The sequence below is a fragment of the Aquarana catesbeiana genome, linkage group LG06 (genome assembly GCF_042186555.1).
Source record: "Aquarana catesbeiana isolate 2022-GZ linkage group LG06, ASM4218655v1, whole genome shotgun sequence".
NCBI classification, from domain to species: Eukaryota; Metazoa; Chordata; class Amphibia; order Anura; family Ranidae; genus Aquarana; species Aquarana catesbeiana.
The window spans coordinates 309,144,420-309,279,587 of record NC_133329.1 but is presented as its reverse complement, the minus strand read 5'-3'; the positions used below and the strand labels follow the sequence as shown (position 1 = coordinate 309,279,587).

General features: G+C 43.5%; 3 protein-coding genes across 31 annotated transcripts in view; 2 read left to right on the top strand and 1 right to left on the bottom strand.

Moving 5' to 3' along the window:
- The first annotated feature begins 13,852 nt into the window (after positions 1–13,852).
- Positions 13,853–54,161, top strand: PRLH (prolactin releasing hormone). Of its 2 annotated transcripts, XM_073634949.1 has the most exons (4): positions 13,853–13,958; positions 17,377–17,527; positions 29,234–29,275; positions 53,526–54,157. In XM_073634949.1, the coding sequence occupies exons 2-4, from the start codon at positions 17,428–17,430 to the stop codon at positions 53,690–53,692; spliced, it is 309 nt and encodes a 102-aa protein (XP_073491050.1). In that variant the 5' UTR covers positions 13,853–13,958; positions 17,377–17,427; the 3' UTR covers positions 53,693–54,157. The 2 variants fall into 2 exon arrangements, with proteins under 2 accessions (XP_073491050.1, XP_073491051.1); XM_073634950.1 differs by lacking the exon at positions 13,853–13,958 and having other exon boundaries at positions 17,395–17,527; positions 53,526–54,161.
- A 4,935-nt stretch (positions 54,162–59,096) lies between these two features.
- Positions 59,097–77,909, bottom strand: RAB17 (RAB17, member RAS oncogene family). Its single transcript, XM_073633633.1, has 6 exons — positions 77,781–77,909; positions 73,878–74,027; positions 71,327–71,478; positions 68,251–68,376; positions 62,508–62,601; positions 59,097–59,598 (listed from the first exon to the last, which is right to left on the bottom strand). Exons 2-6 carry the CDS (start codon positions 74,023–74,025, stop codon positions 59,477–59,479), a joined length of 642 nt encoding a protein of 213 aa, XP_073489734.1. The 5' UTR covers positions 74,026–74,027; positions 77,781–77,909; the 3' UTR covers positions 59,097–59,476.
- A 55,792-nt stretch (positions 77,910–133,701) lies between these two features.
- LOC141146869 (uncharacterized) overlaps positions 133,702–135,168 on the top strand; it is a 204,109-nt gene continuing 202,642 nt past the window's right edge. For 26 of the 28 annotated variants that reach the window (XM_073633630.1, XM_073633627.1, XM_073633605.1 and 23 more), the window contains exons 1-2: positions 133,702–133,775; positions 134,349–134,450. In XM_073633630.1, coding sequence (XP_073489731.1) covers positions 133,734–133,775; positions 134,349–134,450 — 144 coding nt within the window. In that variant the 5' untranslated portion in view covers positions 133,702–133,733. The other 2 variants (XM_073633599.1, XM_073633597.1) reach the window with 2 other exon arrangements.

Genomic DNA, 135,168 nt, shown 5'->3' with positions numbered 1-135,168 from the left:
CAGGACTTTATCTTCCTCCAAACACCCTAATAGGCATGTCTTGGCTTCAGGTTCTAGTAGGCTCCTAAAGATTTTATTTATCTTAGTAAGTAGATCTCCCCCAGTATCTAAAGAGCTTTGGACACTTCCATACCATATGGATAAGGTCTCCTGTCGCCTTACACCTGGGGCACTCATCATTTTGTCTCCAGCCAAGTTTAAACATTTTTTGGAGGGTGTAGTAGACTCTATGGATTAGAAACAGATGGGAAAGCTTCTGCGAAGGGGAGATCGAAACCAGGGTTCCTTGTTCTAAGATCTTATCCCATTGTGCTATAGTTATTGTCCCCACATCTCTCTCCCACCCCTCTCTACTCTTAAGAGGACCCACTCCGCTTATAATTCTCTCCCCCAGACTAGTATACATCTCGGAAATTAGACCTTTAGTAGAGGTTGATTTGATGATTTTCTGGAGTACTTGTTTGATATGTTAAATTCCCGTCTTAGATCTAAAAAAGACTTCATAAGGTTGCCCTTGTATAAATGAATCAGGCGATTAATACCTTGCCTTTCCCATTCCCAGGGTCTCTCTATATCCCTTATTTCAGCCAGGTTTTTGTTATGCCATAATGGGGTATATTCTGTTAGCCCATTCTACCCCATTAGTGCCTTTGTTACTGTCACGTACCTTACAGCAGAGTCCGAAATGATGAGGGTGGCCTCTTGCACGGTCCCGGTCCTAGCACACCTGGAGGTTGAGACAGGGCTGCTAGGGCAGCGGAAGGGTGCAGGTGCCTGCTGGCAGGATCAGGAACACCGAAATCTTCGTGAAGGAGGTGGGATGCTGATCACCGGATAGGTTCAGGAAAAGTCCAGCAAGGGTACTTGCAGGGTCAAGGACAGGCAGGAGTTGGCAACGTGCTGGCAGCGAGGTACACAATCGGCAGGCAGATTCGTAGTCAGGGAGTGGCGGAGGTTGGCAACAAGTTGGCAGCGAGGTACAGGATCGGAAGACAGAGCCGTAGCCAGAAGTTCAAGCCGGGTTCGGTACAGGAATCAGAGGCAGGCAGAGATGCAGGGATAATCCGAGAGGGTAGTCGAGGAAGGCAGAGGTTCAAGATCAAAGGTAAATCCAACAAGGCAACAGCAAGGGTACAGGAACTAGCTGAGACAATCCAGCACTGATACTAGTATGCTGATCATTTAAATAGTGCGCCTCGCGCCGTGACTCGTTGGCGTGCGAACGTGCACACGCTGACGTGCACTCGTTCGTATGGTTGCGTTAACGTGCGTGCCTAGTCTGAGGCTCGCTCGTTCTTACCGTACGTTTGGCTGGCGCAGGGGAACGAGCATTTGTGATGGTTCTCTGACATTGCCCCCTCCTTATGGGCAGCCTCCGGTGCCCATCTGGGCCCTCCTTTCCGGATGAAAGGGATGAAAAGCTTGTATAAGTCTTGGGGCGTGGAAGTTTGCTTCTGGTTCCCAGGAATTTTCTTCTGGACCAAAACCTTTCCATTTAATTAGATATTGATTCTGTCCCTGCCTTCTCCTGCAATCTACAATGGTCTCGATTTCGAACTCCTCTTCTCCATCCACCATTATGGCCTCTGGGGGCCCCATTTCACGACCTAGAAAGGGATTAACCACATTAGGCTTCAACAAGGAGGTACGAAACACAGGGTGGATATTAAATGAGTCAGGAAGTTCAAGCTCATAAGCCACTGGGTTAATTCTTCTTTTGACCGGAAAAGGTCCTAGATATTTAGGTCCCAATTTCCTGGATGGACAGGCAAGTTTCAGATTTAATGTCGAAAGCCACACACGATCACCAACCTTCAAATCCAGTTCTCCTCTCTTCTTCCTGTCAAAGAACCTCTTGTTAACTTCTTGTGCCTTGGCAATGGTCTCTCTCAGCACCTGGTTATTGGTAGCAAGGAAATTCAATCTGTCCTGAACTGCTGGCAAAGGAGAGTCCGGAATCAACGTTGGCAAAAAAGAGGGATGAAACCCATAGTTTGAGAAGAAGGGAGATTGGTTGGTGGCTGCATGGGCAGAGTTATTAAATGCGAATTCCACCAATGGCAGTAGTGAGGCCCAATCTTGTTGGGAAAAGGAGGTGAAGCAGCGCAGGTATTGCTCTAGCATTTGGTTGGTACGCTCAGTCTGTCCGTTGGACTGGGGATGGTAAGCCGAAGAGAAATTGAGTTTGATGCCCAGCGCTTCGCACAGTGCTTTCCAAAAGCTTGAAGTAAACTGTACTCCTCGATCTGAGACAATGTCACTAGGGATTCCGTGCAGTCTAACAACCTCTTTAATGAAAACTTTAGCAATTTCAGTTGCTGATGGGGTCCCTTTCATAGGGATAAAATGTGACATCCTGGAGAGGCGATCTACCACTACAAAGATAGATGAAAACCCTTCCAATGGAGGGAGCTCTACAATAAAATCCATCTCGATTTAATCCCAGGGTCTTTCAGGAATGGGTAGTGGTCTTAATAATCCCCATGATTTGCTTTTACTGTTCTTGTTTCTGAGACAGATTGAGCAAGAACCAACATATTTCCTGCAATCCTTTGCTAAGCTAGGCCACCAAAAATGTCTCCGGATCAAATCCATGGTCTTATATCCCCCGAAATGGCCCGCCAACGGGTAGTCATGACACACTTGTAGGATGGTAGCACGTAGATTCTGTGGTATGAAAACTTTATTACCCTGCCAATAGAGCCCTAATTTTCCTGAAGGTCCGTATCTGGGGGCAGAGAGATTCCCCTGGATGCTTGACGGATCTATGACATTAAGTCGGTTTGTGTAAGCAGAAAATTTCCAGCCTGTAAGATGGTATCTGTTTGGGGTGGAACTTCAACTTCCGTGAACATACGCAATAACGCGTCAGGTTTCACATTCTTGGAGCCGGGCCGGTAGGTTATGTGGAAACTGAAGAGCGGAAAAAAAAGAGCCCGTCTTGCTTGTCTGGGTCTGAGGCATTTGGCGGTCCTGAGATATTCTAGATTTTTGTGATCCGTGAAGATCAGTATTGGGTGTGTTGCTCCCTCCAAGAGGTACCGCCACTCCTCCAGAGCCGATTTAATTTCCAACAGTTCTCGGTCCCCCACATCATAGTTCCTTTCTGAAGGCCCTAACTTCTTCGAGAAAAAGGCCACAGGGTGCATTAGAGTCTTGGGTCCTTGGTGCTGGGACAAGATGGCCCCTACAGCGCTCTCTGAGGCATCCACTTCCAGGATGTATGGAAGAGCGGGGTCAGGGTGCTTTAGTAACGGGGCCGAGGTAAAAAGTCCCTTTAACTTGTCAAAAGCAGCTTGAGCTGCCTCCGTCCATTGAAAACGGTTCTGTTTCCTGGTGAGCTGAGTGATGGGCATGATGATACCAGAGAAGTTTTTTATAAATTTCCTGTAGAAATTGGAGAAACCGATGAACCGTTGTACCCCTTTCTTATCAATGGGAGGTGGCCAGGACATTATAGCTGCGACTTTTTGGGGATCCATTGCCATACCTCCTGTAGAGATTACCAGTCCGAGGAAGTGAATGGTCTGCCGTTCGAATTCACATTTTTTGGCCTTGGCATAGAGTCCATTTTGTCTTAACCTCAGAAGGACTTGTTTCACATGGACACGATGTAATTCTAGAGAGACAAAAAATTAGAATGTCATCTAAGTAAGCGATCATGAATAGGTCTAGGAAGTCTCTGAAGATATTATTTACAAAATGCTGGAAGGTTGCCGGAGCATTGCATAACCCGAAGGGCATAACGAGGTATTCAAAGTGGCCAAAACGAGTCCGGATGGCCATTTTCCACTCATCTCTCTTCCTGATTCTGATCAAATTGTAAGCACCTCGTAAATCCAACTTGGTAAATATCCTTGCAGAGCGGAGTCTCTGGAGCAGTTCTGGAATCAGGGGCAGAGGATAGCGATTTTTAACGGTAATCCGGTTTAATACCCTGTAATCCACACATGGACGGAGTGAGTGGTCTTTTTTTTCCAACAAAAAATATTCCTGCCCCGGCTGGTGAAGTAGAGTGTCGGATGAACCCCTTCTTGAGGTTCTCATTGACATAATCTTTTAAGACCACGAGTTCAGGCTCTGAAAGGGGAAAGATCCTACCAAATGGGATTTCTGCCCCTGGTAAAAGTTTAATCGGGCAATCGTAGGCCCGGTGGGGAGGAAGAGTGTCTGCTTTCTGCTTATCGAAAACATCCAGGAAATCATGGTACACGGATGGAACAAGGTCTTGGGATTCGGATACTGGTTTCAGACAACCAATAACTGGAGCTGAATGGTGGAGGATCTGGAGACAGTTGCGGAGGCAGTAGGAGGACTGAAAAACTACCTTGCCGGTTGTCCAGTCTATCTGTGGGTTGTGTGCTTGCAACCATGGCATTCCTAGAATAATCAGAAAAAGTGGTGAAGATATAACGTCCAGGCACAACAGTTCTTGGTGGTTAGGTGAGATGTCAGCGGGCAAGGGTTGGGTTTCTTGGACGATGGGCCCAGATTTGATGCTGGACCCATCAGCTAATCGTATAGACAGCTTATGTTGCTTAGATCGTAGAGGAATGTTGTGTTGCAGGACAAAGGCACGGTCGATGAAGCAGCTGCAGGCACCTGAATCAATTATGGCCTGGACCTGAAGCCCCTTATGGAAGCTGTAGGGAGACGGGAACAGCAATGTGAGTCGTTCTTGCTGGAGTTAATGCATAATGATCGAGAGGAGGAGAGTCACACTTACGAGTCTTGTTGGGACACATGTTGGCGTAATGACCGGCTCCTCCGCAGTAGAGGCAGAGATTATTCATACGACGGCACTGCTTTTCTTCTGGTGTCAAGGGTGCACGAAGCAGGCCTAACTGCATTGGCTCTGGAGCTTCAGTGGTAGGAGCAGATAGTGGGGGTGCAGAGGTAGGTAGGTGGCTGGGTACCCTGGGTAGCATCCACATGGGCCGGTACTGGCTGGTCCTTTCAGATCTTTGTTCCCTCAGCCGGCGATCAATCTGAATGGACAGTTGGATCAGTTCTTCGAGGGAATCGGGGATCCTCACACGAGCTAGTTCATCTTTAATTCCTAAGCGGAACTGAAAACGGAGAGTGGTGTCATTCTATTGCGTGTCGGAACTCCACCGTTTAAAGTCTGTAACATAGTCCTCCACGGGTCTACGACCCTGCTGGAGGGTGTGGAGGCTGGCCTCGGCTGTGGAGGTACACTAAGGATCATCATAAAGTTTAGCCATCTCATCCAAAAAAGAGTCCATAATACCCAGCAAGGGACTGGCTTGCTCCAATAGGTGATGAGCTCAGATCTGGGGTTCTCCCTGCAGTAATGAAATGCTGAACCCCACCTTGGTACTTTCCAAAGAGAAGGTGCGGGGCTGTAGCAGAAAATACAAATGTCAGGCATTCCTGAAAGCACGGAATTTGCTGCAATCTCCCATAAATCTGGAGCAGGAACTCATGGTTCTGGGGGTGACACCACTACTGTGGGTGTAGAAGCTGAAACTGATGATGCAGGTACTGCGGCTGTCCGATGTGCTGAGGTGCTTGGAGAGAGAGACTCCACTCGTTGTTCGAGTCGCTGGTAGCCATCTTGCAGGCCCTGGACTGCTTGAGTGAGGTTTGCAATTTGTTGACACAGAGCATCCATAGCTGAGGCCCCCCTTTCAGACTCCATATGGCTGGATTGTACTGTCACGTACCTTACAGCGGAGTCCGAAATGATGAGGGTGACCTCTTGCACGGTCCCGGTCCTAGCACCCCTAGAGGTTGAGACAGAGCTGCTAGGGCAGCGGAAGGGTGCAGGTGCCTGCTGGCAGGATCAGGAACACAGAGATCTTCGTGAAAGAGGTGGGATGCTGATCACCGGATAGGTTCAGGAACAGTCCAGCAAGGGTACTTGCAGGGTCAAGGACAGGTAGGAGTTGGCAACGTGCTGGCAGCGAGGTACACAATCGGCAGGCAGATTCGTAGTCAGGGACTGGCGTAGGTTGGCAATAAGCTGGCAGCGAGGTACAGGATCGAAAGACAGAGCCGTAGTCAGAAGTTCAAGCCCGGTTCGGTACAGGAATCAGAGGCAGGCAGAGATGCAGGGATAATCCGAGAGGGTAGTCGCGGAAGGCAGAGGTTCAAGATCAAAGGTAAATCCAACAAGGCAACAGCAAGGGTACAGGAACAAGCTGAGACAATCCAGCACTGATACTAGTATGCTGATCATTTAAATAGGGCGCCCCGCGTCGTGACTTGTTGGAGTGCGAACGTGCACTCGCTGATGTGCACTCGTTCGTATGGTTGCGTTAACGTGCGTGCCTATTCCGGGGCCCACTCGTTCTTACCGCACGTCTGGCTGGCGCACGGGAATGAGCATTTGTGATGGTTCTCTGACAGTTACTTGCCACATTTTACTAACTAATTTTATCAATGGGCATCTATAAGTAAAGGAATCTGCCTCTAGTGCCTCCACTAGTGTATTGTGTGGGACCCCCTTTATCATCATTCTATTATTAGGATTCCCGCCACCTATGGTTCCACAGCCCACTAGATGTTGCATCTGAGGTGACAAAAAATATAGTCTCGGGTGTGGAATCGCCATACCACCATCTTTGATCGGTAAATGCAACGTTTGCAAACTAATCCTAGATTGGCCCGTTTTCCAAATTAATTCCCTAAAAAGGGATTCTATTTTCATAAACCACTTTTGGCCTATCCAGATTGGAGAATTGTGAAGCGTATACAATATCTGTGGTAGCCATATCATCTTTATTAGATTACAATGCCCTGCAACAGATAGGGGGAAACGGCACCAGATGTCTCCCTTTTGTTTTAGTTTCAATAACAATGGGGCCAAGTTATTATTAGCATACTGGTCTATATCACTCGTAATCCAAACACCCAGGTATTTCAACTTGGCCACCACTTTCAGGTGAGAAATTCCCGGTAGTATCTGGTCACCAAGTGAGTCGATCGGTGACACAGCCGATGACCAGGCCAGAGAAGCGCCCAAACTCACCCTCCATTTGTATCACTGGGTTTAGAGAGGTTTCAACGTCCCCAAGAAAAAACAGGACGTCATCTGCGAACAATACTATTCTGTCCTCTTCTAGCTGGCGCCAGAAGCCCTGCATGTCTGGCCTTGATCTAGTCATGATTGCTTGGGGTTCCATTGCAAGGGCGAACAATAGGGGAGACAGGGAGTCCGTAGATTTTTAGGCTGTGGGGTGGAGGGAAAGGCCCGATGTTAGGTACCAAGAGGGAAGGCACGACACACACAGTGGTTTGTTATGAAAAGTTATATTTTGAAACTACTCCAGATACAGTAAAGGAGTCTTTACAACAGTAGGAAACAAGCGGCAATGCTCACAGCAGTATGTAGGACTCAAAGAGAGAGAGAGAGAGAGTGATGCACAGAGGCGGGCAGCACCTGGCACAGGAAGCAGCTGAAAGGCAGATGCAGTAAGCACAAGTAACGGAGAAGTTCCCCAAGGTGCTCTGGTGACAACCACCATAGGTGTGCGCAGGGGGTGTGCCAGGAGTGCCTGGGCACACCCTAATCACTATGCGGTTGATTTACTAAAACCAGAGAGTGCAAAAACTGGTGCAGCTGTGCATGGTAGCCAATCAGCTACTAACTCTGGCTTGTTTAGTTAAGCTTTAGCAAAAAAAAAACAGGAAGCTGATTGGTTTCTATGCAGAGCTGCACCAGATTTTGTACTCAACAGCTTTAGTAAATCAAGCCCTACGTGCAGTGCCAATTTCCCCTACTACCCAGGCTTCCCCCCCCCCGCGCTGCAGTGCTGCTGGCTTTTCTCGTCCCCCCCCGGCTGCTGTGGGGTATGCTTTAGGTTAGAGAGCGGAGGAAGGGGCTAGTAGATATGTAATTTACTGGCCCCTTCCTTTTCTAAATGAACATTGTGAACACACTCCCTCACTGTGTCCATTCACAGCCGAAGCATAGTAAACGGTTTACTATGCTTCAGTTTGTGAATGAACAGGAAGCCGGTTAGCACAGAGTGCTTTCGATTCATTCACTGTGCAATGGGCTGCGCACACCTATGAAAACCACGATGCTGTCCCTCCTCCTCTGGAACCTTTCCGTACACTGGCACACTCTCACTGTCAAGCAGGTTCCTGTCCCTAACTTAGCCACATGCAGAATGCTTCAACTACAGGAAGCCAGGACTGCAAGCTCTGCCCTTACTAAAGATGGCCGCAGAGGTCACCAGGATGGCAGTGTCCAATTGGACAGCAGCCCACCTGAAGACACATACGGAGGCCTAAGAGGAATGGGTATTCCTCCTGTCCTCCACTCTCCCTGCAAGATGGATGCAACAGCACCACCTATGAAGGGAGGTCAACCTGCACCTGCCCACAGGCTGAATGTAAATGGCCTGGACTGTAAGTGGTTAACACAAGCTCATGGTTGTAGCTGTGAGCTTGGTACCATTTGTTTCAGTAAAAGTGATCCATGCAGCTGTGGTGCTGCCTGATTACTTTCATAGTACTAAGAAGGGCTTGCCTGTAATGTTGCTTACATGCACTGGATCCTGCTGTGGGCGCTCCTCATGCAGTGCAATGCATGGAGTTAGCCAGATGGGGCTTTACAGGTCCAGAGTTGTGGTTTGTCATCAGCAGAGTCCTGTCCCTGAAGACTCCTGTGGGGGTGTGCTCATTGTGGAAGGTGAGGCCAGGATGGGGTATATCCCCTTGTTAATCTTGCCTGTAGAAGCTTCAGCAGTGAGTGCAGGGTGCAGGGTGAAAGCCCTTTAAACATGTATGCCCAGGGTGCCATTTATCTACTAGAAAGTTTCCTATGAAGGTGGGCAGTTCCTGTTGTAGATCTTGACATTTATTGGTTTAACCACTTCCCACCTGACCAATGTATACTGTATATACAACCAGGTGGGTGCCAGCCAGCTCCAGGAAGACGTCACTGAACGTACTGCAACTTGCGTGTCGTGCACGCACCCCCTGGGACACTCAGCAGCGAGATCTGTGATCTTTTGTGTCCAGGGCCGAAACTAGGGGGGGAAGAGGGGAAGCTGCCCTGTGCGCAGCATTGGGAGGGGCGCCGTAGATGGTACTGATCCTCCTGCAGCAGCTGAAAGGCCACTTCTCCTCCTCTGCCTCCCGCTAGCATTCATGCTACATGAAGAAAATACAGGGATCAGTATGCCGACCCAGCTGCCACTCCTGTTTCTGCCCCTTCTTTTGCCCCCCTCCGCTCCTCTGCCCCCTTCTCTGGTCTCTCTGCAGCGCTTGCCTCTTCTCCCTGGCTAGTTGTACAGTGCGGGCTGATTAATGACAATATCCTCTGCACAGAGAAGCTCTGCATCGTACGATCCGGAAGACAGGCAGGGGGACCATCCTGTCTGCAGCCGCAGGGAATCTAGATGGAGAGCGGGGGGAAGGAAAGAGCATAAGAACGAGTTCTGGGGAAGCTTATGTTATAACTTTGTGTGGCTGCCTGTTTTCCGGATTGTACGACAAGCTTCTCCGTGCCAAGGATATTATCATTATTCAGCCCGCACTGCACAACTAGCCAAGGAGAGGAAGTGAGCACTGCAGGGAAACCAGAGAAGGGGGCAGAGGAGCGGAGGAGTACGGGGGACCAGAGGAACACAGGGGGGCCACTGGAACACAGGGGGGCCAGAGAAGTTTGGGGGGGACCAGAGGAGCATGGGGATCAGAGGAACACAGGGGGACCAGAGGAGCACAGGGGGGACCAGAGGAGCACAGGGGGAACAGAGGAACAAGGGGGACCAGAGGAGCAAGCAGGGAACCAGAGGAGCACAGGGGGGGGGCAGAGGAGCACAGGGGGGACCAGAGGAATTTGGGGGAGACCAGAAGAGCATGGGATACCAGAGGAACACAGGGGGAACCAGAGGAGCACAGGGGGGACCAGAGGAGCAAGGGGCAACCTAAGAAGCACGGGGGGACCAGAGGCACAAGGGGGAACCTGAGGAGCACAGGGGGGATCTGAGGAGCACGGGAGGAGCACAGAGAAGCACAGGAGGGACCAGAGGAGTTTGGGGGGACCAGAGGAGCACGGGATACCAGAGAAACACGGGGGACCAGAGGAGCAAGGGGGGAACCAGTGGAGCACAGCAGGGACCAGAGGAGCACGGGGGGACAAGAGGAGCACGGGGGACCAGAGAAGCACAGGGGGGACCAGAGGAGCAAGCGGGTAACCAGAGGAGAAGGGGATAAGAGAGGAGCAGGGGGGAACAGAGGAGCAGGGGGTACCAGAGGAGCATGGGGGGGACCAGAGGAGCACAGGGGGAAGGGACAGACAACTGATTCAACATAGCGGCCTGGGATTTTCCAAAGTTACAAATTTATTCGAAATAATGAATCTTGATTATAACGAATGACCCGAAAGACGAAAAAAACAAAAAACAAATGAAACGAAAATGAACATATTTTTCAGCTGTGCACATGTCTAGTTATTGCATGCTCACAAATAAACAACTGTCATGAATGGCTTTCGTTCATAACAGCATTGCTCACTATTGTGATCCCTGTGATTTGGCACAGTGATCACATGGTACAAGGCCAATCACAGTTGCCCTGTACCATGTGATAGCTATAGCAAATCACAGCAATTCCAATAGTAAACAATGAGTCATGAATGTAAGAAATTCAGGACAGTTAAAATGATTTGCTTTTACAGTGATTATCAATGTTACAAGCAATCATAGTTTGAAACTAAAATCCTGATCTGTCATTGTGGTGTCACTGATCACTGCCACAGCAGTTATTGTGTCACCATAAGCCACCCATGTTCGAATCGCTCTTCAGAGAGCATTTGACAGGTAGTGAGGAGGCATTGTTTCTCCTCCTCACTACCTGCTTTAACCCTCTGGACCCTGCACAAGAAACCCCTATCCACTTGAATGGGTCAGGATCAGTGGGCGTACAGGGGATATAAATCCTTCCACAGCTGCAAAGAAAAGAATCACAGCTATGACAGATGTGCATCCCTATCCGCTGCCTCTGCAGCTAAAGAGGGTAGCGGATGAGGGTGGTAACTGCAGCTCAACCACAAGGTTTTACCACCCCAACCTCATGTGTGAATGAGCCCTAATAATGAAGCCAGTCTTGGTTCTCTGATCATCTCCACACCAGCCACAGTGTTGCCAGACCATTGTAGCTAAAATCGGTGTTCCTGATTTGCCTGTTTATTGACCACATTTCTGCCTGTTGCCTGGACCGATTCTTTGCTTGTATGCTGACCATGTCCCTGCCTGCACGTGAACTGACCTATCTGCATGTCTAACTGATCAGGCACCAGTCCCAGCCATCCCCTGCAGACAACTGCACTCCTGGAGCTACAGGAACTCTTTTGTTCTTCATTTATTTACCCTCCTGTACTTCCTGGCCAATGAACATGGCATTTCTGAGAGCAGCCACATACCAGTAGGCTAGGCTTGCTTTGCTTATAGGAACAATGTCTGTTATAGGTGATGCTACACTAAGCTATATACCCAGATCACCCATATAGAGGTGACCATTACAGTACATTGGTTTTGATACAATTTAATGATTTGTGTGATACACAAGATACAATGGCTGGTACATAATCAGTTAATCAGTTCAGGTACTGAAAACGTCTCACACATGTGGTACAGCAGAATGTGTTTTGGGTTCTAATTCTAAGTATGCACATGCTGTATGTCAGAAATATCTTATTAAATTGACAACTTTGTGTAAAAAAAAAATCAGCATTTTCCAAAAACTTGTGGCAAAAAAATGAAGTCTTCAAAAGACTCACTATACCTCTTAGAAAAAACCTTGGGGTGTTTGTTTTCCAAAATTTGGTCATTTTATGGGGGTTTTCACTGTTCTGGTGCTCCAGTGCCCCCAGAAATGTGATAGGCAGTCAAGAAATTAGATGCATAATTTATGCCCCTAGAAAGCCTGAAGGTGCTCCTTGGATTTTGGGCACCTCTGTGTGGCTTCTCTGCGAAAAAGTCTCACATATGTGGTATCCTCATATTCAGGAGGAGTAGCATAATGTGTTTTGGTGTGTAATTCTAAGTATGCCTATGATGTGTGTTAGAAATATCTTATTAATTGACAACTTTGTGTAAATAAATACATGTTTATGTTCTTTCCTGCATTTTCCAAAAACTTATGGCAAAAAATGACACGCTCAAAAGAATCAATATGCCCCTTGGAAAATACATTGGAGTGTTTGCTTTCCAAAATATGATCATTTTGAGAGTGTTTCACCTGTTCTGGTGCTCCAGGGCTCCTATGCTGTGTATGAGAAATAACTTGTTAAAATTCCAACTTTGTGAAAAAAACAAATTTTGTTCATTTTCCAAAAAATTGTGACAAAAAAAATTACAACTTCAAAAACTCATCATGCCTCTTACTAAATACATGGGGCTGTCTACTTTCCAAAAAGAATAATTTGGGTGATATTTGTACTGTCCTGCCATTTTAGGACTTCAAGAAATGAGATAGGCAATCAGTACATCAGGATAGATCAATTTTCAAATATATATATATATATATATATATATACACATATATATTTAACAGTTTGTAGACTCTATAACTATTACACAGACTAAATGATATACACTGATTTTGGGTATTTTTACTAAAGAAATGTAGCAGAATATATGTTGGCCTACCTTTATAAAGAAATATTATTTATTTGCCAAATTATATAACAAAACCTAACAAAATGTGTTTGATTTTTGGTATTTTCTCATTTATATAGCAAAAATAAAAAAAAAATAAATAAAAGTGGTGATTAAATATCACCAAAACAAAGCTGTCTCAAAAATGATAAAAATTACCTTTGGGTACAGTATTTCTGGACTGAGTAATTGTCATTCTAAATGTGACAGCGCTGAAAACGTAAAAATGGCATGAGCAGTCAGGGGGTGAAAATGTCCGGTAATGGTTAACAGACTCTGATGGTTCCCAAGGATGAAAATACCATAGTCAAAGACATGGTAGTCAAGATGTTAGAGGCCCTCATTAAAGCTCTCTTTTCTTTGGTAGACCCCTCCATGCATTCTGTGTTGCTTCTAGGGCAGTCTGCCAGACCATTGATGACTGGCCTAAATGCATGGTCCTAAAGCTTAGTTTCATCCTAAGGATGCTTCAGTCTACAATCAGAGCTTTTACCTTCAGGCCTATGCTACTCTGTTAACAACTTGGCAGTCACTTTTTGTCACATCTCTAGAATCGGTTTTCTCTTCATCCACATGTGAAGGATGGTTTAAATGCTAGTCACCTGAGTTCCCAAGGAAGTGAGTTGAATGATGCTGGTCATCATTCAACAAAGAAAGCAAAGGACATCTTGAGTAAAAGAGGTAGTGCAGGACAGCTGTGGACTGAAGGTAAGTGTTGTATCTTGAGTTGCTTTTTTAACTAGACTTTTGCTTCAACCATAAATGCTTTTTAAACTATTTCTTTAAATTTTGGATAAGTAACACATCTCTTTATAAAATAAAAGTGCGTACGTGTGCAAATTCCTAGTTAGTAACAATATGACTCCAGTTGAGTTTACAATTTTCTGCTTCTACATTTTCTTGGCACCTCCTCGCATAATTTACTCCATAACTGCAACAGCACCATGTTGGTCTTCAAGTGCACTTCATGAAGAAACATTGGCAGGGGGAGATAGAGAAATATAATCAATGTACGTGCAAATGAACTCATAAGGAGGTATAACGTACATTTCAAATGCACGTTAATATAAAGGTTGAGAAAAGACCTGGCCTTTCCCTTTCTTTATTAAGAAGTAAATGGAACTTGAAAAGATAAGTCACATGTGAGTCATTAAAAGCTTCTGCTCCAAAGAAATTAACATAATGGATTCAGGAGTTAGGCAGGTTGTGGAGGATGTGGGCTGCTTCTGACGTCAGGCCTCAGATAACTCATATATCCAGACTGAGAGGGGGATCAGCAGAGGTGAACAGCTGGGGTGAGACAGTCCCCTACCAGGAAAAATTGTGAGTATTATGGCTAAATATTGGGGTTTCGATATATCTGGGTAGTGATATGGTTACAGTTTTTAATATATTGTGAAGGTACATTTCTAACAGCAATTATTAATGTCTTGCTTTCAAAACAATTGTAGAAACACGGCGTTTACTTTTTATGCAGGCTAGTGGGTACAAATGATTCCTTATTTTTATGTGCATTTTCTACAGGAGGGTAGAAAAGAGTTAAGAAAGAGTTTGATGCAGTTTTCCTACTTGGACAGCTTTACAACTAATCCCCTCAACAAATGCAAAATAAGGATTCAAACCTTCTTTGAGTCTCTCAGCAATGCTCACTAAACTTCGTCTACTGATAAAGTTCTTAAAATGTATAAAAGATGTAACATTATTGATTGATCCAAACAAATGCCAATATTAGGAATTTAATTTTTTTCATCTAGTTGTGATACATTTATTTAGAGTTACATAAATAGATGACTGAGATCTATATAGAAAATTCAACTGCTTACACATAATTGGTAGACTTTCTATTACAAATTTTGGTAACATTTACCAGTAAACCATTAATTTTTCTTATTAATATTTGGCTGATAATTATAATTTATGGGCATCAGTTAATCATATTACATATTAAAGTAAACTAGGAAGTCATGGGCAAAGAGTTATTCCCTCACTGAAAGTTAATATGTCAGTATTAGGTACATGCTATCAGGTGGACTCAGTAAAGGGAATTAATCAAAACCGGAAAAGACAAAATCTGGAGCAGCTCTGCACGGCAACCAATTAGTTTGATCTTTTATTTTGAAAGCTTAACTGAACAAGCTGAAGATAGAAGCTGATTGGTTGCCATGTACAGCTGCTCCATATTCCGTCTGTTCCAGCTTTTATACATTTCCCCCACTATCTTTGTAGATGTATTAGGGTCAGCAACAGCGACATTTTGGCAAAAGAATTCCAAGTTCCACCCAACTGCTCCTACCGCTGTAAGAGGGCCTCACTTTGCCTGTTGGCTTTACTATTTATTTTACCTGTTTTACCTATTCATCAATGTGGCACAAGGAGTACTGTGCTGAGAAGGAAAATACTTAGAACTCCTATGGGTAATTCATAATATATATTTTTTTTGTTTTAGCTGGCCACATACTAGTGATGCATTGTTACTACTTATTCAGTTAGCACCATGTAATTACCAATTAAATCTAAATGGCAATTGAATTTATTATTTACAGATGTAAACGTGTTATTATCAGATTTGAACGTAACTGAGATCAAATTGGTGTTGTTGGAAGAAACATTTGCTTTAAAGCAGCTGACATATTCCTCAGCATTGCAGTTGAGGACGTTTAGGAAAACCTTCATAAAGACTCTCATTGATAATGAGATAGCACAATAGGCAGCAGTTAGTTCCATTGCAAATGTGAATGCTATGCAGTGTAAATTCTATAATAGTATCCCACACTTTCTACCTATATAAAATACCTACATACATAATATTAAGTAGTGATGATAACTCTTTAATTAATGTAATGGTATCTCTGGTTACCAGGCTAGCACAAATTAAAAATTTGTAGTTCCACAAACATTGAACAGCTACCTGCTGTGTAAGCTGTTTATAAAATGTTTTCAAACCAGCGAAAATCATATATAGCATATTACTAAGTATTGTCTATATACATTTTAGGATATTGTATTCCAGGATAAAAGAATAAGCCACATATATATATTTTCTACATGCTGGAATGTGCTAGCATTTTTTAATATGATTGCACTTTGCAAAGTTCTACACAATTTATACTTTCCAAGCTTCTAAAAGCAGTAAGATAAATGTAAAAGCTGAATAACCCATTGGGATCTTCTGTCTCTTTCATTTCTGAACTTGAGTTTCAGGTTCTGTCCACCTAACATGACCATTACATGAGGGTTCACTCTCTTATTTTTGTAATTTATGTTAATTGTGCATGGAAAATTTAACAGAAGGAGTGTGACTCTAAGCTGGATACACGCTATACAATTTCCTTTAGATTTTTTCCTTTAGATTTACCAAAACCATATAATATTAGGTCAGACCTAAACACTTTCAATTATTATGCAATCAGGCATGCCCTTGCACTACATAGGTTAAGGTAAATTTAATAGAAGTCGGACAACAAAAGTTGTATTGTGTGTATCCAGCTTTAGGCAGAGAATTCTGAGCTACACCAGTTCATAAGAGAGCTCAGTTATCCAGCTTGTACAACACATGGAAAACACTGTTGGGTGGACAGACCTTTTAAAAGTCTGGTGTGATAGCTGAACAAACTACAAGGATACATCCTTAATTCAACATAATTTGGATTTAGATTCATGCTGATGTGGATTGGTTGAATTACAGACTTTTTTAGAAACTAATAATGCAATATAACTCAACACAAAATACTTACAGGATTTTAGTTTGTTCAATATAAACGATTTTTAAAGAACAATCATTACAAAAAAAAATTAAGGCTAGCCCTTCTATAAGGAACAAAGCAATCAATGCAAAGTACAGGAACCGTAGCAATCAGAATCCAATAAGCACTGGTATGATTTCAGTAAAGCAAATTCTGATTAATTGTAATAGGTAAAATGTAGAAAAAAAAAATGTTTTCCCCATTTTGTATATACTGACGAAGGGTTAGACCCTCTGTCGTGTTTTTCTTGCTTTCTATGTTTCCATTGGGACGATTCCCCTGAATTTGTACTGGTACTGGTACTATGGCAACTGAGAAGGAACATGAAGGGAAAGCAAAAACATTTAAAGTTGTCCCTCAGGACAAGAGGTAAGGTGACATTTTCCAAGAGGACACCTGTTCCAAGGACAACTACCTTTGGGAGAAATCATCTAGCCTCTTTTTGTGTCTCTGGGACAGGAAATAAAGGGAAATTCCCACAAAATTTTGTCTGTAAATTTCTAGCCGGGCATTATTTTAAAAAGACCATTTTTTAAGAAGTTAGTTTCTCTTTAATAGTTGTCTGTTTTTGTTTGATTAAGGTATTGATGATTTTATAGATCTTTGTAATAAAATATGATTTTAAATTATATGCAGTGTTGTTATTATAGTGGTACCATGAAAGTCCCTAGTGTCTCCAAAATTCGTATCTCCAGTATTTGTCTTTACATTCACTTTAATGTACATTGCTCCTAGTGACTACTGGCCTATACTTTACCGCGTTTATTAAATACATCTTAAAATGTTGTAGGTGCACATCTACTGAAAGTATTTCTTGGCCAAAATGTGAATGTATGTGTACAGATATAAAAGGTTTTTATTGGCCAAAATGTAAAAGTGCAAGGAAAACAAGGAAATCGTTGCTAAGCTTTAAGTAACCACTAACATAAAAGGATTTGGGCAAGCTACTCAATTCTGAAAGAAATTGATGTCTCTCTCACACAATCCTCTCCTTATAGGCTGCCTGACGGTGCACTTCACCTACAGTCATTGGGTAGAAGAGACGTAGAATGAAACTGGTATGTGCCTCAATTTCCTGTTTGCTGCTCCTGTGCTTGGCCATCCCAGAGACTCACAGCCGAGTTCTTCAGCGCTCCCTAGACATTCAAAGTAAGTATCTACATTGTGGGCGTTTAACTCATAAGATGTGTTTATTTGCACTGATTCTTTTAGCTATGAGCTGTATACATTTTCTAATTCATGCATTGCTGGTATGTTACAAAGTTGTTTTTTCTTTTTTCTTTTAATTAAATATACCTAACACCCAAGAAGCATGTCCTATGGTAGTAGTTCGAACATGTTCACAAAACTCTGGCCGGGTATGATCACAACATGTAACACTGGGACACTGAAGCTAGACAAATGAAGAAACTATTTGTTATAAATTATAGTCTGATCTCCATCATACGACAAAAAAGACAGGAACATTGAGATGCAATATTTTATATGTGTGATACCCCTTCATCACAGCTTTTTTGTGAGATCTCTTATGAGAAGAGATCTCACAAAAAATATTGGGAAAATTAGGTATTTTGACTCTCCAGCATCTACCGAACATCGAAAACAGAATTGTAGTTCAAAAGTAAACTAATTTAAAGGAAAACAAATTAACAGCTTTACTGCAATCCAAAGCTGTCCCCCCACTATTTCCTCTCTGCCACTTAACAGCCTTGTTTACATGGAGGATGAGGCCCATAAGCTATGAGTGGCCTGTTTGTTTATGTGGCTGGAGCTTGCAGGTGCCCATGTCAGGCTCAGTTCACACCTATGCAGTTTGCTTTTGATTGTTTCTGCAGTGCTTTTTGCTGTGCGTCTTGCGTTTTTTTTGCGTAAACGATTTTACCATGATTTTGCAGCAATATGCATTTTTTATGGAGTTTTTTTGGCCACTTTGTTGTTGGGCAGATTAAAAAAATGCTAAATTGTGGTAAAATCGCACTACATGCTTTTCTGCAGCGTCTCCATTAAAGTCTTTTAAACCAAAAAAATTTAAAAAATCTCTGCTATGCATTTAAAGAAGTCCCTGACCCTTTCCAAAAACGCAGTGCCTGAAAAAAACATAAATGTGAACATGTCCCATAGGAAACCATGGTAAATGAACTGCAGTGCATATCTGCAAAAAGCACCAAAAAATGCATAGATGTGAACCAGGCCTTAGTCTGGGCGATGCGAATGGATGCGATTCTCATGTGGATTTTTGCCTGAGTTCAGTGCGATATTGCATTGCAATTTGTGCTAAAGACAGTGCAATTGTAATTTGAATTTAATGCGATTTCTGATGGGATTGGGCAAAGCTGCAAATTCTGCGAGGGGGGGAGATACGTAAAAATCTACATAGAAAAAGCAGTATTCGCACGCATCTGAACACAAGATGCGATTTCATGTCGGTTTCCAATAATGCCTATGGAGAGGAAAATCACACCGCAAAGCAGTAAACTTGCATAGGACCCTTTTTGCTGCCACATTGCAAACGCAACACATAGATGTGAAGGACTGTCATTGAACATAATGGGATTTTGGATGACATGCAAATCTAGGCTGTTTGTAACGCAACAAATTTGCATCAGTGTGAACTGGCACAGTGTCTATGGGGACTCAGCGGCTGCATGGACACAGCAACACATCATAATTTGACCGGCGTGTGGGTGAGCAGCCCCAAACACTTATGCCCCGTACACACGGTCGGATTTTCCGACAGAAAATGTGTGATAGGACCTTGTTGTCGGAAATTCCGACCGTGTGTATTCTCCATCACACATTTTCCATCGGATTTTCCGACACACAAAGTTTGAGAGCAGGTTATAAAATTTTCCGACAACGAAATCCGTTGTCGGAATTTCCGATCGTGTGTACACAAATCCGACGCACAAAGTGCCATGCATGCTCAGAATAAATAAAGAGATGAAAGCTATTGGCTACTGCCCCGTTTATAGTCCCGACGTACGTGTTTTACGCCACCGCGTGCAGAACGATCGGATTTTCCGACAACTTTGTGTGACCGTGTGTATGCAAGACAAGTTTGAGCCAACATCCGTCGGAAAAAATCCTAGGATTTTGTTGTCGGAATGTCCAATCAATGTCCGACCATGTGTACGGGGCAATACTGTGTACGTTCAGGGCGCTCACCTGCATGCCTGCAGAATTAGGATGGGTAGCTGTGTCCATGCAGCTGCTGCGTCCCTATAGACTTACATGAGCTTCCTGCTAGCAGCACCTGGCGGCTCCAGCCACAAAAACAAACAGGCCTCAGCTTATGTGTAAATCAGGCTTTCAATCTGAATGACATTAATTAGAGTTCTGCTTTAATAAATATATCTGTTTTTTTGCTGCACTTGACAATCACCTATTGACAGAGTACATTTGTTCAATTTGCAAAGTAAACCTGTTCTCAAAATGAATACCCAATTATATGCAGAGAAATTGAAAAGAATAGGAATAGGTGTTAACTATAATTGCATGATTGGTGTGCATACAGCTGCAGTGAAATATATATCTTTTATTATACAAGTCCCATATTTCATCACTATTCCTCTACTGTCATTATAAATAATCCTATTCATGTCCTATTTTCTCTGATGTATACAATGTAGCTCTTTAATGTAATCATTACATTCACTTTTGTTAGCTTACAATAATATATAGTACCAATGCTTTCACACCTCTGCATGCTTATGTAGCTGAACTGGTGGAAAGAAGAACATGTTTTTTATTATATGTATAATGCAATTTTTATATAGACTTTATATTGAAGATTGACCTTGTGTACATCATATACATTATATAACACTTCCATGCATGCATGCTCTCTAGTTTTCTGTTTAACTACTTGTAGTTAGCTACATTCATACATTTAGATACAAGAAATTACATGATACCTTATGTTCATAATCAGCAAATCGGTTTATGAGACAACTAATGGATGGTTGATATATTCTGCAATAGCATTAAAGAATTAAGGGTAAGTTCACCTTTGTTCACTTTTTTTATTCTAAATTCCAGCTCCCCTATGAACCAATATAGTATTAAAGGAGAAGCCCAGCCAAAGCTCATTTTGCTGTACTTCTCCTATGGATCACAGGAGTACAGTTCGTTTTGCACTCCTGTGACCCGTTTTCAGCAGAGAGCGGACTTCAGACACCAATTTCATTCCAGGAGTCTGGATCCGCCAGGTGCCTGGACTGACACCCATCTCAGCCTCTCAGCGAGCCGCTGAGAGACTGAACCGACCACCTCCGCCGCCCCCTCCACCGCTCACGGAGCTCTGAAAACCGAGCGATCGGCTGTGTTCGATCGCTCGGTTCTCAGCGTGGATCGAACCGATGATGCATCCACCTAGGTAAGTATGAATGGGGAAAAAAAAAATCCTTTACTTCTTCAGCTTCACTACAACGTCTACTGGTAGTTCTTCAGCCCCTTGAGCTCCTAGGTCTCTCACTGGACTCTCTAATTCACTGACTCTGAATCCCGTGAGCTCCTCAAGGCATTTGCGGTGGTATCTCCTTCAAGCGTCACCTACGCTTCCCTGCTGGGTCCCTAGCTTGGCACTCCAGATACTCCTCAAGCTTCACCCCTGCTAACCGGCTCGGTCCCTGGCTTGACACACAAGGCTGCTCTGCAAGCGTCACCTCCGCTGGTTGGGTCCCTGACTTGATCACTTCCTGAAGTTTCCCGATTCTTCACTGTGCCCATTCGGTGAGAATGTTGCTCCGGTACTTGCTTCAGTTACTCACTGTGGTCCCTGGTAAAGGTGATTGGTCCCTTAGTGGTGACAGCTTCCCTTCTACCTCCGACCATGACAGGTTCTCCGTCCGGCAGAACCGTCACTTTTGGTTGGACTGCAAGCCGCAGCCCCAACCCTGCGCTGTCCTCTTACTTTTGAATAGGCCCTGACACAGCCAGATGCCCTCGGGATAGACCCAATCTCTGGCCTAGCAGCCCAGGGCGTACGACACATGTCCACCCAGACAGCAGTCCAGGTGGCACAGAACATAGATCACCTGACTCCACCCGAATATATAGGTTCTCCCAGCAGGCTAAGGGATTCAAGAAAACCCCTGCCCATTGGCTGAGATATCCCATATACCCTTAACTTGAACTTGAAATGTCCTTATCACATCTAATGTCACCAAGTGCCCAGGCCACCTAGTGGCAGAAGAGAAAAGTACAACAAGGCCAAACTTAGGGAGAAATCAGTGGATCTCTAACAACTATCTACAGTAGCTACTCCTGACAAGGAATTTGGTGAGGAGCTCCCTGACTAATAAACCCCAGGGCGCTACATGAACAAAGGTGAACTTATCCTTTAAATGACAAAATCAAAGTTTGCCATTGCTGCCCTAATCCTAAAAATGCTACTTGAATGGCTGTCCCTATCTTTAGTATTTTCTAAATCAATGACCTGGAACAAGCATGCAGATTAGAACTCCTGACCTGTATATTTGTTTCAGGTCAGTTCCACGCAGAAAATACTTAATGTGACCCTGTCACTGGCGATTAAAAATTAAGACAACCAGCACCTGCAAGAGATGAGATTTTGAGTACCATAAATTGTAAAAATATTCAGTTATTTTCAATTATTATGTGAAAAGCAAATTCATGTTTACTTATTTCATCTGCACACCATTGGATATTCAAGGTAAATAGAAATTTTACACAGTTGGATAATTTAATTAATTTTAAAATGAAATACATTTTAAATTAAACTGGTTGTAAACCCTTAAATATACCCAGTGATTGGCCTCAGGTGATAGACAGAGATTAAACAGATCCTCCTACATAAGTTGTACCTGTTTATCTGAAGTTTTCTCTTCTTTATATCCATTGAAGTGCAGAATTTATAAAGCTTGTCTAAGCTGTCAGAAAACAGGGGACAGAGAGCTGAAATTACACTCCGCAGAGCTCAGCAAGGATAGCTGTGAGAGCTGATTGGAGGGAAAGTATACACCCCTCTTAACACAGCATACAGGAACAGAGCTGAGGCTGTCAATCACAGGCTGTGTACTGGAGATCCCCTCCATGTCACCTTTTTTCTTTTGGTGTCAGGAAAACTTATCAGAAGTGACTCATGCAGATAGAAGAGGAACGGGGCAGCTGACAGAAATGACAGTGCTCTGGATTGATAGTACATACTATAGAGCAGTGATGGAAAACCTTGGCACCCCAGATGTTTTGGAACTACATTGCCCATGATGCTCATGCATTCCGCAGTGTAGTTGAGCATCATAGGAAATCTAGTTCCAAAACATCTGGGGTGCCAAGGTTCGCCATTACTGCTATAGAGGGATATGCTTTGTTTATATTTCATGTCTGAGGTTTACAACCACTTTATGTTCAATAGGTTTTATTTCTTATCAAAACAGAATAAACAAAGATGTAACAAGGTGCGAACCAGTAGGCACACTGGCATAATGAATTTGGGTGGTATAATTGTCAACAATGAGAGACAAGTCAGTACCATTTCAGTGTATAGATCTTATTGCGTTCCATAGGCGGCTCCCGCCAGCCTGGACGCCCCATTGGGAGCAGACTGTGTCTTATGGGCTGGGGGCACAGCATTAATTGTCATTTACGCTAGTATAAGTTTTGTCATCAACACAATGTTAGGGAAGCATGTGGATAAAAGAATCCAGGACTTCTGGGTGTACAAATAGAGGTATACATTTATGACAATTTTGAATGGGATTGAGTAGTACAGATGTGTAAGGAACTAGAACACTGGTAGTTCCAAAAGGAAATAACGTTCATCCGAGGTAAAGGTATAGATAAGAAAGAGATAGATAGTAAGGAAGAGGGAAGGACATAAAAAAAGAAGAAAAGAGTATTTAGAAAAAAAAGGGGGGGGAGAGGCAGCAATCACTGTTCAAGGGGGGCTTTAAATTGGGAAGGCACGAGCAGGGTTTCTAAACGTTTTGGTGGGGGTCACGGGGGGTTCTTGTCGAAGAGATTCTATATTTCAATTTCTCTGATGCGGAGTAATGCCTCTAGATGCTCCAGGTAGTAGAGAATTCGTCCCATTTATCCAGGACTTTGGCCTGCATCTCCTCCATAAGCATGATATCGTTGATCTCACTTACCCACTCTAAGTTCTAGGAATTAATTGCCTACCTACACTGAGAAAGAATTTCAAAACGCTGGCCTTCTGGGATTTTATTGAGCCGGGGAGTAGGGATAAAAGGGCAATGGAGGGGGAAGGTGTTAATGGCTCATCATATATTTCGGTGAAAAATTGAAAAATCTGTAACCAGAACGGGCAAATCCCTGTGCATTCCCACCAAGTATTGAGATAGGTGCCTTTCTCCGAGTGACATCTCCAGCAGGCGTCGGTGGCAGAGGGGAACCTTAACCTTAATGACCTTAATATTGGTTGGGACTTTATACCACCTGGATAACAGCTTGTAATTTTTTTCCTGGGTGTAGCTTGAGATAGATGACTTGTGAGTGAATAGAAAGGTTTTGTGCCATTCCTCATCAGATATGTCTATCCCCAGCACCCCTGACCAAATCTTGGTAAACTTAGGTAGGATACCATGTGTATGGTCAAGGATCAGTCTATAAATCATTGATAAAGTGTGGCAAGGGACTTTGGAGGGTGTGCATAATTGTTCAATGTCCGTTAAAGGTCTATGTATTTGTTTTCAGTCATGTAGTAGTTTGCAGTAGGAGGATAAATGGAGTTGCGTTAACAAATTTATGTTGGAAGTTGAGGTAGTCCAGTTCGCCACATATGATCCATGATTGCTATGAACGAATTGTTTCACTGTGGGCCATGAGGATCTATTGTACGTGTCTATGGTTGGGGCAGTCTCTGCCCTCTGGTAGGGCCGGGTTGTCGAATAAGGGAGTAAGTGGGCTCAGTTCAGTGGACAACGAGTATCTGTCTCTCCTACGGTACCAAATGTGCAGTGTGTCAATTGTTAGAGGGGATAAAGTTGGTAGAGATTTGTGGGCCAGGTCGTAGCCCAATAACAAGGCATGAAGGTCGACCGGGGACATGTCCTGCTCCACCGAAGTGGAGGCTTTGGTCAGCGAGCGGGGGAACCATTCTAGGATGCGGGAGACTACTGTTGAGGTATGATAGAGCTCAAAGTCTGGTAAGCTTACCCCGCCATTAGTTTTTGAAGAGCATAGGAGTTTATGTTTTAGTCTAGGATGGTTCCCATGCCAGACAAAACGAATGGCCATGTAACGGACGGTGCGGAAAAATGCAGACGGTAGTGTTATCGGTAAGGCCTGAAATAAGTAAAGCAGTTTGGAAAGTATGTCCATTTTTAAGACGTTCATGTGTCCGAACCATGATACAGGGTGATCAAACCTGCTCTCTGTGAGGCGTCTAAGTTTTGTAGGCAGTGGACTAAAGTTCAGGGCATATACATCCGGTATATGATAGGATTGCGGTGCCTAAGTAGGAGATTGATTTGGATTGCCACTGAAACGAAAAACTGGTCTGGGGTGAGGGGAGAGTGGGTTGTGGCAGGGAGAGGTTCAGGGCTTCCGTTTTGGAGAGATTTAGTTTATAGTTGCTGAATAGACCAAACCTGTGGATCTCGGACAGTATGGAGGGAATGCTGATGTGAGGTTGGGTTACATATAGGAGAAGGTCATCCGCATACAGGGAGAGTTTGGGTAAATAATAATGGGTAAATCGTCCCTTATCTCTCGCCACTAGGGAATGTTCTGTGAGGATTCGTAGTAAGTACCTCCGGGTATTGGATAGGTCAAGTAGCGTCGTGGGGTCTAGAGAGCATTTATGGGAGCCTTCCAGGGATGTTATTTTGGCTAAAAGGTGCAAGATGTCGGACGTACGTGCCCGTTTGAGTCGGGAGCCATGTTGAATAAATTTGCCCCTGAGAACGCATTTAAGTGCGTCCCACTTAGTTAGGGGGTTGGTGTCGTTATGAGCATGGTCCTTGACAAAGTCTCTAATGGTATTTATAATATCTTGGAAACAGACCGAATCAGACAATAAATTGTTGTTCCGCCTCCATGAGAATCTTTTCTTGTGTATGGGAATTTGTTCGAGACTCATGCGGATTGAGGTGTAGTCAGACCAGAGCTTCAGGCCTATTGATGTTACTGGGGAATAGTCAAGGAGTGATTGTAAGATCAGAATGTAATCAATGCAGCTATATGAGGAATGTGCGGGGGAGTAGTATGTGTAGTCCCTATTTGAGGGGTTTAACACTCGCCACACATCTACCAGCGACAGCTCAGAAAAGAGCAAATTCATTTTGGTCAGGGAAGCCGGGGACACAGAGGACTTACCTGTAGATGAGTCCAAGCGTGGTATCAAGGCAGCATTGAGGTCACCCCCTAGGATCACGTTGACGGCGCCAAACCGTTTTAGATGGGACGTCACTGAGGAGAGGAACCGCTGTTGATCCTGGTTGGGAGAATACACGTTAACTATAGTAAAAATTGATTGCATATATGACAGTTTCAGAAGAATATACCTACTTAGCGGGTCAATGACCGAGTCAAGAACATCTGGGGTGAAGGAAGCATGAAAGGCAATAGAGAACCCCTTAGATTTTGTAGAGGGGTTGTTTCTGTGAAACCATATAGGATAGTGCTTGTGGAGGAGGAGCGGGACAGCATTGGATCTAAAATGGGTTTCTTGAAGAAGGAGGATTTGGGTGCGGAGTTTGTGAAAATGGTATAGTATTTGCCTCCTTTTCTCTGGAATGTTAAAACCTCTGGAATTTAGAGAGGAAACCTGTAGGGAAATTTGTGGAGCCATTTGGGAGATGACATGGGTTTAAGAATAATGGAGATAGGATAGGAGCTTGCTGTCTCAATGAGGGGAATGGGGAGGTAATTTCGGTGGAAAGAGCGGCCTCTAGTGGTGATAAAGTAGAAAGTAGAAGAGGGAGGTAAAGAAGAAAGACAGAAAGAAAGATAGGTGTGTAACCAAGACCTCAATGGCCAAACTAAAGATTGTGTAACCAACATGTAAGCTAAGGCCACTATGGGCACTGAAAACCCTAATGTGGGGATCATGGTCAGCACACAGTGGGGCCCACACACACCAGGTAACAATAAAGAACATTTTATAGGTAAATTACAGCTCAGAGCCCTGGTAGCTGTGTAAAGAAAATACAAGGGTCTGGTAACTTACAAGTAAACATTTCTGATATACAAGGCTCATTACCAACGCTACATGTATGTATGTAATGCTGTGGGGGGGGGGGGGGATGCAACTGGGAATGAAGAAGCAGCGTCTAACAAGGGGAGAGTCTTATCGTTATAAAACAACCTGTGTGGGGGGAATAAAAGGAAGGTTAGCATCGTCCCAACATAACTATGAACAGAGGGGACCGTACAGGTCTGGAACCTGAAAAAATATTGGTCAAGGCATGTGAGTTAATCTCTCAGACAGCTGATAATTTAGAGGCTTCAGATCTGGTGCATTTATTTTTCTTGGATCACTGTTGCCAGCCTGTGGTGATAGGAAGGCCCGGGGTGGCAGTGTGTAATGGCCATTCAGGGATAGCGATTTGCGGAAGTTCAAAAGTACAAAGGAAGTTTGGGAGATCTCCCAGAGTGCGAAGTGTTGTAGATTTCCTGTCATGTGATGCAAAAAGATGAAACTGGAAGCCCCAGCAGTACTTAATTTGCTTAGCATGTAGGGCGCCTGTTAGTGGCTTCAGAGCCCGTCGCATGTCCAGAGTCGGCTTAGAGAAGTTTGGGCGTAGTGTGACTTGAGTGCCATTGAAATAAACAGCGTCTTGCGTGTGAGCTGCTTGCATGATGTCGGCTTTAATAGCGTAAAAGTGCACCTTGCAGATGACATCTCTGGGGTGTCCTCCACTGTGTGCTCAACCTCTTCTAGCCTGTTAGTGAAATCTCTGCGCAGTTCTGCCATCTCATGCTTGTATTAGTGCTCAAGCCACTTGACACAGGCTTCAAAATCGTGCCTGGTTGGCAAGGCCTTAATGTAAGCTTCCATGTCCCAGCTAACATAGAAGCGTTGTGTGTCAGGAGAAGGGCAGCCTGAGCGGACCAAGCCGTATTCTTACTCTAGAGGGGATCGGGTGCATTGTCTGGTCCTCATGTGGGGAGATGAGAGCTGTGAGCTGAGTGCTGCGAGGCCGCATGGAAGCCTGAGGAACGGGACAGCGCCATCTTGGATGGGGGGGCGCACTGACTCGACCCTAAACTGGTGAAAAAGCAGCCGATCTCCCCTTCCTTACTCTGATCAGGGGTCTTGTGACTCCCCCCCCCCCTTTCCTCCCCATTACAGACCTGTAGGGCTATTGTAGGGACGTCAGGGGTCGGTGGATGCCTGGTGTGTGCGAGAGCCGAGGAAGGAAGCGTCCTATCTCTCCATGCGCTTGGCCATGCCCCTCTTACAGCCACTTTGAATTAACTAATTTATAGTGTGAAAATTGTCAATTTCTTTAATAATTCAGCCTCTTAATATTTATCTGACCTGGCACCTGTTTGTGGAATGTTAACTCTTTTAACTTCTTTTAACTCTACGCTCTACTCTACACTGCCTGGAGGAGCTTCCTATCTGAAACATTTCCTGGAGTGTTGGAAGTCAGCTACGCCACCATGCTCTGTGTTTTCTCCAGTCTGTCCCTATGTCACTACAGGACACACAGGCATCCAGCACTGTCAAAAGTATTTCAGAGGTGAGGATTCTCCAGGGAGCAAAGGGAAAATTCCACAAACAGGTGCTAGGCCAAGTAAGTTTAGCGCACCCCCTTAGGAGCCGCAAGTAACTGGGATCCCCCACCCTGCACAACCAGGCACACCAAATTTTCACAGGCATACTTGAGGCAGAGAACAGTCCGTGACTGTTTTTTGAGGGATAATAACTTGGATAGGGATGGGAGATTATGAGATGCCCACTTGACTTCAGGACAGGGGCGTTGCTAGGTGGGAAAAAGACCAGGGGTTTCAGCCCGAAGTCCAAGCCCGGTGGCGGCGGGGGGGGGATTGACTGCTTGGGGGGAGGGGAGGCTCACTTGCTGATTGCTGCCTGGCTCACCAGTGCCCATCCATGCTGACCACTAAACTTACCTACCTGACCATTACACTGACCTACTTGCCCCCTACACTGACCTACCAGACCACTACACTGACCCCCCTGACACCTACATTGATCCCCCTGACACCTACACTGACCACCCCTGATACATACACTGACCCCCCTGACACATACACTAACCCCCCTGACACATACATTGATCCCCCTGACACATACACTGACCCCCTGACACATACATTGACCCCCCTTGACACATACATTGACTGCCCCTGGCACATACATTGACCCGCCTGACACATACATTGACCGCCCTGACACATACATTGATCCCCCCTGACACATACATTGATCCCCCCTGACACATACATTGATCCCCCGACACATACATTGACCCCCCTGACACATACACTGACCCCCCCTGACACCTACATTGACCCCCCTGTGACAGATGACCTCTTGACACTCCTGCAGCTCAGCCTTACCTGTGTAGTGTAGCCCATCTCATTCATGACCACTTCGAGACAGGAGGCTGCACGCACCAGATAAAGAGAGACAGGATAGGAGAGCTGCTCCGCTGCCCACCCATTTACACAGAGCTAGCAGGGATCTCCCAGTGCCCAGCGTTGCCACAGTGTCATTCCGACCTCCTCCTGGAAAAGGCAGCACCTTTGATGGACATTGGATAACATTTTGGTTATACCACCACTTGTCCTTATTTTAAATCTAGCTACTTCACAGATTTTTAAAAACGTGTAATTAGAGTTTGTATGAAATGTACAAACTTCTCTGTTAGTAATTAGAATTTGTTTCCAAACCTCTCCCAGGTCTCTTCCCTAAAATGGCATCTGCAGCACACAGGAGAAGCGGTACCTGCATTTTTATAAATAAGCATGCATTTTCACATGTGCTCATATTTGTATACATACCATACCATCAATGCTGTGCAAATGGAATTATTTTAGGTGTTATAGCACCTTAATGGTATATAACCTTTTTTTTTTATTCACATCATATGTTACGTTAACCCCATGTGTTATTGTTTACTAAGGTGCACTAAGGCAGCACATTCATACTTAAAGTCCACCTTTAAATATATTTTCACGTGTGAATCACAACTTGAGAAACCCCCGATATATGTTTGTTCCCATTCACATAGCACACGTAACAAAATATTTCTTATCTTTCTTGTTTCTTTGAAGCAGAATTATACATAAATACAGTACTGTATCTTTCGGCATCTTGTTTTGTTCACAATAACAAGCAGTGTGATTATTTATTAGGGACACTTCAGGGACAGGGTTCTGTTTAACAATGCTCGCCGGTTCTTCCTGCCGACCCATATGTCACTAGAGGACACAGTAGTGACATAATAGTTGGCGGGAAAAAAAACAGTGAACTTTGCACAGAGTATGGAAAGATCAACATTACAAGAAGTGCTGCCTTCCCAGCAAACTTTTGGGGACAGAGAAGGGTTCAGGTCTGTAAGAAGTATTTAAATTTTTTCTATTGCAATCCAGTCCAGTATACTTTTTGTGAAAGGGTTATATTAAAATGACTGACAGGTTAATTGTTGAAATTCTTGTAATGCCGCGTACAAACGAGCAGACTTTTTGACGCACTAGGTCCGGCGGACCGGACGCCATCGGACAATTCGACTGTGTGTGGGCCTCAGCTGACTTTTTTTCCGCAAAAATCAGACGGACCTAGAAATAAAACATGTTTCAAATCTTTCCGTTGGACTTGAGTCTGGTCGAAAAGTCCGCTCGTTTGTATGCTAGTCCGACGGACAAAAACCGACGCTAGGGCAGCTATTGGCTACTGGCTATGAACTTCCTTGTTTTAGTCCGGTCGTACATTATCACGTACGAATCCGTCCCACTATGGTTGATCGTGTGTAGGCAAGTCCGTTCATCCGAAAGTCCGTCGGAAAGTCCGTTGGAAAGTCCGTTGAAAAGTCCGCCGGACCTAGTCCGTCAAAAAGTCCGCCCGTGTGTACACGGCATAAGTGTGATAATTTGGTATTTTGCTTAAAAGAATGTATAGACAGTTCATTCATTACCTATTAATATTTTTGAAAGTCTGAGCAATGCAGTAACCAGAGCTGGATTGATGTAGATAAATGGCAGTGTTAACAGTATATATACCCAAACAATAGGGCATAAAATAGGGAGACGGAATGGAAAAACTATCTTGTTCAAACTTCTCCCACATCTCCCTCTGCTGGCAATAGTCATCACTGCAGTGACATCACATTTACAGCAGCATCAGGCCACAGAGTAAAACATTTTCACTTTAGTGAATATTCACTTTACTGAGTAGATAAGTTTAAGCTGTGATCACGTCAATAAACCTTATTCACTCAAGCTAAATGAAAATTTGCAACGATTCTCTACTATTTTAGTAAATTCATGTGTTTTAATCAGGGTTCGATTAATGGCATGGTACCTTCTCTGTCATTTCTTGCACTGCCATGGACTTTTCCTGCTAAAGTTCTTGAAAAATAAATGACTCAATTTTTCACAAACTTTTAATGAAACATTTACACATATTTTTTTTTGTTAAGCTTCACTCCCTCCAAATCAAAAAGTAGAGAACAGCAAATATATTGGTTTTAATTTACAAAAGACAAATAGGCTGTCCATTTTGCAAAGGGTATTCCCCCCCCAGAGCTTAGTACATGAGGAGAAGCTCTGCTGACTGTCATTATTCAATTACTTGCAAACAAAAATGCTGTTATTTTTTTTTCCTTACATGTGATTTGGTATTCTTTGCAAAGTGGAACCTCACTGCTTTCACTAAGTGCTGGGGCAAATTCCCTTGCAAAGTGCAACTTCCCTTGCAAAGTGAACAGCCTATTTACCATTAGGAAATCATCCCAATTATGTCAAGCAGAGCAGTCTGATACAGAGAAAAAACCTACTCATCTGTACTTTTTTCACTCTTACAATTCCCAATGTTATTAGAGAAAAGTGATTCTGTCTGCCACCAGCGTGTGTAAGGCCAAGTTCACACTGTTGTGCATTACTGCAATATGCAAACACACATGCTGTGTGCGTTGGTGCACTATGGTGCCATACTGCCATTCATGCCTAATGACACCCCAATGCACTTTACAAATGCTGTGCAAAACAGTGCATGGTATCAGACTACCAAGTGTTGTGTGCTGCATTACAGGAAATAGGATATACACTTAATGCATTAAGAACGGGCTGCTTTAATGCAGTGCGAGTTGGATCAAAGAGGTCAAAATAGTCTGGACAATGCCATTAGAAATGGGATCCCAGAGCAAAGACAAAGAGGTATAAAACCAGGAGGGGTAGATTATTCTGGGGAGTTACGATAAGATAGCTGTGGTTGGTGGCCTTCACTGGTCACTATTCAGAGCAGGACAAGCAGTCAATGACACATGCTGGGTATTACTGTATATAATTACCTGTTCTCTATTCAGACCTGTGATCACAGCATCTGGCTGGGGGAAGTTCTACAGCACCAATTTTCCTTTGAAGCTCTGTGATGTCATATGAAAAAGTATGATGTTCCCTCAGACCAAAATAACTTTTTGTGAGCCACATGAATTTAATTTTTCTTAATTTATCATCAAAATGAAAGCTGAAGTTTAGTGACAAAATATTCTTTTGTGAAAATGCAACAGGGATATGCCTTACCTGTAATGAAATGTATCCCACATCCTGTAGGCTGATGGTTCCTGTAGAAATCCTCCTTTTACTAATGCTGATCCTCTTCACAGCTGTGAACTTCTGGTGCTGCATGGGTTAAGTGCTTGGGTTGAAAATCCTGTCGAGACTCTCAAAAGAATGTAAAAAGTGCTCTGAGTGGGGAAGAAGCAGATATACAAATACAACCAAGCAGTTAGCCAAAGCAGCAGCACCAAAAGTTAATGTTGTGAAGAGGACCGGCATCAGTGAAGGGAGGATTACACTTCATTACAGGTAAGTCTTCCTTGTGCTTTTTCCATAAAATATTTTTTTCACTAAACTTCATCTTTAGATTTGAAACAAGAGAACTTACAATAATGTTAGGGATGCTGGGGAGGTCAGCCAATATGACAAGAAAAACATGCAGCAGCAAAATGTCACAAATAATGGTTGAGTACTAACTATCCCTAGATATCACTCATTAATGAAGGAGCCCAATTGGAAGCAGGCTCTCGCTTGTCTGAATCAGTTTGCTTATATTTAGTTGCCACTAATGACAGACCAGCCTTTTTCACACCTTTTATAGCAAAAAGCAGCATGGAGCTGGGAGCTCTTGACATGACTTATAACTGGCAGACTCGGCAAAAAGATTTTAGTGTACTCAACGTTTCTCATTTGCCCCATTTTTCTGTTCCAGCGGTCACCCATGGGTTACCTAAAACTTCAAGGTTTCAGCTGATTGTACATATAACATAGATGCAAGTTATGAAGCTGCGGGTCCAGCCAAAGTTTTAGGCAATTGCCAGAGTAAAATCAACATAAGACGCCAGGAAATGGGGCAGGATCTTATCTTTCCCACTTTCATTAACTTTTATATACAAAGTAAAAATATCTGTATAATTAGACCAGTAGACCACACTACGTGGCATGACCTTGAAGGAGTCAGTCCGGTTACATTTTAGCCATGAAAGATAATATACTTGTCAATAGCACACTGCATGAATAACATGGGGATAACTGAGCATTTATTATGCATACATCGTTATCAGCAGTAAGTGCTTTGCCTGTACAATCATTCCATTGTCTGGCTCATCTTGCACTTCTGTACTTCATATCTCTGATCTTCAAGTACATTCAATCAGTCTTCCAGTGCCAATATCCTAAATCCATTATGCTGCTTTATTCAGTCATTCGTGTTCTGAAACATCAATTGGCTACACATAATACAAAGATGCATGCCTTCATACTGTTAATTTATGGGAAATGTAAATCACAATATACCCAGACCTTCTTTATAAAAACTTGTAATTTGACTTTAGTTTTATGACAAAGAATGAAAGACAAATTCTATGTGTATTGCCCTGAGCAGATTTCTTCCATGGAATACAGAACCCCCTATGTTTTGGAGGGAATAAAGATGGAAGCATTTTATTGTTCAAATATAGGCGTGAGCAGCCTAATGTGACATCGCTACTCCTCTGTACATGCAATTTATGCAATACAAAGCAATCAATATTAAAATCATACCCGTCAGCTGGACAATGAAAACAAGAGTTTTGAGGTGAAGTTAAAACACCTAATACAGATTGATTATACTTGTATTGACTATTTCGCTTGATAGAAATGTAGCACTAACTCTCGGTGGAGCTGCTGGTTTAAAGCGGGCTGTTACCTTCACTCTTGACACCTCTGTTTCACGTGCACCGGGTCTAGGGTCCCGTTGAGTTTACCTCTGGACGATGTAGACACTAATGCTGGCCATACACTATACGAAAAATCGGCCGAAAAATCGTTCGTATGGACACTTCGTTCGTTTTTCGGCAAGTTAGTGGGTACAAATCGATAATCGTTTGTGACGTTTTTGTGGAAAAAAAACGAACGGCATGTTTGGAAAATTTCTGCCGAACGTACGATAAATTGCAAGGTTAATGTGTTTCCCGTCCGAACTGCCTGCACTAGGTATATGTAAAAAAACCAACACAAAATTATTTATTCATGTCCACTGAACAGATTATCGGACATTATATGATGGCACGATCGTTTGCGGTCACGGTCGAACGTTCGTTTTTCGAAAATGGGTTCGGCCGATTTTCTGTATAGTGTATGGCCAGCATAACACTTAGGTAGATTTTCCAATGCTTTAATGAACAAATTATAAAGGAAGTAGCAGGAAAAAGGCAGAAGGAAAGTTGCAGGGAAGCTCAAATACCTTTCCTTAGTATTCTTTAGGACATTCTCTGGAGTTGAACACTTGCGGTTGAATGGTTGAATGCGTTCCCCCTTGTGGGACCCAATCTTTGCCCGCCTGGATAGGCCTCTCTCACTTGCCTAGCAGCCAGTACATAGCACGAACAAAAGTCTCTGCCACAGACTTGTTTGGAATAAAACCTGTACGATCCTCTGCCACAGGATGTATTGGTTTATGATGAATGTCAGACACAGTACTTGAACTATTGAGCCAACCCGGCAGTACAATGCAGTAAAATTACTTTAGGATACGTTCTCCAACCGAGTCACCAGGCCCCTCTCCAGACCAGCACTCTGCATGATCCTTCCATGACGGGTCCTCCCCTGGGATCTTCTCGGTTGTCCAGCTTCTTCACTCAGGATAGACAGCTCAGGACCATTCCTCTGCTGCTGTGGTAGGCCCCAGACAGGCTTCTCGGCCCACCCACACGCCGCAGCGACGTGGGCCTCCGGAACGGAGGACCACGAGGTGGTACTTTTAACGCATGCCTGTTGGCCAGCAGGGCCAGCAGGTGGCTGGAAACGAACCCCTAAACATGGCGTCTGTCCCATAAATACCCTCTCCCAGAATGCAACTCGGAGGACCACCTCCACCGAGTTGTCTTCGGGACAGAGAAGCACTCATACGCTTCAACACGTTGCTTTTCCAACACCAGGCGATGGTGACAACGACACCCACCGGCACAGTGTGGAACCACATGCAACTTAGCCAAGCTGGAAGAGAGGCAAATCTAATTTCCTCTAACAAGTAACCCACAAGATTAACCTATCAGCGGTAGATTAAAAAAATCTACCAGCGCTACATACTCCCCCCACTACAATAGACGTTGTCCTCAACGTCTGTCACAAAAATAATAACTCCCAAACCTGAGAGCAGGTATTTGAACTTAAAACTTGAATTTAGGCAAAGAAGAAGAAAAAACAGTAGAAAGACATTATAAGATTAATGTCACGGGCATGGCCAGAGCGGAGGCTGTTGGAGAGGACTGTGTGCAAGCCTGTTGCCCACCGATTATGGGCCCTAGCATTTCTGGTGAATGAGAAATCCAGTCTGAACTGTATTAATCGGACTCAGTCATGTATATATTGTATGGGGACTCCTTACTGTAGATTTGTGTCCCTGAAGAGGGAGGGGGGGTTCCTCCAGCAGCCCCCTGCTGATAAGACTGATTCATTCTGCTGGGACACATCCTGTGAGGAGATGCTGGTGTTATCAACATGTGTTTATGTTAATTGAGAGAGCTGATCACATTAGCCACCAGCACTGGCTAATAGACGAATGGTCTAGGCTGAGGAGGGGGGAGATTGTTGTTTGTATTGTTAATTGTATTAATGTGTGAAGCTCGGTGCCCACAAGACTGTCATCTGGTCTGGGTACATTTTGTAGTAAATTAGGTCATGTTAATTAGGTTAGCTTTGAGTCATCCCTGCAGTATAAAGGTCTGTGAGATCTCAAAATAAAGAGTAGTAGTTCTGATGTACTCCAAGACTGGTGTTGTCTAGTTCTTGGGGTTCCTATAGCCAGATCCATTGGACTCGTGTTCCAGAACTTAGGAAGCGGTATATGACGGAAGCACTCAAGCAGAGTGTGGGGCGTTCCGTGACATTGGTGGCAAGCAGCGGGAAAGCTTCCTGAAGTCTGGGACATCCAAACTTCCATCTGGATCCAAGGTCCAGATAGCAGAAGAGGAGAGGTACAGATACCAGCCGCCATGGATGAGGAATTCAGAAGGAGGTTGCGAGAGATGCAGATACAGCACAGAGGACCAGTATCGGAGCAGGTCCTGCTGGGATGGTGTGATTCTATTCGCTGCAAACTCTGGAAGGAAGCGCTAGCCCGTGAGCAGCGACACCAGGGAAAAGTTCTCCCCTCCATCGAGGAAAGGTACTGGTCGCAGTACGGACTGCGGGTGCGGTTTTTGGGAGAAAAACCACACAAGAAGCAGACAGCTGAATTAAGCAGGCTGGTCTGGGCAGAGATGAAGTTGGATGAGAGCTACAGAGCCCTCCGGTGGCATGTATCCCAAGCATGTCCCTGGATAGCGGATGACAGCCCAATGGAAGGCTTAAGCTACGGCGGCTTGGGACTGTTGTTTGTGAAGCTGACAGGGGACCCTAACTTTGGGAGTGATTTGGAGCGGCGGGTGGACGAAATCATGGATTTCAGAGAAGGGCTACTGAACATTTCGGAAGTGCACTGGGCACAGGAAGATTTGGAGTTTCTGGCCGTTCAGGAATGGGAGCTAGAGATCGCCTACAGACGGCTGCTAGACATTGCTCAGTGCCAGGGCTGGGCTCCCTTTGCCTGGGACTATCAGGAAATACCAGCTGACAACCCTGAAATCCTGGCTGAAGAGTCGGCAATGTGGCAGAGCGATAGTGTGCTTTGCCAACCTGCCCCCACAGCTATGGAGGCGGAGGTCTTATGGCGGATGCAGCAAGTGCTGACTGACCTTGATGATCCTGTTTCTGCATGGGATGATCTTGGATGGAGGAATGTGCCTGTCCAGCAGCATGCCAGAGAATCTGCAGTGGAAAATCTGGAGATTGCCGTCCCCAAACCTGAAGTGCTGACAACAGGGCAGAGCTCTGCTAACCTCTGTCCAGAAATGATAACATCTTCTGGGTTCCATGGACAGGAGATGGTGAACCCCTATTCCCCAACATCAGTTGCAGAGACATGGGATTTGATAGACTTTTCTGCTGAGGAAGAACCGTCGGGTGAGCCCCCAGCAGAAGAGTTGGGATTAGGGCCAAACTTCATTGCGCTCTGCTCAGCACTGATGGCATCTTCTGAGTTCCACGGACAGGAGATGGTGAACCTCTATCCACAGACACCAGTTATAGAGGTAGAGGATTTAATAGACTTTTCTGCTGAGGAAGAACAACCTGATGAGCCTCCAGCAGAAGAGCTGCTATCAAGGCCAAAGTTCACTGTGTTCTGCCCAGCACCAACAGTGGCTTCAGCCTTCCTGAGAGAAGAGGTAGTCAGCCTTTCTCCCACAACACTGACAGGGACATGTGATTTTCTGCCAGCAGCATCTATGGAGTTAAAACAAACTTCTCCAGCTGAAGATCTGGTAACTGAACAGAGGGTCCAAGACCTCTGTCCCACACTTTTACCAATTCCAGAGACTGGGGATTTAATAGACGTTTCTGTAGAGGAGGAACCACCTGGCAAACCCCCAGCAGAAGTGCTGGCAACCGGACAGAGGGTCCAAGACCTCTGCCCCACACCTGCAGCAATTGTGGAGGTCCAAGGAGAGAATGCAGTCATCACCTCACAACTGCAGCTTGATCTGGTGTCAGTTGATGGGGCTTCAGTCCCCACCTGTATACCCCAGGGATGCTGGGCAGTCGGCCCAGATCCCCAACAGCAGGATGGAGTGAGCCCAGTCCCCCTGTCTTCTCTCCAGCGGCAGAAAGGATTCCAGGGAGAAGGGTCAGTCCGGGCCTCTCCCCAGCGGCAGATATGTTCTCTGAGAGAGGCAGAGGATGGCTGGGTGAGTAATACACTGTTTGGGATGATTTGTTTGGGGTACTGTGTGGGTACAGGCAGTAGAGGACTGGAACTATGGACTAACTTCGGAGTCAACCCGTCTGGGGTCTCCTCCTGTGTTAGTCTCCTGCCGAAAGGGGAGAAATGTCACGGGCATGGCCAGAGCGGAGGCTGTTGGAGAGGACTGTGTGCAAGCCTGTTGCCCACCGATTATGGGCCCTAGCATTTCTGGTGAATGAGAAATCCAGTCTGAACTGTATTAATCGGACTCAGTCATGTATATATTGTATGGGGACTCCTTACTGTAGATTTGTGTCCCTGAAGAGGGAGGGGGGGTTCCTCCAGCAGCCCCCTGCTGATAAGACTGATTCATTCTGCTGGGACACATCCTGTGAGGAGATGCTGGTGTTATCAACATGTGTTTATGTTAATTGAGAGAGCTGATCACCTTAGCCACCAGCACTGGCTAATAGACGAATGGTCTAGGCTGAGGAGGGGGGAGATTGTTGTTTGTATTGTTAATTGTATTAATGTGTGAAGCTCGGTGCCCACAAGACTGTCATCTGGTCTGGGTACATTTTGTAGTAAATTAGGTCATGTTAATTAGGTTAGCTTTGAGTCATCCCTGCAGTATAAAGGTCTGTGAGATCTCAAAATAAAGAGTAGTAGTTCTGATGTACTCCAAGACTGGTGTTGTCTAGTTCTTGGGGTTCCTATAGCCAGATCCATTGGACTCGTGTTCCAGAACTTAGGAAGCGGTATATGACGGAAGCACTCAAGCGGAGTGTGGGGCGTTCCGTGACAATTAACATTTGTAAAACAATATGTTCACATCCGCAAACAAAACCATCCTATGACTGTACATAACCCCACTATCTATCTAGCTGAAAATCCTAACAGCTTGATAGGAGATCAAATGGTTCCTGAAAAGGAAAACATATTAAACACACATGCAATCTATACAGTTTCAGGAGCAAAGTCTCATTTGAAAAAAATGAAACTCTCTTCCCATTATCTACATCAGAATAATCTTTAGGAGTCCATCCCTATATATACATTTTTTCTTAAATGAAAGAAATCCGGCTAGCAAAAAGAAGTCCTTGGATTTGAAACACTGAGATGAGTATTTAGATCTTGACCACAAAGATCTCTATATACTGACACTAACTAACTGACTATCCCAAAGTTCTTTTGTCCATAATTACCAAAAAAAACAGGGATCTGGCAATGTCAGTGTTTTTCCCAGTTTAACCACTGTAGTGATGAAATATACAACATCATCTTTTCCGGGTCTGCAAATGACCACTTTGTCAGCATGAATGTGCCGACCATAGTTCCAGTGCATAAAACATCCACTGAAGCGTTCATCCATAGCAACAGAACATCCAGTTTTTTGGAAAGGCTTAGGCACAGACAAATATTCCCAAACAGCTTCACTGCACCAAAGCTCCCGGTTAGCTTCAATCACTTGCATTATGTCCTGAGGGACATAAGGGAACTCCAAACCATATTCCGTAGCTACACGCTTGTTCAACATTCTCTGCAAACGTGCAAGTTTCGGTAAGGATCTATTTTTCCCCATACCAGGAGGCACACATGAATCCAATGACTTGCTCACCATAGACCCAGCCAGTATCCGAAGTGAACTAGCAACTTTTGACAATGTCTCATTTACAGTGCTGTGTGGCTCCACACAAGGTTATGTCTTCCCAGAACTCAGGGCTGTCCATTCAGGGAAAGTCATAGCAGAGGCGACATCCTCGCCTTAGGCCCATAACAGTTCCTGTGACATAGTGTCAAACAAGTCATCATCACCGGAGAGATCCGACATGGATTCTATCTCCGAATCTCCCAGCTCTTCTGCTGGCAGATATTTATTTACATTCCCAGATACATTTCCCATTAATTGCTCACCCGTTCCTGTCGTGGACTTTGTTGGATCCGGTTCGGGTAGTCTCTGGGGTAGACCTCGGCCACGGCTGCGGGAAGCCTTCACATATCCCACCTTCCTCTGGACAGGTACAACAGGGATAGGCATAGTGGACGCGGAATCAAAGCAATGTCCGCTGATGAATCGGTAACAGCAGTGTCTCTCTCTGGAACATTCTCGGCAACAACAGGCAAAGTCATGACCTGCCGTTCTCTTTCAGCAGGAGTAGCAGCTTCTACTGTGGCGACACCTGTAGCCCAGTCCATACGATAAGCACGGGGCGACATGGTAGGTTGCTCCACCACAAACAAATATTCTCCACATTGCGGGCAGCGACCAAATGGACGGAGATGTACGGCCACATTTGTGACAAATCATGCCCAGCCCTTCGATATCTCCGACGGTATAGAGAACAAACCTCCCCTGCGGCTTCAGACGAATACCGGTATCTGTAAGCAGGGTTCCGGTCAGCACAGTACTCGACGCGGTGCTCACACGGAACATTCTTGGTCCCATAATTGGCTGCATCGCTGGAAAAGACATGGCCACACTCTGATCTTCTCAGCACGATCACGAAGCCTCTCTTCCTCTCTGGCGCCAAACACATACACGCGTCCCACGCGGTATCAAGTAGGGTAGGCTCCTCCCACTTGTTCTTCTGATCACGTAGCTTTTACTGGCGCCCACCGCCTACGCACTCAGAAATAAAGTCCTGCAACTTTTAACCTCTTCTTCTCCTGAGAAAATGACAAAGTCTAGCTCTCACCGTAAACTCCCGGTGAAACACTTCTCCAGGTTGCAGGAACTGATGGCTAACAAATCCCGGAAGACGTGCCCACATGTAGCACTAACTCTCGGTGGAGTTGCTGGTTTAAAGCGGGCTGTTACCTTCACTCTTGACACCTCTGTTTCACGTGCACCGGGTCTAGGGTCCCGTTGAGTTTACCTCTGGACGATGTAGACACTAACACTTGAGTAGATTTTCTAACGCTTTAATGAACAAATTATAAAGGAAGTAGCAGGAAAGAGGCAGAAGGAAAGTTGCAGGGAAGCTCAAATATTAGTATTCTTTAGGACATTCTCTGGAGCTGAACACTTGCGGTTGAATGGTTGAATGCGTTCCCCCTTGTGGGACCCAATCTTTGCCCGCCTGGATAGGCCTCTCTCACTTGCCTAGCAGCCAGTACATAGCACGAACAAAAGTCTCTGCCACACACTTGTTTGGAATAAAACCCGTACGATCCTCTGCCACAGGATGTATTGGTTTATGATGAATGTCAGACACAGTACTTGAACCTTTAAGCCAACCCGGCAGTATTATGCAGTAAGATTACTTCAGGATATGTCCTCCAACCGAGTCACCAGGCCCCTCTCCAGACCAGCACTCTGCATGATCCTTCCATGACGGGTCCTCCCCTGGGATCTTCTCCGTCGTCCAGCTTCTTCACTCAGGATAGACAGCTCAGGACCATTCCTCTGCTGCTGTGGTAGGCCCCAGACAGACTTCTGGGCCCACCCACACGTCGCAGCGACGTGGGCCTCCAGAACGGAGGACCACGAGGTGGTACTCTTAACGCATACCTTTCGGCCAGGAGGGCCAGCAGGTGGCTGGAAACGAACCCCTAAACATGGCGTCTGTCCTATAAATACCCTCTCCCAGAATGCAACTCGGAGGACCACCTCCACCGAGTTGTCTCCGGGACAGAGGAGCACTCATATGCTTCAACACGTTGCTTTTCCAACACCAGCCGATGGTGACAACGACACCCACCGGCACAGTGTGGAACCACATGCAACTCAGCCAAGCTGGAAGAGAGGCAAATCTAACTTCCTCTAACAAGTAACCCACAAGATTAACCTATCAGCGGTAGATTAAAAAAAATCTACCAGTGCTACATAAATAACAGGCCTTTTAAGGGTGGGGTGGGTTAGAGAGAATATCTATCATTAAAATTTTAAAGATTCTGTCCTCTATGGTACAAGGTACATGTAGTACTTTGTTACATATTTCTAAGTGATTACTAACCCAGGTTATGCGTACTGACTTGCCCCCCTTCTTCTGCTGCCATGGCCAATCTGACAACAGCTATAAAGGAGATGGCTGATTCATAGCTGTAGCTTGTCTCAGCTGTGAACACTTTCTTGAAACAAGCAATGGAAATAGGAATGCAGAGGCTGGTGTATGCCTGCTTCCTCTGTATTCCTCTTGCCGCTTCTTGTCTCTGGAAAGTGCTCACAGCTGAGACAAACTGCAGCTATGAATCAACCATCTCATTCAAAATTGTTGTATAATTGGCTGTGGCTGGAGGGGAGAAGAGCAGGTCAGTATTCATAAGTAGGGTTAGAAAGCATTTTGAAACATAGGACAAAGTACTACATGTACTTTGTTCCATAGGGGACATAGCTACAAAATACAAATTCTAATGTCTAATGATATATCTTCTTTAAGTCCTGAGTAATACATGTTTGATGCTAGGAACATTATAGCGGTCAAATCAGCTCAACTTTTTTTAAAATCTGTTCATCTGTTCGCATACACACGGTCGGACTTTCCGACGGGAAATGTTCGATGTAAACTTGTTGTCGGAAAGTACGACTGTGTGTATGCTTCATCGAACATTTGCTGTCGGAATTTCCGCACACAAATCTTTGAGAGCAGGTTCTCAAATTTTCCGCCAACAAAACTTGTTGTCAGTAAGTCCGATCGTGTGTACACAAGTCTGTCGCACAAAAGTTGACGCATGCTCTGAATCAAGCAGAAGGAACTGGCTATTGAACTTCCCTTTTTCTCGGCTCGTCGTACGTCTTGTACGTCACCGCGTTCCCACATTTGGAATTTTTGGCCAACATTTTTGTGACCGTGTGTATGCAAGACAAGTTTGAGCCAACATCCTTCGGAAAAAAATCCACAGTTTTGTTGTCGGAAAGTCCGATCTTGTGTACGCGGCATAACAATAGGCTATTTACAATTTTTTTGCATCTTTATGGAAGGGGCTGCCTGATACTGAAGAGAAGACACAAGCTTAGCAATCTGGGACCAAAAGTCAGAAGCTATGTAGCAGGATCACCAAATATGTAACAAAGTCTGTAAAATTACATCTTCTGAAAGAGTTAGGAGAACATTCTCTGTATAGAACTAGATATGTCCTGTACTAAATGTTTACACTGTGTTCTTACAGAAGAGCATCCAATCCAGTGTGGTTTTCTGCACCTGCAAGCCAAAAACTCTCCAAGGAATCAGGAGGCCTGTCAGGAGAACCAAGGAAAAACAGTAGGCACCTGAAGCCCAAATATGGGCCTTCGCTCCACAATGCAATGCCTGCCGTTGTGTGAACTAAACTACTTGACCCAGTTACCACATTAAGGTCTCATGCACATAGGGCATCTGTTTAGGCCTCTATGAATGCCAAAACTCCTGGCAGGACAAAAGTTGCTTAAGAAACGAGGCAAAAGCCACGACTGCAAACGAGTTTAAGCACGTCTAGTGTTTGAGCATTAGCGTATTCTAATGGCCAGATTTTTTGGGGCTTTGGAATGCATTAACACTCGAACGCTAGACGTCTAGTGCTTATGTGCGTTTAGACGTGTTTAGACACATTCTGCATTTTTTTCTGCTCTTCAGCTCCTCTCCTGAAAACGCTTCTCTTCTAATACACCTGTAAATTTCTGTGTGTGGATCAACACATAGGCCTATATAGAGATGCTTTTATAAGCTGAAAAAAATTCTCAATGCATGTAACAGCAGCATTTTTTAACCACTTCAGCCCCGAAAGATTAGGCTGCTCAATGACCAGAGGACTTTTTACAATTTACAATTTGGCACTGCGCTGCTTTAACTGGTAATTGCGCAGTCATGCAAAGTTGTACCCAAATGAAATTTGTGTCCTTTTTTTTCCACAAATATAGCTTTCTTGATTGCCTCTGCAATTTTTATTTTTTGTGATATAAACGGAAAAATATTTTGAAAAAAAATGATATTTAGTACTTTTTGTTATAAGAAAAATCCAATAAACTCAATTTTAGTCATACATTTAGGCCAAAATGTATTCAGCCACATGTTTTTGGTAAAAAAATGTCAATAAGCGTATATTTATTGGTTTGCGCAAAAGTTATAGTATCTACAAACTAGGGTACATTTTCTGGAATTTACGCAGCTTTTAGTTTATAACTGCCTATCTCATTTCTTGAGGTGCTAAAATGGCAGGGCAGTACAACCCCTCCCCCCCAATGACCCCATTTTGGAAAGTAGAAACCCCAAGGAAATTGCTGAGAGGCATGTTGAGTCCATTGAATATTTTATTTTTTTGTCACAAGTGATTGAAAAATGACAAAAAAAATTACACAAAGTTGTCACTAAATGATATATTGCTCACACATGCCATGGTTATATGTGGAATTACACCCCAAAATACATTCTGCTGCTTCTCCTGAGTATGGGGATATCACATGTGTGAGACTTTTTGGGAGCCTAGCCGCGTACAGGACCCCGAAAACAAAGCACCGCCTTCAGGATTTCTAAGGGCGTAAATTTTTGATTTCACATCTCACTACCTATCACAGTTTCGAAGGCCATAAAATGCCAAGATAGCACAAACCTCCCCAAATGACCCCATTTTGGAAAATAGACACACCAAGCTATTTGCTGTGAGGCATGCTGAGTCCATGGAATATTTTATATTTTGACACAAGTTGCAGAAAAATTACATTTCTTTTTTTTTTTTGCACAAAGTTGTCACTAAATGATATATTGCTCAAACATGCCATGGTTATATGTGGAATTACACCCCAAAATACATTCTGCTGCTTCTCCTGAGTATGGGGATACCACATATGTGAGACTTTTTTGGAGCCTAGCCGTGTACAGGACCCGAAACCCAATCACAGCCTTCAGGCTTTCTAAGGGCGTAAAATGGTGATTTTACTCCTCACTACCTATCACAGTTACGGAGGCACTGAAATGTCCAGATAGCACAAACCCCCATTTCAAAATGGGGTAATTTGGGGGGGGTGTGCTGTCTTGACATTTCATGGCCTCCAAAACTGTGATTGGTAGTGAGGAAGTGAAATCACCATTCTACGCCCCTTAGAATGCCTAAAGGCGGTGCTTGGTTTTCGAGGTCCTGTACACGGCTAGGCTCCCAAAAAGTTTCACATATGTGGTATCCCCGTACTCAGGAGAAGCAGCAGAATGTATTTTGTGGTGTAATTTTACACATGCCCATGGCATGTTTGAGCAATATATCATTTAGTGACGACTTTGTGCAAAAAAAAAAAATATTGTAATTTTCCCGCAACTTGTGGCAAAATATAAAATATTCCATGGACTCAACATGCCTATCAGCAAATAGCTTGGGCTGTCTACTTTCCAAAAAAGGGTCATTTGGGGGGGGGGGTTTGAACTGTCCTGGCATTTTATGCACATCATTTAAAAGCTTATTTCACACATCACCCACTCTTCTAACCACTTGAAGACAAAGTCCTTTCTGACACTTTTTGTTTACAAAAAAAAATTTTTTATTTTTTTGCAAGAAAATTACTTTGAACACCCAAACAATATATATATTTTTTTTAAAGCAGAGGCCCTACAGATTAAAATGGTAGGTGTTGCATTTTTTTTTTACACAATATTTGCGCAGCGATTTTTCAAACGCAATTTTTTGGGAAAAAACACACTTTTTTAAATTTTAATGCACTAAAACACACTATATTGCCCAAATGTTTGATGAAATAAAAAAGATGATCTTATGCCAAGTACATGGATACCAAACATGACGTGCTTTAAAATTGCGCACAAACGCGCATCAGCGACAAACTACATACATTTTTAAAAGCCTTTACAGGTTACCACTTTAGCTTTACAGAGGAGGTCTACTGCTAAAATTACTGCACTCGATCTGACCTTCGTGGTAATACCTCACATGCATGGTGCAATTGCTGTTTACACCTTTGTGTAAGCACGGGGGGAAAGGGGTGCTTTTTTTTATTATTATTTATTTTGCTTTTTTATTTTATTTTTAAACTGTTCCTTTAATTTTTTTATTTTTTTTTAATCATTTTTATTGTTATCTCAGGGAATGTAAATATCCCCTATGATAGCAATAGTTAGTGACAGGTACTCTTTTTTGAAAAAATTTGGGTCTATTAGACCCTAGATCTCTCCTCTGCCCTCAAAGCATCTGACCACACCAAGATCGGTGTGATAAAATGCTTTCCCAATTTCCCAATGGCGCTGTTTATATTCGGCGAAACCTAAGTCATGAAATGTTGGTAGCTTCCGGTTTCTTAGGCCATAGAGATGATTGGAGCCATTCTGGTCTCTGATCAGCTCTATGGTCAGCTGGCGGAACCACCGGCTGCATTCTCGGGTTCCCTGTTGGGACAGGAGAGCCAGAGAAAACCATGGAAGACCGTGGGGGGGGAACATTCCCTCCCACTGCTTATAAAAGCAGTCTAGAGGCTAATTAGCCACTAGGATTGCTTTTACATGAAAGCTGACCACTGCCTGAAAAGAATGATACCAAGATGATACCTAAACCTCATTCTGGTATAACCACTCAAAGTCCAGCAACATACCAGTACGTTGCTGGTCCTTGTTGAGCATACATTGTAATGTTCTTTTTTTCATGCAGCCTGTGGGCTGAACGAAAAAAAGAGATTAATCGTGGGTATGCCCACCATTAGAATACTGCCCTTCATCCACCCACTTCTAATGATGGGCATATATGCACCATTTTTTTTTAACTGTGGTGATGAAATCACCTCCTACAGCGCTGGAGTTGCTGATTTATGTATCGTGGGAGCAAACGCTGTTGTTGTCAAGATGTTTAAATCAGTGCTGCAGCTGAATGGCGTACCTGCAAAGCAAATGATTGTTAACAATAAAACAAAGTAAAATTACAGTATAACAGTAAAACATACCATACCTGCAAAGCAAATACAATAAAACATAGTAAAAATAAAACATTTTTTAACGTAATCTGTACCTAAAAAATATATGCCGAAGCATGGGGGCAATCCGCTCCTAATGTTAGGAGCAAATCGCTCCTCCATCCCTGCCCCCATGCTTTGGCATATATGCCCTTCTTTTTTAACTGTGGTGGTGAAATCACCTCTGACAGCGCTGGAGTCACAGCTTTACGTATCGTGGGAGCAAATGATGTTGCTGTCAGAATAAATAAACCCGTGCTGCAGCTGAATGGCGTACCTGCTAAGCAAATGATGGTTAACAATAAAATAAAGTAACATTACAGTATAACAGTAATGCCGCATACACACTGTCGGAATTTCTGACAAAAAATGTTCGATGTGAGCTTGTTGTCGGAAATTATGTAGGCTCCATCGGACATTTGTTGTCAGAATTTCTGACAACAAAAATTTGAGAGCTGGATCTTAAATTTTCTGACAACAAAATCCGTTCCCGTAAATTCTGATCACGTGTACACAATTCGGACGCACAAAATTCCACGCATGCTCAGAATCAAGCAGAAGAGCCACACTGGCTATTGAACTTTTTTTTACAGTTTTCTTGGCTCATCGTATGTATTGTACATCACTGCGTTCTTGGCGATCGGAATTTCCGACAACATTTGCACAACCGTGTGTATGCAAGACAAGTTTGAGCCAACATCTGTTGGAAATAAATCCAGGATTTTGTTGTCGAAATGTCTGATCGTCTGTAAGCGGCATAAGACATGCCATACCTGCAAAGCAAATACAATAAAACATAGTGAAAATAAAACATTACGGTTCTAAAATACAGTAACAACAGAGAGAGAACAATAGATATACAACAATAGTGAGGGAACAATAGAGCGGACAATAGAGAGCGAACATAAGAGAGAGAACAATAGAGAGAGAAGAAAAATAAAACCACAACGATTTTTGGCTTTTTTATTTTATATATTTTTTGTGTTTTTGTGTGTGTGTTTTTTTTTTTCTCACTTTTAGAAAAAGTGAAATAACAAGCCGTTGGGGAAAGATTAGATCGCACGGTGCCACATGCGCCAATTCCACAATCAAAAAGGTGACTAAAAAGTGTCACGCTCGTTTAATAATTGACTACGTACAAGTGGTACCCCTTTCCGAATAAGGGTAACACCAAGTCCCACACAATCTTACCAGCGCTCCCTATGTAGTCTGGGCTTTACGTAACTATCTTTTCCCTCGTAAACCATAAAACTATATGTATAGCCTGTTGCCCTGTCACAGAGCTTATACATCTTGACCCCATATCTGGCACGCTTGCTGGGAAGATACTGTTTGATAGACAAGCGGCCAGAAAACTTAATCAGTGACTCATCAACGCAGACAACTTGAGTAAGCAAAGCTGCAAACTGCTGGTTGAAGTGGTTTACGAGGGGACGAATTTTGTAGAGCCGATCAAATCCAGGGTCAGCCCGAGGACGACAGTGTTCATTATCATTGAAGTGCATGAACCGCAAGATCTGCTCGTATCGTGTCCTGGTCTTGGAGGCAGAGAACATGGGCATATGGTGAATTGGGTCAGTGGACCAATATGACCGCACTCTTTTTAGTTAGATGAGGAGGGATAGGCCCAGGAAGGTTCTTAAATTTGGAAACCGTAATAGGTTTCCAATCCCTGGCAAGGGTCAATGGTGGATTAGCAGCGATGAATTGACCAGCATACAAATTGCTTTGGTCCACAATAGATCTATAGAGATCTTCCGTGAAAAACAGCGAATAAAAATCAAGTGACGTAAAATCAACTGTTTCCACCTGAATTCCGGGTTGGCCGGTGAATGGGGAAAGTACGGGTGCTGCAGAAGTGGTGGGCTCCCAATTCGGATTGACAAATGCAGCAGGAAGGACACTATGGTCTCGACGGGCCTGTGTTTGTCTTCTTCTTGGTGGCTGTGGGACACTACTTGTGCTAGCCACCTCACCAGCTTGAACTGCACTTATGGGACTCACCACATCACCACGTGATATTGCAGTGCTGGATGTATGACCAGGATGTACTAGGCCGCTGGTGCTTGCCAGTTCACCAGAAGGATGAGCGGCACTAGTACTGGCTCTCTGCTCCATACGAGAGCCCTGCGGTTCTTCCACCTCAACAGCAGAAGAATGGGGTCGGGTACGCCTGACCTTGGCAGGGACCACTACTCCGTCGTCAGAGCTATCTGTCAGGGTGCCACTGCTGTCTACCGGTTCGCATTCTGAGCCTGACTCTGACTAATGGGTGATTTCCTCTTCACTATCTGTCATGCTCAGAAACATGTAGGCCTCTTCACTACTGTACCTTTGATTTGACATTTTGGTCTCTAAATTTACTGGTACAGTAGTGAGACTCACAGGAAAAAGAGCTCCTGTCAGCAACTGCTTCAAACGCTACAAAAAAAAACTGTTAGCGTTTGCAGGGATCAGGCCTGACTTGGTGAATGCTGCAGTTATGTGTTTAGTGTTTTTGTAAGTGACAGTGACCGATTGATACTGCACTTGGGTGGGCTGGGCTGGGCGGAGGGGCTAAACGCAGGTGTTAGCAGATATCTGGGCTGATCCCGTTAACACTGCATTTTTGGGAACCCTAAACTGCTGGGGACGCTAGTATAGATCTAAACAGATCAGATATTGATCCATTCAGACAGTATACTACTAAGGGAGGTGTATGGTGGGTGCGTGGGTGTCAGCTCTACTGGCACTAATCTGACGCTGCCTGGGGCGACACAGACCCTACCTGACACTAAAACCTAACTGATCTTACCCACCGGGTGATCAGGGGGTTAAACCTTTATTTAGGTAATATACGGCGGGTGCCCTGACGCTATAAAAAAAATAACTAGTTAACCAGCATCACCCGTAACACTAATACGGTGATCACTGGTGACAGGGGGTGATCAAGGGGTTAAACCTTTATATAAGGGATTGGGGGGGTCCCTAGACCTATCTGGGCCTACCACTAAGTACCCTAACACTGATTTTTGTCATTATTGACACCAGTACAGTGATGAAAAAAAAATATGAACACTGCACTGGGTGACACAATGACAGGGGGTGAAGGGGTTAACTGGGGGGGGCAATCGGGGGGGTGATAAGTGTACATACGTGTACTGGTGTCAGTGTAGTGTTGGTGCACTTACTCTGAGATGTCTTCTCTCCTCTCTCTGGAACAAAAAGACTTCCATGAGGAGAGATGACATCACTTCCCCTGCTGTGTTTACACTTACACAGGCAGGGGAAGGATTTCATTTGCCAGGACCGATCACCAGGTCCAGGCCAGAAATCATTGGCCTGAGCCTGGAGACTGATCGGTTCTGAAGTGAATCCAATGTTTGCGGCCGATGTATAACTACAACGCTTTGCCCAGCCAGGCAAACCTGCCGCAGTATAACTGTGGCGGCTGGTCCAGAACTGGTTAAGCTCTATGTGCATAAAGCTTTAGAAATGTTGTTTGTGGGCCTTCGGGCAGGGAACTGCTGATGAAGTCCCCTTATTCAGCGGCAGCATGAATGAGTCTTCATGTGTCAGTTCTAAAAGTTTGGTAGCTACCTTAAAGTGTTTGTTACCCTAAAAAAATAAATGGATCCTGTTCCTTTAAAATATGAGTAACAGCACAGTGCTTGTGCTGTGTAATTTGGCCCTTTCTATCACCTGAAATACCTGGCTGTTCCTGCCTGGTTCTGCCCTCCCCCCATAAACTGACCACAGTTATCATGGCTGCTGAGCCCTGACACCGTGGTCAGTTTACGTGTCTCCGTCATCCGCAGATCTCCTCTGTCCTCTCTCCCTCCCTTCCCTGCCTGTCGGCTCTGTGTCAGGGCCTGCCCACCCCTCCTGCTGCTGAAATAACTTAGTAACTATCAGGCAATCCCCTATCTTCCTTAATGCTAAGTGCCTTGTATATCTGCCTTATTAAAAAAAATGCTGTTCTATACCTGATTTCAGAGCGCCGCTCGGCACTCACGTGACCGGCCGCCTCTCTCCTCCTCTCCTGCCGACTGACGTCAATGGGGTATTCTCGCGAACCCCCCCCACTGTATCTGTCAGATTGTACAACACTCTTTCCACTATACTGCAAGGCATTTCAATGTTTAGGTCTTTGTATGTCAATTTGTATCACACTTACATATTATTACATATTCTACAATGACACATTACAAAGAAACCATTACAAAACATTAACATAAATGTTCATAGTACTACAATACAAAGTTAAAGTGGTTTTTTGTTTGTTTTAGATGGAATTGGAAAGGGTCGGAACCTTTGCTAAGTTTTTTTGCTGTCTGCTATTTCTTGCTATTCAGCCTGGTGACGTGGCACAAAGCCAAAAAAATCATGAGAAATCTTAAATGGTTGGCTTGTCACCAGAATGGAAGGTATGGGGAAATTGTTTAATGAGTATAGCTGTTCCAGTGAATACTATTTAAAGGGGCGTTCTCCTTGCTCTTTGTAGAGATTTTCCTTCACTTCCTGTTGTGTCTTTGGGACAAGAAGTTGAAGAAAACCTCACTAATGGAAAACAGACAGAAAAAAACTGACAGGGATTTTAACCCTTCCCAACTGTGTGCAAAACTAAAAGAAAAAGGTTTTAGTTATACATTCATTAGGCTTCATGTACACTGCCAGCTCCTGGCAGCTCTTAAACTTGAGTTTAGGAGCTTATGGCGTTTTTTTTTTGCCAAAGCTCTTAAACTCCATAAAAGGTTATGTGTCCATGTACAAAGTTTAGAAGCTGCCACGTTTGTGTGAGGTTAAACCTCCCTCTCCTGAACACGGAAGAATCATGTTCAGGAAAGGAACGTTCACACAAATCGTAACAAAATTGCGAAAAAAATGCAGTTTGCGTTTTTGCCACTGTTTACTTTTTCCCATGGCCATGTTCAGGTTAGACTAGTGTACATGTAGCCATGTAACGTGTTTCTGTTTTTGTGTAGTGGACATGATATTATACAGCAATTCAGTGAGGAAGGTAGGCTATACACTTGGGTCTTTCAGTGATGAAAGTTTTACCGTAGCTCTGCCACATCCTTTTTGTCTACTACTGTGGTATCACTATGAGGGAGAATTTATTGTGACTGGAGCAGTGGACACCACGGGAAAGGACATGATTGCTATACAAAAAGAAAACATTTTGTGACATATGTCACCTGCTCTTACTACTGGTGTGTTCATATTTCACACTATAGCTGTTCCATAACATTGCTGGAAATAGAACCTAACCTCCAAGGGCTGCTATGGCAAAATACTGTACATAAATGAAGTGGACAAAAGTGAGAAAAAAAAGGTGTTAGCCCATCAAACTATTTTTCTCTTCAGCATATTGTTTGCAATTAAATGACAGGAACGTTAAAAAATACCTTCAGAAAAACTACCCAAAATGAAATAATTGCTTTATAACTGCATAACATTATTTTGCCATTTTGATTCCTATTTGATATGTTTATAGGAAATAAGATTTGGCATTTATGACACACTAGGGTACATTGGTTTTTACATTGAGCAATAAGCAAATCTACTGACAACTCTTGACACAACAATTCAGAGTCACACATTTTAAAATGTATATTGTTGAAAACTATCAGCAGTTTTATGATCGACATTCTTTATAATTTTTTCTGATATGTTTTGGCTGTGCAGCATTCATTTCATCCAATAACAAAACCAACTATCACAGTGTTTATATGCTTTGAGTTGTACTGTTACCATCTTAGCAAGGTTTTCACAAGCCATACATTTGTATTTTCTGCTCTCCTTGTGCTATCACTGAAGCTGCTCTTTTTATTTCTATCATTCTGCGTGTTTCCTCAGAACATATTACTGTAATGTCATGAGAACAGTATAGAATGTCATAAAATATTCATTCTTGTACAGTGAAAACACATTTGTGTTGTTCTGCATTGAGTGGGGAAGGGTTAGATATTTTGTTTGCTTTATATTGCTTTTGGGGAAATTTCCCTTCACCTCCAGCCCCAGTAACATCACATGGGAATCTTCCCAATGGAGACACAAAGTGAAAAAATACATGCTAAAATAGGTTTTAACTCTTCCAAACCAATACAATATGCTTGTATTACTGTATGTGTCCCTAGTGGGAAAACGACCCATCACTTCTTGTACTTGTGACCATACAGCATTATAATCTGGCAACTAGGTCTTTCCCACTTCTTTCAAAAATAAAACCATTTTGAATAAAGTTCCACTTTAAATCCTAAGCCCTAGTTCAGGACTATTACTTTTGTTTATTGTTGGGCAGGTGAGCATGAAATGGAATATTATTTAGCATTGTCACTATTTAGAAGGTGGTAAAGTTCCTCCAGTAGTTTCCTCTTCTTATTTCTTTCAGTTTAGTGGAGATTTGTCTCCATCCCAAAGCCACATAGCACCTGCACTATGTTTTCATGTCAATTGTAGTTGTCTTCTGTTTTCTTCCATTTTACACTGTACACTAACCATTGTATTCAAACTTTGTTATCTTAACTGGTACCAGCACCACCAATGCCCCAAGCCTGCAGCACACCATCCTGACCAATTGGCTCAACTCCAATACTTTGATAGACCCATTTGTCTATATGGATCCTTCTGGTGAATAAATTCGCTCCTAAAGAATCCTACTAAACCCAGTCAGCCAAGTAAAAATTGGGGTAGGCTAAATGACAGACCTACAGATATCTTGCACTGCTCAGAGCACAATAAGAAATCTGCAAAGGTTAAGGTAACTGTGTCATGCTCACCTTTCATTCAAAACAAAATTATTAGTTTAAAGTAAATTTTTAAGCAATGCACAGGTAGGTACATTTGAATAAACGGTGTACTTTTTTTGTCCTTAGATCCTGACATTGATCCATCATGGTACACTGGCCGTGGAATCCGTCCAGTAGGAAGGTTTGGTAGGAGGGGCACAGCCTGGGAAGATGCTCAGAAGTTCGTGTTCAGACCCTTGGGGCACACTTGTATTCCAATAGATGACAGCTTGGAGCTTAGTGACGACAATTAAAACTTAATTCAGTGAATGGAAGCGTTATAGCCTGATGTACTGTGTATATATAAGGAAGGCACACAATCCTTTATACCCTTGGTTCTTTTCAAAACTCTACCAGTGTGTGAAAAGCTTGGCTCAGAAATGTATGCATCACCTAATGAGCAGCCAAATTTAATGAGAAGTGAATAAAGGTTATATGTTTTCTTCTTAAATTATGGGGTTTATGTCAAATCCTTCAGAAACAAACTCTAATCACACAATCCACAAGGGATTTCCATGGAAAATATTTTCATAAGAATGGGTTCATCAGCAAAATATCTTCTTATGCCGCGTACACACGAGCGGACTTTTCGACCGGACTGGTCCGACGGTCTATCCAACAGACTTTCGGCAGACTTCCAACGGACATTCCAAACGAACGGACTCGTGCACACACAACCAGACTTTCCAGCGGAATAGGTCCGACGGTCTTCCCGATGGACTTTCGATGGAGTTACGGCGGACTTCTGGACTTGCCCACACATGTTCATTTTGAACGGGACTAGAAAAGGAAGTCAATCTCGCAGCTTTTATCGGCGAGATTAACACCTTGCAAGCCCCGTCGCAGGGCATACCAGGCCCTCAGGTCTGGTATGGATTTTAAGGGGAACCACCTACACCGAAAAAAAATGGTGTGGGTGTCCCCCCAAGATCCATACCAGACCCTTATCTGAGCACGCAGCCCGGCCAGTCAGGAAAAGGGGTGGGGATGAGTGAGCTCCCCCCTCCCCTCCTGAACCGTACCAGGCCGCATGCCCTCTACATGGGGGGTGCATGCTCTGGGGAAGGGGGGTGCCCTGCGGCTACCCCCACCCCAAAGCACCTTGTCCCCATGTTGATGAGGACAAGGGCCGCTTCCCGACAACCCTGGCCGTTGGTTGTCGGGGTCTGCGGGGGGGGGCTTATCGGAATGCGGGAGCCCCCTTTAATAAGAGGGTCCCCAGATCCCGGCCCCCCGCCCTATGTGAATGAGTATGGGGTACATCCTACCCCTACCCATTCACCTGGGGAAAAAAGTATCAATAAAAAAACACACTGCACAGGTTTTTAAAGTAATTTATTAGGCAGCTCCAGGGGTCTTCTTCCGACTTCAGGGGTCTCTTCCTACTTCTCCGCTCTCCGGCCTCTTCTCCCGGTGTCCGGTTCTTCTCCCGCTCTCCGGCCTCTTCTACAATTTCTTCTCCCGCTCTCCAGTTCTTCTGCCGGGCTCCTCCGCTATCTTCTGCTCTTTTGCCACTCTCTTGCTAGCGGTGGCCCAGTCTTCTCCATCGTCTTCTTCCCTCTTCTCTTCTTCCAATATTGACACGACGCTCTCTCCCACTGTAATGCTGTGTTCATGGTGCGCAACGCCTTATATAGGCATGGGGCATGGTCACTGGGTGAAGTCACCCGGTAACCCCACCCCTTATGACCTCACAGTCCCGGGGCATGCTGGGACTGTGCCGTCATAATGGCCGGGTCACCACCTGGTGGACACGCCCCATGCCTATATAAGTCGTTGCGCACCGTGAACACAGCATTACAGCGGGAGAGAGCGTTGTGTCAACATTGGAAGAAGAGAAGAGGGAAGAAGATGATGGAGAAGACCGGGCCACCGATAGCAAGAGAGCGGCAAAAGAGCAGAAGATAGCAGAGGAGCCCGGCAGAAGAACCGGAGAGCGGGAGAAGAAGCGGATACTGGGAGAAGAGGCAGGAGAGAGCGGAGAAGTCGGAAGAAGACCTCCAAAGTCGGAAGAAGACCCCTGGAGCTGCCTAATAAATTACTTTAAAAACCTGTGTAGTGTGTTTTTTTATTGACACTTTTTTCCCCAGGTGAATGGGTAGGGGTATGATGTACCCCATACTAATTCAAATGGGGGGGCCGGGATCTCGGGGCCCCCTTATTAAAGGGGGCTCCCAGATACCGATAAGCCCCCCCGCCCACAGACCCCGACAACCATCAACATGGGGACAAGGTGCTTCCCCAAAGCACCCCCCCATGTTGAGGGCATGCGGCCTGGTACGATTCAGAGGGGGGGCGCTCGCTCGTCCCCACCCCCTTTCCTGACCGGCCGGGCTGCGTGCTCGGATAAGGGTCTGGTATGGATTTTGGGGGGACCCCATGCCTTTTTTTCGGTGTCGGGGGTTCCCCTTAAAACCCATACCAGACTTAAGGGACACTGTCGCCTCCCTCTCACGTTCACTGCAATAAGAAAATGTGTTTTTCCTATTGCAGCGAGCACGAGATGCATAGTACCCTGTCGCCGAGAACCGCGCTGGAAACATTCTCGCGGGCAGGTGCTATAGTTGCCCTTGCGTCGTATTTGGTCCGTCGGACCAGCATACAGACAAACAGGCTTCCCGATAGGAACTGGGTCTGGCGGAGTTCCGGCAGAAAGATTTGAAACATGTTTCAAATCTAAAGTCCGTTGGATTTTCGACCGAAAAGGTCCATCGGAAGTCCGATGAAGCCCACACACAGTCGGATTGTCCGACAGATTCGGTCCGTCAGATCAGTCTGGTCGAAAAGTCCGCTTGTGTGTACAGGGCATTAGAGTCTTTAAAGTCAGAATTTTGTGGAGGCAGAGAATCAAATGATTTATAGCACATATTCCCTGTGCACCAATTTGTGGAAATGAAAATGTACATTTTATGTTTACATCTTACAGTTGTCATTATATTACATACTGATATGTAATAGCTGCGGCATTGCTCTTCATCTGTGTAAAATGCTCCATTTATAAAAATCAGCTGCTCCAAATATTAATTATTCCTCTTGTTGGATTCAAGCAGGGTTCAAAACCTCTTCTTCTAAAGGTTCTTTAATGTTGTTCAGGATCCCAATTAGGATATCCGCTTATCCTTAGAACATACCTCTTCCTTATCATTACCACTGGGCTAAGTCCTCCATATAGTCAAATATTCTGTAGTTGTTGTCCATGACTTCACGGACATTAAAACAAAAAAAGGTGTATTAAACCCAAGAAAAATGTATTATAGTGTAATTTACCACCTCTTAGATGTGGTGGTCACAACCATTTTCTTTTTTAAGGTCTATTTCTTTATTTTACCTGTTTGTAGGCAAGTGCAGTCTACGTTTACCACTTCAGGTGGCGCTCTTACGCAGCAGCTGGAGAGGAAATCAAGGGAAACACAGTTCCTCCATGGTTTCCTGGGTCACTGGGAAAGTACCCGATTGGATGCTGATACCCCATGTGACTCCAGAAGCCATCTTTGGTCAAGCAGAACCTACTTAAGGCCCTAGCTACCAGGCTTTTTGAGAGTTGGCAGAGTAAGGACAGGCACTCCGCCTGCTTGAGACAGTACTAGAGATAGAGAAAGGTTCCTGATGAGGAGGGAAAGTATAGGGTCACAACTCCTTTGGACCAGTTCGGGTACTAGACACCAGGCCGCATTCTGCTCTTTTAACAGACAGTGGGGTTGATTTACTAAGACTGAAGAGTGCAAAATCTGGTGCAGCTCTGGATAGAAACAAATCGGCTTCCAGGTTTTTTGTCAAAGCTTAATTGAACAAGCTGAAGTTAGAAGTTGATTGGCTACCATGCACAGCTGCACCAGATTTTGCACTCTCCAGTTTTAGTAAATCAACCTCACTGTCAACCCAGCTGATACCTGTCATCTTTGCAGCGTTGCAATTCGTGAGTGTGAATGGTTGGACAGGCGTCCCTCTGGGTTGTTGTGAACTGTCTTTGCTTTACTTCAATACAAGTTTTCTATTGCACTTGTCTGTGTGAGTTACTGCCATAGTCCATGCAGCAACCCACCTACATGTTGATCCAGCCAGTAAGTCTGTTATTTCTATTTTCAACTTCCTTTACAGACAAAGTTGTCTAGCAAAAGTGGCAGTTATGTGGTTAAAACAAACCATTCACTATTGACAGAGGTACTATCAAAAGTCAGTTTTTATTTATGTAAAATGCTAATCCCAAAAGAAAAAAAATTGTTGCTATAACTGCTTAAAAATGTTAGCTGGAGGTTGGTTTTAATTTATTATTACTCTCCCCAGATTCACATGCTGTTGCCCAAAGGTGTCTCTGGTGCTCCTTCAGTGGAGTGGAGGTCTGTCAACCAAGCGCTGACCAAAGTGTTCTACTGGGGGGGGCACACCACTGTCAGAACACATAGCACGGCAGGGGAGTTTGCTGTGCTAACAATGGATTGTTAGTACAGTGGCTCCAATCAGAGCTCTCGGTTTATTTTTCATTCAACCCAGCTGGTTGAACAAAAAAAAACGAGTAGTGTGTATGAGGCTTAAAGCAGGAAGTGTGTTACTGACCAGATCACCAGGTGACAATAAAGGGATAAAAGCCTAAAAAAGAAAACTAATGTAGCCACAACATTTAAGGATTAGTAAGCTATAATATATTACACTTTTGTTTTTGGGTTTAATACCACGTTAAGCCTGCATGTCAACAGTTGTTTCTCCAGCTCTTGCAGGCGTATACATATTGCACGTCTGTCTCTCTCTCTTCTCCTTTTGTCTTCAATTCTCCTTTATTTCCTGTATGTAATCTGCAAGAAAATTCCCAATACACTATTTCTATATGTTATTCCTCTGAGATTTTCCATGAGAATATATGCACAACTCACTTATAATTGTGATCATTGTAACTTGGCAGAGAAACTGAGCCAACCTATCACAATCCTGACAGGGGTAAAAGAAGATTTGTATAATCGGGGGTTCAAAAGACCAGTAAAACACCACGGAGGATCAATCTCCACCCTTATTCCCCTCCCACATGTCCCCAAACTGCAGTAAGGAGCAGGTTCCACCAACCTGTAAATCACCAACAATAGTTCACACATATAAAAGTGTCTATGTCATAGCAATTTTCTGCTGTTTTTTTTTTTTTTTCTAATGTGGGCTACAGAAGAGAGGGAGAATCTAATAGTTCACTTGGGGCAACAAATATCTTCAACCAGATCTTTTTAATAAATGGCACATTCTACTGCATCCTATGGTATCAGAATGGATCAGATCCCACTATATACATATTTCTTCTATATAGCTTTGATAAATTATTACATCAAATCCTGCCTTGTGGTCATTACTGTATATATCAGGTGTGTGCCTAAACTCCAGTCCACCACCAGCCATCAATACAATTATGGTTAAATCACTTATTCTCAATGCCCTTTTTGGGTAACTATCACATAAATGACAAAGCTGTGTACCGAAACCTCCTGTTTCATCCATATACAGTATATATATATATATATAAATAACATAAATCTCTTGTTTGTTATTGCTTTCATTTTAAATTATTCTTTGTTACATTTGTGTCACTTGTAAATCAGAAACTCCATCTTATCTTCCTTCCAAACAAAATATTTTATACCAACCAAAATAAAAAAAAAAACAATTGAAAAAAACATTTTAATAAGATTATGTTTTTGATCACTTCAGTCTTTTGTTTGTGTGCTCAAATGTATAGTTCACTGTAATTGCATAGAGGTATTCATTAAGCATTTTTTAGAATTAAGGACATCTATTTTATTTCAAGTTTTTTCTTGAATTACCTTTCTTTGTGGTGCAAGTTTAATGTGACGAATACCAAATACAATTTATGTTTTTATTCTTCGCTCATCTGACAGCTCAGGACAATAGGCCTGATGTAGGAAGAAGAATGGGATTAATATCTGTGTCCTTCATGGCACCAGTGGCTTCTCTTTAATTGGGTCATTAAACCTGAATACCACAAGCTACATAGGATGATTGTAGCAAGTTAGTACAAATGATTCTCCTTTGTGACTAATCGTCTACTGGAAATTGCAGCATCTGTGTATTCCATCAGTGTTTTGAGCTCCGTGCATGATCATGTCTGCATCCCTCCTGCGTGCCTTGTCCCGTTTATGTTGATCCGTGATGAGAAGTTGACTGGCTGCAGAAAGGGGAGCAGTATAAAGATTATTAGGATTTACAGGCAGTACAAGGAAATTATGAAGGACCATAGCTTGACAGTGTCCATTTAATGGACTTAAAGCAGAGCTCCACCCAAAAGGGGAAGCTCCGCTTGTTTGCTTCCTTCCCCCCTCCAGTGCCACATTTGACATCTTTCGGGAGGGAATACCTGTTTTTAACAAGTACCCGTCCCAACCTCTGCAGGAAGTTTGGCCCCCCTTCTCCTTCCTCCGCCGCCAGGGCGGTTAGAAAGCGCAGCACGCTTCGCACATGCGCAATAGGGAACTGGCTGTGAATTTAAAAGGCTTCACTGCCGGTTTCCCTTGCCGCAAATGGCGGCGGCAGCACCCGAGAGCCGAAAATCTCCTCTGTAACACATACAATGATAACTTGTTTTATCAGCTAAAAAAAAAGTAGATGTAAACCCAATCAACAAAACTTCATATAAATTTTAACATGGTAATGTACTTTTATAAGTAATTTTCAATCTTTCGAAATCTGCAGCTTTCCTTTAAATAATGCCTGATGATCCTGTCAAAGGTTTTTGCTCAGGAACTTCCTGTTATAGGGTGACAACACTCTGTCTTCTAATTGTGCTTCAGCATTGTCAACCAGTCACACGAACTTCAAATCCATGCTACAAGTGGCTGTTTTAATAACTTAACACCCGGCCTATAGAAAAATGATGACTGGGCGGTGGGTTTGTCATCCTGAGTGGACATCATATGATGTCCTCTCAGGACGCACAGACCTGTGGCTGCAGGGCCGTGCGGTGGCGTGATCTGTCACTGGTCGTGTCCCATGGGCGATCAGAGTACTGGCTCGTTGCCGGTACCATGTGACCACCATGGCGACTCACAGCAGGTCACATGACAGTTGTACACAATGGATGGCTTTCTTTCATGCCATCCAATGTGTACAACTGTTTTGCTAGCTGTGATTGGTCAATTTGATCACATGGTACAGACAGGGACAATAACAGCCCATCTGTACCATGTAGCTTTGACCAATCACAGCTAATCACAACAAAACAGACTGATTTAATCGTTTAGTTTAGTAAAATGCTTGCTTACAGAAATGTAATTCACTGCTATAATAAAACATAATGTGTAAAAAAAAAAAAAAATCCTGATCACGTCCCCAGAGCAGTACAGTGTTACTATACTAACAATATATTGTTCTGGTCACAGTGTGTTAAAAAAAAATCATTAAAAAAAAATAAAATGTAATTAAAAATAAAAATAAATTACAAAAAAATTATAATTTTCTTTTTTTTTCGTGCTGTCACCAGTCAGTGTCCCTGATCACCGCCACACCAGTTATATGATGACACTGTATTGCACTGGTGATAGTACCATAAGTACTTCAGGATTGATCAATTTTCAGATATACACTGAGCAAAATTATAAACAGACTTGTGTGTTTGCCCCTATTTATCATGAGCTGAACTTAAAGATGTACGGCTTTTTCTATGTACACAAATAGCCTATTTCTCTCAAATATTGTTCACAAATCTGTCTAAATCTGTGTTAGCGAGCACTTCTCCTTTGCCGAGATAATCCATCCACCTCACAGGTGTGGCATGTCAAGATGCTGATTAGACAGCATGATTATTGCACAGGTGTGCCTTAGGCTGGCCACAATAAAAGGCCACTCTAAAATGTGTAGTTTTACTGTATTGAGGGGGTCGGGGGGATCCGAAAACCAGTCAGTATCTGGTGTAACCACCATTTGCCTCACGCAGTGCAGCACATCTCCTTCGCATAGAGTTGATCAGGTTGTTGATTGTGGCCTGTGGAATGTCGGTCCAATCCTCTTCAATGGCTGTGCGAAGTTGCTTTATATTGGGAGGAACTGGAACACGCTGTCGTATAAACTGATCCAGAGCATCCCAAACATGCTCAATGGGTGACATGTCCGGTGAGTATGCTGGCCATGCAAGAACTGGGATGTTTTCAGCTTCCAGAAATTGTGTACAAATCCTTGCAACATGGAGCCGTGTATTATCATGTTGCAACATGAGGTGATGGTCGTGGATGAATGGCACAACAATGGGCCTCAGGATCTCGTCACAGTATCTCTGTGCATTCAAAATGCCATAAATAAAATGCACCTGTGTTCGTTGTCCATAGCATACACCTGCCCATAGCATAACCCCACCGCCACCATGGGCCACTCCATCCACAATGTTGACATCAGCAAACCACTCACCCACACAACACCAAACACGCTGTCTTTCATCTGCCCTGTACAGTGAAAACCAGGATTCATCCGTGAAGAGAACACCTCTCCAAAGTGCCAGATGCCATCAAATGTGAGCATTTGCCCACTCAAGTCGGTTATGATGACGAACTTCAGTCAGGTCGAGACCCAATGAGGATGATGAGCATGCAGATGAGCTTCCTTGAGCCTTCCTTTCTGACGTTTGTGCAGAAATTCTTTGGTTATGCAAACCGATTGTTGCAGAAGCTGTCCCGGTGGCTGGTGTGGTTACACGTGGTCTGCGGTTGTGAGGCCGGTTGGATGTACTGCCCAATTCTCTGAAATGCCTTTGGAGACGGCTTATGGTATTGAAATGAACATTCAATTCAAGGGCAACAGCTCTGGTAGACATTTCTGCAGTCAGCATGCCAATTGCACGTTCCCTCAAAACTTGCGATATCTGTGGCAGAGGTGTTACTAGAATCTTCAGGACCCCGGTGCAAAAAAAAAAGAGGGGCCCCCACCAGGGGCATTGCTGGGTCTACAAAAGATCTCGGGCCAGCTAAAGAAATATTATTCTTTATATATGTGTTCCAAAAAGACTATTTAATGATTGGATTGTACTTGCTTATCTAAATCTTATCTATAGCATCTACAGATCCGTGGTCTTATCAAGCACATACTTACCCACAGCTTCAAACGCTTGGCTCACTCCTTCTGCTGTCTTTGCTGATGTTTCCATGTACAGCAGTTTTTCCTGTTCAGCAAAAGCCTGAGCATCCTGAAAGTAACACAATACACTATAAGAGTTTATGTGTTGATAAATGTATATGGAGAAATTTATCTTATGACTTACAATATCATGGAATACAAATTTGGACCACAATTGGAATTTGTCCCTTTAATCCTACAGTTTGCAGAGACAGAACTAAGTGTGAACTAACCTCCGGTATCAAAAGTAGGTATCCTCAGCTGCCTCTACATACCCCTGAATGTCTATGGGGGTTCTAAACTTCGAGCATTCAAGTCTGCAAATTTACAATTTCCTCAGCTAAAATCAAGTACCTGCAATTTATATACAGTGCCTTGAAAAAGTATTGATACCCCTTGAAATTCTCCACATTTTGTCATGTTACAACCAAAAACATAAATGTATTTTAATGTGGTCTTATGTGATAGAACAACACAAAGTGGCACATAACTGTGAAGTGGAAGGAAAATGATAAATGGTTTTCAACATTTTTTACAAATAAATATCTGAAAAGCGTGGCGTGCATTCAGTCCCCTTTACTCTGATACCTCTAACTAAACTGTAATGGAACCAATTGCCTTCAGAAGTCACATAATTAGTAAATAGTCCACCTGTGTGTAATAGTATCTCAGTATAAATACAGCTGTTCTGTGAAGCCCTCATAGATTTGTTAGAGAACCTTAGTGAACATACAGCATCATGAAGGTCAAGGGACACACCAAACAGGTCAGGGATAAAGTTGTGGAGAAGTTTAAAGCAGGGTCAGGTTATAAAAAAATATCCCAAGCTTTGAACACATCACAGAGCACTGTTCAATCCATCATCCGAACATAGAAAGAGCATGGCACAACTGCAAACCTACCAAGACCTGGCCGTCCACCTAAACTAACAGGACTGTCAAGGAGAGCATTCATCAGAGAAGCAGCCAAGAGGCCCATAGTAACTCTGGAGGAGCTGCAGAGATCCACAGCTCAGGTTTTATGGGCTTTATGGAAGAGTGGCAAGATGAAAGCCATAAGAAGTCCCATATGCAGTTTGCAAGAAGCAATTTGGGGGACACAGAAAACATGTGGACAAAGGTGCTCTGGTCAGATGAGACCAAAATGGAACTTTTTGGCCTAAAAGCAAAGCGCTATGTGTTGTGGAAAACTAACACTGCAAATCACCCTGAACACATCATCCTCACTGTGAAACATGGTGGTGGCAGCATCATGTTGTGGGGATGCTTTTCTTCAGCAGGGACAGGGAAGCTGGTCAGAGTTGATGGGAAGATGGATGGAGCCAAATACAGGGCAATCTTAGAAGAAAACCTGTTAGAGTCTGCAAAAGACTTGATACTGGGGTGAAGATTTACCTTCCAGCAGGACAATGACCCTAAACATACAGCCAGAGCTACAATGGAATGGTTTAGATCAAAGCAATGCATGTATTAGAATAGCCCAGTCAAAGTCCAGACCTAAATCCAATTGATAATTGTGGCAAGACTTGAAAATTGCTGTTCACAGACACTCGCCATCCAATCTGACAGAGCTTGAGCTATTTTGCAAAGAAGAATGGCCAAAAATGTCACTCTCTAGATGTGCAAAGCTGGTAGAGACATCCCCAAAACGACTTGCAGCTGTAGTTGCAGCGAAAGGTGGAAAGCTGAATACAAATGCACGCCACACTTTTCACATATTTATTTATAATACATTTTGAAAACCATTTATCATTTTCCTTCCATTTCACAATTATGTGCCACTTTGTGTTGGTCTATCACCGTGATGGCGAACCTTGGCACCCCAGATGTTTTGGAACTACATTTCCCATGATTCTCAACTACACTGCAGAGTGCATGAGCATCATGGGAAATGTAGTTCCAACACATCTGGGGTGCCAAGATTTGCCATCATTGGTCTATCACATAAAATCCCAATAAAATACATTTACAATTTTGGTTGTGACATGACAAAATGTGAAAAATTTTAAGGGGTGTGAATACTTTTTCAAGGCACTGTATGTCAGTGAAAATACATTTGACCTTTACCAACTAAAAGCACCTTGCAGGAAGATAATGCTCAGAGGTGTGTACGGGTACCTGAAGTAAGTTGCCAGATTTTGACCTGTGAGGCCAGTTTACAGCTGACCATGGGTGCATTTTAAAGTGTAACCATACAACTGTTGCCAGGTGAATATTTAAACAAACTTCCACAAGTGTCAAATCACATTGTGGTTTGACTTTCCCATTTTAAAAAAATTATAAATGTGCCAATCACACCGAACTTTCAAACGCTAACCCTCCTAACATACACACTGGAGGCACATTAGATAATGTAGACCTTCATGTAGAGCTCGGACAAGGGGTGGGCAGGATGAGTGGCTACCTTGGGGACAGCTCTATACTGTAGGGATGGGGGCACCATGTGGTGAGCTAATTCTGCTATAAGGCTGACAGGAGTAGTGGCAATGGCATCACTACTCCTGTCAGAGATGGAAGTGGCCACAGAAGAAGGAGAGAGTCAGGAGGAGGTGTGGGCTGGATTGTCTCTCCCCCTTCTACTTGCCAGTGCAGCACTCATGTAATCAGAAGCTGGAAGCAGTGTTCACAGACATACAGGAGCAATGCATTAGCAGAAGGGAGGAGGGGGAGAGATAACACAACCCACTCAGCCGAGTGCTAGAAGTGTCCAGGAGAAAAGAAGAGAAACAGGACAAGGTGTAGGCTGTGTTCTCTCTCCAGCTTTTCCTTCTCCTGCCAGAGCCGCACTTCTGTATTCCTTTACATAGAACTGCTGGCTTCTTAATACAGGAGCACTGTCAGATCAGGACTTTGCAGGGTTTGGTTACACGCTCCTTACCCTCATCTTTCTTCTGTCATCTCACACCCCTGGACGTGAGTATAGAGGGGAGTGCCGCGCTGGTGGTATGACTATTAAGCTAGGAACTGCTGCCTCCACCAGAGCACCTACGTAAGTAAGGTCTGAAAATAAAAGGGAATTGAATGATGATAGTAATGGCACTGCTCCAAATAATGCAATAAACTAAATAAAGTGCCACATGATATACTGAAATGTAATCTTTGACTCGTGGTTTTGATCAACTTAAAGTGACATGTGCAAAAGTACTTGTGAAACAAAAATAAATATATAATAAATAGATATGATAAAGTTAAATTCATGAAAATGCCTGCAATATAAATTGGCTTGTGTGATAAGGCGCAATGTGTTATGATACCAAAAACTTAATGGGTGTAAATTCAATCGTTCAAATACAATCAAATGAGAGAACAAAACAAACAAAAACCCAAAAATCAAAACCTCAAAATTCAAAGTGATTAAAAATCCCTTCTAAATGTTGTGAATAAGAAATTCCAAAATCTCAAATCTGTAAATAAACAGTCCATAAAACACCCCTGGACACCTGCTCCCCACACACACACACTGCTCCTGTCCCAAAAGCAGAAATGGCAGGTAAGCAAACCTGAAATGTCCCAATCTGTCTGGGCAAGTCTACTAAAAAGCCAGCAGCACTATCCCCAGTACTGTCCCTACCTCGGAGCAGAGTCTAGAGATCATTGGTATGAAAGGCTATGATTATCTTCAGGCCCATTGATTATGTATGAATGGGTTTAAAGGTAAACAAAGCCATTCATCTGAATGTAGGAAGTGAGGAGAATGGTGACTGAGCACTGTACTCACTTCAGAGATCAGAACAGTGAATGGATTTGCTAACAAACACAAATCCATTCATAAACGTAAAAAAAAAGAAATTATGAAAACATAAACAAACTTCTACGACCTTTAATGTACTTTCACACCAGCAGCTGCATTAGAACGCAGTGGCTCCGGTGCAGAGGGGTGACAGCAGTGCCAATCCAATTGCCGCATATCACACTGTTCACTTTTTTTAAAACTTTATTGAAATTTCACACAAATGTGACATTTGTGGTGGGGGCTGCAGTGGGACTTTGCTGGAATAGATACCCAACATAGTCCTACTAGACCTGGTGTGAATCTACTCTCACAAATTTCTGCAAGTTTATGTCATATTTTATTATTTAAGCTATTAAACAAAAAGCAAAAAAAAAGTCTAAACAGCAACTTGTAAAATGTAAATAGACAACAACACAAGCATGTGCCCAGTGTTAAAAATGTGAAAGATGCTATTTTCCACTCCTCCATTTTTCCTAAAATATTAGCTAAAAACTACTTAATTCATAGCTAGGTGATGTGACAAAAAACAACCCCTTACTTCTCTCTACCCTGTGTAACTACATGCTCCACTGTGGCTGGCATACATGCTCTGCCTTGTTTTTGGATCTGGACGTTTCAGTGCAATTCATGCTAAGAACAAGGAGACCAGCAGAGGCAGAGAACACATAGCACCAAGGTCCCACAACATTACTGCACTCTTCCAGGTCCATGCAAAACCTGGCTGACAAGTGAATGACCGCTGGGGGTAGGATCCCGCACATAAGTTCCACAAGCGCATATAATGAGGGGGAAGTTTGGCATCTTTGCCCTGGGCACTGGATGACCTTGTTCCAGTATTGCCTTCATGAAATGCTGCTTCCAATATATGCTAAAATTTTCCAACTGAAACTACAAATCAAGTCTACCACCCCTATGTCTTACCTGTTTATTTTACAATGTTAGGTTTGCTGCTAAAGTCAGTTTAAAGGTATTATACACTTTTAAATGTTTTTGTTGTTTTTAACTAGGTATTAGTGTAGTTATATTCCCTGTGTCATTTGTTTACCTTACCTATTACTGATGGACTGACATATTGCTGCTGAAGTTTGTAGCATTATCTATGAAGTCCATGAATTCATTCACCTAGCTTGTCCCTTTTCGTCGAAGAGTCAGCCAACTTCTTGTTCCAGATAACACCGCATGTAATCAATGCCACACCATTTCTCTTTGTCACAAATGTGGGATTGCTAATGTAAGGAATGTACATTTTGCCAGAACATCATGGACATTCAAGTAATGTCCAAACGTTTTTATTCAAAGCGATCATATCACAATAGAAGAGTGCAATGTTTTGCGGCTACGCTGGATCCCTTCATCATCACATTTCTGTCAATAGAGTCCTGCGTGGCCCAGAAACAATGCACTACGAATAAAACCTTTGGACATTACTTGAAGATCCTTAGTGTGATATGTACATCGATCTGTGATGTTACCAGTTTCCAGCAGACTGGTGCTGCAGCACCCTTTGCCAAGCAATTGGGGGTGGCGGAAGCCATCTGCACCGGGAAAAGCAAGTGATTATCGCTAGCGGCTATAGCAGCTGCTAGTGATAATTGCAAGAGAATCCAGCAGGCTGGTTGTACCCAAGCTGATTGATCAATCAACTTGGTACATTCAGCCCGCCCATTAACAGTTTGACTCTCGTCCGGCTTCTGCTGATTTGAACCCTGTATAGCCGGCCTTACTCTACTATAGGCTGTGTGTACAGGTCAACAAATGATATCATGAAACTACATGACCAATGCACATCTTATGTAGGTGAAAAACACAAGGTGTAGGTAGGAAGGGTGTATTTAAAGTCGTATTTCACTTTTTGGAATAATTTCATTACAGTCCTTCGATATGCTATGCTGGCAAGGGTATATTGATCATAAGTCCCATGAGTCACACAACCAGCTGCCATACACCAACACACCAGCTTGTACTGTTCTTCTTCAGAAAATCATACCTCATGTGAGACTTTCCGTTTTGAATTTAGATCAGTCTTATTTCCAATAAGTGCAATGACCATTTCCTCATTGAAGACATACTTCCGTAACTCCTGAAGCCATAGCTGAGCCCTCATAAATGTCTCCTGGGAGAGATGGGAGCAAAAGGATGATAATTCATGTGTAACAAATATAAAACAGGATATAAAATAGGATATGTAAAGCCCTAGGGGTAGATTTACTAAAACAGGTGCACTCAAAATCTGGTGCAGTTGTGCATGGTAGCCAATCACCTTTTAACTTCAGCTTGTTCAGTTAAGCTTTGGTAAAAAAAACCTGGAAGCTGATTGGTTTGTATGCAGAGCTGCACCAGATTTTGCATGCTCCAGTTTTAGTAAATAACTCCCCATGCATTGTAGGATTACTGCTTCACTGAGAACTACTATTTCACAATGACAATAACATTCTGAAGTATACCTATTACATATATAGTTGGATGAGTCAACATTCAAACATCAAAAGGACATATTGTATATTATAGCGATTTGCTGAACTGCTAAAGGTACTATAAACTGCAACACTGTAACTGTCTTCTAAATTGGCAGCTTTTACTGTAAATATACAGTATAAACTAGAAGTACAAATCATAATAACTTCAGAATGGAATATTTGAGACTACGTTAGTTAACCCTTTCTGGAAATAAGTGTGTTACCAGCTTTTTACTTGAACGTGAATATTTACAATCTTATAGATTCACATATAGCAGCTGTAATGACAGATCTGTCAGTAACATTTATAGTCACTGGTGTGGATTTACTAAAGGCAAATAGATTGTGCACTTTGCAAGCTGTGTAAACCAGCTTAGTGAATGTGGTGACGTTGACTTTGTAAAGAATACCCAATCTCATGCAAGTAAAATAAAAATGAACAGCATTTTTGCTTGCACATGATTGGATGATGGAAATCAGCAGATCTTTACCACATTCACTAATCTCTAGGGAAAATGAGTGCCACTGCACTTGCAGAGGTGCAGGATTCACTAAATGCATCTTTGAGAAGTTCTGCCTTACTTGCTCCTTCCATTGATGAAACAACTAGGGCAGACTGTTGCACTGCTACTGTTGCTAGTGCTTTGTAATAGAAAAACTATTTGATTTTTTACATTTTTTTAAAGTTTAAGAATTTTGCATTTAAAGTGCAACTAAAGTTTATACCGTATTTATCGGCGTATAACACGCACAGGCCTATAACACGCACATTCATTTTAAGAAGCAAGTTTCAGGAAAAAAAAATAAACTTTAATTTTAAATAAGGAACTTTGGGTCAGTGCCCATCTGCAGCCTCACAAGTGCCATCAATGCAGCCTGATCAATGCCCATCTGCAGCCTCACAAGTGCCATCAATGCAGCCTCACCATTGCCATCAATGCAGCAGCCTCACCATTGCCATCAATGCAGCAGCCTCACCATTGCCTTCAATGCAGCAGCCTCACCATTGCCTTCAATGCAGCAGCATCACCATTGCCATCACTGCAGCAGCATCACCATTGCCATCACTGCAGCCTGATCAATGCCCATCTGCAGCCTAAAGGGGACAGGGAGGGGGGGCGAACGAGCGCCGACAGATTACATACAGTGAGAATCTCCTATGATAGACAGAACAGTGGTCCAGTGGTGGCCCAGGAGACGGGACTTCCCATTACAGAGGCCGCCAAGTAAACAGGAGATTCTCACTGTATGTAATCTGACGGCGCTCGTCCTGCCCCCCCTCTCTGTCCCCTCCGAGGCAGCTAAAATTGAAGTATTGGCGTATAACACGCACACGCTATTTGCACCCGATTTTCATGGTAAAAAAGTGAGTGTTATACGCCAATAAATACAGTAATTAAAAAACTGCGAGCAGGCAGGCTGTTTATTGCAGAACAGGCACGCAACGTTTCTTCTGCAATAAAATAAACCTACCTGCCTGCTCACAGTCTTCTTTAAAATGTACACTGAACTGCACATGTGCCGCTCAGTTTAAATTCCGGCACAGTGCCTGTGTACTGGGAGAATGAATTTCTGTATATGAACAGGAGTGATGTCATCCAGCACAACCCAGAAGAAGCCAGGGATAAGATGCCAGCACCAGCCAAGGACCTCACAAGTGTCAAACTGTTGAGGCAGAGGTAAGTATTGCAGACTTTAGCTAAACTGCACACTCATAGGTGTGATAACATAATACATACGTGTACATTCACACCAGTGGTGGCTGGTGCCCCATTTTTTGGGGGGCGACAAACAAAAGCCCCACCTACTCCCCTGCCCTCTCGCAAGTCCCGCTCGCAAGCCCACTCACCAGCCCCACTCGCAAAGCCCGCCAGCCCCGCACTTACCCCATCCAGGTCACAGACGGCTTCCCCGACTTCTCCTTCTGGCCAAGCTGCTAGTTTCTCCTCCCGGCCAATCCGGTCTCAGAACCCATTTCCTGTCCTGATTGTCTGGGAGGAGAAGCAGGAAGACAATAGCGAATGTTAATTCACTATTATCACAAGTGGATGGCCTCAGGGCACAGAGCTCTGCGCCCCAAGCCCAACCTTTTTGAAGCCAATTAGAGCCTTCAGCTCTACTCATGTGCTTCACAAAAAAACCCTGTAGAACCCTATGCGTCCGGTGCCCCGTATGGAGATTAGGGGCCGGCGCATAGAGATTATGCACTCCTTATAGACGGGCCACCACTGATTCACACACTCACACATCCTGCACCTATGAACTGGTAGGAGAACTAAAATATTTAAATATTTAAATATTACACATAACTAATTAGCAGAACTCAAAGTAAAGGGAGGTGGGACTATTCCCAATGTCAAACTGCCGTCGCCAAATGATTATCCACAGTTGCCAGATCTTATAAAATTTTTGGGGATAAGTTCTACTATTATTTTTAATTTAGGCAGAAGGTCATCAATGAGCCTTTTTAATTAGATAAACCATAAGAGTGATGTGCCCATCCAAGTCAGCAGAATAATTTCTCTTGCATAAAACAGTCTGTAAATTTCTCATTTTAACAATGAATATTATTTAGAAGGATCAGTGATAGACCTGAACAATATGCACCTTGGAAGTGATATCATAAACCAGCAAGGCAGCGTTGGCACCACGGTAGTATAGGTGGCACACACTATGATACCTCTCCTGTCCAGCTGTGTCCCAAATCTCAAAGTTCAAGGGTTTTCCCTGGTGGTAAACTCTTTGTGTGAAAAATGCACCTAAGAGATCAAGAAAAACGTAAATAAGATATAGTATACGTGAGAAAAAAAAACACAATGTGATATCTTAAGAATATTGATAATAATGCTTTTTTTTTTACAACTTTCATAATCCAGAGTAATGTTAGTAGTAGTATAGCAGCTTCAGCCCTGGAAGATTTTACCCCCTTCCTGACCAGAGCACTTTTTTCGATTCGGCACTGCGTCGCTTTAACTGAAAATTGCGCGGTCGTGAGACTCTGCATCCAAACAAAATTGACATCCTTTTTTTCCCCACAAATAAAGCTTTCTTTTGGTGGTATTTGATCACCTCTGCGGTTCTTATTTTTTGCGCTATAAACAAAAAAAGAGCGTCAATTTTGAAAAAAAATGTAATATTTTTTACTTTTTGCTATAATAAATATCCCCCAAAAATATTTATATAAAAAACTATTTTTTTTCCTTAGTTTAGGCCGATATGTATTCTCCTACATATTTTTGGTAAAAAAAACTGCAATAAGCATATATTGATTGGTTTGCGCAAAAGTTATAGCGTCTACAAAATAGGGGATAGTTTTATGGCATTTTTATTATTAATTTTTTTTATACTAGTAATGGCGGCGATCTGCGATTTTTATCAGGACTGCGACATTAGGGTGGACACATCGGACAATTTTAACACATTTTTGGGACCATTGGCATTAATACAGCGATCAGTGCTATAAAAATGCATTGATTACTGTAAAAATGTCACTGGCAGTAAAGGGGTTAACACTAGGGGGCGATCAAGGGGTTAACTGTGTTCCCTGCTACGTGTTCTAACTGAAGGGTGGATGGGACTTGCTAGGGGAAGAGATAGATCGGTGTTCATACTTTGTATGAACACACGATCAGTCTCTTCTCCCCTCAGAGAACAGGGATCTCTGTGTTTATGCATAGAGATCCCAGTTCTCGCTGTGTCACGATGTCTCTCGATGACCGCCGGGCACGCACATCCTCTTCGGGGGCGAGCAGCAGGCGCGCACGCGCCCCTAGTGGCCACAGGGCGAGGCGACGTAAGGTAATGTCGTTTCGCCAAGCCGTGCCATTCTGCCGCAGTGGCTAGAGAAGAACATGCCTTTGCATTGCTACATAAAAGAAGTTTATTTTATGAACCTTGATGCTTTTCTTGATGATGAATAAATCCTTTTATGTAAAATGCTTAATTTGAATACTTTCTACTGAATTTTGGAAATAATTCATATTTATATGGATTCGTTTTTTTGTTTTTGTTTTTTAATATTCCTACAGTTAACAGACATTTACAACCTTTTGACAATTTTTCATTAAATATTAAAATACAGTACCATGTTGTTAAATATTAAAATACAGTACTATGTTGTATTAATTATTTAAACAAGTTGTATTACTCTTTAGAGTGTTACTTAACCCAGAACCCTACACTATATCTGATCTCTCACAGTATACAGAACATGGAAATGCAATTATTTTAGTAAATATAAATTGCTAAATGCCTTTTCTCATCAGCAGTATATAGTAGTCGTGTGACTTCTATCAGTGTCTGGTTAAAGCTTGTTGGAGGAGTTTTCATTATCCCCTGATTGTCCTATGAGGCTGCATGACTCCCGACCCTCTGTCTGGACAATGCTGATTGGCCCTATGCTGATCACATGCACTCTCCCAAGAAAAAAAAAACTCTCTAGCTGTCACGTACCTGACAGCTGAGCCTGACGTGCAGAGGGAAGGCCTCTCGTACAACCCCACCTCATGGACCACCGATGTTGTAACAGTGGCCGCGAGAGCGTGGTGGTGTAAGGGTGCCTGGATCGTCTTCTGCATTGTGGATGTGTCACAAGGGTGGGCCAGGAGGTTAAACTGCAGGCGTTGGCAGGCCAGCAGATTCTGGGCTGGTGGCAGCAGGCAGCAGGGACCAGGCAGGTGCATACGGAGCAGAAAAGACACCAGATGCGGGGTCAGACAAGCTGGGTTGCTAAGAGATGATCAGATGCAGGCATAAATGACAGGCAAAGAATAGTCAGGGTACAGGCAGAGGTCAGCAACAAGTAGCAAAGTCCAGATACAGGTCAAGGTAGGAGAGATTCAACTGAGTCAGAGGCAGGCTAGGTCAAACACAGGAATACCAGGATCAAGTTTCAGGAACACAGGTACAGCTGCAGATCAGACTACCGTTTACTGTTGTGGGTTTAGTAACACTTTAACTATAGAGTATTTTAATATACAACAGTATGTTGCATCTCAGCTTTCATGATGGATAAGCTAAATTTTTCAATGTGCTAGAAAAAGTATCTGTTCTGTCCCTAGTTACCAGAAAAACTGCCATTTTATTAGTACCGGATAAAAAAAAGTTTAGACACATCTACTTTTATTTGCTTAAATAAGGCCTTTTATGTTTTACTTACATCCAGTAGTGCAGTCAGTATCCCGAAACTCATCCCTTAAGTACCTGACAACTATGCTGGATTTTCCGACACCACTGCTTCCCAGTAGCACCAGTTTGTAGGTGTAAACTGTTCTTTCCTCAGAAATAATGCCCGTGTCATGTTCCATTCCTGCAAGCAACAGATCATGCATTGAAGATCATTAAAACAAGCTGTGTGTTATTAATTGTTTAGGACACACATTTTACTCCAGATGTAAAGTGTGCCCCCTTGTCCTCTCTACCCAATACTCAAATCAGCCAGATTGGGAAACTGCTCCCGGCCTAATTGGATGATTAGGCTCTATAAGCAGTGGTACTGCAGTAAGCTAAGCATGGTACACATCACCTCTTTAGAACCGCATGATATTAGGATCCATTGTGCTGATCTTGGAAAAACTGAGACTAGTTAGACTAGTCAGAAGCAGGCAGAGGTCAGACAGTTTTATAAGTAGCTATTTAAACTCGGCCCAGAGAAATAGCAATCAAAAATGTATTAGGTGACTTTGCACTTTTTTCAACTGTATTTTGTGAGGGTTTTTTCTTTAGCCTTACCTCTCATATTTTTCAAAGGATGAGTTCACCTTTAGCCATATGTTAAACTTGTAGTCAAGGTATAACAATGATTAAGCACAATTGTACTAGTGTGAAACGCGTCTACAAGACTTGTGTGTTGGTGTCCTTTGATGTAATTTTGGTGGTCAATAAACAGCATTTGGATTTCTATTGATGTGCAGCCATTTCTTCTTCTATTCGGAGTATAACATGTAACATGTTACTAATGCAGCAGCCTCAACCCCCTCCATCCCCACTGTGACAGCAAGTTGGGGATCCTCTCCCCACACTCATGGTCACATTACAAAAACAGTGCAACTCCACTTATGGCAAAATCGACTGGTATCTCTTATTCGGGGGTAGAAGAAACAGCAAGCATCTATAGACACAGACAGTGAGGCTTGGCTCTGCCCCTGCTCCCTATTCGCTGGATTTAATTGACAGCAGCAGGAGCCAATGGCTCCCGCTGCTCTCACTGAGTTAAGTGAGGAGGGAGAGAGGGCAGTGCCCCTGCTCCCGGGCACAGTGCAGGATCGAGTTCAGGCTCACGTAAGTATTTAGAGGGGGGTGGGGAGGAGCTGCACCTTAAAGGTGTTTACCCTAATGCAGAGAATGCATTAAGGTAAAAACCTAAAACCTTTACAACCACTTTAAGTATAGTCATAAAGTATATGGATTAAGTTAGCTGAGTGATCGGATCCTGGTGTAAGGTGACTTCAGGTAGGCCCAATTGAGGAACAGCTGTCACTGTATGCGGATGATGCTCTGCTTTATCCAGCGGATGCGTCATCCTCTTTACAGACTGCACTGGAACTAATTAACCAATTCGGTCGATACTCAGGGATTCGTATTAATTGGGACAAATCGGCCCTCTTCCCGCTCCATCCCTCGAGTGCCATATCTGCAGCTCAAACGGGTAGACAATTTTAAGTACTTGGGGATTAAAATTAGTAGTAAAGTGCAGGATTATATGGAAATTAGTAGTAAAGTGCAGGATTATATGGAAAACAATTTGCGACCACTCATGACACATCTAGCGGCTAGATTGCTGCATGGCGTTCCCTCCCTTTGACCCCTGTGGGCAGAGTTAATCTGTTAAAAATGATCTATCTTCCCAAATACTTATATTTCTTCCGTAATGCCCCCACACACATCCCCAGGACTTTTTTCCGGAGGTTGGAGAGTCTGCTGATATCCTTTGTCTGGGCTGGGAGGCCCCCCAGGGTAGCCAAACAGATATTATATCTCCCACTTTCGGGGGGGGGGAGGATTGGTGCTCCTGAACTTTCAGCTTTACTATGGAGTGGCCGTCCTGGTCACAGTTCGTTGGTGGTTCTCCCAGCCCCCACAGAATCCAGCGGTCACTCTAGAAGTGGCCATCCTGGGCTCCTTTGCAGCCCTGAGCAACCTGCCATTCCGTGGACCTAGGGCTAGTTCATCTATGACAATTCTGATGCGAACCACAGTGAGGGTATGGCAGGAGGCTAGGAAGATTTATGGGAATCCTAATCAGATATCACCACACATGCCCCTATGGGGTAATCCTATGCTCTCCCACCTCTACAGCATCCCAGACCCTTTTTTGTGGGCAAAAAAGGGAATCATTACCTTAAAACACATAGTTCAGGATGGTAGGATTATGACTTTCCAGGTGCTGAGGCGAACATAGATACTGGCAGTTGAAGCACACCTTTGAGGCCTAGTTCCCTGCCCCCCTTACTTTGGAGTCGGACTCCATTGAGTGTGTCTTGATCTCCAGTGTGATGGGGAAGCCTCTCTCGACATTATACTTATATCTCACAGTAGAATATGACACCAAACTAACCAAAACCTGGGAAAAATGGAGGATGGATATCCCATCCCTCGACAAAGAGGAGTGGAGGGAATGTTTAACTTCATACATTCCTTCTATGACTGCTGCAAAAGATAGGTTTATACAATTTAAGTTCCTACACAGGGCATTTACCATTAAAGAGACCCCAACTTTCAGAGATGCAGGCAAGAGGTGGGTACCTTCTGGCACATGGTCTGGTCCTGTCCCAAACTCCAACCCTATTGGACGGCAGTGGCCTCTACACTTAGTAATGTAACGGGATTGAATATACAGGTTGATCCTCAAATTCTATTACTAAGCCATCTGAAAGATGTTGAGGGAGACAGGTACTGTAAATTGTGTCTTACCTTCACATTATAACATTATATTATGCTAGACGTGAAATTCTACTGAAATGGAAACTAGAGGAACCTCCTACTCTGGCCTTGTGGAGACGGTCGGTGACCTCGGTACTCCCTCTGTATAGGATGACCTATGAAAGTAGACAATGCCCAGGGAAATTTGATAAAATCCTGTCCTCTTGGATAGATGCCTCTGATGACCCTGAACCCCCCTCCCCCTAATTATGACTTGAATCACACCAGCGGATATTGTCTTTCTCATGCCTATCCCTCGCACCTTGTCCCCCCCCTCCTACGCCCCCCCCTCCTTCCTATACTTACCCTGATTACTCCTTGCTTTGCTGCATCTTGCCCCCCCCCCCAGCCCACTTGAATATTGGATATCTACATAATGTTTGTGAGGTTTCACTAATGTTAACTTGCACTAATGTGTTTATGTAACTGATACTTATGATACCTGCACAGCTGGAACATTTGATAAACTTTGAAAGCCGGGTGAAGGTGGTTTTTCCTGTCTAATCTTTATTTCAGTAAATGCAATATATTATGTTGTATTGTAATGCTGATTTGTCTAAAAAAATGTTCTGTTAAAAAAAAAAGTTAGCTGAGTGATATTTCATAAAAACATATAATATTTATTCTATTGATCATGTTACAACAACCACAAATTTTACAATATTCACATTACCAGAGTCATTTCTATATTAATGAATTCTAGTGCAATGTCTTTTTCATTGGGGGAATTTACTAAAACTAGAGCAGCCAGAATCTGGAGTAGCTGTGCATAGTAACCAACCAGCCTCTATCTTCAGCTAGTTTAGTTAAGCTTTGAAAATGAATGCTAGAAGCTGATTGGTTGCTATGCACAGCTGCTCCAGATTCTGACTTCTCCAGTCTTCATAAATTCCCCTCAATGTGTCCTGTTTTCTAGAAAAAAAAGGCATAGTAGTATTTGAGTACCGGTAATCATTCCTTGTCTGAGGGCTTTTGACTTTGTCCCGCTGTAATTAACATTATGACAATTATGTGAAAATTAGCCCAACTGATTAAGTTTTGCATTTTCAACCCTTTTATTTATTAAAGACTGCATATTAAAGATCCCCATATAATTAAACTGACAGCAGGATTATAAATTATATACAAAGTGTCATCCTACCTGTGCTGTGCCGGACCCAGTCACATTATCAAGTCGATCAGCCAGTGACCCACATTAATGTCTTCATGTACTCTTCATATTGTATGGTGCATATATGACAGGTAATTTAGCAGGTGTAAAGTCCAATAGGGAGGTTTCAGCTGATTCGAGTTATGTCGCAATTCTGAAACAGTTTCTTGTAGGTGTTTTCCTTCAATAAAATCCACATAGATAACCCTTACTGAACTCTGTCATGCTCTTGACAACTCCATAAAAAGTTAGGGTCAGTTCACAATGGACACGTATGTTCCCTGTGTTCCCATGCATTCTGGTTTTGATAGCCCATTTATTTGAATGGGCTGCAAAACACAGCGGAACTCACAAGCAGTATTGCAAGCACAAATTTTTCAGATTTCACTTCACCAAACTGCATTGCCCTGCTGGGTCGCAAATGCGCTGTGTAACAAATAACTCATGTGCTCCTCCCAAGGACAGCATGTTCACACACACTATGGGAAAGGCACATGGAACATGCCTTTCCTGCAACTCATTTTGGTGGGAACTGGTCCTCGGGGGAGATTTAGATGTGCATCTAAATCTTCCAGTCCTGTGAAAAGCAATTGACAGTCAGTGAGGAAGCAATGTGATGCCTCCTCACTGCTTGTTTTAACTCCATTTTGGAGTAGAATTAGCAGACAGTGACTCGATCCAAATTACATCCTGCAGATTGTAAAAAGCGTTAATCAAAAACTTTTGCAAATCTTTACAGATGAACATCAGTCAAAAAATCTTAGTATGTCTAGCTCCAGCTATTATATGTGCTCAGAAGAGAAACTAAAGACGCACTGAACAGAGATTGGGACTCAGTGAAGGGTGGTATTTCTTTTGGGGTATTTCTTTTGGGGGGGGGTGGCACCGCTGGACTTACCCAATCTAGGTGGTGGGCTGTGGTGTCCTCCAGCAGCTTCTTCCGCCACGTATCTCCTCTCTCTTCCGCCTAAGCGCTGGGCATCCAATAGGATTGCCTAACATTTTGGCCAATCGGGAAAAAAGTTTCACGATCTGCCTCCTGATTGGCAGGGAGGAACTTTAGTGTGAAAATAGCTCATTCGCTGTCATCACACAACTGGGTCGGCTCGGAGCGCAGAGCCCACCCTCTTTTGAAGTCTATTAGAGCCTCTGGCTCTATTCACATGCTTAAAAAAACATCCCCCCCCCATTGGAATCCATAGTCTGGCACCCTGATATGTAGATAGAGCTTATGTGACAACCCCTCATCCACACTAAGGAGTTGTTCACCTTTATGCATTAGTAGGTATGTAAAGGATAGACACACTCCTACTATAATTATGCAAAATTTTTGGCAGGTATAAGCCTATCAGGCTGAGCCTCTTTTTTGCCTCTATCTTGCTGGATCTATTATTATTTTGCTCCCCTTCTTTCCTAGATGACAGGATAGTCAATGGTATCCGAAACCAGTGGTGCCATATTCCCATTCTTTGTGTTCTGTCCGGGGGCCCAGATCTGCGCGTCTTTCGGTGCTAAGCATTGGCTCATGGATCTGATCCCTGGCAGTAAACTATTCATTCCCATTTTTCTTTGAAGTTGGATGCTATTTGATGTTGGCTCAGGAGTAACATGGTTAGAACATTTTATAATGCATTAATGAGTCTCTATGTGTCATGAATGTATATGAACATCATATTATGTCAGGATATTTCTGTTTTGCTTATTTTGTATTTTTGTAAAATGTTTTCGGATAATTACACACCTTACCATCAGCCCCTGAAGAAGAGGTTTCAACATTTACAACCTAAAAACGCGTTGGCCCTTTCTGTCTCAGCCCACTGCCAGGACAGTTTGTGTGGTGTTTCTTGTATCGTTGTACTAAGACATGTATACTCCTTTTTTTGCTACCATCTGATTCTATTTGCATCCATCCCTTTTATCTTTGTCATGTTTTAACTTTTGATAATAACATTTTTTTTTTTACATTATTGTTTGAAGACTCCTGCCTTTTAAAGTCCCACAAGAGGAAAATTTCCCATTGTGTAGTCGTATAGGGATGTGGGCAAGGTGTCTTCTTCCACTAAGCTCTTGTCACTACCACCATTTATGGATGTGGGGGCCGGCGCCCGTGCACCCTCTATGGATGGGCCGCCAATGGTGGGACTACCTATACAAAGCATCTCCTAGCTACAGAGTGAGAAAAGAAAAACATTTTTTAAAAGGCAAACAAACAACAATGCATGTTTAATATGATGTGAAGCACTGCGACCATGGCGTGTAAACACCTCCATCCGCTGCCTATTGCGGCTTAAAGGGGGGTGGTCGGGAAGCTGTAAAAAACTGGCTAAACCATGCATTTTTACAGGCTCCTCAACTGCACTTCTAAATGAGGCCTTTAGATCACAGGAGTGCAGTTTTTCTACACTCCTGTGACCCATTTTCAGCAGGCAGCAGGCTAAACACCGTTGTCGGTTGCGTCACAAAGCCGGTCGAGGCTCCGGCAAGAACACGAAAATGAAGTCGGGATCTGCCCACATGCCTGGAACAGCACCAAGCTCAGCCTCTTAGCAAGCCACTGAGAGCCTGAGACGGCTGCTGCTGCCCCCTTCAAAGCGCAGCGCTCCAGTGAGCGCAGGGGGGCAGAGCGGGGAGCGGTGACTGACATTCACCAGCTCTCTGCTCATGGAGCTGTGAGAACCGAACGACCGGCGGTGTTCAATCGCTCGGTTCTCAGTGTTAAAGTAAGTATGAATCTTAAAAAAAAAAAAAACAATCCTTACATCTCTTTGAAGTGTGATACTGTGACCAACAAATTAACCAGTATCCAAATAGTTTTACACCATCAAATGAGAACAGTGAACCTATATTTAATAACAGAAAAATATGCACCTTGGTGCATTTGTTACAAAAAAAAGAAAAGATGGCAGTGGTACAAACTTTACATTGTCTTGATGGACTGGATGCAATGGAGTTGATTTACTAAAGGCAAATTGACTATGCTCTTTTAAAATTGCAGTTGCACTCTACAAGAGCAGTTGCTCCAGAGCTTAGTAAATGAGCAGAAGCTCTGCTGACTTCCATCATCCAATCACGTGCAAGCAAACATGCTGTTTTTTTTATCTTCCTTTGCATGTGATTGGGTGTTCTTTGCAAAGTGAAGCTTTACCTCATTTACTAAGCTCTGGAGCAATTGCACCTGCAGAGGGCAACTGCACTTTGCAAAGTGCACAGTCTAGTTGCCTTTAGTAAATCAACCCCTATGTGTAGCGCTTATCACTGGAGGGGTCATTGAGAATATACCCGGGTCTCATACGATATTGAAGAGATTGCTAGTTACACAAGCACAGTCCCACGCACATCAACAAATAAGGATCAGTCCAGGACAGTGATGGCAAACCTTGGCACCCCAGATGTTTTGGAGCTAAATTTCCTATAATGCTCATGCACTCTGCAGTGTAGTTGAGCATCATGTGAAATGTAGTTCCAAAACATCTGGGGTGCCAAGTTTCGCCATCATTGGTCTACGGCAGGGGTAGGCAACCTGGGGCCCTCCAGCTGTTGCAGAACTACAAGTCCCATCATGCCTCCGGGAGAAATTGTAACTGCCAGCCTTGCAATGCCTTATGGGAAATGTCGTTCCACAACAGCTGGAGGGCCCCAGGTTGCCTACCCCTGGCCTAGGGGATGTCTTTTTAGTATTTATTGCCGAAGAACTTCATCAGGAGAGGGGTTATGGAGTACTCCAAAAATGATCAGCAACATCAACAAAAGAATGAGTCTAATCTCCCAACAGCAGCTTCTCTGGAGGTAGCTAGGGGTGCTGGTACATCTAAGGCCCCACGGCTGTAGACCATAGGGCAGTCATTAGCAATGGGTTTTTTTTCTGCTTATGTGCAGCTATCAGTCCCCAGTAAGATATATACTCACAGTATCCCTAGAGCTACCTGCCACGCAGTCTCCACAGGTAGAAAATGGCAAAGTCCTCCTCTAGACCTGGACTCTGAAACAACATCCATCAGCAGGTATCCTCTTCTTAGCTGTCCTCCTCAGGCTCTTAACAAAGCAAATGCCGAGGCCCAAATGGTGGTGTCTAGACTTAGTGGTACTTCTCCTAGGGGCAGCAGCCCCAGAAGTACTGGAACCCTCCCTGACAAGGAAAGAGCTTCTGGATGCCCCCTTTCAGGGACTTGCCAGGGCATGATAAATATTCAGCTGATCATTTGAATCTCCACGCCTATGTTCTGGAAGCTTCTTTTGGAGGCAGGGGGAAGCAATCAAACTCTAAGCCTAAGAATCTTGAGCAGACCAAAACAATCAACCACAACTCCACTGAATACAATGGAGATTGGATCAAGAATCTTTGGCAAGATACACATTCCAATAAACAATACAATGAACATGCCTAGAATGACTAAAGTGTGCCCTTTGTCTTAGGCCTCAATCACATGGGCTCTAAGGCCCATGGACTCTGAATGGGCCATGTGTTTATGTGACTTGAGCTGCTAGGGGCTGCATGCAGCCGCTCAACCTAATTTTACAGGCACGCACTGTCTGCGATCGGGACTGCTCATCGGCACCTGCAAGTCTGCCAGATTAGATTGAGTAACTGTGTTCATGCAGCCAATGCATTCCCTTATACTTACATTGGCTTCCTGAACACAGTACCTAGCGATCCATTTACAGCATATGGGTCTCAGTACCTATGTCAATGAGGCCTTATTCTTGCATCCTTCCAAAAAATTAGAGATGGTTAGAGAGGGAAAGAAAAAGGTAGGTATAGAGGCGGAGCCTAGCGGAGCAGACATGCATTGTTAGAGCTCCACACCGCTGAGGAGAGAAGAGAAGGACAAAGCGGAGCCTGCAGGCTCAAAAGGTATCCATTTGAACCTTTTTGCCCCAGGGAACAAACTGTGAAAGTTTGGGCAGGAAATATGGTACTGGGAGGAAACCGTGGCAGAAATAAAAATCACCTCACAAAGAGCTCACAGGCACTTACTGCAGCTGAAGCAGCTCCAGTCACCTCACAAGATACAGCATCAGGGCGCTCTCACAGACAGAAAATGTCACAGCAAGACTCTCCATTTGAGTCAGATACAGAACAAATCCTCTCACAAACTTCTCCACAAGCCTCCTCAGTATCCCCAGTAATATTATTACAATTTGAAAAGATGCTTCATAAGGCTTTAAAACAAACCTCAGACCAAATAACAAAAAGCCTAACCAAAGAAATAAGAGAGCTGGGAAACCGCACCGCAGCCTTAGAAATAAAAATTGATGAAATTGAAATTACAACCCAAGAAAATATAACAGAATTGGAACAATTAAAAAAAGAGAATTTAATACTTCAAACTAAGCTCGAAGATTACGAAAATAGAGCCAGACGTTCAAACTTGCGCATAAGGGGAATACCTGAAACTGTGACAGACCTGCAATCTACTATTACTGCTCTATTACAAGAACTAAAGCCAGATATCCCTATTGAACGTTTAGAACTGGACAGAGTACACAGAGCCCTCACAGCCAAAAAGAAAGATGGACCCCCACGTGATATAATCACAAAATTTCATTATTACAGAACGAAAGAACAAATACTAATTGCTGCAAGAGAAAAAAAGGAACTTAATTTTCAAGGACACAATTATCAAATTTTTGCTGACCTATCCCAACTTACTATTACTAAAAGACGATCCATGAAACCCCAACTAATGGAACTGCAACGCCACAACATTATGTATCAATGGGGCTTCCCCTTTTCAGTCAGATTTAACTACCAAGGTACAATTTACAGAAGCAGATCAGCAGATGAACTACAACAAACCCTTTTAAAATTAAATCTGACAGAACCCACAAGCAGCAACACTCCCACACGCAGAAGAATGGCGTCATCTTCACCTTCAGGCAGCACCCAGAAAATTTCAGAACAAAATGGGAATCATCATTCTCACAAAAGAGGCCGTTATGCCACATCATCCATGGACCAAGAAGATTCAATGGACTGACATACTAATTCCTGATATCTCTTCATTTATTATACTAAGAGATGGTTCTCTATAAAAAACCTATATTTATAACTGAATGTAACTGCATTCTGATAGTCACACACTGTGTGGGATCATGTTACATTCCAGTTATATTTCTTATTACTTCTGATTCATATAGCCTTAGAATATATAAGTGAAATAAGGAAATTCTTGTTCAGTTATATATTATCAGGTAATAACAATAGATTTATTACTTTTTAGGACAAATATGTTCAATAATCCAGAAGTAATGGAAGCTTTTTCTTTCTTTTCTTAAAACAAATATATTATTACCTAACTAGTTCCTAGAATTATGTTTTTGTTTATTCTAATCTGAAGCAATACAACCTCAATTTTATGAGTTAACATATCTAAACAGTTACATATGAATAAAATATGTAATTGTTTACTCTAAAAGGGTTAAAATCCCAAAATAATTCAAACTATCTTCATCAATACCAAAGTTATTAACAGTACCTTTCTAACTGAATTATTTAGCCTAGGGCAAGACTAACCATATACAACCACCCTGGAATAAATAATTTCAACAAAAACTATATTCTGCACTCCAATTAATGAAACATCATTTTGATGTCTTTTGACATAGCACTTCTCTCCTGTAAGCGGAAGATCCGTGTACCCCCATTAGCCCTCCTCATTCTCCCAACCATATTATGTGGGAGTGTGACGAAGGCACTTATTCCCCTGAGAGAGATATTTATTCTCTTTCACGGGTAAATTGTGATTACTTGCAAAAAATAATTTATACAATGTATCATCTAATCTCATATGTTTTTTGTTTACTCTTTACTCCAGAATTCACTGGTTTCTTTTCTATCTATTCATCTCTTCAGTCCACACAGGTTGATCTGCGCAGTCAGCTCTGCATAACAAAAAGTAAGTCAAAACTATTTGATCTATTGCCATGGCACCACTGAATATACTTTCCCTGAATGTTCAGGGAATAAATGTCCCTCAAAAAAGGACCAGCGCCTTCCGTACTTTCCATAACAAGAAGGCTCACATAGTATGCCTCCAAGAAACACACTTCACCAAAGATTCTACTCCAAAATATATTTCTCCTTTTTATCAACAAATTTACACGGCTTCTGCCTGTACCAAGCAAAGGGGAACTCTAATTGCATTTCACCGATCCACACCATTCACCTTATCATCAGAAATTAAAGACCCAGAAGGTAGATACCTGATACTCATGGGTTATATAATGGATACAGCAATCACGGTGATTTCCTACTACGCTCCTAACAAACAACCTACACCATTCCTCTCACATATATTACAAGTGATTAATACACACAAAATAGGAACAGTGATAATGTGTGGGGATTCGAACCAGGTCCTCCTCCCATTTCTAGATAAATCACCTTTTACACCATCCAAAATAACCTCTAGATTACCTTTTTCTCAACTTCTCTCCAAATACAATCTGGTAGATTCATGGAGAGAAAGTAACCCAATGAAAAAGAAATTCACTTATTTCTCGCACCCTCATCAAACCTTCACCAGAATAGATCATATTTTTCTAACAATAGGAATGATACCAGAAATTATTGCATCAGATATAATTCCGATTCCGTGGTCTGACCATAATGCAGTATACACTACTATAGCCTCAGCCATACCAAAAGCGCATGACCCAACGTGGTACTTACCGGACATAATGCTCAAACACCCACTACATCAGATGGCCATTGAACAAGCTTTAAAGGAATACATATCAATTAATAATACAACAGACATCTCCCCAATAACACTGTGGGAAGCTCATAAGCCTGTCTTGCGTGGTACAATACAAAGACAAATGGCACTATTTAAACGGGAACGCAAAAATCTATCTATCTATCATTTCAAGATAATCCATCTCAGAGTACAAAATCTCATCTGGAAAAATCTAGATTGGAATACGATCTATTTCTCACTGAGTCAGTTGATAAATCCCTCAAACGCTCCAAACACAATTTCTACATGAATACAAACAAACCAGGTACATATTTGGCTCGGGCATTAAATTCAACTAACAAATCTTTCAAACCAATACGTTTGAAATTATCAAAAAATGTTTACACTTGTAATCCAGTTAAAATAGTCCATAAATTTCACTCACATCTCGCAACTTTATACAAGACAAACAATGAATTTAATCCTACAGAAGCTGAATCCTTCTTCTCAAAAATAACCTTACCTGAGTTATCTCAGAATCAAAAAAGCAGTTTGGATGAGCCTATAACTATAGATGAAGTTGCTAACGCCATAAAAGACCTAAAACTTAACAAAAGACCAGGCCCAGACGGCTACTCGGCTTTATACTATAAAACATTCTCAGAAATACTCTCTCCCATTCTCACTGAAACTTTTAACAAACTTCTAGATGGACATTCTTTTCGGCAAGAAACACTAATGGCAATTGTTTGTATGATCCCAAAACCCCTTTCTGATGATACTTCCTGTGTGAATTATCGGCCTATCTCTCTGTTAAACCTCGATATTAAATTATTAGCAAAAATAATAGCAAAACGCTTCAATAGCATTATAGGAAAATTAATACATAGAGATCAAGTAGGCTTCATGCCAAATAGACAGGGAGGCGATAATATACGCAGGGCAGTGTTATTGGCACATATTGCTAAAAAACGGAAAATCCCTTTATGTTTTCTATCTCTCGATATTAAGAGGGCATTTGACACAGTATCCTGGCAATATATGCAATATTCATTACAAAAATGGGGTTTTGGACCCCACTTTTTAACATGGATCAAAGCATTATATAATAAACCCAAAGCCTATATAAAATATGCTGGATACAAATCTGAAGCCTTTAATATCGAAAGAGGTACCCGACAGGGTTGCCCATTATCTCCCTTATTATTTGCCCTTATACTCGAACCCATGGCCCAATACATCAGAACAAACCAAACTATAACTGGCATTGAAGTAGGAGGTATTACACACAAATTATGTATATTTGCAGACGATATATTACTTTTTCTATCATCACCACAGGTCTCTGGTCCTAACTTAATACCAGCTCTTGATGGATTTGCAGCCCTATCCGGCCTTATGATTAATCCTAAGAAATGCCTAGTGCTTAATATTTCACTCACAAACATGGAATTGATCCCGGCTAGGGCTGCACTCCCATTCACATGGGCAGAAAAATCAATCCCATATCTTGGAATTCATTTAACAGCATCTCATTCTGACTTATTCTCAACCAATTATCCTCCTGTATTAAGACAGATCACAAATCTAATAAAACAATGATCGCAACTTCCTTTATCCTGGATAGGGAAGATTAATGCAATCAAAATGACTATTCTACCCAAATTGCTTTATCTATTCAGAGTCCTCCCTATTCCAATTCCTTCCTATTTTTTGAGAATAGTACAAAAAAGAGCAACTTCGTTTATATGGGGCTCTTCTAAACCACGTATACCTATACACACACTACATCTTCCCAAAAATAAAGGAGGCCTGGGATACCCTAATTTTACTAACTACTACAGAGCAGCACATTTGGCCAGTCTGTCCAAATACCATGCAAAACAGGAAATACCATTATGGGTATTTATAGAGGCTTCAGAAAATGACCCTCTATTAATATCAAATTTATTATGGCTTGATCCTAAAGACCGCTTTAAAATTCATAATCCCATAACTAAACACTTCTTATCTCTCTGGGATAAACTAAAAACCAAATATCAGTTACAATCTCCACACAATCCTCTCCTTTCTTTTATCAGAAATCCGGCCTTTTATCCGGCATGGATCTACCCAAATTCTTTTAAAGCTTGGACAACATCAGGCATTCAGACACTAAATGACTTCATAGCATCTAAATCATTCCTTTCATTCCCATCGCTTAGAGAAAAATATGATCTACCAAACTCTGAGATATTTAGATATCTCCAAATCAAAAATTTCTATACACCATTCCTAAAGGGGGATATACCATTATCCCAATTATCCATTTTTGAATCAATCTGTACAAAAGATCAATTTGCTAAAGGTACAATTTCATCACTTTATAATCAATTATATGGAGTAGCAAATCTTAATAGACCCTCTTACGTTCAGAGGTGGGAGAAGGACCTGGGACGAACTTTAGAAGACACGGACTGGTCTAACATATGGCTCACATCTAAGTCATCTTCACCCAACATCTTAGCACTGGAGACAAATTATAAAGTCCTAACTCGCTGGTACCTTGTACCCGCTAGAGTGGCAAAATATTCACCTAATACCTCAACTCTTTGTTTTCGAGGATGCCCAGAAATAGGCACATATTTACACATATGGTGGACGTGCCCAGTAATCCAAACCTTCTGGAAGGAAGTCTTCGTGATTGCATCTAAAATATTTAAAAAAATAATACAACCAGATCCATATTTAACTTTACTTAATCTAAAACCGGAATGGTTAACACTCTCTCAATTCAAACTTATGATAAAACTAATAACGGCTGCAAAACAAACAGTGGCCAAGGCATGGAAATCTCCTACATTGGTACTAGCAGAAACAATTCACAGAATGAATAATACAATGTCCCATGCTAAGATGGTAGCCATCGATCAAAATCAAATTCCAAAATTTGAAAAACTTTGGCATCCTTGGATAAAACAACAGTTCCTGTCAAACTTCAATGACTCTGTCCTGTTGCCATGGTAACAGATTAAATGACTTACAGAGACACCCATTCTAAGGCTTCAAAGAGAACTAAAAAGAATAATAAACTGACGAGCGGGACAACCTTGTGGACCATACCTCTACCTTTCAACCCTTTTTCTTCTTTCTCTTTCCTTTTCTCCACCTTACGATTAAAGCTCATTATCAGAATTTATTTGACCTATATACACTCTACTTGTAAACAATATGTATAGTAGGTATAAATCATTTAAATACCTACAAAAGTAACTAAAGAAATGATATATATCTTTAATTTAGGTTTACGTGAACCCAATGTTTAATATTTGAAATTTCATGATATTTACCTATATAAACCCTACTGTAAAACAATGAGCTTACTTTATAGATCCTTGTAAACTTACTTTATGTATCTTTATAACATTGTATACTCAATAAACTTCTTTTGACAAGGAAAAAGGTAGGTATAAATATAGAAAGATAAAGTTGTTTTTAAATGGGAAAAAATGGAAGGGGCATGGAGTTGGGTGGGCAGAGGACACAGAAAAGGGAATATAAAGGAATGCATGCAAGATGAACTTATAATAAGAAATAAGCCAGTTTGGGAAGGGGGCTTGAAATTTAGAAAAGTCCTTACAAATAATCCAAGTGGCTCAAATAGATTAAATTTGTTCTGTTCTATCGGTGTCATATGCCACAGCCTGGCAAATTTCATAAAATAAAGCAAAGCATCTGCTACAAAACTGCCTGTGCTAGCACACAGCAAGCAATAAAAAATCTGCTTTTGCTCTGTTCTTTGAAAGTTACCATGGTTGACCTTTATACTTTATCATGTATTATTTTTTCTTTATTATTTTTTTTAATTTATCTTTATTATTATTATTATTATTATACAGGATTTATATAGCGCCAGCAGTTTACGCAGCGCTTTACAACATGAGAGAAGACAGTACACAATACAAATCAATACAGGGGGATCAGAGGGCCCTGCCCATTAGAGCTTACAATCTAGAAGGGAGGGTCAAGTGGAAACAAAAGATAATCACTGTGGGGGGTGAGCTGATGGAGAAAATGAAAAAACAGTTGTTGTTAGGCGTGGGTAGGGTAGGCTTCTCTGAAGAGGAGGGTTTTCAGGGATCGTCTAAAAGCTAGTAGGAGTATGAGATAAGTGAACAGATTGGGGTAGGGCATTCCATAGGATTGGAGAGGCTTTGGAAAAGTCCTGGAGGCGAGCATGAGAGGAGGTGATGAGGGAGCTATAGAGCAGAAGATCTTGAGAGGAACGAAGAGAACAAATAGGTTGGTATTTAGAGACTAGGCTAGTTATGTAGCTGGGGGCTAAATTGTGGATGGCTTTGTATGTAGTTGTTAGTATTTTGAATTTAATTCCTTGGCTGATCGGAAGCCAGTGGAGGGATTGACAGAGACGGGTAGCAGAGACAGAGCGATTGGTAAGGTGGATGAGTCTGGCAGCAGCATTCATGATGGATTGAAGAGGTGATAGACTATGTAGAGGTAAGCCAATGAGAAGGGAGTTGCAGTAGTCAAGGCGAGAGATGACCAGCGAGTGAATTAGGAGCTTTGTTGTGTCATTGGTTAGAAAGGGGCGTATTTTGGAGATGTTGCGGAAGTTGAGACAGCAGGATTTGGACAGTGATTGGACGTGGTGCTTAAAGGAGAGTTCGGAGTCCAGGACTACACCTAGAACCTTGGTATGTGGGGATGGGCTTATAGTTGTGCCATCGATTTTGACAGAGAGATCAGAGGAAGGGGCATATGGGGGAGGAAAAATTATAAGTTCGGTTGTGGATAGATTGAGTTTGAGGAAGTGGTGTGACATCCAGACTGATATATCTGAAAGTAAATTAGTGATAAGTGAGGAGACAGAGGGAGTCAGCTGAGAGGTAGAGAAATAGATTTGGGTGTCGTCAGCGTAGAGGTGGTATTGGAAGGGAGGCTATCAGCTGACCCAGGGAGGAGGTGTAGATTGAAAATAGGAGTGGTCCAAGAACAGAACCTTGGGGGACCCCAACTGAGAAAGGAAGAGGAGAGGAGGAAGTAGAGTTGTAGGAAACGCTAAAGGTGCGGTTGGATAAGTTGGTAGAGAACCAGTGAAGAGTACAGTCACGGAGACCAAAGGCATGGAGTTTTTTGAGGAGGAGGGGGTAGTCAACCGTATCAAAGGCAGCAGAGAAGTACAGGAGTAGGAGTACAGAATAGTGTTGATTGGTTTTGGCCGTTAGTAGATCGTTTGTTAGTTTTAGGAGAGCAGTTTCTGTGGAGTGTTGAGGACGAAATCCAGACTGAAGGGGATCAAGGAGGCTATTATCAGTGAGGTGGATGCTCAGTCGGTTGTAGACCAGACGTTTGAGGAGTTTGGACAGGAAGGGGAGCAAGGAGATGGGGCGTAGGTTGTTAAGATTGGATGGGTCCAGTGATGGCTTTTTAAGTATGGGTCTGACAAGTGCATGTTTTAGAGAGTTGGGGAAGATGCCAGAAGAGAGGGAGAGATTGAAGATGTGGGTTAGAGAGTGTAGCATAGAGCCAGAGGGTGAACGTAGCATTTGTGAGGGAACAGGATCCAGAGGGCAGGTGGTACGGTGGATATTAGCAAGTAGTTTAGCAACCTCGTCTATAGTGGTGGGGTTGAAAGAGGGAAGTAATGATTGTGCCTGTGGGCATGAAGTGCACAGCGTGGAGGGTATTGGAACAGTAGAGATCTCCTCACGAATTGTATCAATCTTCTGTTTGAAGTGATTGGCGATCTCCTGGGCAGTAAGTGAGTTGGCGGGTGGAGGCAGTGGAGGACGAAGTAGAGAGTTGAAGGGAGAGAAGAGTTGACGGGAAGGGATGATACGTTGCTAATGAGAGTGATAAAATAGGTCCGCTTGGCAGTGAGGAGGCTGGAATTGTATTTTTGGAAGGCAGATTTATATTGGTTGAAATCTCTCTGAGACTTAGTCTTACGCCACAGGCTGAAGGGGTCGGGGCCTGATTCTGTGTGTAGCGAGGGGGCCATTGAGTCCAGTGAGGCTAGAAGTGAGGCGTTGTAGACCGAAGTGGCTAGGTTGGTGCAGGATAGGGGTGAGATTTTGTCATAGAGATTGTCGATAGCAGAATAGAGAAGAGAAGGGTTAAGATGACGTAGGTTTCTGCGGGTAACTTTTAGGCGGTTGGAGGGAGAGGAGGTGGAGAAGAGGGAGAGAATGAAACTAATGAGGTGGTGATCAGAGAGAGGGAATGGATAGTTAGAGAGGTTGGATGGAGTGCAAAGGTGAGAGAAAACGAGGTCAAGGGTATTGCCTTCGGAGTGAGTAGGAGCATGTATCCACTACTTCAGGTCAAAGGAGGATGTTAGGCTGAGAAGTTTGGAAGTGGCAGGAGTGTTCGTATTAATAGGGATGTTGAAGTCCCCGAGAATGATTGTGGGGATTTCAGAATAAAGAAAGTAGGGTAGCCAGGCATAGAAGTCATCAAGAAAGGTTGATACTGGTCCAGGGGGCCTGTAGATCACAGCTATCCTTAGAGAAACTGGAGTGAAAAGACGAATGCAGTGTGCTTCGAAAGAGGAGGGTGACAGAGAGGGAGGTGGGTGTAGTACCTGAGAGGTGCTATGTGGGGCTAGAAGGTTTCCGACACCTCCTCCCTTACATCCACTGGATCTGGGGGAGTGAGTCCAGAGAAGACCACCATGGGATAGGGCAGCAGAAGACACAGTGTCGGATTCGTGGAGCCAGGTTTCGGTAATGGCGAGTAGGTTAAATGAGTTGGCAATAAAGAGGTCATGGAGAGAGGTGAGTTTGTTGCAGACAAACCGGGAGTTTCAGAGGGCACAAGAGAAAGGAGTCTGGTCTTAGGAAGAATAGAAATAGGAACTAAATTGTGTTGATTGCGGCTGCTACCAGAGGGTGCAGGGTGATGGGTGCATGGGGTACAGTTAAATGATGGAGGCCCAGGGTTTGGAGATATATCTCCAGAGGTTAGGGGAAGCAGGAGAGTGAGGGAGGTAATATGGGAGTGGTATTTATATGAAGGGACATGGCCCAGGGTCTTGGAGATTTTTAGTGTGTGTGGATTTAGAATTAGCAGGAGTTGGTGGGTGCAGTAATAAGGAGAGGACAGAAGTGAGGGTGATATATATATGCTGTGGGGGGGAGAAGAGGGGTGAAGGAGAGATAGTTTAAGGATAGAGGACACAGCTGTCAAAAGCAGTGGTAGAGAGTGCATGTTACAAGGAGAAGGAGCTGAAGGGGTAAACAAGGTCACCTGATGTCTGTCTGGTGTTTGTCAAAGTTTTTTCTTGTGTTCATTTGCTTTGTGAATTCGCTGAAGTGCAGAGTTATGCCCCGTACACACGGTCGGATTTTCCAATGGACATTGTCCGATCGGAGCGTGTTGTCGGAAATTCCGACCGTGTGTGGGCTCCATTGGACATTTTCCATCGGATTTTCCGACACACAAAGTTGGACAGCAGGAGATAAAATTTTCCGACAACAAAATCCGATCGCGTCAATTCCGACCGTGTGTGGCCTGTTCCGACGCACAAAGTGCCATGCATGCTCAGAAGAAATTCCGACACGGGACAGCTCGTTCTGGTAAACGTAGCGTTCGGAATGGATACAGCACTTTCGTCACGCTGCAATGTTCAAAATGGTTTAATACAGCGCACTCTCTTCTTTATAATGTGACAAGAATTAAGTAGTTTTGATGCTCATATTCACACACACTTCTCACAAACTTATTTCGTTACTATTTATCGGGATTCCCTCAATATATTTAGATTTCTCGCATCTGACAACAAAATTTTTTTTTATTTTTGGACTTTAATGTAGATTCTTTTTTTTGTGTTTCTCTTTTTTATTTTTTATTTTTTTGGTGATTTTGATTTGTACTCCCGAAAATGTTTGTGTGTGTTTTTGGTGACAAGTTCCCACAACACCACTAATATGTTGTTCTATTTAATCTGTAGGAGATTGTTTGGTGTTGTTGTCCCTTGTTAATTTCACATTGTACTTTAGAAATGTACCTGAATCGTCACCAACAAACTGTCCTTTTTGGATGAAAACACACACAGGAGAGTAGAATTTCCCTAAAAAAATTTTATTAAGGGCTCACAACTAAACAAAGAGGGAGGCAACGCTGGAGAAACTGTAGAAGTGGGCGAAGCCTTGGACCCCCAGGGCACACATCAATTATTTAAAAGCAAAATTGGTGGCCTGAGGAGTCCATATCTAAGGGAGGGCAGTCTGGTCCAGAAGTCCCAGAGATCCGGAAAGCAGCAGATGACATCTGTGTCCCCAGGCTGTGGTCATACAAGAGACTGCATCTTCTGTCGGACCAGACTGAACCCTGGGTCATCACTCTTTGGTCTTCTTTCCACGCCTCCTTACAGGCTTTGGCTGTGGTGGTGGAGTTGTGGCAGCAGGAGGAGGAGGAGGAGGAGGATCGTCCCTCTCAATGACATCCGTCTTGTGTGTCAGTTCCCCACTCAACCCCTTACGAAGGACTTTATAAATCAGGTCCTCAGAGATCTTGCGTTGGCCCTCCTGCATGCCCTGCAATTTTGTGGCAGCCATGCAGGCAAAGGCCTCTTCAGGACTGGGGAAGGCTCGGAGGGACGCCGAAGCCTCCTGGATCAGCCTGTACGCTGAATCCTGCACGGGACTCGGAGTGGCCTTCCTGGCTCGTTTATATGGCAGGCGGAGGGGAGGGACCTGAGACTCAGTCAGGCTGCGACTTGTCCCAGGCTTCTCTTGGCTGACACTTAGCCCCGCCTCCTCCTGGCTGCCACTAATCCCCGCCTCCTCCTGGCTGACACTAATAATCCCCGCCTCCTCCTGGCTGCCACATTCCACAGCCTCCTCCTGGCTGAGGTCTTCCTGTGTATGAAAAAGGGACATAGTTTTAGTTTTTTATTCATCAATCACACACAATTTTCACCTCCTGACTGCTGCAAATTGAATGTTAACAAATATAACAGACTATCCTTCTGAGCCCAGCAGTTTTCATTCTTGTCCCAATTTTGGGTGCCCACTACTGTCTATTGATATGTAAAGCACTTTTTTAATCAGCAATTAGTGATCAATAATAACATCTAATAAACATCATTTATTTATTGACCAGAAATCTGGAGAAGAATGCTATACCTGACTCCAGCTGGGCTCCTCCACTTCTTCCTGGCTGGAAGGCCCAGGTTGGACATCGGAAGCCTCGGCTGGGGTGGAAGGAAGAGTGGAAGGAAGAGTGGAGAGGGATTCCCTGACTTCAGTGTGGTCTGACAGAAATCGCAGTCTCTCATAGTACCACAGTCTGGGGACATAAATGTCATCTGCTGCAGCTCCGGACCTCTGGGAATCCGTGACCTTCTTGCGCTCCCTAAGATAAGTGCTCCTCAGGCCACCAGTTTTAGCTTTTAAATAAGGGATGGTTGCTGTGGGGACCACAGGCTTCACCAACTCCAGCAGTTTCTCCAGCGCTGCCTGCCTCTTCTGTTTGTGATTATAGTGGGGGTGTCTCACTTGCCACAGACAGGGCAGCTCCCTGTACTTGTCTATGAACAGGGGCAGGAAATTGTGGTCGTTGAACCCATCCATTTTCTCTGCAAGACACAACACAAGACAAACCCTAATGTCAGGCCAAACTCCCCTAATCTTGTTACAATATAGGCTTCCATTTCGAAGCAGTATAGGCCCAAGTTTAGATCCTACCTTCGTTAGCACGATCGGCGTCTCCGATGCTCCTTCCTCCGCTCACAGATCGTACGTAAGACGCGCGCGTTATGATTTATACACACTGCGCATGCGTATAACTCCGCCCGCCCCTGACGTTCTTTCTAGTCTAGTCCCCGCCCCTTTTCGTTCGGCGCAGTGGAGGAAGAGCACATGGCGGAGAGACAGCAGGCTAGTGCTAAGTCCAGCAACGAGGAGGAGGAGGAGGAGGAAAGGCTGGAGCCTGAAACGTCCCGATCCAGAAGGAGATTAAAGGACTCAAATATGTCCTTAGGGGAGATGTTGGAGATGGTGGACATCCTGAAGAAGGCCGACTATGATGGAAAGTATGGGCCTTACCCCAACCCCAATGTCAGAAAGGCCAAGATCATGGCGAAAGTGGTCATTCGGGGTACGACGATCGAAAGATCAGCTCAGGAAGCGGTGGTCGGACCTGAAATTACGAGAACATGAGCAGTACAGAAAGATCCGGAGAGTGCTGCAAAAAAGCAAGTAGTTGTCCTGTGTTCCTATTCTTTTTGTGTTTATTACGTTCGTGCTGCTCCATGTGCTTTTAGGAACTGTTGTACAGTTTAAAATGGCAACTTTCATGTTCATGGGCACATTATTCGTTCGGATCACACATTGTTATTTCGGACGATAAAATACCATTGTTTAGGCCATATGCATTTGGCCACCATTTTGACGCCCTATACTTGTCTTCAAAGAATTGGGTTGTGTAGATGGCTTTGTTACTAGAATGAAATGCAAACTAGATTCTGTGTAAGGAGAGGACACTGAGCAGCTGTTTTCACATCTGGACACTGAAGCACTAGTGTGGGACACAAGAACACCATTTTTATTAGGGGGGCCACACAGGTGCTCCAGTGTATACTATAGGGGGGGCTACATCTGTGAAGCTTTTACCAAACAGGTAAAGTATTGCAGCTTGACAAAGGACACTAAAAAAGCTACATCTTGGAACTCGGCTAAAATAGACAATTGTACCCCACTTCCAAGCAATGTTTCATCTTTATAGTTCTGCCATCAAATATCTGTGTGCTAATTATACCATTTTTGTTTTACATAGGGGAGAAAAGACTCGGAGGACACCCCTCATCCGAGGAGACCAGAGACCCCCCCCTCTGGAAGAAGGGGAAATCCCCCCAACACAAGCTGAGCAGGAGGATGAAGACGTGGTGGAAGTAGTCACCACAACAGGTGAGTGTCTGCGACCACAGGCTCAGATAAGAGATGGATGGCGGCATTTTTTTGCAAACCTAATTTATTTTGGGGTTCCTCTCTTTTTAGGTGATCGTGAGGTTGTGGATCCAGATCCTTTCACATCAGAAAGTGCCCAGATCCTATTCGGGGAGATCATGGGGTGTAATTTACAATTGGAAAACATCAAGCAAAACATCAATGATGTTATTCCAAAATATAAAAACATCATTGATGTTTTGGGGCGAGTTTAAAGCACCTCCAAATCACTTTCTTCTTTTGTCTGCTACAATGTGCGAAATGTTTTTGTGATTTTTCCCAAAGCCAAATTTGGAGGATACACACAGTGTGCCAACATGTGCTATCTGCCATCACGGGAGATCAATGGACGTGTTTTGGGGGTGCAACCCCTTCCTCAATTATAAAGTAGCGGTGAGGAAGGGCTTTCTCCCCCAAAACACATCCCTTGATCCCCCCTGATGGCAGATAGCACATGTTGACATTGGGAAATTTGTGTGCATCTTCCAAATTTGGCTTTTCCAGGGGTGATTTCCCCCCATCTGAACGCAATATCAAACACAGTTCCTAAATACTCATGTCTGATATTGCCTTCCAGTTCTACCAAATGTGAACTTTATAAGATCAAGATTTGTGTCTTTCTTGTTGGTTTTACACAGGCCTGTTTTCTATAAAATGCACATTTTGATTTTGGATAATGACACCACAAAAATTGGTATACAACAAACATGTTGGTTTGTCAGAAAAACCTTTGGTAAATGCACATGTGATTGTGCAGGTATTAAAAAGATTGTTCATCAAGAATGTGTGGATTATTGTCTCAACACTACAACACTTTTGGGGTGATGTAATTGTTGTTTTATGAGAAAATGGGGGTTATTTCCTAAGGGGAAATCCACTTTGCACTACAAGTGCTCTTTCAGTGCAGTTGCAAGTGCACTTGTAGTGAAAAGTGTCTTTGCATTTAGTAAATAACAGCCAACAGTGCTTTGTATAAGGTTACACAATCACGACATTTTCTGCACTCCACACATTTCTGTCAGGGTCAGCTAAAACAAACACAAGCAGTAAATGTCCACAAAGAAGAGCCTGGGGGGAGATGCCTGTCGAGAACTTGAGGTCCTGCAGGCTTCTCCCTGTGGCCAAATACCGCAAGGTAGCGACCAGCCTCTGCTCCGGAGTGATGGCTTGCCTCATGCAGGTATCCTGCCTGCTGATATAGGGGGTCAGCGAAGCCAACAAACGGTGAAATACGGGGTCCGTCATCCTGAGAAAGTTCCTGAAATCATCAGGATTATTCTCACGGAGCAAAGGCATATGAGAGAACTGGTCACGCTGAAGCAACCAATTCTTGGTCCATGAACTCCTCCCCACCCTGTTCATGGACTGGACTTGTGTCAAGGTCAGGACCCCAACACCAAGCCCCCGCACAGCACGAACTCTACGGGGAGTACGCATACGAAACATGGCTAGAAAACGGTTGGCTGCTCAGAACGAAGTAACAGAACGCACTGAAGAACAGCAAGGCCTGTGAAGAGCGACCTGAAAAACAGCAACGAGCAGGCAAGATCACACAGAAAACTCCGATACGAACTGACTGCACGCACTGAAGAGCAGATACAAACCCACAAGCACAAACTGAACGTCAGAAAACGTTCTGAAAGCCACGAGTCTGAAAAAGCGCGAATCGTCTCTCACCAAACTTTTACTAACACAAGATTAGCAAAAGGAGCCCAAAGGGTGCCGCGCTTGGTTCTGAACCGGCCTTTTCTAGTCTCGTCGTACTTGGTGTACGTCACCGCGTTGTTGGCGATTGGAAATTCCGACAACTTTGTGCGACCGTGTGTAGGCAAAACAAGTTTGAGCCAACATCCGTCGGAAAAAATCCTAGGATTTTGTTGTCGGAATGTCCGAACAAAGTCCGACCGTGTGTACGGGGCATTAGAAGTGCTTCCACTTATAGAAATTGCCCACTTTGATAAAGAGCCCCAGTTGCAAATGTGCCCCCTGCAGATGCTTCCCCCAAAAGAAGCATATATTTATACTGAGAGGGGTGGGTGGTGGGTGGATTTGAATTAGCAATCAAGCAGTAATAAAGGTTGGCTGGTTAACAGGGCAAAATTCTTACTTCAGAAACAGACTAGCAAGAGGGCATTAAAGTTAACGGGCCATAATTCTGGGTAAGGGAGATAATAAAGCATTATAATGTGGACAGGTCTACAGACTGTTAAGCAAAAACAGCATACCAGCTATAAAGCTATAAACAGTACCAGCTAAAAAACTGGAACTCAACTAAAGGGTTTGCCACAAATAAAAGCAGTGCAGGATCTAGCTTTTCTGATTCAGGGGTGCAATTAAAAAAAAAAGTCAGAGGGCATAATGTCAACAGTATAACAGTGATGCAAGGAACCAGAATTCCCTGTCCAGTCAGTGTGCTTGTGTACCATGAGTCACAACTTGGAGGTAATGTCTGACAGGTAATGCAGATGCAGTGCAAGAGTGAATAGAGAACTCTAGTATGTATTATGCTGTCATTAGATTAGGATGAATAAACAGAACATATGCCCCCTTTATCGGGTGTACCTATCAGAGTTCCCCTTACATCAGGAATCTTCTTATCAGGGTCCCCATCTGAATCCCGTCTAACATCAGGGTCTCCATCAGAGTACAACCCCAATAAGTATGGAATCACCAAGCAATTGTTTAACTACCTGGCATCCGTGCTATAGCCGAATGACGGCTACAGCGCGGACCTACATTCCCGGGAGGCCGTCATATGACGTCCTCCCCTGTGCACGCTCCCTGCGCGCGCCCTACAGGGCGCGCGCCGGGCGCGTTGTGATCACCGAGTCACTGAGACTCGGCTGATCACCGATCTGTGTAAGGGGCCGGTCCCGGCCCCTTATCATGTGATCAGCTGTCAGCCAATGACAGCTGATCACATGATGTAAACAAAAGATCGGTAATCGTTTTTTTTTTTTACTCACGCTGACAGCGCGAGTAGAAAAAAAAGCCGATCACCGGATCGGATGTGAGGGACATCGGTCCCCAAGTGGAAGAGGCACATCTGCCTCATCAGTGCCCAATAAAAGTGCCACCTAATAGTGTCCACAGTGCCACCTAATAGTGCCCACAGTGCCACCTAACAGTGCCCACAGTGCCACCTAACAGTGCCCACAGTGCCACCTAACAGTGCCCACAAGTGCCACCTATCAATGCCCACAAGTACCACCTATCAATGCCCACCTGTAGTGCCAATCAGTGCCATCTGCCAGTGCTGCCCATCACTGCCACCCATCAGTGCCCATCACTGCCACCCATCAGTGCCCATCACTGCCGCCTATCAGTGCCCATCACTGCCGCCTCATCAGCGTACATCAATGAAGGAGAAAAATTACCCGTTTAAAATTTTTTATAACAAAATATAAAAAAATAAACTTTTTTTTAAAAAAAAAATCAGTTTTTTACATTTTTTTAATAAAAAGTAAAAACCGCAGAGGTGATCAAATACCACCAAAAGAAAGCTCTATTTGTGGTGAAAAAATGATAAAAATTTCATTTGGGTACAGTGTTGTATGACCGCGCAATTGTCATTCAAAGTGCGTCAGCGCCGAAAGCTGAAAATTGGTCTGGATAGGAGGGGGGTTTAAGTGCCCTGTAAGCAAGTGGTTAATTGTGTAGAAAAAAAAATGAATCACAGACATGCCTCAAAACATTTTTCATTTAACATTACAAACTCCTGGCTTTAAGAAAGTTAAAAAGATTAAAAAAAGAAAGAAAACTGTAGTCAGTTGCAATTGTTTTTGCAGATCAAGCAGAGGAAAAAAATAATTCTGAGGAAAATATTATGGAATCACCATGTACTCTGCAGTTCTAAAACAAACATCTGCATCAGATTACATCCTGAAAAATTATGTCATCATCACCACCAAACAAGCTTTCAATTAAATAAGAAAAGTGTCTAAAATCTCAATATAAACTTGTGCATTTATTGAATATTTAATGACTGTCATCTCCCTCGTACCTTTACCTGACATGTAACCCATCATTAGGGATGGGCCGAATGGACCCCTGTTCGGTTCGCACCAGAACTTCCGAACATCACGAAATGTCGGACATGAATAACGAACCCCATTAAAGTCAACGGGACCCGAATATCAAAAATCAAAAGTACCCATTTTGAAGGCTCATATGCAAGTAATTGGGCATACAATGGTTATAGGGGTCCTGGTCCTGCCCTGGGGGACATGTATCAATAAAAAAAAAGTTTGTAAAAAACTTAAATGAGCAGTGATTTTTTGATTTTTAAAGTGAAAGCCTAAAAATGAAAAATTCCTTCCAATATAGTGCCTGGGGGGGTCCCCTTAATCTACCTGTAAAGTGGCAGATCTGTACCATGTCTAGAATCTGCTTCAGCAATAATTGCATTTATAAAGCCAAAAAAATGACATTTTCCCTGCAAGCTGCCTTTATTTTGCTCAACGACAGCTGGGGAGCCAGTGTGTATGATGAGACCACAATTTTGGATACATTCCAGTGTCACTTTGACTTTGTATAGAAGTAATGGGTGCGTAAAAATTGGTCTTTGGATGTTGTGGCGCCTTCCCACCATAACCCTATAGAGGTAATCTTGATGAACGCAGGAATTGGCCTTTCTGTAAGAAAATGCACTGATATGCAGCTGTCAAACAGGTTCAGAAAAATTGGTCTTTGGGTGTCGGTGGTGCCTTCCCATCATAACCCTATAGAGGTACTCTTAATGAAAGCAAGAATTGGCCTGGCTGTAAAAAAATTGCAATGATATGCACCTGTCAAACAGGTGCAGAAAAATTGGTCTTTGGGTGTTAATTGTGCCCATGAAACCTATACCAAAAATATTCTTCCAGATATAATGATTGAACACCCTCAAAGCTAGGCAGCCTCGAAGTCCTGCAGAGATTCCACATCCCAAAAAGACTTAATCAGTGACATCAGCATCAGGGGCTTCAGCGGCATTAGGGGATTCATAGCTGGTAATCCAGGACTGATTCATTTTTTTAAAAGTCAAAAAGTTCCATGGAGTCTGTGGACAGACGCGTTCTGTGATCAGTAACAAAACCTCCCGCAGCACTGAATGCTTGTTCTGAAAGCACGCTGGATGCAGGGCAGCCCAACAACTCAATAGCATACTAGGCAAGTTCTGGCCAGTGGTCTATTCTCATGACCCAGTAAATCAGTGGATCGTCAGCTGGAAAGCTCTCCATCTTTGTTTTGGCCCCGAGGTAATCGTCCAACATGTGATGCAGACGCTGCCGATGGGATGTGGAAGCTGACAGCTCTGGGTGGCAAGGACTAAAAAAAATCCGAAATGCCTCACTTAGGAGGACGCCTTCTCCAAAGCTCCTCTCTTGACCAACAGAAGACTCAAAATGACGTTTTCCCATGACATTGTAACCTACTGGAGTCAGGAAAAACATTCAATAAAATCCTCTTTAACGTGTCCTCAAGGGATTTTTGTTCTGCACTCTCTGTGGGGACAGGATGAGTTCTGAGACCTTCCCCTTATAACGGTGGTCAAGGAGGGTTGCCAATCAGTAATCATCCTTCTCCTTTATGTCACGTATTCTTGGGTCCTTTTGCAGGCTTTGAAGCATGAGGTTGCCCATGCAGAAGAAGAACAAGGCACGCCAAACTAAGTGCAGTATGTGGTGAACAATTTATTTAGAAGTAAAAGAAGGCCGAATAAACTGATGGCAGTGAAGTCCATGGTCACTGTGCGGTCCAGGGTAGCATCGATGGAAGTGTCCCAGCGGCGTCCTGGTTAACTGCAAAGGATGGAACTGCAGAGCAGCCTGGATGTCAGCTTGGTAACTCAGCTGGACGGCATACATCCTCAGGGATGCCCAGAACCCGGAACCGGAAGAGCGTACCAGCGTGGAACGCAAGCTCCATGAGGTCTGTGAAATCAGAAGTGATGTATGGACGTGTCGGATGACGCGTTTCAAACCTTTTCCTTTTCATCAGATCTAATTGGTAGTTCAAGATGTCCATCATTTATAGACTGACGTCGGCAACATGTGACAACGCCAGAAAATGTAAAAAAGCTTTTAGAAGGCCGGAAGTATTACATATATACCAAGGAGTACCAGGAAATGGATGTAATGAAATAAAAATAAAAACACAGTAATAAAAATAGGTAATTCTCATTAAAATAGACAAAGTATGTATGTATATATATATATATATATATATATATATATATATATATATATATATATATATATATATATATATATATACATACACAGTATCTCACAAAAGTGTGTACACCCCTCACATTTTTGTAAATATTTTATTATATCTTTTCATGTGACAACACTGAAGAAATGAGACTTTGCTACAATGTAATGTACTGAGTGTACAGCTTGTATAACAGTGTAAATTTGCTGTCCCCTCAAAATAACTCAACACGCAGCCAGTAATGTCTTAACCGCTGGCAACAAAAGTGAGTACACCCCTAAGTGAAAATGCCCAATTAGCCATTTTCCCTCCCCGGTGTCATGTGACTCGTTAGTGTTACAAGGCCTCAGGTGTGAATGGGGAGGAGGTGTGTTAAATTTGGTGTTATCGCTCTCACTCTCCCATACTGGTCACTAGAAGTTCAACATGGCACCTCATGGCAAAGAACTTTCAGAGGATCTGAAAAAAAGAATTGTTGCTCTACATAAAGATGGCCTAGGCTATAAGAAGATTGCCAAGACCCTGAAACTGAGCTGCAGCACGGCAGCCAAGACCATATAGCGGTTTAAAAGGACAGGTTCCACTCAGAACAAGCCTCGCCATGGTCGACCAAAGAAGTTGAGTGCGCGTACTCAGCATCATATCCAGAGGTTGTCTTTGGAAAATAGACGCATGAGTGCTGCCAGCATTGCTGCAGACGTTGAATGGGTGGGGGATCAGCCTGTCAGTGCTCAGACCATACACTGCACACTGCATCAAATTGGTATACATGGCTGTGGTCCCAAAGGGAAGCCTCTTCTAAAGATGATGCAAAAGAAAGCCCGCAAACAGTTTGCTGAAGACAAGCAAACTAAGGACATGGATTACTGGAAGCATGTCCTGTAGTCTGATGAAACCAAGAAAAACGTATTTGGTTCAGATGGCGTCAAGCGTGTGTGGTGGCAACCAGGTGAGGAGTACAATTACAAGTGTGTCATGTCTACAGTCAAGCATGTTGGTGGGAGTGTCATGGTCTGGGGCTGCATGAGTGCTGCCGGCACTGGGGAGCTACAGTTCATTAAGGGAACCATGAATGCCAACATGTACTGTGACATACTGAAGTAGAGCATTATCCCCTCCGTTCAGAGACTGGGCCGCAGGGCAGTATTCCAACATAACGACCCGAAACATACCTCCAAGACGACCACTGCCTTGCTAAAGAAGCTGAGGGTAAAGGTGATGGACTGGTCAAGCATGTCTCCAGACCTAAACCTTATTGAGCATCTGTGGGGGTATCCTCAAATGAAAGGTGGAGGAGCGCAAGGTCTCTAACATCCTCCAGCTTTGTGATGTCGTCATTGGGGAGTGGAAAAGGATTCCAGTGGCAACCTGTGAAGCTCTGGTGAACTCCATGCCCAAGAGGGTTAAGGCAGTGCTGGAAAAAGATGGTGGCCACACGAAATATTGACACTTTTGGCCCAATTTGGACATTTTCACTTAGGGGTGTACTCACTTTTGTTGCCAGCAGTTTAGACATTAATGGCTGTGTGTTGAGTTATTTTGAGGGGACAGCAAATGTAAACTGTTATACAAGCTGTACACTTACTACTTTACATTGTAGCAAAGTGTAATTTCTTCAGTGTTGTCACATGAAAAGATATAATAAAATATTTACAAGAATGTTGTGTGGGGTGTACTCACTTTTGTGAGATACTGTATATATATATATATATATATATATATATATATATATATTAGACTGACTGTATATATATATATATATATATATATATATCTATCAAATACACTGCCACTAACCTGCCTGCTTAATCTAAATCAAGCTCTCTGTTCACACCAACAACACTACACAGGGACACCGTGTAGGCAGCCTTATATAGTGTGGGGCGTGGATTAAGTCCCCCTGAGCCACGATTGGCCAATTATGGCTCTCTTAGCAGAGGGCGCTGGGACTGGCCAAAGTATGCAGGTTAGGTGCATGCTTTGGCCAATCATCATACAGCAATGAACTGCGATCTTGCAGTGCATTTCGGGGCGTTCCGCGGCCCTCAAATTTGCCGCGAACACCCCATAATGTTCACTCTTTGGCGAACGGGCGAACACTCGATGTTCGAGTCAAACGTATGTTCGACCCGAACATCAAGCTCATCCCTAGTTGGAATGTTAAACGAAAATTGTTTTGAGTCATGTCTGTAATAATTTATTTATTTACACAATTAAACAATTAAATGAACATTTTCAAACTTTTTGCCAGAGGTTGTATCCCTTACATCAGGGTCCCCATCAGAATCCACTTTAACATCAGGGTCCCCGTCAGAATACCCCACATCAGGTGTCCCCATCAGAGTACTCCTTACATCAAGTGTCCCCATCAGAGCCCCCCCCCCCCCTTACGGTCCCTATCAAAGTACTTCTTAACCCCTTCAGATCCGCGCTATAGATGACGGCTACAGCACAGACCTACTTTGCCGGGAGGCCATCAATAGACGTCCTCCCCTTTGCACACTGTGATCACCGAGTCAATGAGACTTGGGTAATCAAAGATCGGAGTAAGGGGTAGATCCCGGCCCCTTACCACGTGATCACCTGTCAGCCAATGACAGCTGATCACGTGATATAAACAGAAGATTGGTAATCATTTTTATTCTTCTCCTCATGCTGACAGTGTGAGGAAAAAAAAAGCCGGTCCCTGGCTTCTATGCAAGAGGAAGAGGCGAAGCCGCCTTATCTGTGCCAACCAGTACCGCCTGCCAGTGCCACCTGCCAGTGCCCACAGTGCCACAGATCATCATTGCTCACCAGTGCCTAACAGTGGCAACAATCAGTGCCACCTATCAATGCCCACCAGTGGTGCCAATCAGTGCCTCATCAGTACCAGCTAGCAGTGCTGCCTATCAGTGTCACCTACCAGTGCCGATCAGTGCACATCACTGCCACCCATCAGTGCCCATCATTGCCACCTATCAGTGCCGCCTATTAGTGCCCTTCAGTGCCACCTATCAATGCCCATCAGTGCCACCCATCAGTGCCCACCAATGCCACCTATCAGTGCCCACCAGTGCCACCTCATCAGTGCCCACCAGTGCCACCTCATCAGTGCCCATCAGTGCTGCCTTATCAGTGCCCATCAATGCAGCCTATCGGTGCCCATCAGTGCAGCCTATCAGTGCCCATCAGTGTACATCAATGAAGGAGAAAAATTACCTGCTTGCAAAATTTATTAACAAAATATAAAACGGTTTTGTATTTTTTGTCTTCCATTCCAGTCTTTTTCAATTTTTTTAACAAAAAATAAAAAAACCCAGAGGTGTTCAAATACCACCAAAAGAAAGCTCTATATGTGGGAAAAAAATGATACAATTTTCATTTGGGTAGCGTTGTATGACCGCGCAATTGTCGTTCAAAGAGTGACAGCGCTAAAAGCTGTCTGGGCAGGAGAGGGGTTTAGGTGCCCAGTAAGCAAGTGGTTAAATCACATGTCCCCATCAGAGTATTCCTTACACCAGGAGTCCCCATCAGAGTACACTTTACATCAGAATATCCCTTAGATCGGGTGTCCCCGTCCGAGTCCCCTCTTACATCAGGGTCCCCATCAGTGCCTCCCTTACATTAGGAGCCCCCATCTAAGTCCCCTCTTACATCAGAGTCCCAATCAGAGTACCCCTAACATCAGGTTTCCCATCAGAGTACCCCCTATATCAGGTACACTTTTAAGTGTACTATATGTATAGCTAGACCTTTTTATTACTTTAGGATAGAATAGGAAAAGATTAAAAGCCATGCAGGGCTATTTTTTTGCTGTTCTTCAGTGCGTTTGTTATAAGTTTATTTGTTTGACCAGCCGACCGTTTTGAAGCCATGTCGCGTGGACGTACTCGTTCTCGAATTCGTGCTGCGTGGGGACTTGGTGTTGGGGTTAATACTTTGACCTGAGTCCAGTCCATGAACAGGGCGAGGAGGAGTTCATGGATGAAGAATTGGTTGCGCCAGCGTGACCAATTCTCGCACATGCCTTTGCTCCGTGAGGTCTGTGAGAATAATCCTGAGGATTTCAGGAATTATCTCAGGATGACGGACCCCATTTTTGAACGTCTGCTGGCTATGCTGACCCCCTATATCAGCAGGCAGGATACCTGCATGAGGCAAGCCATCACTGCGGAGCAGAGGCTAGTTGCCACTTTACGTTACTTGGCAACTGGGAGAAGTCTTCAGGACTTGAAGTTCTCGACAGGCATCTCCCCCCAGGCTCTGGGGATCATAATCCCAGAGACCTGTTCTGCCATCATTCAGGTCCTGCAGAAGGACTATATGAAGGTAAGTTTTATCCTTTAACATTACATGATATGTATTAAATGTTTGCTAATGTATTGTCTAAATGTCCTCATTACCTAATTACCATGCTTTGAATATGCTGTGAATGTCCCCTTTATCTTCATGCATGCCTGTTTTTTTACATTAATCATTTTTTGCCCTACATGCATATTTACCTTCACTAACCTCCCCACCATGCAATCCTGGGTCCATTTATATCTCTAGCCTATGGTCCCTTGAACGATGTATATTGTCAGCTCCATTGTACTGTTTTACCCTCCCCCACCCCCTCAAATGTTAGCAACTGTCAGGTGTGTTTTTTTACCAACATTAGAACCCCTCCCCCACCCCCTCAAATGTTAGCAACTGTCAGGTGTGTTTTTTAACATAATTAGAACCCCTCCCCCACCCCCTCAAATGTTAGCAACTGTCAGGTGTGTTTTTTAACATAATTAGAACCCCTCCCCCACCCCCTCAAATGTTTGCAACTGTCAGGTGTGTTTTTAACATAATTAGAACCCCTCCCCCCACATTCAAATTGATCACTGGGCCATCAGAGGGGATGAGTAATCTTATAAGTGGGCCTTATGTTTTTTAGAATTAAAATAAAAAAAAACACATATTAATAATGTTCGACTGCTGTTGTTCAAGAATGTTTTTGTGTAATCTGATATCCAAGTTATGTTTAAAAGTACTTATCTTATTTTTTTTATTGTTTCACTCCACAGTTTCCTTCCGGTACACAGGAATGGCAGACTGTGGCCTCCCAGTTCGCTGACCGTTGGTACTTTCCCAACTGTGTCGGGGCGATCGATGGGAAGCATGTCCGCATTGTGCCACCACCCCACTGGGGGTCTTATTTCTACAACTATAAGGGGTTCCATAGTGTAGTTTTGATGACGGTGGTCTCGGCACAATTGGAATTTATGTTCGTGGACATGGGGAAGAACGGCCGGATATCTGACGGAGGAGTCTTTGCACAGACCGAGCTGTGCCAGCGTCTCCAGACTGGTGGCCTGGGATTGCCACCTGATGACCAGAATGTTGATGGACTCCCCTCAGTTTTTATCGCTGATGAAGCGTTTGCTCTTGGCGAGCACATGTATCAATAAAAAAAAAGTTTGTAAAAAACTTCATTTTTAAATGAGCAGTGATTTTTTGATTTTTAAAGTGAAAGCCTAAAAATGAAAAATTCCTTCCAATATAGTGCCTGGGGGGGTCCCCTTAATCTACCTGTAAAGTGGCAGATCTGTACCATGTCTAGAATCTGCTTCAGCAATAATTGCATTTATAAAGCCAAAAAAATGACATTTTCCCTGCAAGCTGCCTTTATTTTGCTCAACGACAGCTGGGGAGCCAGTGTGTATGATGAGACCACAATTTTGGATACATTCCAGTGTCACTTTGACTTTGTATAGAAGTAATGGGTGCGTAAAAATTGGTCTTTGGATGTTGTGGCGCCTTCCCACCATAACCCTATAGAGGTAATCTTGATGAACGCAGGAATTGGCCTTTCTGTAAGAAAATGCACTGATATGCAGCTGTCAAACAGGTTCAGAAAAATTGGTCTTTGGGTGTCGGTGGTGCCTTCCCATCATAACCCTATAGAGGTACTCTTAATGAAAGCAAGAATTGGCCTGGCTGTAAAAAAATTGCAATGATATGCACCTGTCAAACAGGTGCAGAAAAATTGGTTTTTGGGTGTTAATTGTGCCCATGAAACCTATACCAAAAATATTCTTCCAGATATAATGATTGAACACCCTCAAAGCTAGGCAGCCTCGAAGTCCTGCAGAGATTCCACATCCCAAAAAGACTTAATCAGTGACATCAGCATCAGGGGCTTCAGCGGCATTAGGGGCTTCATAGCTGGTAATCCAGGACTGATTCATTTTTTTAAAAGTCAAAAAGTTCCATGGAGTCTGTGGACAGACGCGTTCTGTGATCAGTAACAAAACCTCCCGCAGCACTGAATGCTTGTTCTGAAAGCACGCTGGATGCAGGGCAGCCCAACAACTCAATAGCATACTAGGCAAGTTCTGGCCAGTGGTCTATTCTCATGACCCAGTAAATCAGTGGATCGTCAGCTGGAAAGCTCTCCATCTTTGTTTTGGCCCCGAGGTAATCGTCCAACATGTGATGCAGACGCTGCCGATGGGATGTGGAAGCTGACAGCTCTGGGTGGCAAGGACTAAAAAAAATCCGAAATGCCTCACTTAGGAGGACGCCTTCTCCAAAGCTCCTCTCTTGACCAACAGAAGACTCAAAATGACGTTTTCCCATGACATTGTAACCTACTGGAGTCAGGAAAAACATTCAATAAAATCCTCTTTAACGTGTCCTCAAGGGATTTTTGTTCTGCACTCTCTGTGGGGACAGGATGAGTTCTGAGACCTTCCCCTTATAACGGTGGTCAAGGAGGGTTGCCAATCAGTAATCATCCTTCTCCTTTATGTCACGTATTCTTGGGTCCTTTTGCAGGCTTTGAACCATGAGGTTGCCCATGCAGAAGAAGAACAAGGCACGCCAAACTAAGTGCAGTATGTGGTGAACAATTTATTTAGAAGTAAAAGAAGGCCGAATAAACTGATGGCAGTGAAGTCCATGGTCACTGTGCGGTCCAGGGTAGCATCGATGGAAGTGTCCCAGCGGCGTCCTGGTTAACTGCAAAGGATGGAACTGCAGAGCAGCCTGGATGTCAGCTTGGTAACTCAGCTGGACGGCATACATCCTCAGGGATGCCCAGAACCCGGAACCGGAAGAGCGTACCAGCGTGGAACGCAAGCTCCATGAGGTCTGTGAAATCAGAAGTGATGTATGGACGTGTCGGATGACGCGTTTCAAACCTTTTCCTTTTCATCAGATCTAATTGGTAGTTCAAGATGTCCATCATTTATAGACTGACGTCGGCAACATGTGACAACGCCAGAAAATGTAAAAAAGCTTTTAGAAGGCCGGAAGTATTACATATATACCAAGGAGTACCAGGAAATGGATGTAATGAAATAAAAATAAAAACACAGTAATAAAAATAGGTAATTCTCATTAAAATAGACAAAGTATGTATGTATATATATATATATATATATATATATATATATATATATATACATACACAGTATCTCACAAAAGTGTGTACACCCCTCACATTTTTGTAAATATTTTATTATATCTTTTCATGTGACAACACTGAAGAAATGAGACTTTGCTACAATGTAATGTACTGAGTGTACAGCTTGTATAACAGTGTAAATTTGCTGTCCCCTCAAAATAACTCAACACGCAGCCAGTAATGTCTTAACCGCTGGCAACAAAAGTGAGTACACCCCTAAGTGAAAATGCCCAATTAGCCATTTTCCCTCCCCGGTGTCATGTGACTCGTTAGTGTTACAAGGCCTCAGGTGTGAATGGGGAGGAGGTGTGTTAAATTTGGTGTTATCGCTCTCACTCTCCCATACTGGTCACTAGAAGTTCAACATGGCACCTCATGGCAAAGAACTTTCAGAGGATCTGAAAAAAAGAATTGTTGCTCTACATAAAGATGGCCTAGGCTATAAGAAGATTGCCAAGACCCTGAAACTGAGCTGCAGCACGGCAGCCAAGACCATATAGCGGTTTAAAAGGACAGGTTCCACTCAGAACAAGCCTCGCCATGGTCGACCAAAGAAGTTGAGTGCGCGTACTCAGCATCATATCCAGAGGTTGTCTTTGGAAAATAGACGCATGAGTGCTGCCAGCATTGCTGCAGACGTTGAATGGGTGGGGGATCAGCCTGTCAGTGCTCAGACCATACACTGCACACTGCATCAAATTGGTATACATGGCTGTGGTCCCAAAGGGAAGCCTCTTCTAAAGATGATGCAAAAGAAAGCCCGCAAACAGTTTGCTGAAGACAAGCAAACTAAGGACATGGATTACTGGAAGCATGTCCTGTAGTCTGATGAAACCAAGAAAAACGTATTTGGTTCAGATGGCGTCAAGCGTGTGTGGTGGCAACCAGGTGAGGAGTACAATTACAAGTGTGTCATGTCTACAGTCAAGCATGTTGGTGGGAGTGTCATGGTCTGGGGCTGCATGAGTGCTGTCGGCACTGGGGAGCTACAGTTCATTAAGGGAACCATGAATGCCAACATGTACTGTGACATACTGAAGTAGAGCATTATCCCCTCCGTTCAGAGACTGGGCCGCAGGGCAGTATTCCAACATAACGACCCGAAACATACCTCCAAGACGACCACTGCCTTGCTAAAGAAGCTGAGGGTAAAGGTGATGGACTGGTCAAGCATGTCTCCAGACCTAAACCTTATTGAGCATCTGTGGGGGTATCCTCAAATGAAAGGTGGAGGAGCGCAAGGTCTCTAACATCCTCCAGCTTTGTGATGTCGTCACTGGGGAGTGGAAAAGGATTCCAGTGGCAACCTGTGAAGCTCTGGTGAACTCCATGCCCAAGAGGGTTAAGGCAGTGCTGGAAAAAGATGGTGGCCACACGAAATATTGACACTTTTGGCCCAATTTGGACATTTTCACTTAGGGGTGTACTCACTTTTGTTGCCAGCAGTTTAGACATTAATGGCTGTGTGTTGAGTTATTTTGAGGGGACAGCAAATGTAAACTGTTATACAAGCTGTACACTTACTACTTTACATTGTAGCAAAGTGTAATTTCTTCAGTGTTGTCACATGAAAAGATATAATAAAATATTTACAAGAATGTTGTGTGGGGTGTACTCACTTTTGTGAGATACTGTATATATATATATATATATATATATATATATATATATTAGACTGACTGTATATATATATATATATATATATATATATCTATCAAATACACTGCCACTAACCTGCCTGCTTAATCTAAATCAAGCTCTCTGTTCACACCAACAACACTACACAGGGACACCGTGTAGGCAGCCTTATATAGTGTGGGGCGTGGATTAAGTCCCCCTGAGCCACGATTGGCCAATTATGGCTCTCTTAGCAGAGGGCGCTGGGACTGGCCAAAGTATGCAGGTTAGGTGCATGCTTTGGCCAATCATCATACAGCAATGAACTGCGATCTTGCAGTGCATTTCGGGGCGTTCCGCGGCCCTCAAATTTGCCGCGAACACCCCATAATGTTCACTCTTTGGCGAACGGGCGAACACTCGATGTTCGAGTCAAACGTATGTTCGACCCGAACATCAAGCTCATCCCTAGTTGGAATGTTAAACGAAAATTGTTTTGAGTCATGTCTGTAATAATTTATTTATTTACACAATTAAACAATTAAATGAACATTTTCAAACTTTTTGCCAGAGGTTGTATCCCTTACATCAGGGTCCCCATCAGAATCCACTTTAACATCAGGGTCCCCGTCAGAATACCCCACATCAGGTGTCCCCATCAGAGTACTCCTTACATCAAGTGTCCCCATCAGAGCCCCCCCCCCCCCTTACGGTCCCTATCAAAGTACTTCTTAACCCCTTCAGATCCGCGCTATAGATGACGGCTACAGCACAGACCTACTTTGCCGGGAGGCCATCAATAGACGTCCTCCCCTTTGCACACTGTGATCACCGAGTCAATGAGACTTGGGTAATCAAAGATCGGAGTAAGGGGTAGATCCCGGCCCCTTACCACGTGATCACCTGTCAGCCAATGACAGCTGATCACGTGATATAAACAGAAGATTGGTAATCATTTTTATTCTTCTCCTCATGCTGACAGTGTGAGGAAAAAAAAAGCCGGTCCCTGGCTTCTATGCAAGAGGAAGAGGCGAAGCCGCCTTATCTGTGCCAACCAGTACCGCCTGCCAGTGCCACCTGCCAGTGCCCACAGTGCCACAGATCATCATTGCTCACCAGTGCCTAACAGTGGCAACAATCAGTGCCACCTATCAATGCCCACCAGTGGTGCCAATCAGTGCCTCATCAGTACCAGCTAGCAGTGCTGCCTATCAGTGTCACCTACCAGTGCCGATCAGTGCACATCACTGCCACCCATCAGTGCCCATCATTGCCACCTATCAGTGCCGCCTATTAGTGCCCTTCAGTGCCACCTATCAATGCCCATCAGTGCCACCCATCAGTGCCCACCAATGCCACCTATCAGTGCCCACCAGTGCCACCTCATCAGTGCCCACCAGTGCCACCTCATCAGTGCCCATCAGTGCTGCCTTATCAGTGCCCATCAATGCAGCCTATCGGTGCCCATCAGTGCAGCCTATCAGTGCCCATCAGTGTACATCAATGAAGGAGAAAAATTACCTGCTTGCAAAATTTATTAACAATATAAAACGGTTTTGTATTTTTTGTCTTCCATTCCAGTCTTTTTCAATTTTTTTAACAAAAAATAAAAAAACCCAGAGGTGTTCAAATACCACCAAAAGAAAGCTCTATATGTGGGAAAAAAATGATACAATTTTCATTTGGGTAGCGTTGTATGACCGCGCAATTGTCGTTCAAAGAGTGACAGCGCTAAAAGCTGTCTGGGCAGGAGAGGGGTTTAGGTGCCCAGTAAGCAAGTGGTTAAATCACATGTCCCCATCAGAGTATTCCTTACACCAGGAGTCCCCATCAGAGTACACTTTACATCAGAATATCCCTTAGATCGGGTGTCCCCGTCCGAGTCCCCTCTTACATCAGGGTCCCCATCAGTGCCTCCCTTACATTAGGAGCCCCCATCTAAGTCCCCTCTTACATCAGAGTCCCAATCAGAGTACCCCTAACATCAGGTTTCCCATCAGAGTACCCCCTGTATCAGGTACACTTTTAAGTGTACTATATGTATAGCTAGACCTTTTTATTACTTTAGGATAGAATAGGAAAAGATTAAAAGCCATGCAGGGCTATTTTTTTGCTGTTCTTCAGTGCGTTTGTTATAAGTTTATTTGTTTGACCAGCCGACCGTTTTGAAGCCATGTCGTGTGGACGTACTCGTTCTCGAATTCGTGCTGCGTGGGGACTTGGTGTTGGGGTTAATACTTTGACCTGAGTCCAGTCCATGAACGAGGAGGAGTTCATGGATGAAGAATTGGTTGCGCCAGCGTGACCAATTCTCGCACATGCCTTTGCTCCGTGAGGTCTGTGAGAATAATCCTGAGGATTTCAGGAATTATCTCAGGATGACGGACCCCATTTTTGAACGTCTGCTGGCTATGCTGACCCCCTATATCAGCAGGCAGGATACCTGCATGAGGCAAGCCATCACTGCGGAGCAGAGGCTAGTTGCCACTTTACGTTACTTGGCAACTGGGAGAAGTCTTCAGGACTTGAAGTTCTCGACAGGCATCTCCCCCCAGGCTCTGGGGATCATAATCCCAGAGACCTGTTCTGCCATCATTCAGGTCCTGCAGAAGGACTATATGAAGGTAAGTTTTATCCTTTAACATTACATGATATGTATTAAATGTTTGCTAATGTATTGTCTAAATGTCCTCATTACCTAATTACCATGCTTTGAATATGCTGTGAATGTCCCCTTTATCTTCATGCATGCCTGTTTTTTTACATTAATCATTTTTTGCCCTACATGCATATTTACCTTCACTAACCTCCCCACCATGCAATCCTGGGTCCATTTATATCTCTAGCCTATGGTCCCTTGAACGATGTATATTGTCAGCTCCATTGTACTGTTTTACCCTCCCCCACCCCCTCAAATGTTAGCAACTGTCAGGTGTGTTTTTTTACCAACATTAGAACCCCTCCCCCACCCCCTCAAATGTTAGCAACTGTCAGGTGTGTTTTTTAACATAATTAGAACCCCTCCCCCACCCCCTCAAATGTTAGCAACTGTCAGGTGTGTTTTTTAACATAATTAGAACCCCTCCCCCACCCCCTCAAATGTTTGCAACTGTCAGGTGTGTTTTTTAACATAATTAGAACCCCTCCCCCCACATTCAAATTGATCACTGGGCCATCAGAGGGGATGAGTAATCTTATAAGTGGGCCTTATGTTTTTTAGAATTAAAAAAAAAAAAAACACATATTAATAATGTTCGACTGCTGTTGTTCAAGAATGTTTTTGTGTAATCTGATATCCAAGTTATGTTTAAAAGTACTTATCTTATTTTTTTTTATTGTTTCACTCCACAGTTTCCTTCCGGTACACAGGAATGGCAGACTGTGGCCTCCCAGTTCGCTGACCGTTGGTACTTTCCCAACTGTGTCGGGGCGATCGATGGGAAGCATGTCCGCATTGTGCCACCACCCTACTGGGGGTCTTATTTCTACAACTATAAGGGGTTCCATAGTGTAGTTTTGATGACGGTGGTCTCGGCACAATTGGAATTTATGTTCGTGGACATGGGGAAGAACGGCCGGATATCTGACGGAGGAGTCTTTGCACAGACCGAGCTGTGCCAGCGTCTCCAGACTGGTGGCCTGGGATTGCCACCTGATGACCAGAATGTTGATGGACTCCCCTCAGTTTTTATCGCTGATGAAGCGTTTGCTCTTGGCGAGCACTTGATGAGGCCGTTCCCCCAAAGGACACTCACTCCTGAGAGGAGGGTATTTCATTACCGGCTGGCCAGAGCAAGAAGAGTTGTGGAGAATGCCTTTGGGATTCTGGCCAGCCGGTTCCGTTTGTTCCTCTCGGCCATAAATCTGGCGGACTATAAAATAAATCATGTCATACTGGCTTGCTGCATTCACCATAATTTTTTGAGAAGACATTCAGCTACATATATGACCTCTGTTGGGCCTGAGGCCGGACTTGTAGTTAAACAAACCCTCACAGGCCTGGAAATTGGCCGTATTGGCTTGGCCCCCCAAACCGCACGTCAAGTGCGTGACCGATATGTGAATTATTTTAATGGTCGGGGGGGCCATTGCTATTAAACAAGAGCTCTAATTTCTTAAAAAAATAAAGAAATTTTTTTTTTACAAAAATATCTTGTTTTTATTCTTGTTTGCATTTAGTTTTGTCTGTCTCCTAGTGCACTTGTAGTGGCAAGTGCATTTCCCTTTAGTTAATAAGGCCCTTTGTCACTGTAATCACACAAAAATCTTATTGATAAATAATCAGCCACACATATTGAGTAGTAAAAACATTTTACTGTGTGCACATTGAAAGGTGCATTTTTTGGAAGGTTTTTTTTTTTTTTTTTGGTTATTTTAGGCATATTTCCTCAAAAATAGACCTTTTGTACAAAATTAAAATTAACAACAGTGTTTTTAAAAACATACAAAAAAAAACAAAAGAACTTACAAAGTTCAACATGTGAATAACAGTGCAGCTGATGTCACCCTTGTAAAGCCAACAATTTGCAGATGCTCAAAACTGGGTATTAAAAAAGGTTCAAGTCAACATTCATCTCCCATCATGGGGCAGCAATGTACGTGTTTTGTGTGTGCAATCCCTTTGTTCCTCTCACAAACAAACATTTTGATGATGAAGGGGTTGCAAACACAAAACAAGTACATTGATATCCCCTGATGGAAGATAGCACATGATGACACAAATTTTTTTCTTTTTTTAGGAAAAAACTTCAAAAATTTAACTATACACAAACTTGACAATGAAATGAAGAACATGATTGATGTTTTTAGGCTAAATGTTATTATATTCTGCCCAAAACATCAATCATGTTCTTCATTTCCTGTTGCATGGTGTCCAGCCGATTCCTCATGCTGTCAATTTGGTCACGCATTCGATCAATTTGGCCATTCCACAACATTATCTGGCCATTACATCTTTGTGCACTGTCTGTGCTAAATGGCTCTTCCGCTTGGCCTTCCACAACCAGAACCTCACCTAAAATGTGTTGCAAAAAAATGGGTTAAAATATGGACACATAAATAGATTTCCTTAAGCTGGGGTGTCAGTCACTCACTTGGTGGGGTTGAAATGTCGCACACTTTCTCCACCTCTCCTTCCTCCAGCTCGTCAGGTGGGCGTGGTCTTGGGCTGGGGCTTGGGGTAATGTCAGCTTTAGGCTGGTGACTTGGGGGGGTCCTGGGATCCTTGGACTGTTGTCTGAGTCTTTTCTCCCCTATGATAATTAAACAAAAGGTATAGTAAAATTAAATAGTTAAAACACAGTGATATTTCTTTGTCAAAAAATTATTATGAAACGTTGGTTATGAGTTGGGGACAATTGACATTTTTTGGCCACAAAAATTTAGAAGACAGGATGAAAATTCCCTCTGAACAACAATGAACAACAATACACATTTTCACAGATGCAGACACCTCAATGATCTCCTATGTGTATTACCCCTCAAAAATTTCTTTATGGTCACATAGTACACTAGTGCTCGTGAGTCCAGATGTGGAACCAGCTGCTGTGTCCTGTCCTTACATTACACTGAATCATTTTTGAAGAAGCATTATATAACACATCTACACCACATCACCACATTTTTGGAATCTGACAAATTCTCAAGACCTAAATGTATGTCCAACCCTGTACCATCGTTTTTGGCGAAAAAAATACGTCATTTTCATAGTATCATATGTATTTTACAAAGAACGGTCTTTACGAAGGATGCTGTATAAACGACAAAAATATGGATCAGCATGCAAGTTAAGTATCTCAATAGGAACACACAAGTACTTACTTTTTTTAAGCAGCTTCTTTATTCGCCAATATTGTTCCGGCTCCCTACTTTTGATGTCAGACCACGATTCCTCAATTGTTCTTTCGACTGTTTAGTGCCAAATTTTGCTTCTAGAGCAGTGACAACTGAGGCCATTATGTTGTCCTTCCGCATATTCGGGCATGTGTACGGTCCTTTTTTCCCATCGTAGTCCTCCCTTCTCAATATGGACACCATCTCCACCATCTCTTCAAAAGCCATGTCGGTGGCCTTATATCTCCTCCTGGATGTGGATGGTTGTGGCTCAGGGCTTTCCTCCGCGCTACTTCCACTTAATCTCTCCGCCATCTTTCTCTATATACTCCCACTGCGCAACGAAGAGTGAAGGGGCGGGTTAATTGTACTAAAGAACTTCAGGGGCGGGCGACGCAGGCAGAGCATGACACATGCGCAGTGTATATAAAGCTATTACGATGGCCTACGTATGTCCGTGCGGAAGTAGCGAGCATCAGAAACGAAGGTAAGATTAAATGTGTGTGTGTGTGTGTGTGTGTGTGTGTGTGTGTGTGTGTGTGTGTATATATGTGTCCCCTAGATTCTGCCAAAAATAATCCTGGGAGTTCTGACTGACATTACAGTTTTTATCTTGTGTCTTGTCTTTCAGCAAAAATGAATCCCTTTAAGGAGGCTGATTTTTTGTCAAGATTCATTGATTTGTATCAGGAAAACAAAAACCTGTGGGAGGTCAAACACCCATTATATTTCAATAGAGATGTGAGGAAGGCAACACTGGGCACACTTTTGGAATTTCTGAAGACTCGAGTCCCCCAGGCAGACCTCAAGTTTGTGGACAAGAAAATTGGTATCTTGCGCAACATGTACAAGCGGGAACACAATAAGATCCAGGAGTCGCTCAGATCAGGAGCAGTAGCCGACCAGGTTTATGTACCCAAGCTGTGGTACTACCAAAAACTGTGATTTCTAGATGACCAGACAGAAGCAAGGCAATCACTTTCAACCCTTCCCCCCACCCTTCCCTCCAGCCTTCCACCCAACCTTCCCTCCACCTCCACCCCAGCTGAGGAGTCCAAGAAGAACTGGGCCTTTTCATCCTTGATGAAGTGGATGCGCCCAGCTTCAGCCAGGTATCCTTTTTTGTTGAATTTGTGATTGTGTAAATATTAATGATGTAAATGTCTCAAATTTTTAAGTGCTTCCTAAAAAATGACTTCATCACAAATATTAATATGTAGACATATCACTAGACAGTAGTGGCCAAAAATATACTAACTTCAGATATTGGTGAGCAGCTGGAATAATGGTGGGGTCAAATAGATACCCTTTACTATTTGTTTAGAATTATATTTGCAAGTCATGAGTTGAAAATTGTGTGTGATTGCGTAACCCAAATTTACAACTATGTCCCTTTTTTTTAACCATCATGACCTCAGCCAGGAGGAGGCCTTGCCCAGTGTGAGAGAGGAGGAGGCCTTGCCCAGTGGGAGAGAGGAGGAGGCTGTGGCTGGGCCCAGTAGAAGCCGCACTGAGTGTCGGGTGCCTCCCCTCCACATTACCACCAAAAGGCCAAGAAAAATGACACAAACTGAGGAGGAATCCCTAGCCCTCATTCGTGAAGCGAGCAAAATCATAAGCACACCACCCAATGCAGAGGAGGCGTATGGGACATATATGGCCAGCAGATTGCTGGAACTGGAAAAGGGGCAATGCCTCCTCTGTGAGTGTTTGATCTTTCAGGCCTATCAGAAGGGCTTGAGACGGGAGATTACTGCTAAAACACATCTAGCAGATGAAGCCACTCCTCCTCTTCCTCCTCCTTCTCCTCCTCCTGCCCCAAGTACACCACTAGAGGCACAGCCTCCGAGGAAGGCTGCAGAGAAGCGTGGAGAGAAGGCTGCAGAGAAGCGCGCAGGGAAGGCTCCACGGAAGAGTCGAAAGTGATTGCCTGGCTTCTGTCTGGTCTGACTGTGCTCCCTGTGCTCCCTAGTCACAAGATACCAATTTTCTTGCCCTAAAACTTGATGTGTGTGCTGGGGGACAAAAGGCTTCACAGATTCCAAAAGTGTCTCCAGTGTTGCCTTCCTCATTTTTTTTTTGCCAAAAATAAATGGATTTTTTATTTACCTTACATTGACTATGTGTTTGAATTTCAAAATGACATTTTGTTTGGGAGTAGGCAGGCACAGGTCAAAAAGACTATGTGTGTTTTTTCAAAAAGGCTAAATCATTTAGAAAATCAAGTGCAAAGTACTAGTGAAAAGTGCACTTTAGAAATTGCACTGCAAGTGCACTTGTTGGAAGTGCAGTCGCTGTAAATCTGAGGGGAAGAGCTTAAATGAGGGGAAGCTCTGCTGATTTTATCATACAATCATGTGCAAGAAAAAGGTTGTTTTTTTTTTTTTTTTTTGTGGTTCCTTGCATGTGCCCCTCGGATCCACAGCGAAGGCACTTCCAAATGCTCTTTCTGTGCAATTCCAAGTACAATTTGCACTTGTAGTGAAAAATGTATTTGCCTTTGGAAAATAAACCCCCCTATGTCTAATTAACAAGGGACACCAACCTCATTAAGGTTCATTAAAACAACACAAAATATTAAGGTTATTGTGGTAACTTGAAACTCCAAAACTAAAAAAAAAAAAAATTTAGTATAATTTAGCACACATTGTAAAATAGATAGTGTTTAAATCTAAAAAAAAAGAAAGATGAGTCCAAAATCTAATTTAATACTTTATTTTTGGAGATCTGGCTTTTTTAAAATATCATATTAGTCATGGCATGAGGATAAATCATGAATAAAGTAGTTTGCGAGAACTCTGTGTGAATTTAAAGCAGCAAAACAACTTCATTCCTCTCGCATTATAAAGAAAAAAAAAAGCGCTGTATTAAAAGATCACAGAAGAGGAATGTGCTAGCTTCAATGCGAAGGCTAGTTTTACCAGACCGAGCGCTTCCGTCTTGTACTTACTTCAGAGCATGCGTGAGTTTTGGTCCGTCGGACTAGCACACACACGACTGGTTTGTCCGCTAGAAAGCAAAGTCCGTCGGATAGATTTGAAACATGTTTCAAATCTAAGTCCGTCCAACTTTTGAGAAAACAAAGTCTGCTGGAGCCCACACACGATCGAATTGTCCAAAGAAATCCGGTATGCCGCACCAAGTCTGCCGTAAAGTCCGCTCGTGTGTACGCGGCATTGCAGCTGATTAGCCACTGCATAGCTTTTACAGGTAAAGATACAAAAAAACACAGTCACTTCCAGCGCTAATAGGTCTTCCAAGGTGTGGAGTAACAGATGTCAGATAAAATGGTGGTGTGAAAGGTATATATGGTATCCCAAAACTAGGTGGATGCTGCCTTCCTCAGATGGGTTAATACGAAAGGAACTACAAGAAAAACAGAAATGAAAGGCGCGCACACCTAGTGCATTACCAGAGATAATTTAATAAGAAGAAATTTTTGTATAAAAGTGGGTACTCACAAAATGCAACTGACAAAAGGCCATAAACACAGTGCATGGACATGCACAGAACACGGGGTACAGCACACGGGGTGTACCCTTTAGGTATCTTTAATATAGGTTGCTGCTAGTAAAGCAGCTCAAACTCCACCAGGTTCATTAAAAAGAGAGGGTGTACATAGTGAAGTACCATTTAAAAGGTTTATTAATGCAAATTACAATTCACTTACAAAATGTCAGGAACAAACAGGCATTACAATGGTAGTATAGGGCTCTTCTGAGTTCGCCGCGCAGTGTGCATTCCATGGACAGCGGAAGTGACGTTGTTGGTTTAGGAAACCGGAAATTGCATCAACACGTTTCACCCCCCCCACAGGGCGTCATCAGGACATGATTTCCGGTCTTCTAGTGATCCCATTTATACACGGGGAAGACACTTCCCTCTTGTATCACATGTTAAAACTACATCATTTTCTGTAAGGTGTACTGGCTTCATTCTCAGACGAACAAAGCCAACTTCCTACACCCAGACTTCCATTAACATATCGCTGAATGCATTCTTCTCCCCAGCCAATCACGAATGCTCAAAGAATTAAACCACTAAATTAACCATAGAAACGCTGATCATATTTACATCTAAAGCCCCATAGATATATTAAATATAATCTCTATAAATAAATATTAAATCAAATTACCTCTTTCCCAAAAATTGCATAATAAAAGATACACAAAGAAAATCATTAAAAAAAATAGTATATATAAATTTAAAAATAAGATATGAAAAATAAAATAAAAAAAATTAAAATAAAAATAAAATTGAAAATCAAAAAAATAAAATGAAAATAAAAAATAAAGATAAAAATAAAAATGTATGTAATGTAAGATTTATAAAAAATGTACAAAATTTGTGAAGGAATATACATGATTATAATACTAAATTATTGAATTCTAAATAATTACCAGTTAGACAGAAAACAATTTATGTCGAGTTCTATATTTATTTCATGTTTTTTTTATTATAAATTATGTATTATGTACAGTATATATGAACCAAAGTATATTTGATGTTATGAATTAATAGTATCGTAAGCACTGTAATATAGAAACATTAATTGGTGAGTGATTTAGCACTTGGTGTATAGCAGCTGCAGAGGATTATTATTATTAATAAGATTTTTAGTCCATAGACACACTCCTAAACCTTGTGGACATTAACGTTCATGTGCGTGTAAAGGCAGGCGTGCCAATACTTAAAAACAAAACCGGCAAAAAAAAAAAAAAATATATATATATATATATATATATATACACAGTATATCCCTGTATCCCCCTAACCCCCCCTAATAAAGTTTTAACCCCTTGATCATCCCCCGTCGCCAGTGTCACTAAGCGATAATTTTTCTGATCGCTGTATTAGTGTCACTGTTGACGCTAGTTAGGGAGGTAAATATATAGGTTCGCCGTAAGCGTTTTATAGCGACAGGGACCCCCATATACTACCTAATAAATGTTTTAACCCCTTGATTGCCCCCTAGCTATCCCCTTCACCAGTGATCACCGTATAACTGTTACGGGTGACGCTGGTTAGTTCGTTTATTTTTTATAGTGTCAGGGCACCGCCGTTTATTACCGAATAAAGGTTTAGCCCCCTGATTGCCCGGCAGTGATATGCGTCGCCCCAGGCAGCGTCAGATTAGCGCCAGTACCGCTAACACCCACGCACGCAGCATACACCTCCCTTAGTGGTATAGTATCTGAACAGATCAATATCTGATCCGATCAGATCTATACTAGCGTCCCCAGCAGTTTAGGGTTCCCAAAAATGCAGTGTTAGCGGGATCACCCAGATACCTGCTAGCACCTGCGTTTTGCCCCTCCGCCCGGCCCAGCCCACCCAAGTGCAGTATCAATCGATCACTGTCACTTACAAATTACTAAACGCATAACTGCAGCGTTCGCAGAGTCAGGCCTGATCCCTGCGATCGCTAACAGTTTTTTTGGTAGCATTTTGGTGAACTGGCAAGCACCAGCCCCAGGCAGCGTCAGGTTATCGCTAGTACCGCTAACACCCACGCACGCACCGTACACCTCCCTTAGTGGTATAGTATCTGAACGGATCAATATCTGATCCGATCAGATCTATACTAGTGTCCCCAGCAGTTTAGGGTTCCCAAAAACGCAGTGTTAGCGGGATCAGCCAAGATACCTGCTAGCACCTGCGTTTTGCCCCTCCGCCCGGCCCAGCTCAGCCCACCCAAATGCAGTATCGATCGATCACTGTCACTTACAAAACACTAAACGCATAACTGCAGCGTTCGCAGAGTCAGGCCTGATCCCTGCGATCGCTAACAGTTTTTTTGGTAGCGTTTTGGTGAACTGGCAAGCACCAGCGGCCTAGTACACCCCGGTCCTAGTCAAACCAACACTGCAGTAACACTTGGTGACGTGGCGAGTCCCATAAATGCAGTTCAAGCTGGTGAGGTGGCAAGCACACGCAGTGTCCCGCTGCCACCAAGAAGAAGACAAATACAGGCCCGTCGTGCCCATAGTGCCCTTCCTGCTGCATTTGCCAATCCTAATTGGGAACCCACCACTTCTGCAGCACCCGTACTTCCCCCATTCACATCCCCAACCAAATGCAGTCAGCTGCATGAGAGGCATTTTCTTTATGTCCTCCCGAGTACCCCTACCCAGCGAATCCCCCCAAAAAAGATGTTGTGTCTGTAGAAAGCGCGGATATAGGCGTGACACCCGCTATTATTTTCCCTCCTGTCCTGACAATCCTGGTCTTTGCATTGGTGAATGTTTTGAACGCTACCATACACTAGTTGAATATTAGCGTAGGGTACAGCATTGCACAGACTAGGCACACTTTCACAGGGTCTCCCAAGATGCCATCGCATTTTGAGAGACCCGAACCTGGAACCGGTTACAGTTATAAAAGTTACAGTTACAAAAACAGTGTAAAAAAAAAAAAAAAAAACACAAAAAAAAAAATAGTTGTCGTTTTATTGTTCTCTCTCTCTCTATTCTCTCTCTATTGTTCTGCTCTTTTTTACTGTATTCTATTCTGCAATGTTTTATTATTATTATGTTTTATCATGTTTGCTTTTCAGGTATGCAATTTTTTATACTTTACTGTTTACTGTGCTTTATTGTTAACCATTTTTTTGTCTTCAGGTACGCCATTCACGACTTTGAGTGGTTATACCAGAATGATGCCTGCAGGTTTAGGTATCATCTTGGTATCATTCTTTTCAGCCAGCGGTCGGCTTTCATGTAAAAGCAATCCTAGCGGCTAATTAGCCTCTAGACTGCTTTTACAAGCAGTGGGAGGGAATGCCCCCCCCCCCCACCGTCTTCTGTGTTTTTCTCTGGCTCTCCTGTCTCAACAGGGAACCTGGGAATGCAGCTGGTGATTAAGCCAGCTGACCATAGAGCTGATCAGAGACCAGAGTGGCTCCAAACATCTTTATGGCCTAAGAAACCGGAAGCTACAAGCATTTTATGACTTCGCCAGATGTAAACAGCGCCATTGGGAAATCGGGAAAGTATTTTATCACACTGATCTTGGTGTGGTCAGATGCTTTGAGGGCACAGGAGAGATCTTAGGTCTAATAGACCATAGACTACCTATTGCTATCATAGGGGATATTTACATTCCCTGAGATAACAATAAAAATTATTTAAAAAGAAAATGAAAGGAACAGTTTAAAAATAAGATAAAAAAGCAAAAAAATAATAAAGAAAAAAAAAAAAAAAAAGCACCCCTGTCCCCCCCTGCAAGCGTCGGTCTGGCGTCAAATGTTAACAGCAATTGCACCATGCATGTGAGGTATCACCGCGAAGGTCAGATCTAGGGGAGTAATTTTAGCAGTAGACCTCCTCTGTAAATCTAAAGTGGTAACCTGTAAAGGCTTTTAAAGACTTTTAAAAATGTATTTATTTTGTTGCCACTGCACGTTTGTGCGCAATTTTAAAGCATGTCATGTTTGGTATCCATGTACTCGGCCTAAGATCATCTTTTTTATTTCATCAAACATTTGGGCAATATAGTGTGTTTTAGTGCATTAAAATTTTAAAAAGTGTGTTTTTTCCCCAAAAAATGCGTTTGAAAGATCGCTGCGCAAATACTGTGTGAAAAAAAAAATGAAACACCCACCATTTTAATCTGTAGGGCATTTGCTTTAAAAAAATATATAATGTTTGGGGGTTCAAAGTAATTTTCTTGCAAAAAAAATTATTTTTTCATGTAAACAAAAAGTGTCAGAAAGGGCTTTGTCTTCAAGTGGTTAGAAGAGTGGGTAATGTGTGAAATAAGCTTCTAAATGTTGTGCATAAAATGCCAGGACAGTTCAACCCCCCCCAAATGACCCCATTTTGGAAAGTAGACACCCCAAGCTATTTGCTGAGAGGCATGTCGAGTCCATGGAATATTTTATATTGTGACACAAGTTGCGGGAAAGAGACAAATTTTTTTTTTTTTTTTTTTTTGCACAAAGTTGTCACTAAATGATATAGTGCTCAAACATGCCATGGGAATATGTGAAATTACACCCCAAAATACATTCTGTTGCTTCTCCTGAGTACGGAGATACCACATGTGTGAGACTTTTTGGGAACCTAGCCGCGTACGGGACCCCGAAAACCAAGCACCGCCTTCAGGCTTTCTAAGGGCGTAAATTTTTGATTTCACTCTTCACTGCCTATCACAGTTTCGGAGGCCATGGAATGCCCAGGTGGCACAACCCCCCCCCCAAATGACCCCATTTTGGAAAGTAGACACCCCAAGCTATTTGCTGAGAGGTATAGTGAGTATTTTGCAGACCTCACTTTTTGTCACAAAGTTTTGAAAATTGAAAAAAGAAAAAAAATTTTTTTTTTCTTGTCTTTCTTCATTTTCAAAAACAAATGAGAGCTGCAAAATACTCACCATGCCTCTCAGCAAATAGCTTGGGGTGTCTACTTTCCAAAATGGGGTCATTTGGGGGGAGGTGTTGTGCCACCTGGGCATTCCATGGCCTCCGAAACTGTGATAGGCAGTGAAGAGTGAAATCAAAAATTTACACCCTTAGAAATCCTGAAGGTGGTGATTGGTTTTCGGGGCCCCGTACGCGGCTAGGCTAACAAAAAGTCCCACACATGTGGTATCCCCATACTCAGGAGAAGCAGCTAAACGTATTTTGGGGTGCAATTCCACATATGCCCATGGCCTGTGTGAGCAATATATCATTTAGTGACAACTTTGTGCAAAACAAAAAAAATTGTCACTTTCCCGCAACTTGTGTCAAAATATAAAATATTCCACGGACTCAACATGCCTCAAAGCAAATAGCTTGGGGTGTCTACTTTCCAAAATGGGGTCATTTGGAGGGGGTTTTGTGCCATCTGGGCATTTTATGGCCTTCAAAACTGTGATAGGTAGTAAGGAGTAAAATCAAAAATTTACACCCTTAGAAACCCTGAAGGCGGTGATTGGTTTTCGGGCCCCCGTACGCGGCTAGGCTCCCAAAAGGTCCCACACATGTGGTATCCCCGTACTCAGGAGAAGCAGCTGAATATATTTTGGGGTACAATTCCACATATACCCATGGCCTGTGTGAGCAATATATCATTTAGTGACAACTTTTTGTAATTTTTTTTTGTCATTATTTAATCACCTGGGACAAAAAAATTAATATTCAATGGGCTCAACATGCCTCTCAGCAATTTCCTTGGGGTGTCTACTTTCCAAAATGGGGTCATTTGGGGGGGTTTTGTACCGCCCTGCCATTTTAGCACCTCAAGAAATGACATAGGCAGTCATAAACTAAAAGCTGTGTAAATTCCAGAAAATGTACCCTAGTTTGTAGATGCTATAACTTTTGCGCAAACCAATAAATATACCCTTATTGACATTTTTTTTACCAAAGACATGTGGCCGAATACATTTTGGCCTAAATGTATGACTAAAATTGAGTTTATTGGATTATTTTTATAACAAAAATTAGAAAATATCATTTTTTTTCAAAATTTTCGGTCTTTTTCCATTTATAGCGCAAAAAATAAAAACCGCAGAGGTTCATATAAAACAAGCAGTGTCTTGTAAAGTAACAAGCAGTGTCTTGTTTTACTTCAAATCTTCATTTTTCCGGGATTAATTCTTTTTTCGGCACTTTAATTTTGTTTTTTTGGGACTTTGATGGTCTGTTTAATCATTCTGACCTTCCCACAATTTCAGTCCTGTTGTTGTAGATGCTCTCTTTTCTGCTTGCATGCTTACCTTTTTGTGAGATCATGTGAATTTTTTACAGCTCAGGGCGGATTATAGGTGCTATTCAGTCGTTTTTACAGCGTTTTCAATTCATTTCAATGGAGAGGGGCGTTTTTGAAGCGCTTTTTTCAACGCCCAAAAGCTGCTCCAAAGATGCTGCTTGCAGGACTTTTCTCAACACCCCGCCAGCGCAACGCCTCAGTGTGAAAGGGTCCATTGAGATGCATGGGGAGCATTTTATGAGCGTTTTAATAGCGTTATTTTTAGTGCAAAACGCTGCAAAAACACCTTGGTGTGAAAGGGGTCTAAGTGAGAATGTCCAAATTGAGCCCAATTAGCCATTTTCCCTCCCGGTGTCATGTGACTCGTTAGTGTTACAAGGTCTCAGGTGTGAAAGGGGAGCTAACTGGGTGTTAACTGGTCACTGGAAGTTAAACGGGGCACCTAATGGCAAAGAACTCTCTGAGGATCCGAAAAAAAGAATTGTTGCTCTACATAAAGATCACCTAGGCTATAAGAAGATTGCCAAGATCCTGAAACTGAGCTGCAGCACAGTGGCCAAGACCATACAGTGGTTTAACAGGATAGGTTCCACTCAGAACAGGCCTTTCCATGATTGAAGAAGATCAAAAAGAAGTTGAGTGCAAGTTGAGTGCACATGCTCAGAGTCATTGCCATTGTCTTTGGGAAATAGATGTATGAGTGCTGCCAGCATTGCTGCAGAGGTTGAAGGGGTGGGGAGTCAGCCTGTCAGTGCTCAGACCATATGCCGCACACTGCATCAAATTGGTCTGCATGGCTGTCGTCCAAGAAAGAAGCATCTTCTAAAAAGATGCAAAAGAAAGCCAGCAAACAGTGTGCTGAAGAAAAGCAGACTAAGGACATGGATTACTGGAACCATGTCCTGTGGTCTGATGAGACCAAGATAAACTTATTTGGTTCAGATGGTGTCAAGTGTGTGTGGCGGCAACCAGGTGAGGAGTACAAAGACAAGTGTGTCTTGCCTACAGTCAAGCATTGTGGTGGGAGTGTCATGGTTTGCGGCTGCATGAGTGGTGCCAGCACTGGGGAGCTACAGTTCATTGAGGGAACCATGAATGCCAACAAGTACTGTGTCATACTGAAGCAGAGCATGACCCCTCCCTTCGGAGACTGGGCCGCAGGCAGTGGCGTTGCTATGGGGGAGTGGGCCGCACCCAGATGACACCTGCCAGATTGGTGACACCAGGGGCTGGGACTAGGTGGGTGCGAGAGGGGCTCCAGTCTTGGGCACAGTGTGCTAGCGTGGAGGGGAGCGCCAGTGGGCTGCTACAGTGTTTTTTTTTTAACAGTCAAGGTTTTTATTTTATTTAAAAATGATAAAAGGTACAAACAAAGCAATGACAGATTCTTAAATATAGTTCTTGCAAATTGTTACATGTCACATGGTTATTACTGATGTGATAATATACATGGTGATACAAAAAAAAAAAAAAAATTATAGGTAAGTATAAATCAGTTAGGATCATGTGCCAGTATAAGGAGGAGACCATTAGCAATGCAATTAGGCGGATCTCCTGCAAAGGCTCCATCTCGCAGTCCATGGGGGAAGGGGAAAAAAAAGGGGGGGGGGAGGGGGAGGAAAACAAGCTGGTATGGGAAAGGCGAGGGGGGGGGGAACAGGAACAGGCAGAGGGAGGGGGAGAGGGAAGAGAACCCAGGATCTACCATCCTTTTTTAACAGTTGGCTTATACAGCTCCTGCCATGTGGTCCAACAGATCTCATCCACAAGCCTGTACCCAGTTTGACCAGATTTTGTCATATTTAGCTGGACAATTTCTGCTTTCGTACGTAATTTTATAAAGTGGTAGAACCCTGTCTATAGTGCTACACCATGAGGCTCTCGTAGGAAGTTCAGTTCCCCTCCATCTCAGTAGGATTTCTCTCCTAGCGTAGAACAGGGTGAAGGTCATACACAATTTGGTATATCTATCCCCTTCAACATCTCCCAAGTAGCTAAGCAGGAAGAGGAGAGGGTCCAGTGGCACCTCCGCTCCACAGATCTCCGTGAGACCATCCGCTACCTCCTGCCAGTAGGGGCAAATTTTGGGGCAGGCCCAAACCATGTGAAAGAAGGAACCCTGCTCAATGGAGCATCTAGTACACATAGGGCTGAGGGAAGGATATATATTGGAAAGTCTCTGTGGGGTGTAGTACGCCTTGTGTAAAAACTTTAGTTGTATGAAATGGTCTCTAGAGGCGATCATGGAGGGGATATGCCCCGAGACAATGTCCTCCCAAATGTCATCATCAAGATTAGGGATATCTTCCTTCCATTTAGTCAGAGTGGCCGAAATGTCAGTATCGTGAACTACAGTGAGGTATAAATAGAGGGAGGAGAGAGACTTTCCCATCACTGCTGAAGTGAGGAGCCTCTCAATCGAGTCCTGTTCTAGCGTGACAGGGTTAGGAAATTGTGAGGTAAGGGCATGTCGGAGTTGGCAGTATCTAAAGTGGAAGGAGGGGGGAAGGTCATATGTCCGTTCAGGCACTGATCCAGGTACCACACGGCACACGGCGCACAGCTATAGCCACAGGACCAGTCTGTGGTGGGACAGTCGGACATTCACTCCGGGGCTATTCAGCCCATACTACTGGTCTCAGCAAACTGGGTGCCTCACTTTTTTCAGATGAGAAGTCTATGGGCAGACATCACACAATAGATGTTGCTGACACTATGCACCTTATGACTGTGCCCTACACACATATATAATATTTTGAACCTGTGTATAGTAGAACACCAATATGGACTATTTGGTCCTCAGTGCCTGCTCACATGGAACCATCATATTGGAATATATCTGAATGCTAAATATTGTTTGAATCCCTGACCCCTGATGAAGGTATTTGAACATCTTATACCGGAAACGCTCCGGGCACTTGGGCATTCATATTTTATACTACTTTATGTATAACACTTTTATGACATTTCATGTAATTGATGTTGTGCATATTTGTTATTTGTGGATTTTTTATATTTTTTCATTATTAAAGTTTTCATTTTTATGGATCCTCTGAGTGGGTGGTCTATTTAAAGTCCCAGTTAAGGGGGTTACCACTTCTTTGTTCATATGTCCGTCTCAAGTCCTGGAATGACATGCTTTTGCCGTTCGGCATCACATGCTTCAGTGTCAAAATACCCCGTTTAGCCCACGTCGCTGGTTCAGGCACTGTATTTAAGTGGGAAAGGAGAGGATTGCCCCACAGAGGGGTATGGGGGGAGACAGTTGCTGGTTTGATCCCAGCTGCCCTGGAGCTCTGCCATACCCTTATAGTAGTCTTCATAGGCCCTGTTACACAAGGATGAGCTTTGCAGCCCCTGTAGACAAGGTTGGATAGGGCCGCATATGAGCCAAGGATTGCAGCTTCCAGGGTGGCTGCCAGGTTCTGTCTAGGCTGGGAGAACCACCATCTGACCGTCACTAAAACCGCCGCCCAGTAGTACATGAGGAAATTTGGAAGGGCCAAGCCTCCACTGGATAGGGGGAGATATAGGGTACGCCTTGCCACCCGGGGGGGACGACCCACCCATACAAAATTGGTTACAATGCTGTCCAGTTTCCGAAAAAACGAACGAGGGATAGGGATGGGGGTTTGACGGAAGAAATATAACAGTTTGGGCAGATATATCATTTTAATTACATTTCCTCTACCCACCGGAGCGAGGGGGAGATTGTGCCAAGTTGTGCATCTCTTCTCACTCCTAGATATTTAAATTCTTCTACTCAACGTAGTGGAGTGTGGGAATCTGCACGAGGCAATGATGGATGGAGCGGGAAGAGAACTGATTTGTCCCAGTTGATTCGGACTTCTGAATAATGGCTGAAGGTCTCAAACTGGGTCAAGGTAGCCCTTATGGAGGTGGAGGCATCTGCCAAGTATAATAGGGAGTCATCCGCATATATAGATAGTTTTTCTTCCAGTGGGCCAATCTTTATACCTTTGATTTCAGGGTCTTTCTTAATGTGGGCAGCCAGCGGCTCCAGGGCCAGGGCAAATAGTGCCAGGGACAACGGACATCCCTGCTGGGTCCCCCTCCCCAAGGAGAAGGGAGCCGACAAGGTCCCATTGGTGCGTATACGGGCCCTGGGATGTGCGTATAACATTTGTAGCCATGATAGGAATTGAGGGCCAAAGCCAAATCTAGAAAGGACCGTCCAAAGGTAGCCCCACTCGACTGAGTCGAAGGCCTTCTCGGCGTCGAGTGAGGCCACCACCTCGGGATTTTCTGGGTCCGCAGCCACTATGTGGGTATGCAGGCGACGGATGTTTATGTCCGTGCCTCGACCCGGCATGAAGCCTGTCTGGTCTGGGTGAACCAGGGCTGTGATAACAGTGTTCAGGCGGTTTGCAAGGACTTTGGCAAACAACTTAGTGTCGACATTCAGGAGGGAAATAGGGCGGTAAGAGGAACATAGGGTAGGGTCTTTGCCCGGTTTGGGAATTACCACTATCACTGCATTGCACATCGAATCCGGGAGGACCCTGGACTCCGATGCACGAGACAGCGCTGACTGCAATCTAGGGGACAATTCCTCTGCGTAAGCCTTGTAAAACTCCACCGGAAACCCATCCGGGCCCGGTGTCTTGCCTGCCTGCATCATTTTTAGGGCTTTTTGTATTTTTTCTACTGCAATGGGGGGGGGGGGGGGGGGCTGCTACAGTGTTGGCCATCACCCAGCATGGAGCATTTGCCCACATCTCCTGTGGAGTGTCCCTGGGTCTTCACCGCAGCGATTGCTGACACTTTAGCAGCTGGTATCTGTCCTAGCCGCCTGCATGTTTAAAGCAGTGTTAGAGCACCAAGGGAAGTTTCCCACAGGTTCTTCCTCTGCTCTGATGTTTCTTCTGATGGGGGAGGAGCCTGGGAAGGAGACCCCCTGGTGCCGAGGTCCCAGTAACTGGTAACCGGTAAGTCTGTGCTGTGGGCAGAAATCTGAGAATTTGTGCAAGAAGAGAAAGGGGGATTTATGCTGGGAGGGATTAAATTATTTTTTTTTTTGCTGGGAAAATCTGGAGGTGAGTGCCTTTGTATTGTGGTGGTGGTGGGGGAGGGGGATTGTGCTTGTAGGGGGATTTGGTGGTGAGGGGTTATATAAAAGGGCTTGTGCTGAGGGTGGCTTGGGTGGAGGAATAAGAGAATTTGTGTAAGAAGAGGGGTTTAAGGGGGTGTGGATTTTTGATCAGAGGGGAGATTTTGGGGGTGGTAAGACCATCTGTGTAAGAAGGAGTGGTTTGGGGGGATTTAGGCTGAAAGGGGGGAAAAGAGGGTGATGATCTGTGCTGAAAGGGGGTATATGAGGGTGAACATTTGTGCTGAGAGGGGGCATTTGTGCTGAAAGGGGAATATGAGGGTGATGATTTGTGCTGAGAGGGGTTATATATTAGGGTGATCATTTGTGCTGAGGGGGGATTTGTGCTGAAAGGGGGAATATGAGGGCGATGATATGTGCTGAGAGGGGGTATTTGTGCTGAAAGGGGGTATATGAGGGTGATGATTTGTGCTGAGAGGGGGGATTTGTGTTGAAAGGGGAATATGAGGGTGATGATATGTGCTGAGAGGGGGTATTTGTACTGTAAGGGGGGCATATGGGGGTGAGGATTTTTTGCTGAGAGGGGGAATAGTGGGGGGGGGATTTGTGCTGAGCGGGGGGGATGGGGGAAGGAGAAAGAGGAATTGCGCTGGGAGGGGGTATATGGGGGTGAGGGTCACTCCGCACATTCAACAATGGGGAGGAGGAGGGGTGACACCATGTTTTACCGCACCAAGTGACACCAACCCTAGTGACGCCACTGGCCGCAGGGCAGTATTCCAACATGATAATGACACCAAACACACCACCAAGATGACCACTGCCTTGCTAAGGAAGCTGAGGGTAAAGGTGATGGACTGGCCAAGCATGTCTCCAGACCTAAACCCTTGTGCGCATCTGTGGGGCATCTTCAAATGGAAGGTGGAGGAGCGCAAGGTCTCTAACATCCACCAGCTCCGTGATGTCGTCATGGAGGGGTGGAAGTGGACTCCAGTGGCAACCTGTGAAGCTCTGGTGAACTCCATATCCAAGAGGGTTAAGGCAGTGCTGGAAAATAATGGCGGCCACACAAAATATTGACACTTTGGGCCCAATTTGAACATTTTCACTTAGGGGTGTACTCACTTTTGTTGCCAGTGGTTTAGACATTAATGGCTTTGTGTTCAGTTATTTTGAGGGGACAGCAAATTTACACTGTTATACAAGCTGTACACTCACTACTTTACATTGTAGCAAAGTGTCATTTCTTCAGTGTTGTCACATGAAAAGATATTATAAAATATTTACAAAAATGTGAGTGGTGTACTCACTTTTGTGAGATACTGTATATATATAGCTAGTGGTGATAGTGTAATTGTCATTGATTTAATTTATTCCTTAATGGATGGTTTAATTGTAAGAATGTATGGATTATTCTCTGAAATCAAATTGTGCGTCTACCATAAAATCCTCCCCCTAGCATGTCCTTCTTCCACACCCTCTGATGTCAGCTGCAGAGCTCAGGGGGGAGAGGAGAGATGAGGAGGTGAGAGAAAGAGGAGGGAGACATAGAGGAGTACCCTGCAGAGAGGAAGAGCATCTGACCCATTTCCTTTTGCAATCTCAGTGCTAGGAACAGTAGCTGAGTGGGGGGGGGGATAGTATAACAAGAGTGGGCTTAGATCTGGTGTCATCAGGAGACATGACAGGCAGGTATCTGCATCCAGAGCTAAGGAAACAATATCAGCATCAGCAGGGACGGGATCAGTAGAGGACACGCTGTGACAAGGACAACAGAACCATAGACACACATATACCGGCAGCAAATACACTGTATTGTGAAGATAAGGAGAGACACGCTGTCACTGTAAGTACCAGATAAAAAAAGAAGACAGGAATGCGTTACCGCTTTAGCCAAAAAAAGCAGCATACATTGTTGTATTAACTGTCATTAGGATTATAGTAGACCACGCTGTGGAGGCCAACGCAACCCCCTTCATCACCAAATTGGCTCTGATACAATCATTGACGTGGACTGCTCTATTGCTGTGGGTTTACCTAACGAGGGCTGCATGTGGATATCGAACTGATCTGTCCCTTCTCTTCTTACTACTGCCAGCTCAGAGCCAAGATGGGCACCCAGGGCACCGGTAGGAAAAGACACCCCAACCGGGAAAGACTGTCTGCTGAGGACCATGCCTTGAATCAGATAGCTCGAGAGGTGAGTGATGGGATGCACAATAGATCTGTTTTATAATCAGAGGGTATACTGATGTGTGTACTTGAGTATAATAATATGTAATATATCCAGATGTATCCTACAATGTGCCACCCACGTTATCCCTCTGTTGGCACAGAAATGACAGTGTGGGGGATTTAGCTGCCATCAGTCTATCTTCTGACTGCTTGTCTCTCAACATCTCATATCGTGTGTGTCTGCCATTGTATTAAAAGAAAGAAAAGTTCCCAGACATTGTGTGAAACTTCATGGTACACATTGGGTTAAAGGCCAAAAGAAAGAATGAGCGATTCCCAGGAGTGCTCCTCATTCCTTGTCATATGGCCAACCTCAGATTGTGACAAGGCTCTTTCAGCTGTCCTGTCACCTGGTGCTGCTGTCAGGCATTAAGATGTCCTAAGCCTTCTGTCCCTGATAATGAAGCCTTGTTAACCCCTCCTGTGGTTGTTTACATATGCAGTCTGTCTTTCTTCTTTTGCAGTCTGTATGTTCAGCTTTAAAAAGAAAAAAAAAAGAAGTACGTCAGATGGAAAATTATGTTTTGCCAAAGAAGACGTTACAGTTTAAAAAAAAACAAAGGACATTTTGCGGATGATCTACTAAAGGAGTAGAGAGCATTCACTATGTAAAGGGACTTTTCACTTAGCTTAGTAAATGCAGGGAAGATTTGCTATGCAAAGAATACCCAATCACGAGCAAG

Bases quoted from the DNA above. Each gene is read 5' to 3' on its own strand.
- PRLH (XM_073634950.1), top strand. From the start codon at position 17,428: ATGAAACTGGTATGTGCCTCAATTTCCTGTTTGCTGCTCCTGTGCTTG. The intron at 17,528-29,233 runs GTAAGTATCTAC...AACCTCTCCCAG, and splicing joins GCGCTCCCTAGACATTCAAA to GTCTCTTCCCTAAAATGGCA. The intron at 29,276-53,525 runs GTACCTGCATTT...TTTTGTCCTTAG, and splicing joins TGCAGCACACAGGAGAAGCG to ATCCTGACATTGATCCATCA.
- RAB17 (XM_073633633.1), bottom strand. From the start codon at position 74,025: ATGGAACATGACACGGGCATTATTTCTGAGGAAAGAACAGTTTACACC. The intron at 71,479-73,877 runs GTAAGTAAAACA...TTGATCTCTTAG, and splicing joins TACTGACTGCACTACTGGAT to GTGCATTTTTCACACAAAGA. The intron at 68,377-71,326 runs GTGCATATTGTT...CATCTCTCCCAG, and splicing joins TTTATGATATCACTTCCAAG to GAGACATTTATGAGGGCTCA.